General features: G+C 42.7%; 1 protein-coding gene across 1 annotated transcript; it reads left to right on the plus strand.

Moving 5' to 3' along the window:
* Positions 1-31,075: 31,075 nt before the first annotated feature.
* On the plus strand, positions 31,076-114,292 carry LOC101746558 (cell adhesion molecule Dscam2). The gene is made up of 32 exons (XM_021346755.3): positions 31,076-31,391; positions 41,647-41,692; positions 57,856-57,914; positions 59,035-59,126; positions 60,710-60,801; positions 62,023-62,174; positions 62,442-62,532; positions 62,868-63,288; positions 63,611-63,746; positions 73,473-73,592; positions 74,550-74,726; positions 75,875-76,019; positions 76,717-76,865; positions 77,431-77,596; positions 79,502-79,638; positions 80,404-80,556; positions 81,287-81,377; positions 82,232-82,314; positions 88,185-88,319; positions 89,984-90,136; positions 92,778-92,907; positions 93,769-93,953; positions 94,852-95,031; positions 96,434-96,628; positions 97,180-97,380; positions 98,698-98,858; positions 100,484-100,676; positions 102,411-102,528; positions 103,207-103,361; positions 103,941-104,054; positions 110,517-110,594; positions 111,475-114,292. The coding sequence occupies exons 1-32, from the start codon at positions 31,343-31,345 to the stop codon at positions 111,501-111,503; spliced, it is 4,386 nt and encodes a 1,461-aa protein (XP_021202430.2). The 5' UTR covers positions 31,076-31,342; the 3' UTR covers positions 111,504-114,292.
* The last annotated feature ends 21,483 nt before the right edge of the window (positions 114,293-135,775 follow it).

The raw sequence follows: 135,775 nt of genomic DNA on the forward strand, positions 1-135,775 counted from the left end.
AGTTTTGTGCAGTGACGTAAATGTTTAAATCCGCCATTCTAATTTACGAAGGAATATAATTATTGTTACGCGCTGGGATTCGGGATAAATAAAACTGTTACCAAAGTATCAATTAAAGCTCTGTTAAACACTTAGAACACTTAAGGGACACTTTAAATTTTCAATACACTTCTTCCGCTTCGCTTCAGGTGATCCATTCACTGGTTCGCTTCGAGAAGATCCGATTACTGACTGACTTCGTGCCATCCCTGCAACGCTTTTATAGTCGATACGACATGCCTAAATTTACCGAGAACATTTTCTTCGATGCGTGTTCCCGCTATCTGACAGTAGATGGCGTTGTACTTCTCGAGCGTTCTCGATGTTACTAGTTCTTTTGATATTCGTTTCTGCTATTCAGCGATAGATGGCGTCACTCTGACCAGAGTAACATTATTTTTATGAAAACTACTTTCTACTACTACTGGTTATAAATGTAATTAGAAGTTTTGATTTTGATGACCATGATAATACCAAGGTCTTCGTTAATAGTGTAAAACGTTTTGTGCCATTAACATCGTCCGTTAGCGACAGTCCCATAGAGCATAACCTGATTAGGTTAGTAAATAAACAAAAAATACATTTTAAAAGGAATACATTTTCGCAATCCTATTTACAAACTTTCCCGCCGCATCTGCAGCCTGCGAAGTGCACTTAGTTTGTACTGGATCCATTGTGCGAGTCCAAGTGTCGGGGCCGGAGCAAGGCGAGAATAAACTTTGAAAGTTTCCTTACAAAAAGTTTCGAGAGCTTTAAAAGCTGCATAAATCTCGTTCGCGGCAGATTGTTTTTAACAAGCCCCGCCCCGGGCGAGGTCCGAGTTGTAGCGAAATTTCAAGTTGATGAAAATGTTTGTTTGTTTTTTTTTTGCTCGACGCCACACGGAATTTTTTATGACAATTTATTGGTTGTACTGCATGGTGATGTTATATCACTTTTAGGAAAAGGTAGAAGAAGAAGTAGACCTAAGAAAAAATGGATGGATTGCGTGAAAAACGATATGTGTAAGAGGGGAGTGAGCGAAGAAATGGTATATGATAGAGGAGTATGGAAGATGAAAACATGTTGCGCCGACCCTGGGTGACTGGGAGAACGGCAAGAGAACAATGATGATATGTTACAGCATTATTATAGTATATTATAGGTATTGTATCTTCTTTGCGGCTTGATAGATGAAACAAATCTGTAGCACCAAATTAATGACTACGTTCAACATCAATGATTAATAGCCTCCTAGTATCGAGTGGTGACCGAAGCCATCAAAACTTGATTCCTGTCACTCATCTTGAGGTATTGTCATTTGTATTGTACGCTGTCGCGCCTTTGAAACAGATTACCGTTTCACGGCAGAATTAGTAAGCAAGATACTGACGACCCGTGCGGACTTATATTACAACCTCTCATCGGTATTCCCGATTCAAGAGCGCAGTAATCGGATATTACAGCTACTTACTCTCCGGAAAATATCGTATGCAATTAATTAGCTAGTAGCCCATACTGATGCCCGCAAGGGTAGCTATCATACAACACAAGATATTCGACAGATGCCTGAATCTCGCTAACGACATTTTCAAGATAAGCTTGCACATTTTTTTTAATAGCCCTAGTATGCAGACGATCGCACGACCCACTTTATGGTGAGTGGTTACCGTCGCCCATGGACTCCAGCAATGCCAGGGACAAAGCCAATATATACAAGATCCGAACAACAACATTCGAACCGTCGGTCTACCGGGTCATTTCACTGAATCGGTGGAAGATCTTCCCTTTGCCATTATCTAAAGGTGGTGCCATTCTGACTAGAAGTAAATGTTAAACTTTCTCAAACTGCTCGCCAACACACACGAACAATCGTCTCATTACCCATTTATGAGAATAAAAGCCATTTCTGCGGCAATACACAATTTTTATCGGGGTGCTCCTGTGAATTTTATGAATCTCCATCCACTTTCGAAACATCGAGCAGCTGTTGTGTGAGACATCGCCTCGTAACACCTGAGACACGTTTCAAAATTAATTTTAACAATACATGCGTGTTTTCTGCGTAAAACGCCATAAAGATGTAACTTGGAATTTTTACGCCTGCCTTTTTCTCAGTCACCTGGGGTCGGCGCAACATGTTTTCTCCTTTCATACTCCTCTATCATATACCATTTCTTCACTCACTCCCCTCTTACCCATATCGCTGAAAATTTTCAAGTTCAGATTAAAGTCGCACTACCTTGCACAATAACATGGCTCCTACAATATAACTATACAAGTTGTTACTTATTTTGCACTTGCATATTTTTAGTTTTTATTTGTATTTAATCGTATGTAAGTCTATCTTATATTGTATTTATTTTTCATATGTGTATATAAGTATATATTTTTATGTAAGTTTATTAAGATATAGCACCGTCCAGTTCACTTATTCCTCTCCCTGCAAGGTTGCCTGGAAGAGATCGCTTTCAGCGATAAGGCCGCCAGTTTATATCACCGACTATTATTTGTTTTATTAGCTTACTCTGTACATATGGTGTTAAATAAAGTGTTATATTTTTTATTATTATCGTCTTTCACGCAATCCGTCCATTTCTTCTTAGGTCTACCTCTTCCTCTATATCCTTCCGCATTCATAGTTAACACTCTCTTACCAACCTCATTTCCACTTCATACCATCCCAAACGCGCACTTTTCAGCTTCTCAATTGTTTTTGGATTTTTTTGGAATTTTTACATACATAACCGTATATTATTTTGGCGAGTAACAGCTCAGTGGCCTAGCATCCCTGTAGCCCATGGGCCACTATATCTACTTACTATAGACGGACCGTTTGCTCATTACTGGTGCAGTCTTAACTGGCAATAATTTGAAATCGCATTTTTTTGTTAATATTTCGAAAACACCGTAATACAGCTAATTGATTTTAGGTGGCTATTCTCGGCCAATGAATTCTCATGATGACGCTTTCAGCTCTAACAGTAGGAGCAGGCTTTAAGACTTCGATAACCATACTCGTCAAACTCGTGCAACCTAACCTAAACATCAGCCCGCTGAGTTTCTCGCCGGATCTTCTCAGCGGGTCGCGATTCCGATCCGGTAGTAGATTCATTCGTGAAGCAGCTACTCTTGAGTTTTTAATCCCACCCCTCCGGGCTAAGCCTTTGCTCGTCCACTTGCCCTGGTGAAACTGGAAAGGCATCTGGGCCACGAGTAATCCCTCATTCATAAAAAAACCTCAAGTTACACAAAATTGCTCGAGGACCGATAGGCAAAATGACTTTACTTACTATTCTTTGTTTTACCAGCCTTACGGATAAAAAAATTAGAGTTGATGAAATCGAAGAATAATGAGATTAATACTGTTGTCACATAAAAATAGAGAAATACAAATCATTTGCTCACGATATCTGTTTATACACTGGCGGTAGGTACTCTTGTGAGTCCGCATGGGTAGGTACCACCACCCTGCCTATTTCCGCCGTCAAGCAGTAGGTAATTTTGAAGGGCGGGGCAGCAGTTGTAACTATACTGAGACCTTAGAACTTATACCTCAAGGTGGGTGGTGCATATACGTTGTAGATGTCTATGGGCTCCAGTAACCACTTAGCACCAGGTGAGCTGTGAGCTCGTCCACCCATCTAAGCAATAAATAAATAAAAACAAAAAAACATTGTATCATTTAAATCAATAACGGACATGAATTTTGATGTACATACGTCTAGATATGTTTCAGTGCAGACAAGCGAGAACTCTCTAATTTCACCGTTGGTAGCAGATGGCGTTGCAAGGCGCCCATTACTATATGTCATCTCCGTTACGAGATAGTGACGGGACGTGTCGATAGTTATTAATTTTTTTTATTTTATTTGGTTATTGTATTGTTTATATATTTTTTATTGCCTTTGTAGGCAAACTACTGGTGGTAGAGCCTCTTGTGAGTCCGCACGGGTAGGTACCACCGCCCCGCCTATTTCTGCCGTGAAGCAGTAATGCGTTTCGGTTTGAAGGGTGCAGGGCAGCCGTTGTGACTATACTGAGACCTTAGAACTATATCTCAAGGTGTGTGGCACATTTACTGTTCGCGACGGACATAAAGAAACATAGTTAGAATAAGATATTCCCGAACGGACATAAATGATTGAAAATAGTTAAATAGATATTGTTCGCGATGCACATAGATAGTTGTAAAATAATAGAAAATGTCCGCGATAAATAAATAGAGAATAAATAGATAATACGTTAAAACAGAAATGTCCGTAAATAGATACGCTAGAATAGGAATATGTTCGCAAGTACGGCTAGATTTAATAGAAATAGAGATAGTCAGTATGTTAAAAATAGTTAGCATACAAATGTAAATAGAAATAAGTTAATTTGTAAATGTTATTTTGTAAATAAAGATTGGTCCTCGTGGTCTTTAATTCGGCGTGGGAACGCAGGAGCGAGTCACAATACGGGCAACTAATAGAGCGACTAGGCAAACAATAGGCGAGCGAGGCGGCCGAGAGAACAATAGACGCCCACCGTGCTCGGACTCATAATAGCGCTGGCCGAGTGCGTGTGGGCGACCATAAATAAGGGGCCTACCTCGCTGCAAATTCACCCCGGGACACCAGGCTAAGTGGCCCCTTGCTGTGTTGTGCTGTGCAGTCAGTGTGTGCCCAAAGTGCGAGTGTTTTATCTAGCGGTGCTGCTTCGGGTTGGAGACATTCCGAGCAGCGTAACGCAGGACCCGGGAACAGGTGAGTTGATTGACACTTTTATTCTTAACATTGGTTAATAGCGGGTAGGTGTCGATCAGCCTGTGAAAGCTGCGTAACCATTTTATTTTTTAATAAAATTGGTATACGTGAGCGCCATTGAGTCTGGCCGCCCGTGTCTGTTCCCAGTCCTCCCTTACCCTTCGGGGTTAGGAGGGGCTGTTACCAACACCCGAAGGCCAATCTTATTCACAGGTCTGCGGCGTAGGCGCCCTTACAGGTAGGTTTAGTTCTAGTTCTAGTTTTGTTCAATTGTTTAATTCGTTATTCATTATTAGTAAATTTAATTTCATACTTAATATATAGTTGTATATTGGTTGTTTAATTTAGTTTTAGATTCATTTATACGTAGTTAATTACATAATAGATTAGTTTGCTTTTATATAATAGTTAAAATTTCAATTAGCGTTTTCACTTTTTTTCATTCTACCCACATTTGTTGTTATATTTTTTTGTAATTATCATAGTTGTAATTTGACCACAATTCAGTACATTTTGGTAGACTGACCATCTATCATAAGTGGTCCCTGTTGTCTTCCCCCGTTTACAGAAGCACTGGCGTTTGCATACTGCGGGTTCCAGTCCAGTTGTTGGTAAGTAGTTGTTGTTGTATAGTTGATTAATATTACCTCAATAGTTTTACATAGTTATTTAGATGTTTAGATTTAGTAACAGTTGGTGGAGTTCAGTGCCGGTTGGGGAGACTTGAGTGGTGGGATCCCGAAGTCTGTGGACCCCTGGGCGGTGGACCTCTCGGCTTACTGATCTCAAAATTATTTTGACATCTTTGAATCGGGGGCCCCCTGCCTAGAGGGCCATCGGGCTGAGGTATCGGACCCCGGGTCCCCTTCCGTGCTTTTGTCCGTACTGCCACTGTTACTGTTCATAATTTATTCAAGTTGGTTCATTGACATATTTGAATTAATTTTTAATTTAATATTTTTATTCTCCCTTCTTTTTAATTTATAATTATTAAATTACTACATTGATTATTCTAGTGTTCATAGGTTATGGTTACTTCTTATAGTTAGTTACTTATTAATTACAGATTAGATAGTTACAGATATAGTTATCAGTTATTAGTGTATACCGCGCGTGGGGGGGAGCCTGCGGCGGCAGACGTCATTGTGTAGTAGCATTGTAGTAGCATTTCAGCATTCTTTTTTCATTTTCACCTTTTATATTATTTTTATTTTTATTTACCTTCATTCGTAATTATTGTTGACTTTAATTAATTTTAAATGTTTAATTCGAGATTGAGTTAGAATAGTTGCTTTGTTTATTTGTTATCAGAAATTGATTATTAGTAGATTAATAAATTAAAATTCGTAGTTATTAGCAGTTGGTGTATTCACCACTGAATAATGATAGTAGTTAATTAAATCAGTTATAGTTACTTTTATAAATTAGTTGTCCTGTTTATTTTATTTTATTTTATTTTACTACATCGGGTGGGAGGCGATAGGGCCTCTGACATTTGACATAGGTCATTATAAATTAGAGTCTCTGACCTCCCAGTGAGGGTACTAATGTCCGCATACTGACTAAGATAGCCAAATCATGTCTGGTGGGGCTTCTCCCCCCATCATCAGCACACCCGGCCCGTCCCGACAGGGACGTCGGGCAATGGACGAATTATTCGCCCGTCGCCCCATTCCACAAACTCGACCGGTCCCGATGGACCCCGGTAAGGACAATTCGGCCAGGCCTCCGGTCTCGGCCCGGGTGTCCCCGGGGATCGGTCCGGGGGAAGGTTTCGTTCCCCTGTCGACCGATTGCCCTGGGCCACCCCGGCCGAGGAAGAAGGCCAGGTCCGTGTCTGACCGTGGTTCATCTGAGGACCATGATAAGCGACCCAGATTAGGACCTTCCTCTAAGTCAGAGGGAGAGGATAGCGAGGCCACGTCCTCCCCCCCCACCTCCTCCAACACTACTACTCCATCCTCATCCAGATCCTCATCCCCTACTGGGAGTCCCATCCCATTAGCCAAACCCGTTCCCAAGCCGAGGGCCCCCGCCAGGACAGGGGTAGCCCCACGCCCACTCAGATCCCCCCCTCGATCCCCTTCCCCTACCATATCCCCTATCCCGGTGGATCCAACTCGTGGTGCCCCCGCCCTAAGCGGCACGGCGGGTAACCTGGATTCCACCAGGTATATGGACCTCGAGTCCACCAAAGCCCAACAGTTTCCCAACCTTCCTCAACCCATTCCCTCAACGTCCTACGCGACCGTTGCCGCATCCCAACCCCCAGTAGGTACACGCCCCAGACCTGCCCAATCACAAGTTCCTCCACCCCCGAGGCCGAGGGGTCGGGCTCAGGAGGAGCTCCGCCGTCATCCACCTATCATGGTGGAGGCTCTCCCGAACTGGTCTCGCCACATGGCGGCCATTAGGGAGCGCCTCGGTAGGGCTCCTTCTGCCAGACCCCACGGCACCGGTTTCCGCTTCCTGCCGTCATCGGCGGAGGAGTACAGGGTGATCCAGGATTATCTCTCGAGGGCCTCCGCTGCAGACAAAACCATTAAATGGTATTGTTTTGCGTTGGCGGAGGAGATACCCTCGAAGGTAGCCGTCCGGGGTCTCCCTGCCGACACCGATGCGGCAGAGGTAACAAACGCCCTCAAGGAGCTGGGCTTTCCTGCCCGTTATGCCCGGTGCATCCAGGCCAAGAGGGGGAGACAGGGCTGCGTATTTTTCGTGGCTCTGGACCACCTGTCCAAGGGTGACCTCGCCCGGCTGTATTCAGTTAACGAACTGTTATACTTGCCGGGGGTGACGGTCGAGGGATGGCGTCCAACCCGGGGACCTGCGCAGTGTCACCGCTGCCAGGCCTTCGGGCACGCGTCCACGAACTGTCACCGTGCGGTCCGCTGCGTTCGATGTGCCGGCGAGCACATTGTGGCGGACTGCCCGAGGCCAAGGGATGGCCCATTATCCTGCGCTAATTGCGGGAAGGACCACGCCGCCACCGATCGGCGGTGTGTGGTCTACCGCAAGAGGGCCAGGATGATGGGAGTAACCATCCCCCCTCCTGTTCCACCGGTGCCACGGCCCAGGAATGTCCCAGCTCCAGCTGCTGCTCCTGTCGTGTCTGCACCCATCCCCAAGGGGAAGGGGAAGGGGAAAGGGAAATCCTCCCAAACCCCAGCCCCTCCCCCTCCTAGTACCTATCCGTCTGTCTCGGTGGTGGAGGCTGGGCCGTCAGCGACTACGTTGATGGCACAGGCCAACCCACCGAGGCAAACAAACAAGCCTATTCCTACTCCTCGTGGTCGAGCATCCACCAACACCAAAACAACCGTGACCAAACCTCTGCCTCATATATTGAACATCGAGAGCATCGCCACAACGAATAATAAAAAGAAGGAGAAAAACAGGAAAAAGAATATTAAAAAGAAATTAAAAAAAAAAAAGAGAAGAGAAGAGGCGAATAGGGATACGACCGAGCCCGTTGTGCCGGATCCCCCACCAACCCCTGTGGAGGCAATGTCAGCTGACGAAGCCTCCTACAACGACCAACCCCCGACTAGTGACGGCCCGGTACTACCAGAGGCCCCATCGACCGAAACGAATTACCTCCGACAGCCCCCTCTTCCCCCCCGCCCACAGCGCGAGCGGCGCAGTGACCGACAGGCTCAACAGCCTGCCGGGTTCGCTGCATGGCTCCTCGTAATGTGGGAAAAATTGTCCGAGGTGGTCTCCGGAGTGATCCGCGAGATCGCCTCGGGAGCCAGCCCTTTCGGGGCTCTCTTGTCGGGGTTCTACCGAATGATTGCGCAGTTCAATGGCTAGCCAGGAACTGCGCATCATTTATTGGAACCCCGGCGGGGTAAAACCCCGCAAGAACGAGCTCTTGGTTCTCGCCCGGGAGTACAACCCTGAGGTTGTGCTCCTGGGCGAGACCAAGCTACGTCCTCGGGATGTGTTCAGGATTCCAAACTACTTCATGTACCGACGTGACGAGGTGAGTCCTGCCGGGACGCCGTTCAGGGGCACTGCGGCGCTCGTCAGGCGAGACGTGGTGCATGATCAGTTGGATTTGCTGGCCTTCACATCGACAAGGTCGATCGGTGTGAGGATCCACACCTCGGGGGGAGATATGCGGGTTTATGCCGCGTATAGACCCCCGGGGCCTGATTTTCACCCCGGGGACATAAGACGGGTCCTGAATTGCGACAGCCGCCCAGCTCTGCTGGTCGGGGACCTCAACGCGAAGCACGTCGCGTGGGGCTCCCGACTGAACTCAGCAGTGGGCAGGCGGCTGTTAGAAGATGCCGATAGGGGCGACTACTCTGTGGTCGGCCCCGACGAACCCACGCACATTCCGACCGCCGCGCAACTCCAGCCCGACGTGTTGGATGTGTGCGTTCATAAGGGGCTACGGTGCCCCTTAACTATTGAGGCACTGTACGACCTGGGTACCCCCCATCTCCCTATCCTGGTCACACTGGGAATGGGGCTTACCCGGGTTGCGACCTCGCCCCTACGACCGAAGGTCGACTGGGAGCTCTTTAGGAGACTCCTAGTCGACCTTCCCGTAATTCAGGACCCCAACACCCCTGAGGGGGTCGACGACGCGGCAGCCCGCCTTGTCGACTCCATCAGGGGAGCGATCGACCAGGCGACGACTCTTGTGCCCAGCGGCGGGCCCAGAGGTATACTCCCGGCCCATCTGAAAGCGATTATTCGCCGGAAGAGGGGCCTGAGGAGGCTCTGGGCGACAACTCGTTGTCCCAGGATCAAGCGCGAGCTTAATGAACTGGAAGCGGAGTTGGCGGCGAAGATTAGCTCCTATCGGGGCTATGCGTGGGAGGAACGGATCGAGGAGGCCCGTGAGGACCCCTCGTCCGTGTCCCTCCACCGACTTTGCCGCCAGCTCTCAAATCGGCCTGCCCCGACTTGTCCACTCGTGGACGAGAGGGGCAACCGATGCTTCTCGGCTCAGGCCCGCGCCGATGTCCTGGCCGTAATGCTGGAGCGGCAGTTCGCTCCAAATAACTCTGCACCCTCAGAGGCCGCGTTCCACCAATCGGTGGAAGAGAGCGTAGCAAACCTACTCTCCTCCCCGGTGCCACCGTTGGGAGATGGTGATTTCATCACTCCCAGTGAATTGCGCCTCTCCATCAAGCGGATGAAGAGGCGCAAGGCGCCGGGCGAGGACGGTATTCCCTCCCTCGCATTTTTCCACTTCCCCGAAACGGTCGTGTCATTCATGACACGACTGTTCAATTCCATTCTGTCCACAGGACACTTCCCGGGAACTTGGAAATTGGGCAAGGTTATTGCCCTGCCCAAACCCGGCAAGGATAGGAGAAATCCCTCCAGTTATCGTCCGATCACTCTGCTGTCGCATATGGGCAAGTTGTTCGAGCGGCTGCTGCTGAGAAGGGTGTCGCCGCACATCCTTCTCAGACCCGAGCAATTCGGGTTTCGCAGCGGTCACTCGACAACGCTGCAATTGGTCCGCGTTATGCACCACTTGGCGGATCGGTCCAACGCGCGCCAGTACACGGCCGCAGTCTTTCTCGATATCGAGAAGGCCTTCGACCGTGTCTGGCATGCGGGACTGATCTACAAGCTGTTGCAGAACACGGACCTCCAGCACGCCTATGTGCGACTGCTGGGGTCGTACCTGGAGGGAAGATCCTTCCTTGTCGCGGTCGAGGGCGCAAAGTCGTCGGTGCGCCCAGTCACGGCCGGAGTTCCCCAGGGAAGCGTCCTGGCACCAGTCCTCTACGCTCTCTACACCAACGATATTCCCACGCTTGAGGGCAACCTCCAAGCGTGGGAAGCCGACGTGAAGTTGGCGCTGTTTGCCGACGACAGCGCCTACTTCTCGTCCTCTAATTTCCCCTCTGCGGCCATTTCGAGGATGCAGAGGCTGTTGGACCTACTGCCCCAGTGGCTGGACCGATGGAGGGTCGCGGTCAACGTGGGGAAGACCGCGGCTATCCTCTTCGGTCCGGTCCGCACAAGAGCCGTCCCAGGACAGCTCAGTCTCCGTGGAGTCAATGTCGAGTTTAGGCCCAGTGTCCGATACCTGGGAGTCAATATCGACCGGAGTTTGAGGATGACCGCCCACGCCAAGTCGGCGTTGGCGGCCGCCCGCTATGCGAGGTGTCTCCTCCGGCCGGTGTTGGCCTCCAGGTTGCCGACCAGGACTAGACTCGGCATTTACAAGACGTATGTCCGTTCCCGTATCACGTACGCAGCTGCGGCCTGGTATCACCTCATCCCGCAGATCATGCGGGTGAAGTTACAGGCCCAGCAGAATCTGGCTCTTCGCACGATAGTCGGAGCAGGGCGTTACGTCAGAAATGACGTAATCGCCCGGGATCTAGATGTGGAGTCGCTCGAGGAGTTCATTCGGAGGCTAGCTCGTAATATGTACGAGCGGGCTGACGGTGGACCCCACGAGCATCTCCACAATATAGCTCCCTTGCACGCCAGACCACCTGATGGTCAGGCGCTACCAAGGGAGCTACTGGAACCCCCGGCTATGGTAAGATAGTCGGCTTAACCGGAGTGATATGGGAGTGCTCATAATGAGTGCCCCCATGGGACTGAGCTGTCCACACTCTTCATCTCCCCCCACACTGTTGGGGTGCCCCCCTATGGGGACCCATTTCTACCACCCACTTGGGTGAACCACTCCCCCTTAAGGGGAGTGATTTACGTCGGTCCCTCCCCGCGACGGTCTTCCCCTTCTGGGGAGCCCCTAGCGGGTGAGCGCCAAACAAGTGCCGCGGCTCCCCCTCTGACTTGTAGAGGTGGGGCCGCGGCATGGGGCCGGTGGCGGGCCCCACGGTGCTGACTGTTGTTTTTTGTAGTTGTAAATAGTTAGTATAGTTAGTTAGATTAGTTTTAGTTAGTTTATAGTTTAGTAGTTAGGGGAAAAAAAAAAAAAAAAAAAAAAAAAAAAACCGTAGGAAGCAGAAGACAGCAGCCGGCGCCGGGGAGACTCCTCCGCGGGCATCACTCCGTCCAAGAGAACCAAGCCCATCGTATTATGTATATGTATATATGTTTTGTCGATGTGGTGCAGCCGTGCACGCTGCGAACAGCGTACCTTCCCCTAGTCCTCCCCGCATCTACTTCACCCCTGCCCTATGTGGCAGGGAGCTTCGTCCCGGGCAGTGGGGATTGCCCCGAGGCCCGTTCCGTGCCCCCGAAAGGGGGTACGACGACCCTTCTTCTTCTTCTCCTGCAAATTCAGTTCGAGACAGCGAGCCGACGAGTCAAGACCTCTCCAGAAGAAGAGGAGAGAGCCGTCGCACAAGAAGAGACTCGCTCCTACGCCCTGCGCCGGTCAAGCCACGAGGACCGTGTGAACGCCATACTTGAAGCCTTCGTTATTTTCCTCGAACCAATCCCAGCACCCGTTCCGCGACAGCCACTGCGGCAATACTCGAGCCACCACGTTTCAACGAGAGTAAGAAGTCTAAAAATCACACGTGGTGGCCGAAACCTGAGCGGTGGCCGTCCGGAATATTGGTCCTTCGAGAGCCGGATTCATTTGAGGAAGATCGAAGAAAATTGAAGATTGAAGATTGAAGAAATGGTGCTCACACGGTCCGAGAAGATGAGGTCGTCACGCCTTGACCGGCCCGGCAACGAAGCTGTCTCGGGCTCAACATCGCAAGACGCACAGCAACGAGCTGTGTCGGCCGCGCCGCGTTCGGGAGTGACGCAGGGACCGCCACCGATGGCGGCAACCTCCTCCCAGTCAACCGCGCCGCGTTCGGGAGTGACGCAGGGACCGCCACCGATGGCGGCACCCTCCTCCCAAGTGGAAAAGTGTCCGGGAGTGCCGCGGGGCTCACAAGCGATGCCCCCCTCCCGCCAAATATTGCCTACGCAATACTCGCCGGCGTCGCCAACGGGACCGAACAGCGGGGTCTGTCGTCGAGTGGTCAGACCTCCCAGCACCGCGACACCGGCAACAACTTCAGGCGACGCAGCAACGGAGAGCGTCGTATCCGCGAGCCAGAACAAGAAGGAGTCAGCGCTCACGGCCGATCAAATAGTACACGGGTCCCACATCACGGACGCCGCTGCCAAAATCTCGACGACAGAAGAAGGCTCCACACTCCGCGACGGGATGGCGCCACCAGTACGAGGATCTTCGAGAAAGTCGAGTCAACAGTCACAACGGCTGTTGCTTATGGCACGCCTCAAGGAAGAGCATCTTCGCGCCAAAGAAGAACAAGCCCGACTCCAAGCAGAGCTCGCCGCCGCCCGCATCTCAACATTAGAAGCCGAAGCGCTCGTTGAAGAAGAGGAAGATGCGCGCACAACACTCACAGAGGACGAGAACGAGCAAACACAGCGCATCGATACATGGCTCAGTCAGCAACGATCGATCGCGCTACAGGGAGTCGAAGAAAGAGTAATGCAGCCAACACACGGATCACCAGCCACCATCGAGCAACCGCAACTGGAACTTCCCGCACCAATAGAACAGCTGAAGCTACCGGCCCCTGCCGCGGCACCGATTGCCGCACCTGTCGCACCGAAGAGCGACATCGCCGAACTAGCAGCTGCCATCGCGACGGCCGCCCGCCAAGCCAGGCCCGGACCATCGCATCGGTACTACGGGGAGCTTCCAGTGTACAGTGGATCGCATCAAGAATGGCTCTCCTTCAAAGTCGCCTACGCCGAATCAGCGGACAGCTTCAGCGCCGCAGAGGACACTGCGAGACTTCGGCGTACGTTGAGAGGAAGAGCAAGAGAAGCGGTCGAAAACTTGTTGCTGCATTACACCGAGCCCGCAGAGATCATGCGGACTCTAGAATCGCGCTTCGGACGTCCAGAAGCAATCGCCGCAACGGAGCTGGAACGACTGCGCGCGCTGCCACGCTGCACGGACACACCGAGGGACATCTGCGTATTCGCGAATAAGGTGAACAACGTCGTCGCCGCTCTGAGGGCCCTCGACCGCGTACATTATATGTACAACCCGGAGCTCACCAACATCACATCAGAGAAGCTGCCGTCCACTCTACGCCACCGCTGGTTCGAATTCTCAGCAACTCAACCGGCGGGAGAACCGGACCTCGTCAAGCTGTCGCGCTTCCTGCAACGCGAGGCGGACCTGTGCAGCCCATACGCACAGCCGGAGCCAGAGACGAGAGTGGAGAACACCGGCGGTCGGCGGAAGATGGTGAACATGCCTCAGAGGACGCACACCACGCAAGCGAAGGAAGAAAGGAAATGCGCAGCATGTCAGAAGCCGGGGCACATCCCACAAGATTGTCCCGAATTCAAGAGAGCAGCCGTCAGCGAGCGCTGGGATACGGCGAAGCGCGAAAATTTGTGTTTCCGGTGCCTACGGTTCCGGTCCCGGGGACACGTGTGTAAAAAGAAGAAGTGCGGCGTCGACAGCTGTGAACGCACGCACCACGAGCTGTTGCATAAGAAGCCAGCATGGCAGAAGCCGAAAGAAAAAGAAGAGGCGGTCACCTCGACGTGGGCCGCAAGAAGTGCGACAGCCTACCTAAAGATGGCGCCAATTACTGTTATCGGACCGGCGGGAGAAGCAGATACATGGGCCCTGCTGGACGACGGGTCAACGATCTCGCTGATTGACGAAGACTTCGCGAGACGAGTGGGCGCCAAAGGACCGATCGAACCCCTCTTCATCACTGCCATCGGAGATAACAAGATAGACGCAACACGCTCACGACGCGTCCCGCTAAAGCTATGCGGACGCACGGGGGAACCGCAAGAACTGAATCTACGGACAGTCAACGGCTTAAAATTAACACCACAGCGACTGAACATCGAAGTCCTCGCGTCGTGCCATCACCTCACCGACCTCCGGCATCACTTCAAAACGAGCTACGCCTCGCCAAAGATACTGATCGGCCAAGACAACTGGCACCTGCTGGTGACGGAGGAGATGCGGACGGGACGACGCGATCAACCAGTGGCGTCTCGTACTCCGCTCGGGTGGGTCGTGCACGGAGCACGCCCGGGAGGCAAGAGACAGCGCGTCAACTTCATGGCACACGCGACGACGGCCGACGCGAACATGGACGAAGCCCTCAGGCACTACTTCGCGATCGAGGGACTCACCGTCGCCGCCAAAACGCCGAAGAATGACCCAGACGAGCGCGCGCTGAAGATCCTGCGAGAGACCACTCAACAGCGACCCGACGGCCGCTACGAGACCGCACTGCTGTGGCGTGAGGAGGGCCTGAAGATGCCCAACAATTTTGAAGCCGCGCTGAATCGCCTGACGTCCGTAGAGAAGAAACTGGAGAAGGATCCAAATTTGAAAGAGCGCTACAAGCAACAAATGGACGCACTGGTAGCGAAAGGATACGCCGAAGTAGCTCCGTCAACGGGGACGAAGGACCGAACCTGGTACCTGCCGCACTTCGGCGTAACACATCCAATGAAGCCGGACAAGATTCGCATCGTGCACGATGCCGCTGCGAAGACCAGGGGGAAGAGCCTCAACGACTTCCTGCTCACAGGCCCGGACCTGCTGCAGTCTCTGCCTGGAGTGATGATGCGCTTCAGGCAGCACGCCGTCGCCGTCTCAGCGGACATCACAGAGATGTTCATGCAAATAGGCGTCCGAAGCGAGGACCGCGACGCGCTCCGATACTTATGGAGGGAGGACCCTTCACAGGAGCCTACAGAGTACCGGATGAAATCTATAATCTTTGGCGCGACAAGCTCACCCGCGACCGCCATCTACGTGAAGAACGCCAACGCGGAGAAGTACCGACTGCAGTACCCGGACGCCGCCGACGCAATCGTACGCAACCACTATATGGACGATTACCTGGGAAGTTACCGGACAAGCGAAGACGCGATCAGGATCGCAAATGAGGTGAGGGCAGTACACCGGCAAGGCCATTTCGAGTTACGAAAATGGACCTCGAACAACGAGGAGGTACGGTGCCACATGACCGACGAAGCCCCACCTACAAGTGTGACGCTGTCCGATGGAACGGAAATAGAACGAGTACTTGGCCTGGTGTGGAGACCTGCTGAAGACGTCCTCGCCTTCAATCTGGACATGGCGCGAATCCCAAAAGAAGTTTTGGAGAGCAGCGCGCCTACGAAGAGACAGGCTCTGCGAATAATGATGTCCGTCTACGATCCCCAAGGCATCGCATCACCAGTCACTGTCGGAGCGAAGAAGATCCTGCAAGAGACGTGGCGCCGAGGGACGGCGTGGGACTCCCCCCTCGATGAAGACCTCTGCGCGATGTGGAGAGAGTGGATCGACCACTTAAGACGCCTGCGCGGCGTCTCAGTGCCGCGCTGCTATCCCGGCTACTCAGACGCCGCCAACCTCCAGCTCCACACATACGTAGACGCCAGTGAGTCCGCCTACGCCGCCGCGTTATACTGGCGCGCCGAAATGCCCGACGGGGAGATCAGGACCTCCCTCGTACTCGCCAAAGCCCGAGTCGCGCCCTTGAAACTCACCTCGATACCGCGCCTCGAGCTACAAGCTGCCGTGATGGGCAGCCGCATGGCCGCGGCTGTCACGGAGGAACACGACAGAAAACCAGACGCGAGAGTGTTCTGGACAGACAGCGCCACCGTATTGACCTGGCTACGAACGGGGTCGAGGTCGTATCGACCGTTCGTCGCTCACCGCATTGCAGCGATAGAAGAGAACAGCACTGTGGAGGAATGGCGCTGGGTCCCCACGAAGGAGAATGTCGCCGACGACGCCACTAGAGAGCTACCCGTCGGCTTTGAAAGAAACCACCGCTGGTTCATAGGCCCGGAATACCTGAGACGGCATCCGGATGATTGGCCCGTACAACGGACTGCAAGAAGGGCAGAAGAGACGGGTGAAGAGAAGTGCGCAACGCTCGCCGTGAGCAGAGAGAGCCTCGGCGAAGCGATCCCGGACCCAAGACGCTTTTCAAAATGGGAAAAGTACCTGCGTGCAACGGGGCGAATACTGCAGTTCGTCGACCTATGCCGCAGAAGTCGCGAGCGCACTTATTACAAGAGGACCAGGCGGAACCCGCGCTCGGACCCGACGTGGGAGAAGAATAGAAAGAAGACGACTTCGAAGACCCCGCTGAACACACCGCGGACGCCAGAGCAAGCAGTCATCCAATGGAAGACTTTAGACGCCGACACGCTTCGACGCGCCGAGACGCTCATTTGGCGACAGAGCCAGCGGGCGGCCTTCGAGGAAGAGATTTTGACGCTCCAGCGAGGGAAACAGATATCCCCAGCGAGCCGACTGCGAAACTTGTCCGTGACTTACGCGGACGGGACACTGAAAATAAACGGACGCATCGGCAACATAGAGGGAGCTGACGTCATCACCTCGCCTCTCGTGCTAGACGGATCCCGACGCGAAACGAGACTGATGATAGACTTCATCCATAGAAAGATGCACCACGCCGGAACCGAAGCTACGATCGCCGAGTGCCGACAGTCGTACTGGGTCTTACGCCTACGCCCAGTGACACGGAGCGTGATCCACAATTGTCTTCCGTGTCGTATCCGCAAGGACACTCCACCGCGTCCAGCCACAGGCGACCACCCACCGAGCAGACTGGCACACCATCGGCGACCGTTCACATACGTGGGCCTCGATTACTTCGGGCCCTATCAAGTTACCACCGGCAGAAGCACCCAGAAGCACTACGTGGCCATCTTCACATGTCTCACTACGCGTGCGGTGCATTTAGAACCGGCAGCGAGCCTCAGCACGGACTCAGCGGTGATGGCACTCCGGCGCATGATCGCGCGCCGGGGAGCCCCGACGGAGATATGGAGCGACAACGGCACCAATTTACGAGGTGCCGACAAGGAGCTGCGCCAAGCTATGGACAAGGCGACTGAGCATGAAGCGAGCTTAAGACTTATCCAATGGCGCTTCATCCCACCGGGCGCGCCTTTCATGGGCGGCGCCTGGGAAAGAATGGTGCGGGCGGTAAAGGCCGCGCTCTCGGCCACGGAGCAGCCGAGGCACCCGACGCCCGAAATATTTCATACTCTGCTAGCAGAGGCAGAGTTCACAGTGAACAGCCGACCTCTCACCCACGTATCGGTGAGCGCCGACGATCCCGACCCTCTGACACCGAACCACTTCCTGCTGGGAGGCCCGGCGCGAGTCCCCGTGCCGGGCAAGTTTGACGACGCCGACCTCATAGGGCGCGCACACTGGCGCGCAGCACAACGTCTGGCAGATGTGTTCTGGAGTCGCTGGCTCCGGGAGTACCTGCCCGACCTGCAGAACCGGCGGGAGCCCCACAGCCGCGGGCCCGCCCTGAAGATAGGCGACGTCGTGATAATAGCAGACGGAACGCTCCCACGGAACACCTGGCCACGTGGGATCATCCAGGAGGTTTACCCGGGGGCCGACGGCATCACTCGAGTGGTCGACGTACGCACCGCCGGCGGTATATTGCGACGCCCGGCAAAGAAGATCGTCGTGCTGCCCACGATGACCGCCGCTCACCAAGGAGGATGCAGCGACGTGAACGACGCTGCACGGCGGGAGGATGTTCGCGACGGACATAAAGAAACATAGTTAGAATAAGATATTCCCGAACGGACATAAATGATTGAAAATAGTTAAATAGATATTGTTCGCGATGCACATAGATAGTTGTAAAATAATAGAAAATGTCCGCGATAAATAAATAGAGAATAAATAGATAATACGTTAAAACAGAAATGTCCGTAAATAGATACGCTAGAATAGGAATATGTTCGCAAGTACGGCTAGATTTAATAGAAATAGAGATAGTCAGTATGTTAAAAATAGTTAGCATACAAATGTAAATAGAAATAAGTTAATTTGTAAATGTTATTTTGTAAATAAAGATTGGTCCTCGTGGTCTTTAATTCGGCGTGGGAACGCAGGAGCGAGTCACAATACGGGCAACTAATAGAGCGACTAGGCAAACAATAGGCGAGCGAGGCGGCCGAGAGAACAATAGACGCCCACCGTGCTCGGACTCATAATAGCGCTGGCCGAGTGCGTGTGGGCGACCATAAATAAGGGGCCTACCTCGCTGCAAATTCGATTCCCCGGGGTACCAGTGCGAGTGACGGACGTGTGAACTAAGGCTGTGCTGACTTGGATACTCTCCTCATCGCGAGTGTACAAAACTCTTGAAGTTCTGTGTAGGCGCGCTGTCAACGCTCCGAACAGAACAAATTCGGGACCCGGGACCAGGTAAGTCGAACGACACTTTATTTCTTAACATTTGTTAATTGCGGGTAGGTGTCGTTCATACCTGTTAAGCTGCGTACTCACTTTATTCTGAGAATAAAATTGAGTTACGTTAGCGCCGCTGAGTCTGGCCACCTGTGTCCGATCCCAGTCCTCCCCTACCCTTCGGGGCTAGGAAGGGCTGAATTCTAAACCCGAACTGGCAGTCGGATCAGTATAGGCTAGAGTACATGGGTGTAGGTGCCTTAGTTAGTTTAGTTTAGATTAGTGTAAATAATAGTTTTTAGTTAGTATAGTTACCACCATAGTTTCCACCCCCTTAGTCTCAGTTAAACCTAGTTTTGATAAATTAATAAATAAATAAAAAAAAAAAAAAAAAACAATTAAATTAATTCATTTTAAATTAATAGTCTGCTCTCAGCTTTACAACAATCCCTTATCGCATCACTTGTTTTGTCACATCTATAGCCAATAGGAATCGTTGTTTTATTTTAAATTGAAATAACACACATTCCTTCTTCCAAATTACAGAATTCCTCCATTTCTACCCTCTTTCACTTTAATATTTTTAGATTTCAATACATTTAAATTTTTTACCTTAATTTAGCTACGTAATCCGACTGACGACTGCCCATAGATTGTAAGCTTACCTTTACGTTTTATGTTAGTAGTATTAAATTAAATTTTTAGTGACCGATTTAACCTGCCTGTTCGTCTTGTTTGTTCGTGAAAAAGCTGATGTTAATTTAACTAACACCAGTAATTTCCAAATTATTCTTTGTTTGTTTGTTTGTTTCTGGGTCGCATTGACTCGGTGAGTAAGTCAGTAGGGAGCAGCGGTATTGATCGCGCGACCGTGGGCTCGGGCTTGACATCGATCTCACTGATCTGGTGTTAGGTTCGTGGCTCCCGGTCGAAGTCGTGGTCAGCGGCTGCCTGCAGACAACCCGCTGACTCAATGCATGACTACGTATGTTCGTTGTCTGTTATCGTATTATCGTATTATTGTATGGTATTGTGTAGTTAGTTCTTTTACTTCTTTTATTATTCACTTTATTCTAATTCTTTCCAAATTAGCAAGTTTATATAGTCCAATAGTTATATAAGTAGCATCAATAGACCGGAACCATATTTATATATAATATTATTTATAAGTATTTATTCAGTCGGTCTGAACCCCCGTAAGGGATTGTATCTTTATATATTTCTAATTCATTTGTAATTTAATAAGGCACTGATGCCTGGTGACCCTGCTGCTGCCCACTAGATAGCCAATATCATGTCGGGGGGGACATCTCCCCCCATTATCAGCACGCCCGGTCCGTCCCGCAAGGGACGCCAAGCGATGGCGGGAATTTTCGCCCATCGCTCCCAACCCACCGGCCCGGAAATGGACTCCGGAAAGGACGACCGGCCCAGGCCTTCGGTCGCGGCCCAGGGGACTCCGAGGGTTCGTCCGGAGGAAACTTCGTCTCCCCCGTTGACGGATCGCTCTGGACCCCCTCGGCCGCGAAAGAAGGTCAGATCCGAGTCCGACCGAAGCATTTCCGAAGCCCAGGACAAACGACCCCGAATTGGACCCTCGTCCAAATCAATAAATGAAGCCGAAGAGGATGAGGACAGCGAGGAGACTTCCTACGAGACAACGGACTCAGAATATGAGTCCGATGTAACTCATTCTTCTCGCTCCTCTTCTTCCTCGAGTAAGGAGTCCCCCCCCACTCGCAAGCCCATTCCCAGACCGAGGATGTGTGTCGAGACGGCCGTGGCTGCAGCAGCTAAGCAGCTGCGTACGCCTCCTCGGTCTCCCTCTCCTCCAATCTCACCCATTCCAACAATCCCGCGCAGAGGTGCCCCCACTACAAGCTGCACAGTGGGCAACCTTGAATCAACAAGGTACATGGACCTCGAACATTTCAAACCTACGACCGGTGCACCCGAGTCTCCGACCCCTTCAACTTCATACGCTGCTATGGCAGCCAAGCAATACGCTCCCACCAAAAAACAATGTAAACCCCCTGCTCCAGATAAGTCTGGTACCAGTGAGGTCCCCCGCCGTCACCCCCCTATTATGGTCGAGGCGCTTCCCAATTGGCCCCGCCATATGGCGGCCTTAAGGGAGCGCTTGGGGAGGGCCCCATCTGTGCGTCCTTACGGAACAGGGTTCCGATTTCTGCCCGCGTCGGGAGAGGAATATAGGGTTGTCCAGGCCTATCTCGCCGAGGTCTCTTCCACTGACAATGCCATTAAATGGTATTGTTACGCGTTGGAGGAGGAGATCCCGGCGAGGGTGGCTGTTCGTGGACTGCCTGCCGATACCGACGCGGCGGAAATCACAAACTCCCTGAAGGAGCTAGGGTTTCCGGCTCGCTACGCGCGGTGCATACGGGCCAAGAGAGGGCGGCCAGGTTGCGTCTTTTATGTAACCTTGGACCACCTCTCGAAGGATGACCTCGCCCGCTTGTACGCGGTTGGAGAACTGATGTACCTGCCGGGGGTGTCAGTTGAGGGATGGCGTCCGAACCGAGGACCGGCGCAGTGCCATCGCTGCCAGGCCTTCGGACACGCCTCCACCAACTGCCACCGAGCAGTCCGCTGTGTGCGATGTGCGGGCGAGCACATCGTGGCGGACTGCCCGAGGCCAAGGGAGGGACCCCTCACCTGCGCCAACTGCGGGAAGGGCCACGCCGCTACTGACAAGCGGTGTGTGGTCTACCGCAGGAGGGCGCGGATGATGGGGGTCGCTATTCCTCCCCCCGTACCGCAAGCAGCGACGCGTGCCAGTCAAGCCCCTACCCCCGCTCCACGTCTCGGTCCACGCCCATCTCTGAAGGGTAAGGGCAAGGGGAAGACCTCTCAACCCCCCACTCTCCCTCCGGTTATAGAGCAACCTGCCACTGTGGAGGCCAACCCAACAGCGGCCACCCTGATGGCAGAAGCAAACCCGCAGCGACAGGCTATAAAGCCGCGACCTGCCCCTCGTTCCAGAGCAGCACTCAATCTACAAGCTGCCCCAACCAGTACAAAAACAATAACAAAAACTCAAAAAAAAAATAAGAAAAAAAAATTAAAAGCCAAAGAAAAGAAAAAAAAAACAATGGAAGAAGCAGCTGCCCTGAGAGAAGGCCAAGTTGAGCCAGCTACCGAACCTCCATGCCCAATGGAGACGACAGCTAGCGACCCGCCCCAGAACGTCAACATCACTCTGGGCGACTCACAGCCCCCATTACCACCCCGCCCGCAGAGAGAGCGGCGCAGTGGCCGACAGGACACGCAGCCTGCCGGCTTCGCTGCCTGGCTCCTCTCCCTGTGGGAGAAACTGTCCGAGGTGATCTCCGGAGTGATCCGAGAGATCGCCTCGGGAGCCAGTCCCTTCGGGGCCTTGCTCGCGGGGTTCTACCGGATGATTGCGCAGCTCAATGGCTAGCCAGGAGCTGCGCATCATCTATTGGAACCCCGACGGGATAGGGTCCCGAAGGTCGGAGTTAATCCGACTCGCCCAGGAGTATGACCCGCAGGTTATCCTCCTGGGCGAGACCAAGCTCAAACCTCGACAAGATTTTAGGATGCCCAACTACTTCGTGTACCGACGGGACGAACTGACCTCCAGCGGGCGCCCGTTCAGGGGCACTGCGGCGCTCGTCAGGAGGGACGTGGTGCACGAGGAGCTTGAGCTACTGACCTTCGCCTCTACCAGAACGGTCGGGGTGAGGGTCCACGTACCGGGGGCCGAATTGCGGATTTATGCCGCGTATCGACCCCCGGGTCCTGATTTTGTCGAGGACGATATTAGACGGGCCTTGAACCATGATCGCCATCCGGCCTTGGTGGTCGGGGACCTCAATGCGAAACATGTCGCTTGGGGCTCCCGAATCATCACGCCGCCCGGAAGGCGATTGTACGAGGATGCCGAAAGGGGGGACTACTGCGTGGTCGGCCCCAACGAACCCACCCACGTTCCAACGTTGGCCCGGTACCAACCGGACGTATTGGACGTGTGTGTTCACAAGGGGCTACGGTGCCCTCTAGCGATAGAGGCACTGTACGACCTGAGCACCCCTCACCTACCGATCTTGGTCACGGTGGGTTTGGGGCTCACTCGGGTCGCGACATCCCCTCTCAGGCCTAGGGTCGACTGGCAGTCCTTTACGGGACTGCTGGCCGACCAATCCTTGTTTCAAGACCCGTCTACCCCTGATGAGGTCGACACGGCGGCTTCCCGTCTCGTCGACACCATCAAGGGAGCCCTGGACCAAGCGACGACTCTGGTACCCAGCGGGGGGCCCAGAGCGGAACTCCCGGTGCACCTCAAGACGTTAATTCGTCGGAAGAGGGCACTGAGGAGGCTCTGGGCGACATCTAGGTGTCCCAGGATTAAGCGCGAGCTTAACCGACTTGAGGGTGAGCTGGCGACTAAGATGCGGACTTACCGGGGTGATTCCTGGGAGGGGGGACTGTTGGACGCGTCCGACGACCGTACGATGGCCCCCCTTCACCGCATCTGTCGCCGGCTCACCAACAAGCCTTCCCCCACTTGCCCCTTGGAGGACGAGGGGGGAAGACGGTGTTTTACACCGTTGGCTCGTGCCGAAGTCCTGGCCAACTCGCTGGAGCGGCAGTTCACTCCGAATGTCTCTGCACCCTCGATGGTTGCATTCCATCGTGAGGTGTCAGAGGGTGTAATCCAATTCCTCAAACCGGAATCGCCGGGAGTCGAGCTGGGAGATGACGACTTAGTCACTCCCAGCGAGGTGCGCCTCCTCATCAAGTTGATGAAGAGGCGCAAAGCCCCCGGCGAGGACGGTATTCCTCCCCTCGCCTTGCAAAACCTCCCTCCCTCAATCGTGTCAGCAATGACACGATTGTTTAATTCCATTCTCCGGGTAGGACACTTCCCTGGAACTTGGAAACTGGGCAAGATCATCGTCTTGCCCAAACCCGGCAAGGACAGGAGAAAGCCCTCCAGTTACCGACCGATTACCTTGCTCTCGCACGTGGGCAAGTTGTTCGAGCGGCTGCTCCTGAGGAGAATATCGCCGTATATTCTCCTCAGGCCGGAGCAATTCGGCTTTAGAAGCGGCCACTCGACGACTCTGCAACTGACCCGTGTCCTGCATCACTTGGCAGACCGGCGAAACTCGGGCCAATACACGGTCGCGGTCCTTCTCGATATCGAGAAGGCCTTCGACCGTGTGTGGCACGAGGGGCTGGTCCACAAGCTGCGGGACGCGGGCCTACCGCACGCTCACGTGCGACTGCTCGGGTCGTATCTGGAGGGCAGAACCTTCTTTGTCGCGGTCGAGGGCGCACGGTCTTCCGTGCGTCCCATTACGGCCGGGGTTCCCCAGGGTAGTGTCCTATCACCTATCCTATACGCCCTCTACACCAACGACATCCCCACTCTGGAGGGTCACCTTCGGGCGTGGGAGGAGGACGTGAAGTTGGCCTTGTTCGCTGACGACTCGGCCTACTTCTCGTCCTCTCCGTTCGCCTCTGCAGCCATTATGAGGATGCAGAGGCTTTTGGATTTACTGCCCCAGTGGCTGGACCGTTGGAGAGTCGCGGTCAATGTGGGAAAGACCGCGGCCTTACTCTACGGTCCGGTCCGTATCAGAGTCGTCCCAAAGAAACTCAGCCTCCGAGGTGTGAATGTCGAGTTCAGGACCACGGTCCGGTATCTCGGATGCGACATCGACCGCTCCTTGAGCATGGTCGCGCACGTCAACCGAGTCATCGGTCAGACTCGCGCGACCAGGTTCTTGTTGCGGCCGGTGTTTGCGTCCGGGCTTCCGACCAGGACCAAACTCGCCATTTACAAGACATACGTCCGTTCCCGCCTCACATACGCTGCTGTGGCCTGGTATCACCTGTTGTCGCCGTCCCAGCGATCTAGGTTGCAGGCCCAGCAGAGTCTTTCCCTCCGCATTATCGTCGGGGCCGGGCAGTACGTCAGAAATGACGTTATTGCCCGGGACCTAGGTGTGGAGTCGCTCGTGGAATTTGTGACTAGGCTCGCCCGTAATATGTACGAGCGAGCCGAAAACGGGCCCCATGAGCATCTCCACAACATAGCCCCGCTGCACGCCAGACCACCGGATGGTACGGCGTTGCCGCGGGAGCTATTGGTACCCCCGACGATCGTTCGGAGATAAAGCTCCTCGCCGGCTGTGAGGCCGGGGAGGACCTATGAGCGCCCCTCTCGGAGCTGAGTTTCATCAGCCTCTAGCCCCACGCCTCTTGCCCGTTTGGCGGGTCCCCCGTATGGGGACCGCGGCTGCACCCCGTAGGTGCAGCCTATTTCCATGAGGGGCTTTGACCCCACCCCCCACCCCCCTTTGGGATGGGGTGTTCTTACCCGCTACAATCCTCCCCCCTATCAATATTGTATAACGATGGGGAGAGGGGGAGAGGACTGTAGCGTGGAGTGCGGATTCGCTCTCTCCCCCATATTAGGTTAGCTAGGTTATGTTAGGTTAAGTTAGATTAGGATTAGTTTAGGTGTGACGGCGCGCGCTGTCCCGGCACTCCACGGAGTGCAGGAACGGCGCGCTGCCGTCACTTAGATGTAAGTTAGATTAAGTTAGGTTTACTTTAGGTTAAATTAGGTTAAGATGAAATTGTAAAAACAAAAAAAAAAAAAAAAACAAAAAAAAAAAAAAAAAAAAACAAGGAAAAAAAAAAAAAAAAAAAAAAAAAAAAAAAAAAAAAAAAAAAAAAAAAAAAAAAAAAGAGAAGAGAAGAGTGAAGAAGGAGACGAAGAAAGAAGTCGACCCCACACACATCTTCAATCCTGCCTGATACTCCATCCAGCAGCGCATCACCCCTGCCTTATTAGGCAGGGAGCTACATGTCCGGGCAGAGGGGTTTCCCCGAGGCCCGCTCCGTGCCCCCCCAAAGGGGGTACGACGACCCCACGACTGCAAATTCAGTTCGAGACAGCGAGCCGACGAGTCAAGACCTCTCCAGAAGAAGAGGAGAGAGCCGTCGCACAAGAAGAGACTCGCTCCTACGCCCTGCGCCGGTCAAGCCACGAGGACCGTGTGAACGCCATACTTGAAGCCTTCGTTATTTTCCTCGAACCAATCCCAGCACCCGTTCCGCGACAGCCACTGCGGCAATACTCGAGCCACCACGTTTCAACGAGAGTAAGAAGTCTAAAAATCACACGTGGTGGCCGAAACCTGAGCGGTGGCCGTCCGGAATATTTACGTTGTAGATATCTATGGGCTCCAGTAATCATTTAACACCAGGTGGGATGTGAGCTCGTCCACACATCTAAGCAATAAAAAAAAAACGAGCATACAGCCCAACTCATGGTAAGTGGTTACCATCGCTCATTGACGTCAGTCATGCCAGGGGCAGAGCCAAGCCGCTGCCTACCATTATAGATAAAGCTAGAGAGAGCTTACATTCCACCCGATTTTAAGTCATATAGACATAACAACGTGAAATCCATACTTCAGATAATCGTATAGATCATATCCAGGTAACTACTCACTGAGACTTTAATCTGTTGGTTTAATCACTTAACCACCACACCTCCTGCCACCGGAGTAGAGTTCATCTATACTACCTGGAGCCACTGCGTTCATCCACAGTGCGTTTCCAGAGATCTTTTTTGCCACGTACCATCCGGCTATGGAATGAGCTCCCCTCCACGGTGTTTTCCGAGCGCTATGACATGTCCTTCTTCAAACGAGGCTTTTAGGGAGTATTAAACGGTATGCAGCAACTTGGCTATGCCTCTAGCATCGCAGACATCCATGAGCGACGGTAACCACTTACAGGTCCTCCAGTAGGTGGACCGTATGTTCATCTGCCTACGAAGGCAATAAAAAAAACCAGTATCATTTTCTACCAGTATTTCTGACTGATGTCGTTCTATAATCCGGTCTATAATTTTACTGGTGGCAGTACCTCTTGTGAGTCCGCGCGGGTATGTACCAGCACCCCGTCTATTTCTGCCCTAAAGCAGTAATGCGTTTCGGTTTGAAAGGTGGGGCAGCCGTTGTAACTATACTGAGACCTTAGAACTTTTATCTCAAGGTGGGTGGCGCATTTATGTCTAAAAAATGCCACCACCCATCCTATGGGTGTCGTGTTGTAAATACATGAAACAAATTCAAATTGTCCCTTATTTATAGGTAGATAAAGACTATTACGTCGATAAGATCTGTCGCCACCCGAATCATGATGCCGTGAACAACAACATAGCCAATTGCCCTAACCGCTGATCTCAAAGGCTAAGTAACTAAAACAATTAGTGGCACTTTATCTTCGTTAAGTATTTGAGCTGCAGAAGTTAGAGCTACGAAAGCTTAAAGCTCCCGCAATGCTTAATCCCTATCAGATCGGCCGCGACACGTTTTGCCTTTCAACTGTCATGTCTGTACAATTAGCTTCATGACTTGCTTTCGCAGATTCGAAGCTTGAGGATTAAAAGCTTTTTTCCAAAAAATAGCAATATAGGCGCTTATTGCAGCTCATATCGCATCATACGCAGCTTTTGTCCATACTACCTCAAATCACTGCGTTCATCCAAATTCCGCTTCCAGAGATCTTTTTTTTCACGTACCATCCGGCTTTGGAATGAGCTCCTCTCATGCTGAAGCCCACGGACATCAACAACGTAAATGCCGCCACCCGCCTTGAAACATGAGTTCTAAGTCTGATTTATACAGTACAACGCACTATTACGCACTATTATGCATGAAACGCATTACTGCTTCATGGCAGAAATAGGCTGCGTGGTGGTCCCTAACCGTGTGGTCTCAGAACACCCTACGAGAATTAAAATATACTGTAATAATATGTGCATATGTGGTAATCTAAACTATATATATAACGACTTGTAAATCATACGTACTAGTATTGGGGGTGAAACAAAGTGCGTTTCTTCTCAATTCTTCCCAGCTGTGAAACTGCACTCCGAATCGGTATTAAAGATTTCACGGTAAGAGTGCTTCTAAATGCCCACTAGAATTTAAAAAAAAGCACTTCATTTTTACGAAAATTCTATCGATAATTTTCCACAGTAGGCACATCACTATAACAAAACTGCTTGCTGTCTAAAAGCTATTAGCAGCAGCGATGGGACGCGCACCTGCGCCTGTCATTTCCTACCGAGAGATTACCTACAAGCATTAACTTAAGTCAAGCTACGAAGTCAATTCCGAAAACCAAAATCACTGGCTGTGTTCCCGAGATCGCTAAAGCTCATTAGGGGCAATGACCACTCATCGAGTGCCGCCTAACTTCTTCCAATCTACAGTAAGAAATATACCATAAAAATGAATCTTCATATTTTTATTTAAACTATTACTCCCCCGGTAGTCGAACCTCGACTATAAATTAATTGAAATTATAAGTTTGTACACTAATATGATTCTATTTTCAAAGAAGATATAGATAAATAGCTTCTATAATCACAGACTTCGCCAAGACTACACTTAATACAAATATTAATAAAGACAAACAATATTTAATCTATTCTCAATTTGACCACAGACTATAAGCAATAATAAAAGTTTGATAATAAACAAATAGTATGCATGCGTGTGTGTGTATCAAATACATGGTAGTGTGTGTAATGTTTTTTTTATTGATTTAAATATTATCATACTGGACTTCTTCTCTATAAGTCTGGGAAATTTCATACTCCTCCGTCCGCGCAATTTTTGTAAAAAGGGGTACAAAATTATTGTTTCACGTGTTAAGATATAGATACTGGTTTCTCTAACTTATTCTCAAAGTGCTTGGTAACATGAGTCTGTGATCATTGCAGCTTGAGACACGAGGTGAATATCTTAATTTCACCAGGATAGCGATGTTTTTTTTAATTGCTTAGATGGGTGGACGAGCTCACAGCCCACCTGGTGTTAAGTGGTTATTGGAGCCCATAGACATCTATAACGTAAATGCGCCACCCAGCTTGAGATATAAGTTCGAAGGTCTCAAGTATAGTTACAACGGCTGCCCCAACCTTCAAACCGAAACGCATTACTGCTTCACGTCAGAAATAAGTAGGGTGGTGGTACCTACCTGCGTGGACTCTCAAGAGGTCCTACCACCAGTAAGTGATTATATGTATGCTTCAAAACGGAATATATACCAGTGCTTTTTACTGGTGGTAGGACGTTTTATGAGTCTGCACGGGTAGGTACCACCACCCTGCCTATTTCTGCCGCGAAGCAGTAATCCCATTATATTGTGTAAACTGAGACCTTAGAACTCATTTCTCGAGTTGGATAGCGGTATTTTCGTTATTGATATCTATGAGTTCCGGCAATCACTTAACACCAGGTGGGCTGTGAGCTCGTTCACTCATATAAGCAATAAAAAAAAATTATTTAGATTATCATTACTTAAACATATCCTTCATCTTCTACTAAAAAAAACAAAAGCCACATAAAACCATCGGCCACTTACTAAACCAGAGGCCAGAAGAAGAATGCTTATTTAAGATATTTTCCCAAACAGAGAGAGGGACATTTGCATAATCTCATAACGAAGTGAATATTAAAAAAAAAAAGGGCCCTGATAAATATTCAAAGATGTACTTTGCGACAATTTAAGTTAAGTACGAGAATCGTTAGAAAGCAAACCAAGCGGGAGTTATAAAGATGATCCTTACAAGCATCCCAGAGGACGGGGATAAATATACTACGACAATTTCCCCTACTATTTGAATTTATCGCAACAGTGAAAAATCTTTTTTTTTTTATTGCTTAGATGGGTGGACGAGCTCACAGCCCACCTGGTGTTAAGTGGTTACTGGAGCCCATAGACATCCACAACGTAAATGCGCCACCCACCTTGAGATACAAGTTCTAAGGTCTCAAGTATAGTTACAACGGCTGCCCCACTCTTCAAACCGAAACGCATTACTGCTTCACGGCGGCGGTACCTACCCGTGCAGACTCACAAGAGGTCCTACCACCACTAATTACGCAAATTATAATTTTGCGGGTTTCATTTTTATTACACGAATAAAAAAATAAAAAAACTTTGTTGAGGTTACCAATCTCGTGATTATTTAATAAGCTGACAGCATAGACACTCACGTTTGCCTTGATACATAATAAACTTAATAAGGAGAAAAATGAAGTAGGAATATCGCATCAGCTCAAAAAGACTGAAGCCGCATATTTGCGCATTAATATAGTCGGCAAACAAAATAAGTTAATGTCGTTTAAAAAAACTAAAAGAAACCCACTTCAAAATCAGCCCAACCTAATATTAGAATAGGGGTTTGGTAGCCTTAAAATACAATAACCGAATAGGATAAATATCCTCGCTAGGATTTTTAGGCTAGGCCTAAATAGGCCAAACTAACAATGTTAATGTATTATGGCTAGTCCTTGGTATGTGTGCGAAATTTCAAGTTAATCGGACTTCTTGAAGTCGATAAAAATTATGTTCAAAGATTCCATTACATAGATAGAGATACAGGTCAATCTAATAAAAAATATTTCTCTATTTTTAATACAAATATGAAAAACTAATATGAATGAATACATCATTTTAATATATTGTATTTTCTCATATTTCATTCGGTTCAATTCTTTACAGTGATTAATGCGAAAGGTATTTGTTGGTATACAATTTGAGTTTTCAAATAAATTACATTGTCTAGACAAAAAAATATTATCTGAGTGTGACTTAGAACATTACAATGGGAATAAAATTCCACATCCATTGACCACACGATTAAATCTTCAAGTTTACTCTAAAATTATGCTATAGAATCTTTTCAAAACAGACATCAGACAACCAACTAGATACTAACAGTTCTACTTATGACTTCTTTAATTTTGAATGTGGTTCACTTTATTTTTGACGTGACAACGTCTTATAATTCGATGGAGCCGGCCCAAAAACATGACTCATGCGGTGTTACCTCGCTCTGAGGCGTTCCATTTAAGGCTTGAAGTGCAAGCGAGAGCGCGCAACGAGCGACAAAGAGGCACAATCGGCCTCCGCGTTCTGCAGCGTTCGACATCTTCTTTTAAAAAATGAAACCATTCCATATGTATTTTCTTATGACGTTGTCACGTTCAACTATCGTCAGTAAGCCGACTTTACAGACAACCGATTTTTTTAACTCACTGTTGACTAAAAACCATCAGGTATTCACGTCTCGTCTAAAACAAGGACTGAGAAATATCTAACTGTTGTTTCCTACTATTTTTCATCTTCCTATGAATAACTGACAAGTTATGTTCTCTTGAATCGAGATAACAATAGTAATGGCACTCTCGAAGCCTGAAAACCTCAGTCGAATTCAAGCCGCAGAGGAAACCGCACGTCTCATAGACGAAATGCGGTCCAGCGAACTTACGTAGTAAATTACATGTGAGCCGTGTAGTGTGTTAAATGAAAAATGGATATCAACTATTGGATTGTTTTATTTTTAGCTAATTTATTTAAGGGTAAGTATCTTTGAAGCTTATTTACCGCAATTGAAACTTTAATGTTTATTTCATTGTTGTCTCAAAAACTAGCTCATAAATATAAATTAAAAGAAAATCATTCCAAATACCAAGGATTTTCTCCTGTGTTAATGAGGTACAGGAAACGAAGGAGAATAGCCAGACTATCAAATACCTTACACAAAGAGATTAACTCGACCAAGATTCGAACCTGAAATTCGTTAGCACTAAACCCAACACAACTGCTGTTTATAATTTATTGCTAAACACTAAATTATATAAAAAGGTATCTTAATTTCATTGAAGTACTTAGCCCACTGAGTTTCTCGCCGGATCTTCTCAGTGGGTCACGTTTCCGATCTGGTAGTAGATTCTGCGAAGCACGGCTCTTGCTAAGGCCAGTGTTATCATCACTTCGGTTTGAGCCCCGTGAGCTCACCTACTAGTTAAGGTTACGCTGAAATGACCTCTTAAGGCTATCAGCATAGGTAGGAAACAATTTTTTTTTAAGTACGTCATAATTTAACTTCTCAAGGACCTATAGTAGATCCCGTTAAATCGGTTATTACAGAATATGCCAAAAGTAAGTAGACGTTAAGATTGGAAGCTTAAAGGAATCTTTGGCGTATTCTAGAGTAGTTTGACATCTTCAGCTAATAAGGTTGACCTGAAGGCACATGATATTTGTATTTGAAAGGATTATTCAATGAAAAGGTCTGGTGCTAGGAACTCCTTCAGCCGTACCCTTCGCACTGAAGACGAATTGAAGATTAGAACGGTTGTTATACCAATTTCAAAATTGATCTTATATCGAGCAGTCTTATATTGCAAGGTGGTACCACCACCATTTACGGGTTCCGCTAACCATTTAATTTTATATAAGTTGTGAGGTGATGTACACGTCAAATGCAACAAAGATCATTGCTATCATTATCAAAAACGTTCATGCCTGTATATAGGCCTAAAGGCTCGCGATAACGGTCGAAAGTATAGGATTCCGCCAAACTTGAGTGGGAAAACACATTGTTTCTTTCTTCGGTCGTCAATCAAGAACTCTTTAGCTACCAACAGCGTTCGACGAGCACTATGCTTTAAGTTACTGGTGGTAGGACATCTTGTGAGTCCGCACGCCGCTTATTTCTGCCGTGAAGCAGTAATGCGTTTCGGTTTGAAGGGTGGGGTAGCCGATGTAACTACACTGAGACCTTAGAACTAATATCTCAAGGTGGGTGGCGCATTTACGTTGTAGATGTCTATGAGCTCCAGTGACCACTTAAGACCAGGTGGGCTGTGAGCTCGTTCACCCAACTAAGCATTAAAAAAAAAGTCCCTTGCGACTTCAGCTTAGAATTCCAATATAATGGTTACCTTGCGAATTTCCTACGAATACATAATACACCTATATACATTAAACATTAAATTCTTATACACGAATGGAATGGCGTAAAGAACAGCTACTTTCACTTTATTGACATTATCGCAATACGGCCCATTTCAAAGACCCTATAAAACTGTACACAGTGTAAATAGTCCAGTCAGTGCACAGACAAAATACGCCGCACTGAATGTAGCAAAAAGTGGCGAATAACTCTTCTTGATCCAGCGGTATCGCGCTATTGCAAGTTTCGCAACAAGTTTTCTTTTTTTATTATTACCATTGTAGGCAGACGAGCTTACGGCCCACCTGATGGTAGGTGCTCACCGTCACTCATGGACGTCAGCAATGCCAGGGGCAGAGCCAAGCCGCTGCCTACCTACACAAGTGCGTGCCATTAATTACAAATGTTCCTCACATTCATAAATATTTACGACGGATAGTTCATCTGTATACCCATTACAGGCAATCGTTGAGAATGTATTTCCCCTAATTTCACCAGATTCAAAGTGAACTACGAGTATATTGAAAGGAAAAGATAAAAAGGCAATTCAATCAAAGAAACCAATAAAATCGCGGTCCTATTGAAAACCTACCTTATTCTGTCTTCGCAGGGTTTATATTTTAACTATTTTCTAGTTGAAATATAAAGATATAGAGACAAGAGTGACTACCTATACATGTGTGGAGCTTCAACTCTGCGAGTTTTTGGCCACAACCGAATGAGGCAACTGTTACAGAAATTCGAGTTGCACTCTTAGATACGACCCGTCCAATCCCAAAACTGCGCAAATGGGACTCATGAAAAAAAATCGTCAAGCTGCCGACAATGGCTTTCTCTATTAAGATTCCCATAACAATATCTCAAATACTTTTAACAGCCCCACCATATAAGCGTGATGAAGAATTTTAAAAATTAGATTTAGAACGGACACTAAGGAAATATATCAAATTTTTGGCGAAGCTGTAAAATACGTAAACAATATCCAAGATATACAACCTGTGGTTCGCCTGTGGTCTTCTAATCCTGAAAACTTCACAAAGCTTTTTCTAACTGCACTTAGACGGCGGAAGTTTGGCAATGATATTTCTTTTTATTTTACAAGATTCAGCGTCGGTTGCATTATTAACATACCCAGTATTCATCTCCGTGTAGATAACGCTCGTGTTCGTGTTAGAGAAAACTTCTTTAGAACCGTTGTGATTTCAAACCGGATGCAACGGAAAAAACGACAGGTAAGAGACACAAATACAAAAATGTGTAGGATGAAGCCAGCAAAGAATGAGACAGAAATATACATACTATTTAATACAGCGCCATCTGTGAGATTTTTTAATACTAACGTGTGTATGAAAGCGCTTGTAGTGAATTTTAATTTAGAATTATACGTGAAATTAAAATATCAATTCACAGAGGGCGCTACCTTACAATTATTTACTAATGACAAAATTTTACATATACTTAAGACGTTTAGGATAATTGTATTTTAATTTTGGAAGGTTTCACTTCTACCACGTGTGAATTGCACACATGTATTTTTTTATCCTTAAGTCACCTTACATTCGGTCCAATCGCAAAACCGGCGTTCACAATTTTCATCTATTAATACAGTTTGCAAAAACCCCATTTGGCCACAAATGACTCTCGCAATAGTCCTCTATAGCATTCTGAAAAAAACTAAAATCCATTTGGCCACTGATTCCATTTATCCTGCACTCACAATATACATTGATATCGTTAGGGGTTGAATAGGCGAAAGAAAAGTATGTATGTATATCCACAGGATATTTCATGAAAGTAGAAGAACCACAATAAGTATCACATTGTAAGCAAACAAATATCGGCCTTACTTTTATGTAACTAAAGCGTAAGTTTGTATCAAATATAATTCAAAGAACCAATCGTGCTTCGTTGACCACATTTCAGTAGGTATGTGAAAATCGGTTAGTAAACAAAACTATTCAAGATGCACTAATATGACAGAGCAATGAAACCTTTATTTTACAGACGTTAATTCATCCCACGTATCACCCGGCTTTAATGGACTCCCTTCATTGGTGTTCTCTGAACTGAGATGTAATACTTCAAACGATATTTAAATAAAGAGCAGCTGCTTGGTTATGCCTGTTTCCATTGGCTACTGTTTGGCCATTGCTGGTTTTTGTAAGCGACACCCATTAGATGGGCCCATTTACCTTGCAAGGGAGTTTAATGAATTTTTAGAGAGCTTGAAGATTACGATTTAGTTTTTAATTCTTTTTTTATTTATTGCTTAGATGGGTGGACGAGCTCACAGCCCACCTGGTGTTAAGTGGTTACTGGAGCCCATAGACATCTACAACGTAAATGCCGCCCACCTTGAGATATGAGTTCTAAGTCTCAATATAGTTACAACAGATGCCCTACCCTTCCAACCGAAATGCATTACTGCTTCACGGCAGAAATAGGCGGGGTGGTGGTACCTACCCGTCCGGACTCACAAGAGGTCCTACTACTATTAATTTCGTTAGTTATAATTTTGCAGGTTTGATTTTTACTACACGATGTTATTCCTTCACCGTGGAAGTCAATCGTGAACATTTGTTAAGTACGTATTTTATTATAAAAATTGGTACCCGCCTGCGGGATTCGTACACAGGTGCATCGCTAGATACGAATTTACGGGATGTCTTATCCTTTAGACCACGACGACTTCAAAGTTCAACTTTAACTTTAATTCATCTTTACTATTTTCATCACCATATGCGGTATTGACGCCACACGTCAGAAAATTATGCATATTCCACCAAAATTCCGGTAGTTGGCACCGACATAATACGCGTCCGGGCTTTAAGCTCTCAAGTTAAAATTCTGTCTCAATGTGAAGAGATGTAACCTAGATAACGGGACAGCTTTTCAACGACAAACTTGAAAGCTTCCCCGTCAAAGCGCGCACACACATATTTATGTTTGAAGAAAGTTCTATCTAGAACTGGGATAAAAGGATTAAGACATTAATGACGGTAAAACCAAAAACTAGATTTTGGTTTTATTTCCAGGCTTATATTTTTGGAGTGTTTGGTAAACAATTCACTTCTATAGTATAATTTTTGTGTATTTAGGATACAAAATATGACCTCACGATTTACTTCCACGGTGAAGGAATAAATGTACACTATGTACAAATAAACAAAAACTACATCATGTAATAAAACACCATCCCGCAAAACTATAATTTGCGTAATTACTGGTGGTAGGACCTCTTGTGAGTCCGCACGGGTAGGTACCATCACCCTGATTATTAGTGCCGTGAAACAGTAAAGCGTTTTGATTTGAAGAGTCGTTTGAAGAGGGGGCAGCCGTTGTAACTACACTTGAGACTTTAGAACTTATATCTTTTTTTTTTTTTTTTTATTGCCCTTGTAGGCAGACGAGCATACGGCCCACCTGATGGTGAGTGGTTACCGTCGCCCATGGACTTCAGCAATGCCAGGGGCAGAGCCAAGCCGCTGCCTACCGTAAATCTCAAGGTGGGTGGCGCATTTACGTTGTAGATATGTATATGGGCTCCAATAATATAACACCAGGTGGGCGGCTGTAAGCTCGTCCAACCAACAAAGTAATAAAATAAAATAAATTGGTTTAAGTGACATTTTTGCAACTTCACCGAGGAGCCATTCAAAGTATAAAATTTTAAAAAAATATCACAACAAGAAAACTTCTTCAGCTAATCGAATGGCGTAAATTTAATTGAGGTTCAATCAAAAATATCGAACCGTTGATGCTAATCTATACTAATCTATAAATCTACAGTGGTTTTTACGGATGTTCCGTTACAACTTCTGAACCGTGCATCCGATTGACTTGAAACATGGTATGCATGTAGAAAATACATGTACTTAATGGATAGGCTAATATTTATATGAGTGTTGGACTCCCTAATAATAATGACGATAAATAATAATTATAATTTTAAATGCACAGCGAAGCGGCCGAATACGGCTAGTACCAAACAAAACGCACCTTTAGTTACAATGATAAATGTCGCGTAAAACAAACAGCCTTTCACCTATCGATATATGTCGAATATTGCATTCATACGCTCATAATAATTATTAAATGCGTTGAAACGAAAAATCATTTCCCTGTTCACCGCACTATGAAATATTAATGACTGTACCTACCTGTACTTACAATTGTATTTTGACTAGAGGTCCCGCAGTAGTCGAAATTCGACTATAATTAATTGAAATTGTAAGTTTGCACACTATTATGATTGTATTTTATACTTCTATAATCACAAATTTCGCCAAGACTACACTATAAAAAATATTAACAAAGACAAACAATATTTAATCTATTTGACAACAGACGTCAAGAACAAAAGTTTGACAATAAATAGTATGCATGCGTGTGTGCGTCAAATACATGGTATGTAGTGTGTGTAATGTTTTCTTTATTGATTTAATGTGTCTTTTATGCATTATTTAAAAAATATATTAGCATTGTGCACTTCTTCTCTATATTCTCTATAAGTGTGGAAAATTTCATACTCCTCCGTCCGCGCAATTTTCGTAAAAAGGGATACAAAGTTTTTGCTTCACGTATTAATATATAGATTTATACGAATTAAACACGCGTAATTGTATGCTTTGAAGTGTGGCTGTAGCCATCATACAACACAAGACATTTGACGGATGCCTGAATCTCGCTTACGACATTTTCAAGATAAACTTACATATATACAAGTTCCGAACAACAACATTCGGACCGTCGGTCTACCGAGCAAATATCACACGCTCGGTGGAAGATCTTGCCTCCGTCGTTAAGCATTCCCACAGAAGTTTACGCCAGTTTTAGACGCCCAGTGGTTCGTCAGATAACAGTGTGACTGCCACTATGGCGGTAGCTATCATACAACACAAGATATTTGACGGATGCCTGAATCTCGATTACGACATTTTCAAGACAAGCTTGCATATATACTAGTTCCGAGCAACAACATTCGGACCGTCGGTCTACCGAGCAATATATTTTTTTTTATTGCCCTTGTCGGCAGACGAGCATACGGCCCACCTGGTGGTGAGTGGTTACCGTCGCCTACGGACTTTAGCAATGCCAGGGGCAGAGCCAAGCCGCTGCCTACTTATCACCCGCTCGGTGGAAGATCTTCCCTTCAATCCCTAAAGTCATCATCAAACTTGATATACGAGGCATTGTACGCCTGTCTTACCCGTCAGCTTCGCGACGAAACGGGTTGGGTTTTTTTTCCTACCTAATCTGATAGCCTTGAGAGGCTATTTCAGCGTAACCTTAACAAGTAGATGAGCTCACGGGGCTAAAACCTGACGACGTTGCTAACACGAACTCTAGCAAGAGCCGTGCTTCGCAGAATCTACCACCGGATCGGAAACGCGACCCACTGAGAAGATCCGGCGAGAAACTTAGTGGGCTGTGTGTTTGACACACACACGCATATATACTCTTTTGCTTATTGTTAAAGACTGGTCTAATCGAGAATAGATTAATATTGTTGGTATTTAATATTATTTGCCTAAAGTGTAGCCTTGGCAAAATATGTGATTAAAGAAGTAAAGTTTTTGACAATACAACCATAATAATGTTCAAACTTATAATTTAAGTTAATAATTATAGTGAAATTTCAACTTCTGTGGGACCACTAGTAATAAGAAAACAGCACTTAAAGCATTTTTATGGTAGGCAGCGGCTTGGCTCTGCCCCTGGCATTGCTGAAGTCCATGAGCAACGGTGACCACTTACCATCAGGTGGGCCGTATGCTCGTCTGCCTACAAAGGCAATAAAAAAAAGCCCTTAATCTGTTTTTAAAATTAATATTTCAAACAGTATTGTTATACTATACAAAACTGAACTATTTTTTCACTAATTTTTTTTTTTTTTTTATTGCTTAGTTGGGTGGACGAGCTCAAAGCCCACCTGGTGTTAAGTGGTTACTGGAGCCCATGGACATCTACAACATAAATGCGCCACCCACCTTGAGATATAAGTTCTAAGATCTCAGTATAGTTACAGCGGCTGCCCCACCCTTCAAACCGAAACGCATTACTGCTTCACGGCAGAAATAGGCAGGGCGGTGGTACCTACCCGCGCGGACTCACAAGAGGTCCTACCACCAGTAAAGTGAATGACAGATAGGCAAGAAATTCCTTCTAAGACAAATCTTTTTTTTTAAGCTTAAAAGGGTTTTAATGTAGTTCCTTTTTTTAGAGAGATATATTTTATAATATATAGTGAATGTACGCTCTTGAGTTGAAATGAGACGGAGAGATCGTAACCAGAAGAAACGCTACGACAACTCTGTCGTCATTAAAACTTTCAGCATTATCTGAGCTTCAGAAGACGTTACGTCATCCGTGAAGGCGCTCGAAACTTGTACATTCATTTCTAGAAGTTTCGGAGCACCTAATTAACGTCGTCGAAGGTTCAACTAGAACAAGCTTCTAAGATACATGTGTGGCATATATTAAAATCAAATTAGAATGTAACATAATTAAATCAATTCTATGTTTATCTTATTTTTTGTCATCATCATCATCATCATCATCAGCCTGCGGCAGTCCACTGCTGGACATAGGCCTCCCCCAAAGCTCGCCACTGAACCCGATCTTCGGTTCTACGCATCCAGTTACTGCCAGCCGCCTTGCGCAGGTCGTCGCTCCGTCTAGCAGGAGGGCGTCCTACACTACGTTTGCCGGTTCGCGGTCTCCACTCCAGAACACGTCTACCCCAACGGTTATCGGTTCTGCGACATATGTGACCAGCCCACTGCCACTTCAGCTTACTAACTCTGCGAGCTATATCGATCACTTTGGTCTTTGCCCGAATGACCTCATTGTATTTTTGTGTGGATTGTTTTTTTTTTTTTGTTATTTAGTTAGGTGGACGAGCTCACAGCCCACCTGGTGTTAAGTGGTTACTAGAGCCCATATACATTTACGACGTAAATGCGCCACCCGCCTTGAGATATAAGTTCTAAGATCTCAGTATAGTTACAACGGCTGCCCCACCCTTCAGACCAAAACGCATTACTGCTTCACGGCAAAAATAGGCAGGGCGGTGGTACCTATCCACGCGGACTCACGAGGTCCTGCTACCAGTAATTACGCAAATTATAATTTTGCGGGTTTGATTTTTATTACACGATGTTATTCCTTCACCGTGGAAGTCAATCGTGAACATTTGTTGAGTACGTATTTCATTAGAAAAATTGGTACCCGCCTGGGATTCAGACACCGGTGCACCGCTCAACACGAATGCACCGGACGTCTTATCCTTTAGGCCACGACGACACAAAGGGCTTACCTGATTTAAAATCATTGCTGACATAAATTATTGTATTAAATTTTAAGAGAAGTGCACAAGATTGCATATGTTGTTAAAAAAATGCACAACCCAATAAGTTTCTCGCGGGATTTTTCAGTGGATCGCGATTCCAATCCGGTGGTAGATTCTGCGAAACACTGCTCTTGCTAGGGCTAGTTCTAGCAAATTCTATCGGGTTGAGCCCGTGGGCTCATCTATCCATCCGGTCGTAAATGGAATAGCCTCTTAGGCTACCACCGAATAAGTAGGGAACAAAAAAATGTTAAAAACATTTTCACGGTTCAAATTGTTTATAGACTTAGTGTCCGCGGTAACTGCGTATGGGGTGTTTTTATTAATTTCGTAATGAGTTTGAAATTAAACCCTATAAGAGTTTATAAACATTTAAAAATAAATTTACTTACTTAATAAAAGTCTTGACTTTGTAGTACATACATAACAGAAACAATACAGAAATTCTGAAAACTTTAAAATGTAAAAACTCAGTCAATAAATACATTATCATGAATTCTAATTGAATATTTAGAAGCTGCCTTTATTTGAATTTGCCAATAATTTACTACTAGATGATAACGCCATCTTGTTGTGTCTTTAAAGCGGTTAGTTGCCCTCAATTAAGAAAAATAGTAATATTATTCGCCAATAGATGTCGGGAAGAGTTGATTATTGAAAACACGAATAAAACGACATTTTCTGAAAATAAATCGTAGCTAGATCGATTTATCGCCCCCGAAATCCCCTGTATACTAAATTTTATGAAAATCGTTGGAGCCGTTTCCGAGATTCAGGTTATATATATACAAGAATTGCTCGTTTAAAGGTATAAGATGTTGCGTACACTAAGCATTCCATATAAATCCAAATTGTAAATTTTTAAATATCACGCTATTGTAACAGACAGTATCGCAATCCATCTATACTAATAATAATATTATAAAGAGGAAATATTTGTTTGTTTGTTTGTATTGAATATGCTCCGAAACTACTGAACCGAATCGAAAAATTCCTTCACTGTTTGGAAGCTCCACTATTCCCGAGTGACATAGGCTATAATATTTTTTGAAAAAATTAGGGATCCTTACTCCAATAATGTAACCCAAGGTGTAAACAAAAATACCTAATATATTCTTTACATCGCGTGCCCTGCGAAAACTATTGATGATAAAATAAAATAATATACTACGACTTTGTATAACACATTATTATTATTTACAAAAAGTGTCGCGACAGCATGTCTAACTATTATAGTCATACCGCAAGAAGTGTTTTTTTATTTAAAAAATAAAACAACGTACAATATCATTAAAATCTTTGTTGACCCGAGCGGAGCCGGAGCGGGCCACTAGTATTTAATAAATTATTTCAACTCTATATTCTTATTAATTAAAAACGTCGCTTGAAGCCTTAATTAACTTCCTTAAACTTCACCTAATGTTTCCATAAATCTCTGAACTTCGACACGACAACAAGAAGCCCTTAATCCTTAACCTAATCCGAAAGACGCATTATGATAATCCTTTCAATTTCCTTGTTACAGATATATCTTCAAGCGGCGATGTTCATAGGAGCAACGTCATCGAAAGGTAATGCTTTTTCTTTTTCATCACAAAACTTTCGTCCTTCAGACCTTCAGATCTTTAATTTTATAAGTACTGCCCCACCCTTTAGCCCAGAACGCCAGCCCAGATAACCACCACCTATCTTCTTCAGCCAAGAATAGAATAATTGTCAAAAAGAATGACGGTAGTATGTTCCAGGGGGAGTGCTCTGAGGAATTGTTCGAGATGATACCGGCATCTCGTTTTTACCATCGCACCGCCCGCCACCGTAGTAGAGCTCATCCATACTACCTGGAACTAGGAGTGGGCGATATAATTCGTATCTAGATTCAATATCTATATATCGCAGCAATATCGTTGAATCCGATATCGCCCCGCACGAAATCTATATATCGATATCGGCCGATACACGATATTGCTCGATGTGATGCGCATCGGCATATCGTACCGATTCGTGAATCGAAATCTATGTATCGATATCAGCCGATACACGATATTACTCGATGTGATGCGCATCGGCATATCGTACCGATTCGTGAATATCAGCAATATTCGTTTGGTTCGTATCGAATCGGCCAGAGTGAGTGAGCGCACGATAGGGATATCATGTGATGAATGAAACAGAAACAGGCATTATCCATACAATTGTAAACCTTATATTTAAGTCCATATGTCTGTAGATTATTCTTAGCGTATCAGCAAGATACAATTTAGGAAAGAAGTTTCAATTTTCGACCCTAACTTGAATGCAGTATAGCCTATTTGCATCGGTGAATTTAATTTCACGCGCTTTGACCTTGAACTACAATTTTTGGACAAGTGTTTATAAATACTTAAAAGTTTTTTGTGTTTGATTTTTAAAGTACACATTTTTTTTTTTATTAATTTATTTATTTAAGGTCGCTTTTTAACAACTAGGGTCATTAACGACCACAGTTTACAGTATCATTTTAAGTTACATTGACTTCGAAATCATACTAAATTATACAAACCAATGATCTTTAAAAAACTAAGGGTCTGCTTATACCCATCTTGAGTCAGACAGTCTGTTAAATTATCAGGGAGTTTACAAAATTGTCTTTCTATGTCATATGCTTTACATTCAATTAACAAGTGTACCACAGTTTGATCCAAACCACACTTACATTTGTTTTTATCTGTTTTGGTAATAAGATGTATGTGAGTTAAATTTGTGTGTCCAATCCGCAATCTTGTAAGAACCACTTGGTCTTTTCTTTTAGTTAAGGAAAAGGAAAGCTTATCAAAAATTGAATTTCTAATTTTAAATAAAAATGATGTGTTCTCAAATTTCCAGTGATGATCCCAAAGAGTTTTAATTTTGAACTTGAGATGTTTTTGAACATCTGATGCAGTGGAAATGATTAGCTGTACCTCTTCAAAATCACTTGTTGCATTTTTGGCTTCCTGGTCAGCCTTTTCATTACCGGCTATTCCTTGGTGACTTGGAATCCATATAATTTCAAATTTGTAACTATCTTTTAATAGATCTACCATTTTTTGTTTAATTTCTAAAATAAGATTATTTAAGTTGTTTAGGTTTTTTAACGCTGTCAAACATGATTTCGAATCAGTGTATATTATGTATTTGTCTGTATTAAGTTGACTGTGTATTAATTCTAAGGCCTTAAGGATAGCTCCCGCGCCCCAGCCCCTGCTCGCACCTCGCCCCGCGCCCGCGTTCCGTCCCCCGCAATCCTCTGCCGTCAACGACTTCGCGCTCGTGCGCGACTTCGTCACCGCGGTGAACTTCGACCGCCTGCGATCGTTCGCAGACGCCATCCGTAGGTCGGTAACCCCCGAACAGAGACTCGCGGCCGCGTTCGACCACATGGACGTATACGAGTCCGTGTCCCGCACTTTATAAAAATCTTTACCGGTAATCAATGGCGCAAAAAGGTAGAGAAAAACCGTATTCCCTTACGTTAGCATTCTACAATGCTAACGGACTCGCGCGGCAACGCGATCAAATTTTCGAATTCCTCCGCGACAATCTTGTAGATATCTTGTTAGTGCAGGAGACCTGCCTGAAGCCCTCGCGTCGTGACCCGAAAGTCGCGAATTACGTCATGGTTAGGAATGACAGACTCACCGCCTCCAAAGGCGGGACTGCCATTTACTATAGGCGGGCCCTGCACGTTGTCCCTCTCGATACTCCCTCGCTCTCACATATCGAGGCGTCAGTGTGCCGCATCTCGCTGACGGGACACCAGCCGATCGTCATCGCATCCGTTTATCTCCCCCCGGACAAGCCCCTTCTGAGCAGTGACATCGAGTCACTGTTCGGCATGGGAGACTCTGTCATCCTGGCAGGCGATTTAAATTGCCACCACACTAGGTGGAACTGCCATCGTACAAACGTTAACGGTAGGCGTCTCGACGCGTTTATAGACGACCTCACCTTTGAAGTAGTCGGTCCCCCAACTCCAACATGTTATCCGTATAACATCGCGCTCCGTCCGAGCACTATAGACCTGGCATTGCTTAGGAACGTAACTCTGCGCTTGCGTTCCATCGAAGCACTGTCAGAGCTCGACTCAGACCACCGACCTGTCGTTATGCAGCTCGGTCGCCCTCACAACCCAGTCACTGTTACGAGGACCATGGTGGATTGGAATAAGCTGGGCACGTGCCTAGCCGAAGCCGCTCCGCCAATCCTCTCTTACGGCCCGGATTCGAATCTATCCCCCGAGGACACCGTCGAATCCATAAACATCATTACCGATCACATCTCTTCCGCGATCATTAGATCTTCAAAAGAAGTCGATGTGGAGGACAGCTTCCACCGCATCAGACTGTCCCCCGATCTTAGGAATCTCTTAAGAGTTAGGAACGCGGCAATCCGGGCCTACGATCGTCTTCCCACGCATTCAAACCGGATTCAGATGCGTCGTCTACAACGCGAAGTCCACTCCCGCTTAAGCGACGCGCGTAACGATAATTGGCATAGTTATTTAGAACAACTCGCGCCCTCCCACCAAGCATACTGGCGACTAGCTAGGACTCTCAAATCCGAAACTACCGCTACTATGCCTCCCCTCGTACGCCCTTCAGGCCAACCACCGGCATTCGATGACGATGACAAGGCTGAGCTGCTGGCCGATGCACTGCAAGAACAGTGCACCACCAGCACTCAACACGCGGACCCCGAACACACCGAGTTAGTCGACAGGGAGGTCGAGCGCAGAGCTTCCCTGCCGCCCTCGGACGCGTTACCCCCCATTACTACTGACGAAGTTAGAGACGCGATCCACAACCTCCAACCTAGGAAGGCACCCGGCTCCGACGGCATCCATAACCGCGCGCTAAAACTCTTGCCAGTCCAACTGATAGCAATGTTGGCTACAATTTTAAATGCCGCTATGACGCACTGCATCTTTCCCGCGGTGTGGAAAGAAGCGAACGTTATCGGTATACATAAGCCGGGCAAACCGACAAACGAAACTTCTAGTTACCGTCCGATTAGTCTCCTCTCGACGATAGGAAAAATTTACGAACGGCTCCTTAGGAAACGCCTCTGGGATTTTGTTACCGCGAACAAAATTCTCATAGACGAACAGTTCGGATTCCGCTCTAAGCACTCGTGCGTACAACAAGTGCACCGCCTCACGGAGCACATTCTGATAGGACTAAATAGGCGTAAACAAATCCCGACCGGCGCCCTCTTCTTCGACATCGCGAAGGCGTTCGACAAAGTCTGGCACAACGGTTTAATTTACAAACTGTACAACATGGGAGTGCCAGACAGACTCGTGCTCATCATACGAGACTTCTTGTCGAACCGTTCGTTTCGATATCGAGTAGAGGGAACTCGTTCTCGTCCCCGTCAACTGACTGCCGGAGTCCCGCAAGGCTCCGCGCTCTCCCCGTTATTATTTAGTTTGTATATCAATGATATACCCCGGTCTCCGGAGACCCATCTAGCGCTCTTCGCCGATGACACGGCTATCTACTACTCGTGTAGGAAGATGTCGCTGCTTCATCGGCGACTCCAGATCGCAGTAGCCACCATGGGACAGTGGTTCCGGAAGTGGCGAATAGACATCAACCCCACGAAAAGCGCAGCGGTGCTCTTCAAAAGGGGTCGCCCTCCGAACATCACTTCGAGCATCCCACTCCGTAGTAGGCGCGCAAACACCTCCGCCGTTAGTCCCATCACTCTCTTTGGCCAGCCCATACCGTGGGTCTCGAAGGTCAAATATCTAGGCGTCACCCTCGACAGAGGGATGACATTCCGTCCCCATATAAAAACGGTACGCGACCGCGCCGCGTTTATTCTAGGACGACTCTATCCAATGCTTTGTAGTCGAAGCAAACTGTCCCTCCGCAATAAGGTAACTCTCTACAAAACTTGTATACGCCCCGTCATGACGTATGCAAGCGTAGTGTTCGCTCACTCAGCCCGCACCCACTTGAAATCCCTTCAGGTTATTCAATCACGATTCTGCAGGATAGCCGTCGGAGCACCATGGTTCCTTAGGAATGTGGATCTCCACGATGACCTGGAGCTCGACTCCCTTAGTAAGTATCTACAGTCGGCATCACTGCGCCATTTTGAGAAGGCGGCACGACATGAGAACCCTCTCATCGTAGCCGCTGGAAATTACATACCCGACCCAGTAGACCGAATGGTAAACCGTCGACGTCGCCCAAAGCACGTCATTACGGATCCTCCTGATCCATTAACGGTGCTTTTAGGCACCACAAGCACCGGTCACCGTCCTCGTCGAACCCGTCGCTTGCGACGAAGGGCTCGACGAGCGAACTAACCCATAGACACAGCCCACTGAGTTTCTCGCCGGATCTTCTCAGTGGGTCGCGTTTCCGATCCGGTGGTAGATTCTGCGAAGCACTGCTCTTGCTAGGGTCAGTGTTAGCAACTCTCCGGTTGAGCCCCGCGAGCTCACCTACTAACGTTAGGGTGAAGCTGAAATAGCCTCTCAAGGCTATCAGCATAGGTAAAAAAAAAAAAAAAAAAAAAAAGGATAGCTATTCCCTCACAACTGAATATAGAATTAAAATTTACTAGTCTATACCTGTAGTAATTATTAGCAGATACTACTGAACAACCTGAATGTCCATCTTTTACAGAACCATCTGTGTAATAAATTTTGTAACCTCTATATCTATCATTAATTTCACAAAATAAGTTTTTATATATACACTGAGGGGTATCACCTTTTTTATAGTTGGCTAATTCAAGGTTAACTGGCAATTCTAAGTTTTCCCATGGACCAGAAGTAAGTAGTTTTTTTGTAAATAATTTTGGAATTTTAAGATTCAATTCATCTAAGTATTTGACTGCTCTGATTCGTAAGGGTTGAGGTAAATTAGGTTTGAGTTCATATTCAGTGTCAACTGCTGTTACTTTAGTGTAATAATGGTAGGTGGGATTTTCAGGTTGAGTTAATATATTTGTTACATATGTAAGTATAAGTTGTTTCCTTCTCAATTCTAATGGCATTTCACCAGCTTCAACTAGGATACATTTAATGGGGCTTGTTCTAAAACCACCAATACTTAGACGAAGAGCAGTATTTTGGATACTTTCTAAGGAATTTAGTGTTCGTTTTTTGGCGGAATCATAAATAATGCAGCCATAATCTATTTTCTGCCTGATCAGAGTACGATATATATTAATTAAGCAACTTTTTTCTGACCCCCATCCAGTGGATGATAAGGACTTTATTATGTTTAGTCTTTTATAACATTCTGATTTAAGGTTATTTATGTGTGTATTCCATGACAGTTTTTTATCAAATATCAAACCTAAAATTTTTAAATTGCTTACTTCTTTAATACTATGATTATTTAAGGTTAATTGTGTGTTTCTAAATACTTTTCTTTTATTTGTAAATATCATAAATTCCGTTTTTGTTTTAGAAAATTTAAATCCAACTCTTTCTGACCATTCCTGTAAATTATTAAGTGTATTTTGAATAAGCTTCAAGGTAGGGCATAATGTTCCGCCACTACAAATTATTGTAAGGTCATCGGCAAATAGGAAACCCTTCACTGGTTTTTCAATATTATTAAGAACGTCATTTATGGCCACTAAAAATAAAATAACACTTAGTACTGAACCTTGGGGTAGTCCATTTTCTATAGGGACAGGATCAGACATGTAGTCGTTAATTCTGACTTTCATCGTTCTACTTGAGAGAAAGTTCCTGATAAAAGCTAAAGTATTGCCAACAATGTTAATATTCTGTAATAACTTCAGAACTCTGTGCTTCCACACCATTTCATATGCCTTTTCGATATCTAAGGCTACTACCACTGAATAATTACTATTTGCAAAACTATCGAGTATTTCACTTTCAATATTGATCAAATAGTCAGTTGTTGATCTGTATTGCCGAAAACCATACTGAAACGCTGAAAGATATTTATTGGTTTCCACATACCACCTGATTCTTTTGCTGATTATTTTTTCCAGTATTTTACACATATTGCATGTCAAAGATATGGGTCTATAGCTGGATTGCAAACTTGGTATTTTGCCTGGTTTTAAAATTGGAATAACCAAAGCTTCTCTCCAACTGTCTGGGAATACTTGTTTTTTATATACAAAATTATAAAGTTGAAGTAAATATTCTAATGCCCTCGCAGGTAAATGCTTAATTATAATGTTTGGTATATTATCTGGTCCAGGGCTGGAGTTTTGATTGAGTAATTACTTGTATCAATTCATGTAACGTTATGTCATCATTAATTGGGTTAGAGTTTTCAGTAATATTAAAGTTTGAATATGTCTCTTGATAGTTTTTGTTATCAAGGAATTTTGGATCATAATTTTCAGAGCTAGAATTTGTAGCAAATGTTTTCGCCAATAAGTTAGAAATTTCCACAGGATTAGATGTAAATGATCCATTATTTTTTTCTAGAACTATATTATTAAATTTAGTGTTTCGATGACTAAGTTTTTGTATCTTTTTCCATATATCACCCACAAGAGTATTATTATTTATAGATGAGACCCAATTTTCCCAATATTTTTTTCTATTTTCTTTAACTAGTCTTCTGCAATAAGCTCGTTTTTTTTTATAATCAATTTTGTAATTTGAATTAGGTTCATTTCTGGCATATCGCTTAAACAGTTTAAATGCTTTTTTAGTTTCTTTAGTTGCAGTTTTACATTCATCTGTCCACCAAGGTAAGTTATTTTTTCTTAATATCCCGAACGTTTTAGGTATAGATTTTTGTGCTGCTTTAAGAATAACTTCAGTAAATTTTTCAAGGTATTCATTGACAGAATATTTAGGCGTATCTATATTTAAAGCAGGTAATTCTGTAATATATTTATTAATCTCTTCACTAAACATAATCCAATTGGCTTTATCAGTCTTCCATTTTTGTGGTACTTTAATATTTTCTGGGACATTATCATTAGAGATTTGAGATTTAATTAAAATTGGAAAATGGTCACTATCATATAAATCATCTAAGGCATTCCATTCAAAATATGACATTATATTTTGTGAAGCCATTGAGAGGTCTATATTACTAGTGCGACCAGTATTACTATCAAAATGGGTGGGTTGTCCATTATTTAATAAAGCAACATTATCATTTTCATCGAGCCATTCTGCTATTATTTTACCTCTACTATCACATTTGTTCGAGCCCCAATAAAAATGATGGCTGTTAAAATCACCTAAAATTATATAGGGTTTTGGTAGTTGCTCAATGAGCTTATTAAATTCTTGTTTATCTAATCGATGACTATTCGGTATATATATGTTACACATTGTAATTGAAAATGGAAATTTAATTTTTATTGCTATTGCTTCAAGGTTTGTGTTTAATTTTATTTCCTCAGGAATTGTATGAGGTTTAATATAAATGACTACTCCACCACTAGCCCTACCACTCTGTGTTCGATTTCTATAAAACTTTTCATATCCTGACATAAAAGCGCAATAGTTGGAGCTAAAATTAGTTTCTTGAAAACAGATACATGTTGGCCATGTATGATTTACCAATAATTTAATATTTTCAAGTCTCTTGAAATAGCCATTGATATTCCACTGCAAAATATCCATTCTAATCAGATATAGAAATTTATATTAATTATTTTAGTATATAGTTTGTTATAGTGTGTATAAATATATATTGTTGTTGTGTGTATAAATTATTTCCTATTTGTGTGAAAATAAAGTTTTTTATTCGTCTCTGTCTGACATCAAGATAGGGTTAGGGTTTAGCAATTCATGTAGTTTCCTAGATAGGCGTGAACATCTATTTTTCAAACTTTTGTTCATTTTACTATGTAGTTTGTTGCACATTTTTATGAGATCTTTAACATTATCTGTATATGAAAATACTAATTCTCTAACATTTTGTTTTCCACTTGAGTTTTCTAATAAACTGATAAATTGGTCTAAATTGATAGGGAAGGAATTTTCTTTAATTAAATCTGTCATATTTTCACGAATATTGTCCCAAATTTCCTCATTAGTCCGGGTGTCAGTTTTCTTTAATTTTTTTTGTGTTTTCTTGTTTATGTCAACATTATCTTCTATTGAGATATTGCTTCCTGTTTCATCAGTCTCAAATTCCATCTTATCTGATTCATCATTTTGTAGTTCTTCATTGATTCCAGTTTTTGAAGATTCGGTTATGGTAGGTGAGTGAATTCGTTTTTTTCCTTTTAATGGGGTCGGTAAGGAGAAACCTTGTAACTCATTGAAAGATTCAGTTATTTCATTGTCAGTTTCTTTTTCTAAGTTTTGTTCATTTTGTGTGCAATTCTTGGCTAAATGACCTAATGAATTACAAGAAAAACATTTCAAAGCATCGGTAGAAGTATAAATCCAATAGTTGGTTCCTTCGAATGTTACTTGAAAAGATTCTGGCAGGTGAATTTCGTCCTCGGGACTAATAAAAAGTTGTCGCCTAAAACTCAAAATGTGTGAGAAGCCTGGGTCACTCACACCAATTTTCATGAAGGTTATAGGTGACATAATCTTTATGCGTAGTTCTTCAAATTTTTGTTCTATAATATGATTAGGAATGACTGGACAGACGTTAGATAGGACGATTCTTTTATTTCTTGTAATTAACGGTTTTATTTCGAGTGCGTTGGATTTTATGTTAACTTTTACTTTTTTATCGATTAAGTTGTCGGCCGTTTTCTTAGAGTCTAAATAAATGCATATTCTAGCATTCGATATGCGTGATATAAAACGAATGTTTGCGGCTGGTGTTATAGCTGATAAGGCAACAAGATACTCTTTAAGGGTTATTCCGTCAATAGAATCCAATATTATGGCTTGATCTTTTTTTGGAAAACATGTTGAAGACGTTACGTTGGCATAACTTGATGGTTTGGGTGTTGATGGCATCATTGTGGGTTGTGACGTTGTTGGTTTTTGGGACGTTGGGTGACTAAACATTATTTTTGTAGGGGCTCCTGTTTCCAGGAGTAGCCCTATTTAAATACACTATGATCACAATTAATGTAGGGTACTTCACTAACTCGTAAGTAGACAAAACACGACTCCGACTGAACGACGTGCGGCACGCGCATCCACTGTGATACACATTTTTCTATTTTTAGTTGAATCCAAATAATTGAGTTTATTTCTTGTGTTTGTATTAAACTTTTGAAATCTACACTCTTTTGGTATATTTTGTAATTTTAAATTAAGATACAAAATACTAAAAACTGAAAATAATGTAGCCAGTCCTAAGCCTGATAAAAGCATGAAGGAAAGTTTTTTTGATATTTTTATTTTCATGTTCTTTTTATTACTTTAAAATCATATTATAAATTGATATCAGAAAACCAACCGTATAACGTTGACTTAAATCTATATCTACTACGATATTATATCAGCGTATCGTTTCAAATCTCAAATATCATGAATCGAGAAAATCTACTAGCATCCATCAATATATAGATTCAGAAAATATATAGATTCAATATCCGATATTGATCCTCGATGTATAGATACGATTCGATACGCGGCAAAACCGATATTACCCACTCCTACCTGGAACCACTGTGGTCATCCACAGTGCGTTTCCAGAGGTCTTTTTTGCCACGTACCATCCGGCTATGGAATGAGCTCCCCTCCACGGTGTTTCCCGAGCGCTATGACATGTCCTTCTTCAAACGAGGCTTGTGGAGAGTATTAAGCGGTAGGCAGCGGCTCGGCTCTGGCCCTGGCATTGCTGAAGTCCATAGGCGACGGTAACCACTCACTATCAATCAGGTGGGGCGTATGCCCGTCTGCCTAAAAGGCCAATAAAAAAAATGTAATATCCTGGTATCCATAGACTTCTAGTAAAAATGTATAGAAGTTTGATTCATCAACAATCGCCCCACAAAATCAAAGCGTCATCATCGTCATTATCATCATCTCAGCCTATAGCTGTCCACTGCTGACCGTAGGACTCTCCAATTGATGTCCAGTGCGGCCGGTCTGTTGCCAAGTGCATCCAACGCGACCCAGTGATTTCACTAGGTCGTCAATCCTTCTGACCCACACTGCGCTTGCCACTAAGTGGTCTCCACTGAAAAATCTTTCTGCCTCATCGGCCGTCCAATCTTCGCGCTATGCGCCAATAACTATACTGAGACCTTGGAACTTATATCTCAAGGTGGGTGGCGCATTTACGTCGTAGATGTCTATGGGCTCCAGTAACCACTTAACACCAGGCGGGCTGTGAGCTAGTCCACCCATCTAAGCAATAAAAAAAATACATTGAACGTAATATGAGTTATTAAGCTTTTACAGAGTTTAACTCTTAAACACATAAAGATTGGATGGTCTCATTATTTAGTTTAAGCTCCAAATAACAGGTCTGATATAATAAGCTCTCGCCCTGTGATACCTTAATGCGAGTTTTGCATAGTCAGTATTTTTTACAGAAAATAAGCTAATACAAATTAAGTTTCTGTGTTCGCGACAAGCAAAAGAGATTCAACGGCTACTTAATCTCTATAAATAAAGCTAAAAACTTCACAGTCAGACTTAATTCGGAAAAGCTCATGCAGATATCCTCAGTATCGTAAAGCCCGCAATAAAAGCTCATAAAAATAAGGTGTAATATACAATAACAGGGACAGGGAAGTGAGAAACACTCTAAACAACGACCCTCGAGGGATATTGTACTTTCAACCATTACTATGAGAACTCGATTATGATCGAGATATTTCGCGAATGAAAAAAGATTTCAGAATGTACCTATATTTACTGATCGCAAAATATTAAGATTCCGGACAGCTATAATCCACAATACTAATTGCACTCACTATGCAGATTTTAATTATTGGCCGAATTTCCGAAGCAAATGAAAATCGATCTTATTTCTTAAGGCGTACGATCTTAATGACGTTGCCGGTTGACGAACATACACTTGGTTCTTAACAAATTTTGAGACATTGTTTCGCCTACCCTAATAAGTCAGTATGCAAATGAATATCAAAACACAGCATCATAGGTAGACAAGAATTGATATTGAACTTAAGAAATAAGTACCCACGAGGCACAAGTTCGCGAACTACTTTTTTTATTGCTTAGATGGGTGGACGAGCTCACAGCCCATCTGGTGTTAAGTGGTTACTGGAGCCCATAGACATCTATAACGTAAATGCGCCACCCACCTTGAGATATAAGTTGTAGGGTTGAGTATAGTTACAACGGCTGCCCCACCCTACAAACCGAAAGGCATTACTGCTTCACGGCGGAAGTAGGCAGAACGGTAGTACCTACCCGTGCGGACTCACAAGAGTACCTACCACCAGTAATTACGCAAATTATAATTTTCCGAGTTTGATTTTTATTACACGATGTTATTCCTTCACCGTGGAAGCCAATCGTGAACATTTGTTAAGTACGTATTTCATTAGAAAAATTAGTATCCGCCAACGGGATTCGAACACCAGTGCATCGCTAGATACGAATGATCCGGACGACTTATCCATTAGGTCATGACGACTTCAAATATGGCAATACTATCGTGTGATAAAGATCAAAACAAAATGTTACAGTGACAAATTTATTATGAACAGTAAAAAAAAATACAATGGTAGGGGACGACCACAAGGGTTTTATCGTGACAATAAAATAGGCGACACAGAAGTATACCTCATGGAATAAATCTCTCGGATTATTTATGTCCAACTTGTTGGATCTGAATAGACTTTTATTAACATTGTCATTGTCGTAATGGTCACATATACAAATTAGAGTGGTTCTTAGAGTTCGAAAATACACGGAAGGAAATATTGTAACGGGCTATAATTTCTGAACTACCTTTAGCTCATACAAAATTAGTATTCTATTTTTTGGCCGATTGATATTTTCAACAACAAATTGACTGATGTAAAAATTGAGAATCTATTAAAATTATGAAATTTCTATAATAATAATTTAATTCGATGTCGCCAAATATATTTGAGTAGAACAACACAGTAAATACAAGAAAGTTTTTTTTATTGCTTAGTTGGGTGGACGAGCTCACGGCCCATTTGATATTAAGTGGTCACCGGAGCCCATAGATATTTACAACGTAAATGTCGGTACCTACCTTGAGACATGAGTTCTAAGGTCTCCGTTTTTACAGTACAACGGCTACCCCACCCTTCAAACCGAAACGCATTACTGCTTCATGCACAGATCATAGAGTATGATGCGTGGCTTCACGACAGAAATAAGCAGGGTGGTGGTACCCACAAGACGCGGACTCACAAGACGTCCTACCGCCAGTAGTAGTACGTTTTAATTTGATTTGGAACTAGAGAATATGGAATGTCGACTTTTACAAGGCTATTTTTAAATCCTGTTTGCAATTGCTTTCTTCTGTGGTTCACTTATGGTGATTCGAGGTAAGGAATGGTGATGGGACTTTCCGTATTTCATGGCACATGCGTTAATTAATTAAATAAGTAATATACATGATCTTTCCATCTAATAAACATAGATTTAAGTATAGTGTTTGTAGTATATGCTTTTTCCTTGTCTTCTTTAGAGCAGTTTCCCAATGGTCTGCAACAGTTTCTATTAATTCTTGTGCCAGAGTGGTATGCTTACGTAGCTGTTTTTATGACACACTCGCCGACCCGGCACACTTCGTAGTGCCTCAATCGATAAATAAAAGACCTAAACTTTTGTATAAAATAAACTTAAAACAATCCAAAGGAATTCGTCCGATGGGGGATACATCAAAGGAAAAAAAAAATTGTTATTTTTATTTAATTCCGAGAATTTTTATATTTATATACCTTTTAAACCTTCTCTGGACTTTCACAAATGATTTAAGACCAAAATTAGCCAAACCGGTCCAGCCGTTCTCGAGTTTTAGCGAGACTAACGAACATCAATTCATTTTTATATATTATATAGATAGATAGATAGATAGATAGATAGATAGATTATGTATGATTGGTCTCATTCCCTTTTCCTTGTTCACTCCAAATTGCAAATGACTCTTGTTTAATTGTATTACAAGAGATCCTTACACTTAAATGGGAACACATGATTCCTTTACGAGATAAATGATTAGAATCTGCTCATATCGGTACGTTATAAACAAAGGCACTTTTGTAAAACTTCAGCGCTTAACTTTGCTAATAAATTTGACAATTACACGAAACTGGCTATTAATTAATATGAACTGAAACTCGACCAGCCATTCGATGTATCTTTTGAACTTGTAAGGGCGCCCCAAAGATCCACATTCGCCTCTACGGCCTTTGAAGTCGAACCCTTTGTAACTGGATATTCAGTCGTGTCAGGGGTTCGTATGAAATGTGAACATGATTAGAAGTTTTATTTTTAAGTGTGAAGTCTTATTTTAAAGTGGTGTAGCTATAAAAAGGTGTGAGGTGTCGTGGGACACCGGATAGGAACGAAGTTCCTTATTATAAAAATATTAATTTTAAGTTCTATTCGAGGTATAAAGAAAATAAAACTGGATGTTTCGCAACAACCCACGGTCATTCGGTAACGTGAGAACTTATTGTGGTACACTTCATTCACGGTTGTTTGCATAAGAGTTAGTGTGTTGCCCAAACGAACGCTATAAGATCGTGGTCAATGAATGATAAAAAAAATATGTTATTTTTTGTACGTTATTACAAAGTTAAGACGTACACTGTGTGCATCTCTATATATAAAAATGAATTGCTGTTCGTTAGTCTCGCTAAAACTCGAGAATGGCTGAACCGATTTGGCTAATTTTGGTCTTGAATTATTTGTGGAAGTCCAGAGAAGGTTTAAAAGGTAGATAAATATGAAAATGCTCGGAATTAAATAAAAATAACAATTTTGTTTTTCCTTTGATGTGTCCCCCGTCGGTATTTTATTTATCGATTGAGGCACTACTAAGTCTGCCAGGTCAGCTAGTTACTAATAAAAATCTTACGTTACGGACGTTTTTTCTCGGTTAGGGTACTCCTACCGCATCGTCCCATAAGGAACTTCGTTCCAAAACATAATGCTAGGTAACATAGAACACAAGAAATCTGGCTAAAATTTAGTTCGGTTAAACCACTTTTCTACAAGTTAGGTTTTCTCCAAAGGTAAATAATAATGTATTAGGAAGATGAAGGGAGAACAATTTGTCTGTATTTTGTAAAAAAAAAAATTATATATATTTTGTAGTATGGACGTATAGATGTCCAATATGGCATGTTTTACAGCTGAATTCTATTGACGAATCTCAAGATATGAGTTACCAATGAACTCGCCGAAGTCGTGGGAATGTCATACGCTATTTCTATACGATTCGCCTATTTCTGCCGTGAAGTAGTAATGCGTTTCGGTTTGAAGGGTGGGGCAGCCGTTGTAACTATACTTGAGACCTTGGAACTTTTATGTCAAGGTGGATGGCTCATTTACGTTGAGGATGTCTATGGGCTCCAGTAACCACTTAACACCAGGTGGGCTCGTCCACCCGTCTAAACCATAAAAAAAAAGTAGTTTGCGAACTTTTGCCTCATAGGTATTTATTTCTTAAGTTCAATATCTTTTGCAGGATTTGCATATCGGTACAGTCACACTTGATAGAAATATAATGATATCTTATACTTGGCCGCGATGATTTACATACCTATTTGATGAATAAAATTTTTTTCATTATTGCCAATCCACGCAGATGATCTTATCTTGCGTATTCAAGTTCAACTGTGAGCTTCCTGGTAGTTCTAAAGCTTCGCTCAATTGCAACGATTGCCGGCGGAGGTAGAGCTTACGGCTCAGGTACGCTTTGTGACCGCTATTGAGGAAAATTATTCGGTAGAAATCTATTTCAACGCCCAGATTTTTTTCGCAAAAAAAAACAAATTGCTTTAAATGGAATGAGGTTATACAGAAATCTCCAATCATTTGTAATTGGTTTTTTCGTCGTGGCCTAAAAGAAATGAGGCTGTTGTACCAATACCAAGCGATGCGACTGTTTCGATGTTCAAATACCGTAGGTATAGTTTTTTATTACATTGATGGGTCGAGCTGGACTGGAGCCCATGGACATCTACAACCTAAATGCGCCACCCACCTTGAGAGATAAGTTCTAAGGTCTCAGTATAGTTACAACGGCTGCCCCGCCCTTCACACCGAAACGCATTACTACTTCACGGCAGAAATAGGCAGGACGGTGGTACATGCATACTTATATAACACACATTCACGAATGAAGGGATGCCGTATAAGGCATTGTGTAATAAAATACAAATAACCAAAAATTATAATGTCCATAATTAATATAAGTCCGCCCGGGTATGTACGAGTACCATCGACATGTCCCTCTCTCGCGCCAATCGATCGGGCTTGAAAAGTGTCTCCTCTTGGCTCTGCCATCTGTCCTGGAGAAACTCGAGAAAGGTCCTCCGAGCTTCTGGAGAGCCTCAAGTAATCCTTCCTTCCAAATCGAAAGGTTTGGAAACTAAGACAATCTTTAGATTATGCAATACAAATAATATATTCACATTTAATATTACAATTAATAAAAGCCCACCAACAGTGGTATCTAACAAAGATGCATTATTAACCAGACATCACGAAAATGTTCATTAAAATAGAGATCTAAAAAAACGTCTAATTGATATCGATTCTCAACAAAAAGCACTAAAATCAGAAAAGATTTTAATAATATTAACAAAGATTCGATTTCCGATCATTAAAAATAATTGGTCTTGAACGAGATGTTTTTTGTTTCAGATTTTATAGTGCTCCGAATGAAAACGGGGTTTGCCAAAACGCGACCACGCTGCTGTCAGGTATAAAAAATTCTTCTCACTGGCCTATTTATAAAAAAAAGGACTTTTATTATTCATAAAATAACGCGAAATTACTATCTATGATTAGATTTTGTTATTGCTTAGATGGGTGGACGAGCTCACAGCTCACCTGGTGTTAAGTGGTTACAGGAGCCCATGGACATCTACAACGTAAATGCGCCACCCACCTTGAGATATAAGTTCTGAGGTCTCAGTATAGTTACAACGGCTGCCCCACCCTTCAAACCGAAACGCATTACTGCTTCGCGGCAGAAATAGGCAGGGCGGTGGTACCTACCCATGCGGACTCACAAGAAGTCCTACCACCAGTAATTGTAGTCAGAGCAGAGTCTCTAGATCGAAACCCCAACTGTATCGAAATACTTTTATTGTGATACTGAATTAATAATTAATACGCACTAAGAAAGTTTTCGGCTTGAGAAATTCAAAAGTGCACGATTTAAATGAGAATTTGTCAGCAAAATTTTCGTCATTGGATTTGAATATGATAATACGCAGACCTTATCCATTAGGCCACAGAATCTTGATAGCGTTCAGGCGAATCCAGGCGCTTAAAATTTCTAGATTAGATATATATATTCTTATAATTTCTAGATTATTCTTAATTATTCTTGTTATGAGACGAAATGAAAATGAGTTTGGTAAGAGAGAGTTAACTATGAATGTGGAAGGATATAGAAGAAGAGGTAGACCTAAGAAGAAATGGATGGATTGCGTGAAAGACGATATGGGTAAGAGGGGAGTGAACGAAGAAATGGTATATGATAGAGAAGTGTGGAAGGAGAAAACATGTTGCCCCGACCCCAGGTGACTGGGAGAAGGGCAGGATAATGATGATGATGATTCTTAATTATTCTTATAATTTCTAGATATTTTCTAGATTAGATGGACCTTTTCTCAATCATTGCAGAGAGGTCCACAAAATTTGCTCGTAATGCCGCTATTGCATTCGTATGTAGTATATATTTTGTTGTTTTCTTTTATTACTGTGCCCTTACTAACATATTTTTAAGAGATCACTGCTACTAACATTAATATGGATTATTATCTGAAAAAAAAAAAATTTATAATAATAATAAAACAAAAGCTGTTATTGCAGATTTAAGATCTACTAAGACTCGTCATAAGAGAAGCTTGCAAATGATCTTATCGCAGTACTTCAGTGAGACAACCGTCACACCAGGAGTTGACGTAAGTGTGAAGTAGCAAAAATAAAAATTTATCCAACACCATGTTATTAAAATGACCTTAAATGTCCTCACCATATTTCACTGCATTTCCTTATTTGTCCTCCAATTCTGAGTTACATTAAAATCTTCAAGTTGTTACTGGAGCCCATAGACATCCACAACGTAAATGCGCCAGTCACCTCGAGATATCCGTGCGGACTCAGAAGAGGTCCTACCACCAGTAAAAATGAAGAATTGGAACCTCTGGGTCTGCGGAGGGACTTCAGTTCCCTCTGTATTTTGTACCGTATGTTCCATGGGGAGTGCTCTGAGGAATTGTTCGAGATGATACCGGCATCTCGTTTTTACCATCGCACCGCCCGCCACCGGAGTAGAGTTCATCCATACTACCTGGAGCCACTGCGGTCATCCACAGTGCGTTTCCAGAGGTCTTTTTTGCCACGAACCATCCGGCTATGGAATGAGCTCCCCTCCACGGTGTTTCCCGAGCGCTATGACATGTCCTTCTTCAAACGAGGCTTGTGGAGAGTATTAAACGGTAGGCAGCGGCTTGGCTCTGCCCCTGGCATTGCTGAAGTCCATGGGCGACGGTAATCACTCACCATCAGGTGGGCCGTATGCTCGTCTGCCTACAAGGGCAATAAAAAAAATAAAAAAATAAAAAATTAGCCAGCTTTATCGACAGATCTTCGTTCCACTCGACATGTCGAAAAAAAGTGTAATTTTTATTGTTATTACCCTTGTATGTAGACAAGCATACGGCCCACCTAATGGTGAGTGGAAGTTGTCGCTCATGACGTCATCAATGTCAGGGGCAGAGCCAAAGTGCTGCTTATTGTAAATTTTAATGTCATCGCAAATGTAATCTCAAATTATAGATTTTTGTACACTTCAATAAACAGTTCCACTTTGCCTCATCTCTCATCTATACATCTATACATATAAATAAAATTGGAGTGTCTGTTTGTAATATTGAAATAACCGCTTTTTACTACATGTATATGAATATATATACGGTACATACATCAAAATAACATTTGTTACAATTTTTGTCTGTCTGTCTGTCTGTCTGTTTGTTCCGGCTAATCTCTGGAATGGCTGGACCGATTTTGACGAGACTTTCACCGATAGGTAGCTGATGATATAAGGAGAAACGCAGGCTACTTTTTTTAGACTAGCTTCGCCCCGCGGCGTCTCCTGCGATACGACAATAACCGCGGGTAACATCGCGAGACTCATCTATCAATAATAAAATTTAATGTTTCCGAAGCGAAACGAGGACGAGTCGTTAGTCCTACATAAATTTTCAGACCCAACACATTAAAAGTAATGCTGCTCAAACATCTTCATTTAGAATATTCCCAATCAACCTTTAAATTCTACGAAAAACACAATTGTAACGCGGAAAACATACCACAAAACATTTCTAATGTGATTTTTAGTGCTGCGGTGTCAGAATTTACCAACACTGTAACTTATCTTCGTTGTCGCTCACAATTCTAATACATCCCGTGTGTTCCTTAGAAAGCGTACAGACGATATTGTATTGTGCTTTTCTCGTATAAAATGATTTATTTCTCGCAGGTAAACTTTCAATGTACTGTGAGCGGACCGCATCCATCAAAACTTGTGTGGGAGAGAGACGGTTTGGTTATATCTTCCAACACTGATTCGAGGTATGAACGATGATCGGTAGGCAGCGGCTTGGCTCTGCCCCTGGCATTGCTGAAGTCCATGGGCGACGGTAACCACTCACCATCAGGTGGGCCGTATGCTCGTCTGCCTACAAGGGCAATAAAAAAAAAAAAAAAAAAAAAAAAATATATCGCATTTGGGATTGTCGGTGATGAATATCATAAAGAGTTAAACGGGAAGGAACTTTTGATATATTTAAAGAGTTTTAGCGCTCACTGATAGTGATCAAAGAAATGTGTTAAAAACTTAAATTGCATTTTCATGAAAATTCGCGTCGTTTTCTTAATGTGAATTCGTCATATTTTCTGTCTTTTTTTATTTTTGTGGAAGAACTGTAAATCTGATAGGACTGATTTTGATAATAGGTTATCTAGTTAGCACCCTTGTAATTACTGGTGGTAGGTGGTAAGTAGGTGAGTCCGCACGGGTAGGTACCACCACCCCGCCTATTTCTGCCGTGAAGCAGTAATGCGTTTCGGTTTGAAGGGTGGGGCAGCCGTTGTGACTATACTGAGACCTTAGAACTATATCTCAAGGTGTGTGGCGCATTTACGTTGTAGATGTCTATGGGCTCCAGTAACCACTTAACATCAGGTGGGCTGTGAGTTCGTCCACAAATCTAAGCAATAAAAAAAAACCCTATGTGTCCATTTTTTTTATTGATCTTGTAGGCAGACGAGCATACGGCCCATCTGATGGTGGATAGTTACCGTCACCCATGGACTTCAGCAATGCTAGGGGCAGAGCCAAGCCGCTGCCTATCGTTAAGTACTCTCCACAAGCCTCGTTTGAAGAAGGATATGTCATAGCGCTCGGGAAACACCTCGAATTAAAACAAGCAATCAATATAAGGTATTTTGTGTATGAACTTTTGGATGCGCATTCATCTATACTAATATATTTATATTTACGGATGTTCCGTTATAACTACTGAACCGTGCATCCGATTGACTTGAAACTCGGTATCCATGTAGAAAATACATGTACTTAATGGATAGGCTAATATTTATATGAGTGTTGGGCTCCCAACACCAGTTGCGGGGTCGTTAATGATGAGAACCTTTGTGGGGGTGAGAAATAACAATGTTAATTTTATGCCCAGCGAAGCGAGCGGGTACAGCTAGCTATTTTATAAAAGTAAATTATTACGATTTCTAGCAAAAGGAAACAACATTATGGCGCTAATCCATGCCTTAATTTAGATACAGCATAGGTCAAACCATGACAGCGGACGGGAGCGTAACCACGCAACTGAACATATCACACGCGAGGGTCGAAGATGGAGGACTCTTCTCCTGTGTCGCTCATCACGCCGACAATAGCATAGCTCACCATGACAGACTTAATGTATACGGTAAAATATTTTTGTGCAAGATTCCATTTAAATTCCAACTTATCGATTTCCTGTTGAGCTGAAGTCGCGATGTAATATTATCGATTTATTCAGCCATTTCATTTACTTATGAGGAGTTTGTAACCCATGAGAGATGAACATCAGATCAAAAAAGTTGCTTCATTGTAGAAGAAGTTAAGACGGCGACAGCAACCCGCTCAGACAATCACATTTATTACTATTTAGGACAGCTTTTGTATAATGTAGCTTTATTTCCTTTTTGTCCAGGTCCTCCGTATATAAGAACTCTGCCGCCACTGAAGGTTCAAAGCGGACAGAGCGTGACACTTCGATGCCCCTACTATGGGTACCCAGTTAGGTAAAATTCCATTTGTTTTTGGTAAAATCGTGATAAGAACAAAACAAAACCCCCGTTTTCGAGCCAAATCGTCAAACGAGAATGACAAGTTGGAACAGAAAATCTATGTAAAGATAATGTGGATTAATTTTATGATTACAAGTTTCAAACTATGCATATTCCTTAATTATCATCTACATAATCTATCCACATTATTTTTATGTTAGCTGAACTCTTTCTTTTAAGGCGATCACGTAATCGTCTGATAGACACATTAAAATTTCAATAGCATTATGCCAAACTGAATCTTCTTCTTTGAATAACAAACCTTAACCGTCCTTTTAATTCTCTAACAGAGAAATTGCCTGGGAATTCAAAGGGAAAGAAATAATAGCGGACACAACGACACAAACAAATCGCTTCAAAAGATTCACGAACCACACGAGCTTCAGTAAAGAAATTTACGGCCGAAAACCAAAATTAAGAGGAAGAAGACAATCTCCGACAATAACTGATGGGATCCTCAAGATACCAAAAGTTTTTAAGAACGACAACGGTGCTTTGTACTCGTGTATAGTGAAGAGTCCGTCTGGCGAAATGGCCAAGAGGTCCTTTGAACTGCTTGTGGTTGAGGCTCCTCAGCTAGAAGAAATCATGCTGGCTCCGGACCTTCACGAAGGCCAAATAGTCCAGATACACTGTAATCTAAAAAGCGGTGATTCACCCGTTTATTATTCTTGGCTGAAAGATGGGAAGAAGATACCTGTCAATCTAAAGGTAAGATTTAGGCATACGACTACACAATAACGGTGAGTTATTCTAATGTCATTTCCTCGTCCTCCTTGCGTCGTGTTCCTCAGTGCTGAGGGTCGTGACCTTTACGGAGCACTTTTATTAAGACTATGTTCCTCCATTCCATTCCTTTCCTCTGCGCAGCGGATAACGACATTGATGCTGGAGTCCAGTATCCTAATTTGTTCGGACCAGCGCATGGGACTACGCCCCTAGGTCTCTTTCCTTCCATTTTATATCATTATTAATAATCTCAACATTAAAAAACCGCCACGAACGCGACGTCTAAGACAAATCACAATTTCAGATCGTCGAAAGGAGTCTGGAAGTTTTCAGTGTACTCATAATCAAGAATGTGTCTTTGGAACACTGCGGGGCGTACACGTGCGTCGCCGCCAATCACGTCGCCAAAGTAAACAAAACGGTCAACTTGTACATAAAAGGTAAGCCAAGTCTAAAGGTGCAACAGAAAAGACACCTAGTGAGGAGACCAGTAGAACTGAAACTACTAAGAATACTGGCACAAACCACTAATTAAAAGTTTGAATAACACATTAGATCTATGTGTATTACAAAAATTTAGAGAACATCTGTGCTAAGGCGGTATAATACGTTGACCAATCAGATACATAGAAAGCAGCAGGATCGGAATGCAAACCGTTTTAAGACCTTGGCTGCAGCAAATAAAATTCATCTGATGCGGTGGCAAGTCGATATGTACCCCCAAAGATATTTTCAGCAGTGCATGGCAAGTCTTTCTCGGTCTAATATTATTTATAATTTATACCTAGTCGAATTCTTACAAACACCTAAAATCATGGGTCATAGTGTTCTTCAACCGCATCAGCTGAAAGAATCGCGGGTGCCCGATTAGGGCCTGATCTATAGTGAAGGTGTTAAATCTATTACTGTAAACATATATCGGAAATATCATAGTATCAGTAATGTTCGGGATAACTGTAGACATATCGCACCATAAAAACGTTGCAGAGGTGACACGAAGGCAGTTGACAGTCTATTCGAAGCGAACGAATTACCTGAAGCGTTCTTAACTGTGGTAACAATTAAATTGAGTTTTAGTTTGTACTTCAGTGAAACATTTTTGGAACGAAGTTCCTTATCGCGCGTTGTGAAAGGGGGCTAGACGGAAAAAATTCTTACGAAAAGTTGTCACGACACTTTTTAGATCCGTCATTCTGACCAATCAACGTGTAGGCGCTTATCGCGTGACATTGCTCGTATCCGATTGGTCCGCGTAATCAGTACAGTTTCTGGAGATAGCGTTTTAACAATAGTAATTTAGTTCATAGTATTGTTTTTTTCTTCTTCATAATGCCGTAATTTATTATTATAACTTTAAAAAAAAATTACAATTCCTTCACTAATTAATCGAAAGGAACTTCGTTCCATCCGGGTGTCCCTTGACACCTCTGAAGTTATTTATTTATCCCGAGCCTCAATAACACTACCAGTTTCATTTTCCGCTTAGCATCACCATCTACCACCACCTAACCATCTACGCTAATAAATTTGAAATAATAAACACGAGGGATTTCATTATTCTCAATGAGCTTTTCAATCATTTCCCGTTTTCAGTTTAATGAAGCTCGCCCTGACAATTTACTTTAAAGTTCACTGAAAAGCTTTTAAGCTTGACGTTCCAATTTTAGGTCATTTGCTATTCGGTACAACTTTGATCGTGTTTTCTTGATGAAATATTAAATTGTAATGTAGCATTTCGGAAAAACAAAATACTCTTTTAAAAGTCGTCGTGGCCTAAAAGATAAGACGTCCGGTGCATTCGTATGTAGCGATGCACCGGTGTTCGAATCCCGCAGGCGGGTACCAATTTTTCTAATGAAATACGTACTCATCAAATTTTAATGTTCACGATTGACTTCCACGGTGAAAGAATAACATCGTGTAATAAAAATCAAACCCGCAAAATCATAATTTGCGTGATCACTGGTGGTAGGACCTCTTGGGAGTCCGCACGCGTAGGTACCACCACCCCGCCTATTTCCGCCGTGAAGCAGTAATGCGTTTCGGTTCGAAGGGTGGGGCAGCCGTTGTAACTATACTGAGACCTTAGAACTTATATCTCGAGGTGGGTGGCGCCCTGGATGGTTTAGATTCACAAATCAGCCCGGCAGGTGACGCTGCCGTCGGTATCTAGGTTTTTTTTTTTTTTTTTTTTTTTTTTTTTTTATTCTGTGAAGAACTTATTACCCCAGGAGGGTACCTCCCGCTCCGCGGGGGGAGAATCCCTCCGTGCGGTCGAGCGATCGGCCGCACGCTGCCCCACCGTTTCTGGGGGGGGCACACACTGCCACGAGGAAGGGGGCGACAGCACGGGTCGCGTAAGGGACAGAGTCCCAACCGTGCTACTCGAGCGCTGCGAGAGTTTGATCTCGTTGCACTCGGCGCGGAGCTCCGCGAGGGGCGACGCGTCTAGTGGGCGGGAGACGCCAGCGCTGTTCGTAGACAGCACTCGACAGCGAACGCGGCGGAAGCGGAAGTCGGCTCGACGGCCGGCGTCCTCCGCTCCGTCAGATTCGTCAGACGGTGAGCCCGCTAGCGCCAAATATATGGCGTTGGCGGAGGGGCCGGCGACTGCTGCAGCGTCGCCCGCCACCGATTGTAACATGATATCTTCCGGCGGACTGGCTGCTGCCCCCTCGGTGCAGACCAGGGCCGCCCGCCGTGAGGCCCAGGAAAAATCAATTGGAGAGGTTGAGCGCCTAGAGCGCTCCCTACTAGAGGTAGGTCCCTCTGACCACCTCAGAGCCTTTGAGGTGGTCGGAAAGCTTATGACGGCGATCGCCACAAAATCCAGCGCTGGTCTGAAGGGCGACTATTTGCGGGCCCTTAAATCTGCATCTGCCACCCTAGAGGAGCGACGAAGAGAGGTGGTGAACCGCACTACGACGACGGAGACGGCGGCCGTGCGACAGGAGTTGGACCTGATGCACGCCCGCTTCGACCAGGTATCGAACGAAAATGACAAACTTCGAACGGAGAATGGGCAGCTGCGCGTGGACATGGCCGAGTTGAGGACCATGGTTGCCGACCTCATCGAGCGGCAACGCAGCTCTGCCCTTGTCCCTCCTCCGCTAGAAGCGGAAGGCCTCAGTGAGGTCGAGCAGTTGAGGCGGCAGCTCCTCATACAGGAGGCGCGCAGCTCCAAGGTGGAGCGCGCGAGACCGCCCCTCGCTCACGAGGCTAAGGGAAGCGCACCTGTGCCGGCACCCCGCAGGAGTGTGCAGCCCGCTGCAAAAACATACAGCGGGAAGAAGATTACACCCGCGCGAGCTCCCGCTGCGGCTGCACCTAAACCCACGGCCCCCGCATCTAAACCGGTGTCCGCTCCTGCCCCGTCCCAGCCTGCGAAGGCGGGGCCCGGCAGGAGCCGGACCAAGAAGAAGGGGGGCGTCAACGCCGCCAAACCGGCACCGACCCCCCAGCCCCGCCCACTGCCCCCGGCCCCGGTAAACATGAACGAGGCCTGGACGACGGTGGTGCGGCGCGGGCCCAAAAAGGTGGCGGCGCCTCCTGCGCCGCGCCCCAAGCCCGCCCCTGCGGCCGCCGCTCCCCGCCAAGAGGGTCGAGCGGAGCCGAGGGGCCGAACTGGAAGAAGGAGGCCGCGCGCCCCGCGGTCGGCTGCAGTGGTAGTGGAGCTGCTGCCGGCCGGCAAAGAAAAGGGCATCACCTACCACGAGGTGATGACCCAGGCGCGCGGCGGCGTAAATGTGGACGCCCTCGGCGTGGAGGGTGGCCTGAGGGTCCGGCAGACGGCCAACGGGGCCCGCCTGGTAGAATGCCCCGGCGCGAATTCCAGCGCCGCGGCAGAAAAACTGGCGGTCCGTCTGCGGGAAATCTTGCCGGACCCCGAGGTGGTGCGCATCGCGCGGCCCGTAAAAATGGCGGAGGTGAAGATTACGGGCCTCGACGAGTGCGCCACGAAGGAGGAGGTCGCCGCGGCCATCGCGTCGCAGGGCAACTGCGCCCTCGCCGACGTCAAAGTCGGGGAGCTCCGGGCAACCTACTCCGGTACCCGGACGGCGTGGGCGCGTTGCCCCATCGCAACGGCGAACCTCCTGGCCACCCCTCCACAGGGGCGGCCTTCCGACAGCCCAGGAAGGCTGCGCGTGGGCTGGGTAGTGGCCCACGTGCAGCTGCAGGATGCCAGGCCGTGGCGCTGTCTTCGGTGCTTCGGCACCGGCCACGGTCTCGCCAAGTGCCCCTCGACCGTGGACCGCAGCGGCTTGTGTTTCCGCTGCGGCCAGCCGGGGCACAAGGCTGCATCCTGCACGACAGCCGCGCCGCACTGCGTCTTGTGCGACGCGGCCAAAAGGAAGGCCGACCACCGGGCCGGGGGCCCGGCGTGCAAATCCGCCCCCTCCTCAACCAAAACGAGGAGGGGCGGAAAGAAAAAGAAGCCGGCTGCAACAAGGGCAGCCGGTGAGTCAGTTCCCGCCGCGGCACCAGACGAGCCGCAGGGCGGGACAGACGAGGGAGCGATGGACGTAGCCCCGTAATGGGTTGCGTCCACCGCTTCCTCCAGTGCAATTTGAACCACTCCGCCAGGGCACAGGATCTCCTCGTCCACACCATGGCGGAGTGGTCAATCGACGTCGCTGTCGCCGCGGAGCCGTACTTCGTCCCCACCGACCAGGACTGCTGGATAGGGGACGTCGTCGGCTCCGTGGCCATTGTGTTGAGACAGTCCGCGGCGTTACCCCCCTTGGATATGGTGGCCAGGGGACCCGGGTACGTCGCGGCTAGGATCGACGGGACCGTCGTGATCGGGGCGTACTTTTCTCCGAACAGGAGCCTCGCCGAGTTCGAGCGGTTTCTGGGCGGGCTCGAGGCGCTTTTGCACCGCCTCGGGTCCCGCCCTGTCATCGTCGCGGGGGACTTCAATGCCAAGTGCACGGCTTGGGGTTCCCCCCGCACGGATGCGAGAGGCGAGGCCCTTTCGGAGTGGGCGATCGCGACCGGCCTCTGTCTCCTAAACAGAGGCACGGTCGCGACTTGCGTGCGGTGGAACGGGCAATCTCACGTGGACGTGACGTTCGCGTCCCCGTCCGCCGTGCGCCGCGCCCGCGGCTGGCGCGTACTCGAGGGGGCGGAGACGCTCTCGGACCACAGATACGTCCGATTCGAGCTCTCCGCCTCCTCCTTGTCGTCGTCGTCAGCCGCGGGCGCCCGCGGTGAGGAGGAGCTCCCGCAAGGTGCGCCCCGTTCGTTCCCCAGGTGGGCCTTGAAACGAATGAACAAGGAGTTGCTGATGGAGGCGGCCGCTGTTGCTGCGTGGGCGCCAAAACCCGCGCGGCTCGCGGACGTGGATGCGGAGGTCGACTGGTTCCGGGGCACCATGGCAAACATTTGTGATGCCGCCATGCCCCGGGTCGGCCCCCGAGCACCACGTGGGGGTGCGTTCTGGTGGTCGCCCGAGATCGCGAGACTCCGTGAGGAGTGCGTGAGGGCGCGCCGCCGGAGCGCACGCCACTGCCGCCGCCGTCGTCGCGACGCTACGTTCGCGGAGACGGCGGCCCGGCTGTACGCTGACTGTCGTCAAAAGCAGACGGCGCTGCAGCTGGCCATCGGCGAGGCCAAGAAGCAGAGCATGAAGACTCTCCTGGAGTCGCTCGACGAAGATCCCTGGGGGCGCCCATACAAGATGGTTCGCAGGAAACTGCAGCCGTGGGCGCTCCCGGTGACCGAGCGGCTCCAGCCTCGGCAGCTGCGGGAAATAGTTTCTGCGCTTTTCCCGCCGGCAGCGGGGGGGGATTTTGAGCCCCCCCAGATGGACGCCACGTGGGGCACGCCTCCGCGTCGCCCCAGCGTTCCCGCTGCCGAGGAGCCCCCTCCCCCTATCACGGGGGCGGAGATCCATGCGGCCGTGTCCAGAATGAGAGCGAAGGACGCGGCCCCCGGCCCTGACGGCGTTCACGGCCGGGTCTGGAGCTTGGCCTTCGAGGCCCTAGGGGACCGGCTCGGGGGGCTTTTCGAAGCGTGCCTCGAGTCGGGACGGTTCCCGTCGAAATGGAAGACGGGCAGACTGGTCCTTCTGCGGAAGGACGGGCGCCCCGCGGACTCACCCGCGGGCTATCGCCCCATCGTGTTGCTGGACGAGGCGGGCAAGATGCTCGAGAGGATCGTCGCCGCCCGCATCGTCCGGCACCTGACCGAGACGGGTCCCGATCTTTCGGCGGAGCAATACGGCTTCAGAGAGGGCCGCTCGACTATCGACGCAATTCTGCGCGTGCGGGCCCTCTCCGATGAAGCCGTATCCCGGGGCGGGGTAGCGATGGCGTTATCCTTAGATGTAAGGAACGCCTTCAACACCCTGCCCTGGTCGGTGATCGCGGGGGCGCTGGAGTATCACGGCGTCCCCGCATACCTCCGCCGACTGATCGGCTCCTACCTCGAGGGCAGGTCGATCCAGTGCATCGGACACGGTGGGGCGATGTACCGCTTCCCCGTCGAGCGCGGTGTTCCGCAGGGGTCCGTCCTGGGCCCCCTGCTGTGGAACATCGGCTACGACTGGGTCCTGCGGGGCGTCATTCGGGGACCTCTCCCCGGGCTCAGCGTAATTTGTTACGCTGACGACACGTTGGTCGTAGCTCCGGGGAGGGACTACCGGGAGTCTGCCCGTCTGGCGTGCGCAGGCGTGGCACACGTCGTCACCAGGATCCGACGGTTGGGGCTCGAGGTGGCGCTCGACAAAACCCAGGCCCTGCTTTTTCACGGGCCGGGACGAGCGCCGCCTCTGGGTGCCCACCTCGTGATCGGAGGTGTCCGCGTCGGGGTCGGGGTGACCGGTCTTCGGTACCTCGGCCTCGAACTGGACGGTCGGTGGAACTTCCGCGCTCACTTTGAGAAGTTGGGCCCTCGGCTGATGGCAACGGCCGGCTCTTTGAGCCGGCTCCTTCCAAACGTCGGGGGTCCCGATCAGGTGGCGCGCCGCCTCTACATGGGGGTGGTGCGGTCGATGGCACTATACGGCGCGCCCGTATGGTGCCACGCCCTGACCCGCCAGAACGTCGCCGCGCTGCGACGTCCGCAGCGCGCGATCGCGGTCAGGGCGATCCGAGGATACCGCACCGTCTCCTTCGAGGCGGCGTGCTTGCTCGCCGGGGCGCCACCCTGGGACCTGGAGGCGGAGGCGCTCGCTGCCGATTACCGGTGGCGTAGCGATCTCCGCTCTAGGGGGGAAGGGCGCCCCGGCGAAGGAGTAGTTCGAGCGCGGAGGCTCCAATCTCGGCGGTCCGTGCTGGAGGCGTGGTCTCGCCGCTTGGCGGACCCGTCGGCCGGCCTCCGTACCGTCGAGGCGGTCCGTCCGGTCCTCGCGGACTGGGTGGGCCGCGACCGCGGATGCCTCACCTTCCGGCTGACGCAGATGTTGACCGGCCATGGGTGTTTTGGCCGGTACCTCTTTAAGATAGCCGGAAGGGAACCGACGGCGCAGTGCCACCACTGCGCGGACCGCGACGAGGAAGACACAGCGGAACACACGCTGGCGCGTTGCTCTGGATTCGACGAGCAACGCGCCGCCCTCGTCGCGGTCATTGGAGAGGACCTCTCGCTGCCGCGCGTCGTGGCTACGATGCTCGGCAGCGACGCGTCCTGGAAGGCGATGCTCGACTTCTGCGAGTCCACCATCTCGCAGAAGGAGGCGGCGGAGCGAGAGAGGGAGAGCTCTTCCCTTTCCGCACCGATCCGTCGCCGTCGAGCCGGGGGCCGGAGGCGGGAATACGCCCGTACGTCCCGGCCCCTGTAGGTGGCGGTCTCCCCCCGGTGAAGGTCAAGGGGCGACCTGAGGGGGTGAGGCCGCGCGGCGCGCTACCAGCACTCTAGCGCGCTGCCGTGGAGTGAATAGAGCGACCGGTCGACGGTGTATCGCGTCCCGACCCGGCAGGCTGGTTCTGGTCCAGCGGGGTATTCCGGGACACCAGCGGCACCGTCTGGGCGGCCCGACGGGCTGCCGTACCGAGACGGCCGACGTTTCAGAGCCTTCGATTCGCCTCGAAGGCTCCGTCGGCTGGGCGTCCTTGGGGTGAGCCGCGCCGTCTGGTTGTAGTGTTGACCGCGGTAGCCCCCCTACCTCATCCGGGTTCTGACCTCGGAGGGGATCGGACGTCGGGTGTAAGAGTGCAGAGGAGTCGTTTAGTGGGTGGGCTCTAAAATCCTTGGGCCCGCGGTCTGCTCACAACACCATGCAGATCGTTGAGTCTCACATACCCCGCGCGCCCCTTTTGCGCGGGGACCTCGTAGGAGGTTCGGCCCTCTACCCGAAAAAAAAAAAAAAAAAAAAAAAAGGTTTTTTTTTTATTGCCTCTGTAGGCAGACGAGCATACGGCCCACCTGATGGTAAGTGGTCACCGTCGCTCATGGACGTCAGTAATGCCAGGGGCAGAGCCAAGCCGCTGCCTTCCATAAAGGTTATCCATCTTTCCTATAAATAATTTATGTGGCAAAACAACGTTTCCCGGGCCAGCTAGTTTATTATAATTCTGCGTTGTTCCTTCATCACAGAAATCGTTCTTGATATATATATATTTCCTCAGAGTATATAAGTCGGCGCGTATTTTTATAAACCATTAGTTCATGACTAATAAAGATGGGACGACAAACAACAGGTGCAAGCATTCATCGAAAACAACACGTGCAAGATAAGAATCGTAAACAACATCGTCCCACCACGATACCTTGCTATAAAAACGCTCCGTTGTTGTCTCTCGTGCTCAGAAGCGAGCGAGTCGCCGTATCAGACGGAATGCTCCTGCGTAATATACGCTCTGAGTTAATTTCTGGTTTTATTGACTTACGAAGACCGCCCGCTTACCATGTCGCTACCCGAAAGTGGAAATACTCCAACATATATACAAATAATTTATCAAAAAAGCGCTTAATTAACAAACCGAACCGACAATTAATTTTATCTTTTCTTATCCTTTTGATACTGGTCAGGATATTAGAGCGAAGTTATAATATAATTGTACTGTCATCGGTCGATGATGCGTGCACAAATTTTCAAGTTACTCGGACATGTTTGAAGCGGTGAAAGCCGTCCAAAGATTATGTTACAATTATGCAATAAAAAAATACATATGTGCATATATGCAAAGCTAATAAAATAATTGGTATGTGCCCGCGAAATTTGAACACTGACTTAGTCGCATCGCTTGATAGTAGTACAATGAAGTTCGTATTTAATCTTATCGCTTACTACGCGATGACCTCATAGCGACACGAATATCTGTGAGACAAGTCAAGTACCACTAAACCACATCAAATCTTCTATAACTATTGAAAATTCATATCAATGTCTTGTTCCAAATTTGACCGGGCTGTGTGTAACTTTTGATGTTGCCGTTAATTTTGGTTGGCGTTGTATGTCTTCAACGTCCTTGGCCCAATTAAATTGAAAGTTTGTACAGATATTGGCACTTTAGACAAGGTGCCTGATATAGTACCATTAGCTGTAAAATTTGAATAGGAAGAGTTAATAATTCTTATAACCTCACAAAAGAAGTAAATTGGCGCACTGAAGTATCGAACTAAACAGGTGACGTTGTGTTAAAAAAATTTAGACTGACATTAGACATCCAGTAATGCTAACACAATATTGCTACGCGCTGGGGTTCGCGATAAATAAAATTCCACCAAACTACAACTAAAAACTGTATTCAAAACTTAGAACACTTAACAAACACTTGAAAATACTCAATTCGCTTCTTCCGCTTCGCTTCAGGTGATCCGTTCGCTGTTTCGCTTCGAGTAGTTCCGATTACTGACTGACTACGTGCCATCTCTGCTACGCGTTTATAGCTGATATCACATTCCTAGAATTATCGAGAATATTCCACACATCTCTAGTATTGTGTTTCCACTATCTGACTATAGATGGCGTTGTAATTCTCGAGCGCGTTGTACTTCTCGAGCGTTCTAGGTGCTACTAGATCCTTCGATATTCGTTCGAATATTCGGCGATAGATGGCGTTACTCTTACCGGCGTAACAATATCATCTATTTACATAGCAATCATATGTAACAAACAGCGTGAGAGTGAATAACAAATAGGTGTATTTCATAAAGTGAAAACGAAGCATCACTAGTCTCATGCTCAAATACAACAATGCCTAATTTGAATTTCCTTACAGTCGCACCGAAGTGGAACGAAGAGCCGCAGAACACTTCGCTATTGCTCGGTAGAAACGGTCACGTATGTTGTAGCGCCAACGGATACCCTGAGCCTCAAACGCATTGGCTCAAAAAAGACAGTAAGATTCGAATTTTTACAAGTCTGCCCAACGATAATCCATGACGTGATGAAATGTCATTGGAATTCCATAATGCTCTTTTCCAAATTCATATGGTCTTCAACCGTATGTATGTCTTGGGTATCAGAAACATTCGTATCCTGTGTTCGAATTATATTTAATATAGATTACCAGTCTATGTCACCGGATAGAAGAAATTTGGCAATAACCAGACTTTCTTTAACGACAATTTTGTCTTTATGTATTTACGTCATTTACCAGATTTGCACTCATATCTTCATTCATGTGGATCACTGCATCTTTAAATACTACTGTTACTTTAAATGCAGTAAGTACCAGCCACAAGTAAGTTACAAAACTACTGTAAGAGACACCGTCACAGCTCAGGCATTTTGTTTAAAAAATCTTAGAGATCATATAGGAAAAAGTACCAAAATCGTTCAAAGGATAAGCACAGACATCTAATGATATAAAACTATCAATGCTGGTTAGACAGCGCGCGAGTAGTTATATTGATGTTATTCAGAAAATTGGCGAAAGTCTAATTGGAGCCTGATCGGGTTTCATTATCATTAAATTTACAGTTAATACGTTCCTTTCATTAATCTTTAACAGCAGTATATCATTCTCTTGGAAGACTTTCTCTCTTCCGAATTCTTCTTGTTCCTTCATTACTCTCAAAATCTTATATGGTACTTAAAATGGTAGGGCGTACATATTTTAAGTATTTTATTACATCTATACCTGCATTGAAGTAATTTTTCGGACCGAAGTTTAAAACTTTAGCCAATCATGATACATATTATTGTGCGATTAAGCCTTATTTATTGATATTGAGACATTGACCTCATATGTCCTCTGACAATCACATAAAACCAGTAGTGGTATAATTCAATAATCAACGAAAAATCCTCACAATCAAATCATAGATATAACGACACCTGATTAAATTTTCAGTTGTATCCGAAACTTGGAGACCAGTCTTGGAAATAGCCGGCGGTGGTGTATTAAGCTTGTCAAACGGATCTTTGATCTTTGATTCGGTGGCTCTCTCTGACGCTGGTTTGTATAATTGTCATCTCGAGAATGGTGTTGGGGAGCCACTTAGCAAAACCATTTGGATATCTGTCAATAGTGAGTAACATTATTTCCTTATGTTATAAGTTAGATTGGTTATCGTTATCGTGTAGTTTTGTCTAATATTTGCAAGGTACTTTGTGTACACACTCAGCACATTTGTATTGTTTGGTCGTGCGCACACGGCTTATGTTTTAAGCCAGATTTTTTTACTTGTTTTTATTTATTGTGTATAGTTTTAGCTTGTAATGTGCATTGTTTGGCTATTAAAAATAAAAAATAATAATAAATAGTAAATTTTACATGGTACATTAGAAGTGTCGTAATAACTTGTATATTTTACTGTCTCATTCAGCTCGTAGGCTTGTAGCCAATAATAACAGCAAAGATAAAATCCATTCTCAAATAAAATTTCACAGGACTTTTATTAAATGAGGACGTTATTCGTCTTAATGTAGTAAAAGTTCTGCACCAAAATGAACTTTGTGTGCAAAGGACAAAGATTAAAGTTATATGTAATCGAGTAGTTTAGGTAACATTGTTAATGAATTAGGTGGATTGCGATGATGACCAATGACTAATTCAACTAAAGCAAATATCTATTCTCAAATTCGACTGATATCCTACAAGAAATTCGTCTATCTATGGGTTCGGTTCTCTAGAGTTTCAGTTCACAGTAGACTAGATAGATAGATCAATGTAACAGCTTAAGATTAGCTTTAGTAAGATTTACGAAGTAATTAAATACTTTATCTCGGTATCCTTTAGCCTAGACAAGGGTTCGTGATCAAATTACTTTTAAAAGCTTGAATTTCGCTAACGTGTTCACTAATTAAATTGGTTAATTATGTATCTTGTAGCTTTTTAACTAAATATTTGAAACCCGAATAAAATATCTCGGGTCCCAAAAGGTTTTTATGAACCATATTTGATAGTATTTCACAAGACCATCGTCCAAAGGAAATTAGATTATAGAAGGGATTTAAACTCAAATCTTTTTCGGACTAGGTTAATTGGTGTAAGGCTTGGGTAATGGTTTTATACGTACAACAAGCATTTATGATTAAGTCCTTTGTTATTTGCAAATTTCCTTTGTCATAGTCATGTCAAAAATAGCTGAAAACATTGCCAATATTAAGGCTGATTATGAGATTACTTCTATGGAAATACCATATCATTGTATACTGATTGTAATTTATTTACAGAACCGGTAACTTTTGAGGCAGCCTCAAGGAATTTGACGGCAAAACTTGGTCAGCAAGTTTCAATAGAATGTTTAGCAAAAGGTGACGATCCTATTAGAATCACTTGGACCAGAAACGGGAAGCCAATCAATCCACTCACTCAAAGGTTTGTATCGAAACTTCGCTATACAGTTTGTAACTCTAAGGCAAATATATTTAACTTTATTTGTAATGAATGTGTGTACATTAATCGGTTACTAAATATCATAAATGATACGACGATGAAGTCGCTTCCCACCTTCACCCCGTCGATGATGATGAAGTTCAAGCTTAAAACAATTTAAGTTCTTTTGTGTACCAAATGCTCAAGTTAAACAATATACCAATAATACAGTTGCGTAAAGGTTAGGATCTGCTATTCGCTTTCTATTTCTAGCTTAAGAATATCTATCTATACTAATATTATAAAGAAGAAAGATTTGTTTGTTTGTTTGTTTCGAATAGGCTCCGAAACTACTGGACCGATTTGAAAAATTCTTTTTCCATTAGAAGGCGACATTGTCCCTGATGAACATAGGCTACTTTTTTTAAAAAAAAAAATATTTTATTTTTTTGGTTTCATGTGTGTTTTAATGTTTCCGAAGCGAAGCGAGGGCGGGTCGCTAGTCTAGAATATAGTTAGATGCAGGTCTTCAAAATAAAAGAAGATTCCGCAAACATAGCTAAAGACGCTACCGATTTGACTATTAAATATTAAGTACTTAATTATTTAGTCCCCCTATTCTCAGCATTATCCCCACAAGAAAGCTTGTTGCTATTTAATTTCCAAAAAAAGGAAATGATTTAAGGTTTCCATTAAACAGGGTTAGAATATCTGAAGTGAAGACAGATGATGGAGTAACTAGCGTACTTGAGTTGATACAAACTGAGACGACAGATGATGCCTTATATCAGTGCAGAGCTGGGAATCCGTATGGAGCCGACGTGTTTAGCGTTCACCTAACTATCTTAGGTAAGTCTGTTTGTACATAACTGACGTTTTGTTTTGTGAAACTGGCATTTGATGTGATTTATGGAAACGAGAAGAAACAACAAACAATGTGTAGGTGCTTGTATCAAGCGAAGCAACTGTGCTGACGATTTGACTTTTTTTTTTATTGCTTAGATTGGTGAACGATCCCACAGCCCACCTGAAGTTAAGTGGTTACTGGAGCCCATAGACATTTACGACGTAAATGCGCCACCCACCTTGAGATATAAGTTCTAAGGTCTCAGTATAGTTACAACGGCTGCCCCACCCTTCAAACCGAAACGCATTACTGCTTCACGGCAGAAATAGGCAGGGTGGTGGTACTCACCCGCGCGGACTCACAAGAGGTCCTACCACCAGCAAATCTTCGATGCATCGTGTAGTCCACTGAATGGATACATACTCCATATTAGTTTGCAGCGATCCGCAGCTGTTCCAAAAAGCTTCTTAAGCTGCTACTTATTATTCACAAATGTTTTGATTTAACTATTAGTTCATAAGAAGGCTGCACTTATTAAATAAATTAATCAAAACGTCTCCATTCTAGAACCTCCAGCTCCACCGACGGATTTATCCGTAGACTTTGTAAAGAGTAGATCCGTAAAGCTGTCTTGGAGGGACAGTGCACGATCTTTGGCTCAGTTTTACAGTTTACAAATCGGGAACACGCAGAGATTATCTTGGGGTACTGCAAGAGTTATTAATGTTACCAGGTAATTTGAAGAAGTTTCAAGTTAATTGTGCTGGTTTAATGAAACAATTGTTCAAACGACAATTAACCGTTTCATTGATGTCATCTATATATTAATACGTGAATTAAAAACTTTGTATCCCTTTTTACGAAAATTGCACGGACGGAGGAGTATGAAATTTTCCACGCTTATAGAGAATATAGAGAAGAAGTGCATAATGCTAATATTCTTTTAAAACAATGCATAAAAGATACATTAAATCAATAAAGAAAACATTACACACACTACATACCATGTATTTGATGCACACACGCATGCATACTATTTATTGTCAAACTTTTGTTATTGATGTCTGTTGACAAACTGAGATTAAATATTGTTTGTCTTTGATAATATTTTTTATAGTGTAGTCTTGGCGAAATTTGTGATTATAGAAGTATAAAATACAATCATAATAGTGTACAAACTTACAATTCCAATTAATTTAAGTATAGTCGAATTTCGACTACTGCGGGACCTCTAGTTCCTAATTATTGTTTGAACGCCAAGACATCATCATTATGTACTTAATCATATAATAATAATAATAAAAAATGTGTGCGTGTACTAGTGTACACACGTAAGAAGTGAAACTTCTTTATGGCCTTATTTTTCGAAAAATGATCTACATGCAACTTTCTAGAAATTGGTTAAATAAAGTTAAATTAGATAAAGTTTAAACAAAAGGATTTTATTATCATAGACATGAATACAAAAAAGTTAAATTAGATAAAGTTTAAACAAAAGGATTTTATTATCATAGACATGAATACAAAAAAGATGGCGCGTAACGGAAAAATGTGACGCGTAACCGAAAAATGTGACGGTAAATTTTTTTCCAACGCCGATAAAGAAGTTTCACTTCAATAAGCTTTATTTAATTCCATGCATAGTAATTACAATGTATGGACCTCGTTCGGGTTAAAGCCTCCCCCAAGGAATGCCACCCTTCTCTGTCCTTGGCTCTGTCAAGCCAACTTCGACCCGCGCACGCTACAATTTCGTCAGATGGGCAGACGAAATTGCAGACGAGACGTTCCTAATCAGGTCTCCATTATATTGGATAACCAGCTATATTAATTCACACCGCGTGCTTGCTTTGCATTAGCAGTGCAAACAACTACGGCACAAATCGTGTGTATTCAAAATCCAACCACAAGTTTTTACGAAGAGGTCTAGAAAAAAAAGGAGTACTAACAATATCTTGTCCATTCTGATTATTGCTAAAAATATTATAATATAAGAACCTGTTATCCAGATATTTTAATAAAAAGAAGGATGACTTGATGATTGATTTTTTAAGCTATTGCATAGCTTTTATCGCGGGCTTTGAGCGCGGCGACTGAATCAAGAAATTCTGTAACGAAAATAAAATCTAACACCTCCCACTCCGCCTACCATGTAACTCGCGTTCAACACATTCACAGGTTGCGGTTGTGTAGTGTTTTTGAATAAGCGCGCGGCGTGACGTCGCACTGCATGCGCATCATGAAAAGTCTGCCCATCTCTCTCTCGCGCGGTCCAGCTTATGAGTATGAGGGCACAGTTAATGTTTTGCTTTTGTGAATGTTTATAAATATAGCGTGGTTTTATTTTATTATTGTTTTAATATTAAATTATTATTGTTTAATTATAATTGCATAAGTTGATTAAAAAAGGCTATGCAATAGCTTTACCGCGGCAGTCCCCGAGTGCCACACGTGTTTTTTTTTACATTTTTTATTGTAGACGTGCATACGGCCCATTTGACGGTGAGTGGTTACCGTCGCTCATGGACATCAGCAATGCCAGGGACAGAGCCAAGCCACTGAGTTTATTACCATTTACTTTTTATTATGGCCTATCAGCCGCAGAATCGGTATTTTGAACTCTAAATAAAACTCCTAGGTTAGATGAAATCCGGCACGCGATTGAGGTTGTAGACCTCACACCGGCTACCGGCTACAGCGCTCGTGTTGCTGGAGGTAATCAGGCGGATCTCAGTCACTACTCGCTTCCAATACGATTTACTACCACAGAAGAAGGCAAGTAGAAATTGGTTGAAATAAAATCCTAGTTTATATTAAAATATGTAATTGTTGAAGATATTTTAAAGCATATTGGTCAAATTATTGATTTTAAAAAGCAATGTAACTAAAGTTAAATATTATAACACACAGTACATATAAATGCGGGACATGAACTTGCAAAATAATCGTTATTTGGCTAACTCAAAGAGTCAACTCCTTTACCACACAAAATTTATATTCAATAATGGTATATTATTCTTTTTATGGTGCATTCAGAAATATTGTAATATTTTTATTTATCTATTGCATAGATGGATGGAAGATCTCACAGCCCACCTGGTGTTAAGAGGTTGCCGGAGTCCATAGATATCTACAACGTAAATGCCGCCACCCGATATGAGTTCTAAGGTCTCAGTAAAGTTACAACGGCTGCCCCACCCTTCAAACCGAAACGCATTACCTACTGCTTCACGGCATTAATTACGCAAATTATAATTTTGCGGGTTTGATTTTTATTACACGATGTTATTCCTTGACCGTGGAAGTCAAACGTGAACATCTGATAAGTACGTATTTCATTAGAAAAATTAGTACCCGCCTGCGGCAGTCGAATACCGGTGCATCGCTAGATTCGAATGCACCGTTACTTATCCGTTTGGCCACGACGACTTTAAACTTTTTGGATTGGTTTGACTAATAATCTTTGGCACGCGAAATAAGCGACAGTTGTGTAAATACCTAGTATTTAGGATCCACCTCATAAACTTGTTTTTCTTTTAGCACCATCCTCGCCACCATTAGGAGTTCAGTTAGAACAGACTGATTCACCAGGGGAGTTGATGGTCAGGTGGCTTCCGCCACCAGCTGATTCTCACAACGGACAAGTTTTAGGATATCGATTGAGAGCTGTTCCACAAATCAGTGGACTCAAAGGTGATTGACCTCAGTTTAATTTGAGTTTTACTTTCAACATCACTTTTATTTATTTATTTAAAAAAGTACTGCCACATCACAAATATTTGACATTGAAAATAACTTATTTAATTTATGGCCTGATGCATGTGACAATAATGGCGTACATAACATTGGCAATTCATCGGCTCGAATATGGAATACAATAATAATAAAATTAAAATAAAGAATACCTAATGAAAACATACTTTGAAATTCAAATTCAACAAGTAAAACAGTAATAATTGTTGAAATATTAATATGAATGTCTAATAAATGTCATGTCATGTCAAAAAGAAAAGAATTAAGGTTTTGAGACCAAATATGAGAAGGGGAAAATTCGACATCCGAACAAGAGTATTTCTTCTTTTTCCATAAATAAATATATTTAAATAAATTTTTGCTTATTATTGTTTAGACTATAACAACTACGACAGTTTTTGCTAAGATTTGTAGGGATCTTTCTGACCAATGGTCCTTATCTGAAAAGGGTTGAAGTAATTGTCACAACTTGACATATCTAATGCGCTCATAATAATGTGTCATTTCACAGTAAAAACTTGACGTAACTCACCAGATTCTGCTTAGCCCGATATTATAAATCTGACATCAGCAATTGGATTGAAAACCACAGCTTCTAAATTTTAATCATTTTGAATTATTGCATTAAAAATTAGCTAATGTTAGACTAAACTACGCAATGATTTTGTAGAGAACGAGGAAAAAAGTGACAAGACAATCAAAACTGCGTCTTTATATGCAAAGCAAGAAACTATCCTCTCTGGTCTGCTAAAAGGCGTGAGGTGATTATTACATGTGCATTTTATTTTAAGTGCTAGTGACGTCATCTTGCTTCCCTCAAACGATTTTACTCTCGACTGCTAGAATTGGCAATAAAAAAACAGTTATGGGTTTGATAAATCAACGTAAAAGAGCGTTCTAGTTGATGGATAGAGTAACCACTATTTCAATGTAATAGGAAATTCGACCTTATTTCTTATCGCGGTAAGTAAAAAAGGCCTTCTAGTTGTAGGATATCGCTATTCCGTTATATCTCATTACTTATATCTCATCCATTACTGTGGCCTTTGAATGCCTTAATTAGTTGATAACAGATGCACAATAATGGGTATGTAATGAATTGCATTAAGTGTAGTCCGCTACTTTATTGGTAACAAAACAATTCTAACACAATCCATCTAACTAAAACAGCCTATAGCCACCGTCTCGGAAGTAAGAATCATGGTAATACCAAGGGCCCTAACTACCCACCGTTAAGGATAAGGATAGATAGTAAATACTGGAACGTATTCTTGCTTGAAGATTTTTATTGCCCATGATGATCATGGAGACATGTGGAATGCTACTCAGGGAGGAGGGATGATCATGATATTGACCTGTAAGCACTCACCCAATATTTAAGTATGTCCCAAATATTTGGGTATGATCCAAATATTGGGTGAGTGCTTAGTGTTGCTTTGATGCTTTAGCTATATCAAAAGCTCATGTACTTGCTTACACTCTGGATGCCCAGTCTGTTTATAAAGACTCGTTTTATAACCTCATTCGAAGAGAAATATTATAAGACTAGATGAATAGTTGCGTAAATACCATTATATAACCTATTTATATACAGACTATTCCTCTACATTATCAGGTATGCGGTCTCAATAGCGGCCTACAACAACGCAGGCACTGGCCCTTTTTCGGTGCCCTTATTTCAAGATACAAGAGAAGGAGGTGCGTATTTTCAAAGTTGATTTACCTTTTATTCTTTTAGCACAAAACCCTTACTGCCCGTTTACCTTTTGCCCTCAAGGACAGGCTGATTGCGAACTGATGGTGCGTGATAAACGTCACGATTATGACGTCAGTTAAGCCAGATATAGATAACTGCCTATCGCCGAGGACTATTGCCAAGTCTCAAACCGACTTTTTCTCTTGAAATATATTTCTAGGCGCTCAAAATTTAAACCTTCGTACGATGACCTTGTAGATGCAGTTGTAGTAGTTCTGCTTCTAACTGTATTAGGTAGGCGCTGACACGAAGGATGGTTTACCCAGAGAGTGTGAATATGTACTGCTTTAAATAGTTTATTGTAGATAAGTATGTACACAAACAAACCATAACAAGAGTGGTACGATAAAGAAATAACATATACCTAGGAGTAGTAAAGCACTGACACGAACGATAGGTAGCACAGCGAATATCGATGTGTACTGCCCGCAGTTTCTTCAGATTCCGAAGTGTTGAACAACAATAATAGATGATTGCCTGAAATCATAAGCGACAGCGATTTTGTCGAATTGTAAGGCGGTTGCCCGAGTAGTGGCGAGTAAGTGAGTCGCCACAACCTCAAAAGCACCTTAACACCAGTACTAAAAATAGCAACTGGAAGTTAAGTTAGTTGCGTACCATTTTGTGTGGTAGCTATTAAGGAGTAATAAGCTAGAATCAGCTGTGATATCAATTTCGAAAAAAAACGGAATTAATCCAGTTTTTGTGGGTTTTTTCAACAAGGAAATTGAAATGACAAGGGAATCTAAAGGTGTTGCTGATGACTGCGTTTCGAATTTAAGGCCATTGGTGTTTATCCCTTTGACTGTCACGTAGGTTATCGGTACCCTAAGTGGCAGTCAAAGGGTTAATAAATAGAAGTACCACATTCAGTTACTCCCGAATTTACTCATCTATACTTCTATACTAATATTATAAAGAGGAAAGATTTGTTTGTTTGTTTGTATTGAATAGGCTCCGAAACTACTGAACCGATTTGAAAAAGTCTTTCACTGTTTGGAAGTTACATTATTCCCGAGTGATATAGGCTATAATTTTTTTTAAAAAAAATTAGCGATCCTTACTAAAACTCCAATAATGTAACCCAATGTGTAAAAAAATTATCTAAAAGATTCTTTACATCGCGTGTCCTGCGGAAACTATTGATGATAGAATAAAATAATCTACTACGACTTTGTAGAACACATTATTATTTACAAAAAATGTCACGACAGCATATGTCTAACTATTATAGTTAAGCCGCAATAACTGTTCTTTTATTTAAAAAAATAAAACAACGTCAAATATCGTTGAAATTTTTTAAAGACCCGAGCGGAGCCGGAGCCTGCCGCTTGTGAATTATAAATATCGGGAATGCACATAAAATCCTAGTTAAAATGAGTGCTCAGACTCCGATTACATATTTCGAATAACCAATTCAATAATAAATCATGAAATTTGAATCGTAAGTCTCATTAGTCAGAAATCGTTTTTAATGATTCAGAATATTTAACTTTGTAGCCATAACAAGTTAAAACCTCCTTAAATATAATTATTATAATATAATATTTTGGTACTTTTGGTGGTAGGACCTCTTGTGAGTCCGCGCGGGTGGGTACCACCGCCCCGCCTATTTCTGCCGTGAAGCAGTAATGCGTTTCGGTTTGAAGGGTGGGGCAGCCGTTGTAACATAGAGACCTTAGAACTTTTAGCTCAAGGTGGGTGGCGCATTTACGTTGTGGATGTCTATGGGCTCCAGTAACCACTTAACACCAGGTGGGCTGTGAGCTCGTCCACCCATCTAAGCAATAAATAAAAAAATGGTTTCATTAATTTTCGGGCGAGCAAAGGATTTGCTTATTTTAACTGTTCTCAGAATTAATTATACATCACAGTTTTTATTTTTTTATTTTTCCTACCTATGTTGATAGCCTTGAGAGGCTATTTCAGCTTCGCCCTATCGTTTGTAGGTGAGCTCGCGGGGCTCAAACCGGAGAGTTGCTAACACTGACCCTAGCAAGAGCAGTGCTTCGCAGAATCTACCACCGGATCGGAAACGCGACCCACTGAGAAGATCCGGCGAGAAATTCAGTGGGCTGTGTCTATGGGTTAGTTCGCTCGTCGAGCCCTTCGTCGCAAGCGACGGGTTCGACGAGGACGGTGACCGGTGCTTGTGGTGCCTAAAAGCACCGTTAATGGATCAGGAGGATCCGTAATGACGTGCTTTGGGCGACGTCGACGGTTTACCATTCGGTCTACAGTTAAATGATGATAGGTTTCTTATTTATTCCATTACAAACAGACGAGCTAACGGTCTGCTTGATGTTTCGTGGTTACTGATGGTCATAGACATTGGTATTGTAAAACGGCCATCAGGATGAAGAGAAATATAATTGTAGCAAAAACGGTTTTTTTTTTGGATAGACATCATCCACTTTGAGAAGACGAAGCCACAATTCTAATTATATTAGGGCTGTTCCATCCTTAAAATTTAATGAATGGTTGCTTCTCTGTACAAATAAGCTGAATTACATTAGTTTTTTTTATTAGTAGATGGGTGGACGAGCTCACAGCCCACCTGGTGTTAAGTGGTTACTGGAGCCCATAGATATCCACAACGTAAATGCGCCACCCACCTTAAACTCTAAGGTCTCAATATATGTAATTACAACGGCTGCCCCACCCTTCAAAACGAAACGCATTACTGCTTCACGGCAGAAATAGGCAGGGTGATGGTCCCTCCCCGCGCAGACTCACAAGAGGTCCTACCACCAGCAAAAAACAACTTGCGGGCTTACAACTGATCCTGCCATTACTTAAAAAAAGAGTTGGAGAGTGTGAATAATTAGAGTAGGAGTCTCTAATAAAAAAGTATATATCGCTGATGCGAACGGATTCAAAGAAGAGGGTGGCGGTATTTACGTTGTAGTGTCTATGAGCTCTAGCTACCACTGACAACCAGGTCATGAGCTTGTTTAACCATACAAAGAATTGGATAAAAAGCCCCGCTTACATTCAGGCCCGCGGACCTTTTCCTCATTTTACTGATGATAAAGATGGGGCGCGTGCAACTTGGAGCAGTGAAAGAAGTGATACTTCTTATGCGGTGTATAATATTGCTGTTTTCTTCATTTGTCATCCTCAAATCAAATGTCCCATGTAATAGGGAATGCTGTGTGTAAGAGAAACGACCTCTTCACCATTTAATTTAAATTATATAATATAGAAAAAGAAAGAAATAAAGATTTAAATAAAATTTAAGATAGTTAATATGTTACTGCCATCTACAGGAGGAATGAGAAACTAATAACAAGCCATCTAGTAGCCGACGCCCGTAAACAGAATGTGTATAGGAGAAACGACATAGTTCTCTTCCCCCTCTCTCCAAGATCCAGTTATTCGCGAGACGCCCTGTCTATTTTCTCTCTCTTGCTCGTCCTAAATTGTATCTTTTCTCTCCAGCCGTAACAAATCTGCCGCAACTTAAATTACTCTCAAGCCGCTTAAAGAAGTTTCACTTCAATAATATGGTACGCGTATCTTCTGCACGAGTGAACATCATTATCATACCTACATATATCTATCGCGAACTCTCCAAACAATATAAGCATAAATATAAAGTATGCAAGTTTGAAAGTGTAATTAATACGGGCTCGAATTTTTTAAATATCCATTGTCGGACTTTCCGTAATTATTTTCAAAAGTTCTCCTTTCAAGAAAGCTCGTTTGGATTTTCTTTCACTTTAACCAGTACGAAGATAAGTTTTCTATTATTAGCAAAAATGGTAACGGGGGACAATAAAGGGGGTATTTTCAAAAATACTTTTTCTCATAAAAATATTGTTGAGTGGTTACGGGCCCATAGACATCAACAACCTTGATACAGGAGTTCTGAGATTCAGTTTTTATAGTGCAACGTCTGCCCCACCCTTCAAACCGAAACATATTCCTGCTTCACGGCAGAAATAGTCAGGTTGGTGGTACCGATCCGTGCGGACTCACAAGACGTCCTACCACCAATTAATGTTACAGTCGCTAACTTCTTTCCACCTGCATTAGTTATTTATTCTGTTTAATCTTGTTTATTCTATGTTTTCTCTAATAAAAAGTGGGCTTTTAGTTTTCTCGTTCATTAGTAGCATTCATTATTGTTGAGGTTCATGATCGCTTCCATTCGTGACTTTTGTCCTCATGATGCCAAACAAGCATCTCCTGTATCCGGATATTCAGAAAGCATCGTGGATTTGGGTGATTTGGGCAGTTAAGTTATGCGGAGACATATAATTGCTGTTTAGTTATAAGGTTAGATTTTATATAGTTTAAGTTCAAAATAATTCTAAATAAAATAAAATAAGTTCATATAAATTGACCCCACCCAACACCACAGGGAAACAGAGGTGACTGAAAATCAACGATGTTCGAAATTTCTGTTTTTATGAATCAATAACTGCATCCAGAACTGATTGTAGAGCTACAGTTATTTGAAATTGATAGTAAAAACAAAAAACAAAAAATATTTTGATTTTTATTTTTATTTTTTTTAATTTTATTTATTGCTTAGATGGGTGGACGAGTTCACAGCCCACCTGGCCTTAAGTGGTTACTGGAACCCATAGACATCCAGAACGTTAATGCGCCACCCACCTTGAGAATAAGTTCTAAGGTCTCAAGTATAGTTACAACGGCTGCCCCACCCTTCAAACCGAAGCGCATTACTGCTTCACGGCAGAAATAGACAGAGTGGTGGTACCCACCCGCGCGGACTCACAAGAGGTCCTACCACCAGTAAAAAACAGTGTTTTATCACAAAAACGCAATGCGAAATTGCTGCCAGAACTTCATCCCGGTATAAAACAACTTAAAATGATAATTACATTTTCGTAAACAAGAAACATTCCCTTCAAGTGTAGATCAGAGCAGTTCTTGTTTATTTGACGACTTTTAAAGTACAATAACGCAGAAACTCCACTGACTTCGAAAAGTAATAATTCAAGATACATCATTATGTAAATGCTCTGAGAAGACACAGAGAAGAGACTTCAGATATATAACTTGATTTTGCAGCCAAAATCACCTTTCAGCTCTGTTCTTATGAATGTCGAAGGGCGGATAGAGGATTTACCAGAGAATCGGCAACAATCATCGTCACCCTTTAACTCCTTCTGGCAGTACTTTTTTATTTTATTTTTTATTGCCTTTGTAGACAGAAGAGCATACGGCTTACCTGATGGTAAGTGGTCACCATCACTCATGAATGTCAGCAATGCTAGGGACAGAGCCAAGCCGTTGCCTACCGTTAAGTACTCTCCGCAAGCCTCGTTTGAAGAAGGACATGTATAGCGCATATATGAACCCACACCAGTGGTTAACTCTGCCGCCTGTTTTGGTAGCGATGCATTCCAGTATAAAAAGTAGGACGTTATTATACAAATAAAAATAAGGCAATATATTAGCGTGGTACGGACATGTTTCGTAGAGAGAAGATGCATGTGACTAGGAGATGTATGAAAATGGTAGTGCAAGGTAGAGGAGGAAGAGGTCGACCGAAGAAGACATAGATGGAGTGTGTGAATGACGATATGAGAGAGAGAGGAGTGAGTGCTGAGATGACGGAGATAGAAGAGAATGGAAGAAAAAATTAGCTGTGCCGATCCCACCTAGTGACATAAGATGGGGAAAAAGAAGAGGATATATAAAAATTACCTTTTTCTCAAATTTGTATTTTGCACGACGCAAATTGATACTTGAATGAAATTGATACTTGGGTTTGAATTCCGACATTGCATACGTGAGCGAAAAGCAATGATATCTAAAATGAGTTTGTGTCCATCAGCCCCAGAAGACGGTCCTACATCAGTGGAGTGCGGAGGGGTGACATCTACTGCTTTGAGGGTCAGCTGGCAACCTATCCCACCTCACAAGCAAGCCGGAGCTCTTATAGGGTACATAGTACTATATGCCGTTCAAGGTAAGTTAACTTAGACCCAAACGCCAAAGCTTATTAGGCCTTAGATTGACAAACGGGCTACGGTAGACCAGATTAGAGCTATGGTGCTGAAAGGATACCCCCTTTGATTAAAAGCTGAACTGACTGTGGTCATATCAAATCCTCTGGAAGGGAAATCGTACAGAACTACTTTTAAAATCTTCTACATCGATGGTTCCACTGATTTTTCACTAGCAAGAGACCTCATGGCCCATCAATTACTGGAGTCCATAAAAAGCAGAACGTGAATGTTCCTTGAGGCATCCTTGAAATCCTGGATTGAAAGGTAGGCTTCGCGGCCTGAAGGAGGGTACCAACTCCTCAACTCTCAACAAGCTCTATCATAAATAGCGCTACGCGCTGGGGCTCGGGGCAAATAAGACCTACCGCCAAAATACAAATTTACTAAAATTGTTTGTTTTTGTGCTATTTGACGAGATATGGCGTTACGCTCACGGCCATAGTAATAATTATGCAGAAGATAGATAAGCATAATACTAATCCGTACTGGTGATGAGGAAGCAATAACAGTAGCCAGTTTTAAAGCCCTGTCTACTGATGGTAGAGTATCGTGTAAGCCCGCACGTGCTGGTACTAATATCCTGCCTATTTTTGCCGCGAAGTAATCGTTCATTCCGAAAAGTATAATATAAACAGAAAGTATACCATTGTAACTAAGAAAGAAAGAAAGAAATCATAGTTAAAAGCAGCGTGTATGCTTTGTCATTATTTGACATGCGAATTTTAGTGCAGTGCAAGATATTATAATATTATATAATTAACCATTAATTCATCCATAATTCAACTAATAATTAAAAAATCCATTTATTTTCAATGTCGTCCCTAAGAAAATCGTTTATGTGATAATAATTTTCACTAATAAGATTATCTTTTAGTTTTTTCTTAAAATCAAAATCGTCTAAGTCTCTTAATTTCTTTGGTAGTTTATTAAATATCCTAACGCTCATACCTAGTGTACTATTATTCTTTAATGTAGTTTTGGATTTGGATGAACTGCGAGTTGATTTTGATTTGATCGTAATAAAAATACGAGATTTCCCCTAAGTCAGCCGAAATGAAACCGTTCGTATTCATCAAAATCGAATCCCAATGAAACTTTTCAATTTCAATTGTTAAATCAATTCCGATTTTAAGTTTTTGTTTGGTTAATCGAAAGTTGGATTCGGAAGTTTGGCCTCCCTTCAACTCTCTTCGGATCGTGTTTGCAAAAGGACTTAGAGTACAATGGACGACAGTTATTGCTTTGTTCTTCGTATTCGGCTATGATCTCTGGTAAAAACAATACTAATAAGGACAGAGATGTTGTCTGCGCATCTACTATAATAAAAAAAACACTAACATCCCCGTAATTTATAAAATACTCAATACAAACAATTAAGTACTCCTGCATGCAATCATCCGTGATGACATTTCAGATACATTTTTCTTAATACGTATGCTAGTAGGCAGCGGCAGTCCTGATGTCACGACCGTCTTTGACTAATTAACATCAAATGGGTCATACACTACGTACAAAAAGAAATTATTGTTGATATCAAAACCTTTAGTTAACCTTTTAACACTCTCTAGTAAGCAGAAGTGATAGAAATCTGATGAGTAATAAATACAGTCAGGAAATTTTTCAGGACGACATTGGCTGAATTCCACATCCCTAGTGACGGAACTGCGCCTCCAAGGTTTGCTCAAATACACCAACTACAGTATTAAAGTGGCCGGATTCTCGAACTACGGACTTGGCCCGTTTTCATTCCCAATTATCTGCTCCACCTTACAAGACGGTGAGTTACCCATTATTGGACACGAATAGACTATTCAGCGGTCCTCGAAGAAAACAATATGCTAACAGGCAATAAGTAAAAATCATAACTGGCAATGAATTTTTAGTTTATTATATGACATAACATTATTGAATATAAATGCTGATAGCCTTCGTTGACTTGTAATGTAATCTAAAATCCGTGATAAGACCTCTTTAGGAGTTATGACATAAATCTTAAAGAGGTTATAATAAGTTATACAGATGACACATAAATGGTATTTTTGAACATTGAAACATAAGAACTGGTGAAGCAATAACTTAAATGTTGTTTCTCTAAACAGAGTAACTCAGTTTGTGCTATAGTTTTACTGGGCTAAACTTACTTTTTATGGTCCATAAAATAATACATTATAAATATGTATATCATGGAAAAGATACTAATAAAACTATACATAAATAGACTAAGACAAAACAGTTGAAGACCACTTTTTTGTCAATTTATATCCGATTGTCTTTTACATTTTTTTTACTTAGAATCTATTGACAAGCTTTGATCTTAGCAAACTATACATATTTTTGAAAATATTCAACAATTTTGTTTAAGAAAAAAGAAACAAATCAGATTGGGACAATTTTCTCGTCTATTTGTCAATCGATTTCTTTAGGAGCTATTAACCGACTCTATTATACTGGTATGTAGCTATAAATTTTATGTATAGATTATGTTCGAATTTCGATTGGGCAGTCTAGATAATTTTCTACAGTGTCATTGTTCAAATCAGCATGAATCAATTTAACGTTTCTACTATCGACGATCCCAAACACAATGTTCTGAACGTACCAGTTGTGACCTGAAGTATCAATGACTACTGCACCACTTTAAATAAAAGAAAAGTGCAGTCCAACTAATCTAATCATATAAATTGGCTGCTAAATACCTGATGTATCCAAACTCTTATGACAATTACCGCAAATGTTTACATATTACATTCTTTTCTTACCGCAATTGAACTATCGGAAGTCAAATTCCTTTTAAAAAGTAACGCGTTGATTTTTGGCTTTATATTAAATCACTTCCTTCTGAAGCGAGAACGTATTACAGGTAGTAACTGAATTTCATACGTGTGATGGCCCAATAGATTTGAATTCGAGCACGTCGTTTCCGGGCTCAGTGCGAAATATCTTCCCTGGCTTTTAGTCGCCTCAATGTAAAACATTTTAAAGAAAACTGTTTCTAAATGACTCAGGTTTATGAGAATTCCATTTTCAAAATGAAAAATCATTTCGACGGATTACTGTTAAAATGGGATAAATTAGATTCATTTAAGAGCCAAGAGTTGACGAAGGTCCATCGAACATGGTTAGATGGAGGCTTTGGGATGTATTTTTTGTGGCTCTTCTTAAAACGATAATAATAAGATTTTAATATGTTTTTTTTAAATATAACTAATATTACAATTTTAATTGAGAAGGCCTATTAGTTTTATTATTTTTTGTTTCCTTTATTAATAGCATAGCTTTTATCGCGGGCTTTGAGCGCGGCGACCGAATCAAGAAATTCCGTAACGAAAATAAAAACTAACAACCCCCCACACCGCCTACCATGTAGCTCGCGTTCAACACATTCACACGTTGCGCTTGTGTAGTGTTTGTGAATAAGCGCGCGGCGTGACGTCGCACTGCATGCACATCATGAAAAGTCTGCCCATCTCTCTCTCGCGCGGTCTAGCTTAAGAGTGTGAAAGGGACAGTTGATGTTTTGTTTTTGTTAATGTTTATAAATATAGCGTGGTCTTCTTTTATTATTATTCTACTCTTAAATGATTACTGTCCAATTATAATTGCATAAGTTGATAAGAAATGCTATGCGATAGCTTTACCAGGGCAGTGCCCGAATGCCACACGTGTTTTTTTTTCTATATTGTACCTATTATAATTTAACTTTACCTGTTGTAATTCAATTTTGATTTAAATGTGTATGTGAAATGATGGATTATTGTTATCTGATAAATAAATGAATTGAATAGTAAAATTTACTGTTAAACCAGAGACGGTTTTGCAGAAAGTATTAATTGAACGTCTTAATTATAATCGTTTTTAAACGAAAACGATCGATATAGTTCTACAGGGACTAATAATCTGCAAAATAAGCCTAGTTTTGATGCAGTAATTCAATATTGTATTCCTAGGGTCGCATATAGCAGGCAGATACTTACAAATATAGACCACCTCATCCTTGTTTTACTCGAAGTGACTCTAAACAACGCCCAAACTTGATTCTGGTAGGGTTTTGAGATCGTGTCAAAGAACCGAATGGTAAAATTATGAACGAACATTTTGCAGTATCTGAGGTACTCATGACATGTAATAAAGAAGTAATGACCGAGATCCTCTAAAAAACATTCCTAAAAATGGATGTTGAAGTGGATATATGGTACGATACGAAACTCTGCAGCAATTCTCTATGGTTGATACTGCAAAGATAGAAAAACTAATAGTACATCTAATAGAATAGAAAAACTATAGTACACCTAACCGCCATACCATAACTATAAAATAGCCACATAGAGAAACTATAGTACGCCTAACCGTAACAGCCGATACTATTTTTCTAATCCGTCTGTCTTTTGTTACCCATAAACATGAGTGTATGCTTCTAGTGCCTGATGCACCAGCTGAAATTAAATTACTCTCCCAATCATCCGCCACTCTGCTCGTCAGCTGGAAGAAGCCAAAACAACCTAATGGACGGCTGCTGTACTATACAGTTTACTGTAAGGCTACTGCCAGGTAAATATTTAGACTTTCATTTCATCATTATCCTGCCCTTCTCCCAGTCACCTGAGGTCGGCGCAACATGTTTTCTCCTTCCATACTCTTCTATCATATACCATTTCTTCGCTCACTCCTTTCTTACCCATATCGTCTTTCACGCAATCCATCCATTTCTTCTTAGGTCTACCTCTTCCTCTATATCCTTCCACATTCATAGTTAACATTCTCTTACCAACCTCATTTTCATTTCATCTCATCACATGTCCATACATCCCAGACGCACACTTCTCAGCTTCTCTGTCACAGGTGCCACTTTCAGACTTCCTTTAACATATTCATTCCGTATTCTTTCCATTCTCGTTACTCCACACATCCATCGCAACATTCGCATCTCTGCTGCATGCAATCGCCTATCATCTAAATATGTAGACCTTATAAGGGGTTTAAAAGTTCTAGGGGTAGAGGTTCCAAACGATGGTCGGACAAATAGTGGGGGAACTAAAAATACCTGTCAGCGACGCACTCCACCAAGCTACAGAACGGGATCGATGGAGACAGCTGGTTGACGGAGTCACGATCCTCAGTAATGAGGGGCCGATTGAAAAGAGAGCGAGATAAGGGGCTTAAATCCAAACATTGTTATGAAGATTGGTCTTGGCTACTCGAAACCTTGATCTCATATTGCGAGTGAGAGATCCATAATTATTTCGCGGCCGAAATAGCTACTCTGTTTATATAAGGTGGTGATGTAGGCTTAAATTACTACCAAACCCTCAGTAATAATTAAAAGAGAATCTATACTTCATCTGTCATTCATATCTATTATACCGATCATGTCTGGTCTTTCAAAACAAATCTTTTTTTTTTAATATAAAGTAACGATGGACCTCAACAAATTCGAGTCGACGCCCAAACAAATTCGGAAGCTTATGAGAAATCACAAACCTTGGAGTTGAAAGGCCTCGTTGAAGGTCGGCAGTACGATGTATGGGTCACGGCTAGTACTGCAGCAGGAGAGGGTCCGGAGACCAGAAGAGTTACAAGTACTCCATTACAAAGAGGTAAATGCGAACGGTAGATAACAACATATTGTCGATGTGAGCAGCTTAAATCGCAAAATTATCCATAAAACGATAGGCGTTATGTAAATAGTGCCAAAAACCATTTAAAATATTAATGACTGTGACATATGACATAATGATAATTTTAAAATTCAAGAAATTGTAAATTAGCACATAAATACATAAAGCTCGATACTCGATAGATATGAAGCTCAAGTTCCACGAACTGTGTTAAGTAGTTACGAAAGCCCGTAAGTACCAACGCGGACGCGACCGCCTACTTTAAAAGCTCATATATTCACAATGGCCTTACCTACCCACTCAGGCTCCCAATATACCCAATTACCAGTAAATTTCCGATATTTGGAAATCTATGACCACCCAGAATGTTTTGTTTTACACATTTCTATTTATATCTATTTTTCCTAGCTTCGATAGTGAGTAGCACTGTAAGAAGAATTTAGTTGCTTAGTATGTCCGTTAATCTTTTTGAGTTAAAGCTTTGTACTGTCGATGCTGAAACTTTGGAAATGTTTCTGGCGCAATACTATCAACAGGTAGCACGGAAGGTGTTTCAATAAATAGCCGTATTTAACTTCTGTAGCTGGCAATGCAGCGATGCATTACCGAATCTCAAAGATTAAAAATACTACAGAATTATTTAGAAGGTGAAATCATCGATTCTATGATTACCGTTAGGTTATAACCGAAAAAGAAAAACCTATAATATTTACAACTTTTTTTATTGCCCTTGTAGGCAGACGAGCATACGATTAACCTGATGGTGAGTAGTTTCTGTGGCCTATGGACGTCAGCAATGCCAGGGGCAGAGCTAAGTCCCTGCCTACGGTAGCTAAGCCGCTGCTTACCGTGAATTAATTCTACCTACATTCTGCAGTTGTGGCAGGAGTGGCTTCTCTAGGAGGAGAAATAACAGTGGCAGTAAGAAACTCCCTGCTTCTGGAGTGTAAAAGCGTCGGATCGCCCCCGCCGAGGAAGGTTTGGTATCACAACCAGAACATCATCACTCACCACCCAAGATTCACGAGGAATAGAGATGACAGTTTGTTGATCAAAAGTAAGTTTGGTACTATTTTTTAGGGGGTTCAAAGGTCAATCGGGACATAGAGACACAGTATTCCCAACTGTGGTGGCAGTTTGGGTGAAAATAAAACTGCATTAACATACTGGTGCTAGGACCTAACGTTAGCCTTCTTGGGTAGATACCATGGTACCGGCCAAGTCTACCACAAAACAGTTGTGCGATTTAATTTCACTGCATTTATACAAAGAAAAAATAAACTACAATCGGACTTATCAATATGACCGTACCTTTTAATGTGACGTCATCCAGTAACCGCTTGAAATCAGATGGAGAGTAAGTAACTTTATGCTTCTAGAATAAACTTCAAAACTAGTAAATAGTAATGAAATATACCCGCTGACATTAGACCTTTCAGTTTTTTTTCTTTTATAGCTAGATGCGTGGACGAGCTCACAGCCCAGCTGGTGTTAAGTGGTTACTGGAGCCCATAGACATTTACGACGTAAATGCGCCACCTACCTTGAGCTATAAGTTCTAAGGTCTCAAGTACAGTTACAACGGCTGCCCCACCCTTCAAACCGAAACGCATTAACTGCTTCACGGCAGAAATAGGCAGGGCAGTGGTTCCTATCCGCGCGGACTCACAAGAGGTCCTACCACCAGTATTATGTAAAATAATATTTCCGTATTGCCTTTGAGTTATTGCTTTTGTTACTGTGCTTCAAGGTAATTCCCGCTCTCACGGTTTCTATTCTAAATCCTTGTCGCATGTTTATCCTCAATGAATAGAATCTAATCATCGGTAAATCCGAGATGACTTAATTTATATACGTTCATGTTAATTCCGAAATTGTCACAGTTTGAAGGAGCTTTACTGATGATGGGCGACTTAATCGAACGCCTTTTCGTATTTCAAAATTTCTCATCTAAGCTTTATAACTGAAATCTTACAAGTACTTAGAATCAAAATCCTTGTTATGTATCAATGTATTATGCATAATTAAAGATATGTTGATCCTTAAAATCGCTCAGGGAGCTATGAAAAGGGCTATGCTTGGAGTTTCACTGAAAGATCGAATCCGGAACGAGATTTTCCGACAGAGTACCAAAGTTATAAATATACCACACCGAATTAGTAAGCTGAAGTGGCAATGGGCTCGCCATATTAGCCGGACAACCGATAACCGTTGGACTAAACCGGTTCTTACCGCGAATTGGCAAACGCAGTGCAGGACTCCCTCATGCTCGGTGGAGAAATTGGCAAACGCAGTGCAGGACTCCCTCAGGCTCGGTGGAGTGTGCAAGATGGCTGGCAGGAGCTGAATGAGAGAAGCCCAAGATCGTGCTCAGTGACGAGCAATTGGAGAAACCTATGTCCTGCTATAGGCTGATGATGATGATGCTTAGAGGCTAGTAACGCCAAACTTTCTTCCAGGTATAGACCAAGCTCTAAGCGGTAATTACACATGTCTAGCCAAAAACCTGTACGGTTCGGATTCGGTTGTGTATACAGTAAAAGTTCTACCCCTGCCTGATCCTCCAGCTTTGCGGGCCACCCCGTACAAGGATTACATTGTACTAGAATGGGACGAGACGAAGGATCACGAGAACGAATCCAGTTATGGAGTCAGTAAGTATCATAAATCCGTGTATTTTTACACGGTTTATATTTTCTCAACAAGATTCAATCGGATCTGTAATACCTTTTTGTATCGGATCTGTAATAGCTGTACCGATAAGTGTGTAATTTTTTTGTCTCTCTTTTAAGATCTATGATTTGAAAAAAATATTATTTTTTAATTGCATCGATGGATGGACGAGCTCACAGCACACCTGGTGTTAAGTAGTTACTGTAGCCCATAGAAATCTACAACGCAATTGCCGCCACTCAGCTTGAGATATAAGTTCTAAAGTCTCAGTATAGTTACAACGGCTGTCCCACCCTTCAAAACGAAACGCATTACTGCTTCACGGCAGAAATAGGCAGGGTGGTGGTACCTACCCGTGCAGACTCACGATACGTATAAACATCAGTAAAATTTATTAATATTTTATGATGACACAAACACATTTTGTGTCTCTGTCGGATAATATAAATGCGGGAATATAAAAATACATCTCTCGCGACCCGTATTAAGACTGCATTAATCGATTGCAATTACATGATGATAATGATTGAAGGTTACAATTTGACTTGGCGTGAAGTCGAAGGTCCTTGGCAAGAAGCTTGGCCAGCAGCAAGGGAAACCAGAATTAATGGCGTTCACCAGCATACTTTAACTGGTTTGAAATGCGGAACTAAGTACAGTATCAGGGTCACGGCCACTGATGCAATAGGTACTTCTGCACCAGCACACATCGACGTCACCACTTTAGGGGGAGGTAAGTTCAAAGTAGACGGATAAAATAAAGGCAGCTCTAAACAGTTTGGTCAACGAATGCACTAGAAAGGGCGCGGTATGCGAGGAATGGTGACGTCTGGTATAGCGCTTCTCCACCCGAAATGATGCCAAGACCACTCTGCTAATATTGTAAACGACCGACTGACTGAAAGTTCTGAAAGATTTCTTGGGTTTTATTTTTCGATTTTTCGTGGGCTATGACTGGACAAAGGGTGCGGGGCCATGTACCGGTGATGTATAGCACAACTATTTTTTATTAATTTTTGATATTTATACATAAGTGCACATTTAAACTAGTCTGGTGTTTTCCTCCTTTCTTTATGTTGTTTCTTGCTTGCTGAGTGTTTTAATTTTTTTTGTTTCTATGTTTTTGTTTCTTTGTTTTTAATTTGTTTATATTGGTGAAGATCTTCAATTGGCTTTTTGTTTCTATTATTTTTCTCTACCTTATCCCACTAGGTGGGGTCGGCACAGCTAATTTTTCTCTTCCTTTCTCTTCTATCAGCCGCCATCTCAACATTCACTCCTCTCTCTCTTCTATCGTCATTCACACACTCCATCCATGTCTTCTTCGGTCGACCTCTTCCCCTTCTACCTTGCACTACCATCTTCATACATCTTCTATATCCACCTCCTTATTTGTTATATTATTATACTATGTTAGTTGACTGTTGGTTCTCCTTGTAGTAAATAAATAAATAAATCAAATAAACTGTTAGGTCAAGTGTAGAAAATAGCACATAATCTAACAGTTTCTTTCAGAACAGTTTCTTTATAGTATAGCTGGGTCAGCGGGCTCAGAGCCAACATAAAGTTACGTGGTCACCGGTGCTCATAGACCCCGCGTTTGGAAGTGGTTGGTGGTAGGTGATTGTAGAGTCACCAGTGCCGGCACAATAACGAGTCTGTAGTATGTTTTTTTTTATTGCTTAGATAGATGGACGAGCTCACAGCCCACCTGATGTTAAGTGGTTACTGGAGCCCATAGACATCTACAACGTAAATGCGCCGCCCACCTTGAGATATAAGTTCTAAGGTCTCAGTATAGTTACAACGGCTGCCCCACCAAACCGAAGCGCATTACTGCTTCACGGTAGAAATAGGTAGGGCGGTGGTACCTACCGGTGCGGACTAAGAGGTCCTACCACCAGTAAATGTAATAAACAAATGAACGTTTACAATTACGATTACAACTACAAATAAAGACCACGCGCGCTCGTACCCTGCAAAAACTATATGCCAAGAAAAGTGATCACAAAGACTCGACATTTCAGATCTGTTTTTAATTCCCTATTAGCTCCTATATCTCCGTTGTCAAACGACTGGCTTTGGAGTAACGCGTCGCATATATACATTCAGCTGAGTGGTTGGGACGACGGCGGTTGTGACGTCACCAGATGGGACGTCGAATACCGACCTTTTGGCTCTAACACGTGGCGTAGGACTGAGAATAAAGCGGTAAGTGATCGTTATTATTGTTGCAATAATATAAGTATACTAGCTGACCCGGCAAACATTGTTTTGCCATATATAAGATTTCTAGGGAATTTCTAGTGTAGAAAAAAAAACTAACTTACTGTAAGTGTGTAAGGATGTGGTAAATGAGTGAAAGAGGTATGTAGTGCTGTGAACGATGAGGGAATATATAATAAAAATAACAAAACCTCATTTAACCACATAATACCTCATTATAACAAAAAAAAAGTCCAAATAAAAAAAATATGTTAGGGGTGGACAACCCTAATCACTTAGGGGTATGAAAAATAGATAGTAGCCGATTCTCAGGCTTACTGAATATGCATAAAAAATTTCATGAGAATCGGTCAAGCGGTTTCGGAGGAGTATGGGAACGAACATTGTGACACGAGAATTTTATATATTAGATTGCGTACGTATGCGCCTTTAAATGAAAATGACGTACGTGCCTTTGTTGCATGGAAACACTCCAGCAAAGATCTTACGATCTGTATATGTCAAAGTAAATATCCACTGAAATAATATTAAATTTAATACCATTAGTAAAAGTCGATAAAAAAAATATCATTTGCTTGGAAACTGAAAATGAATTGGTGACTTTATATCTTATACCTTTAAACGAGCAATTCTTGTATGTATATAATCTGAATCTCGGAAACGGCTCCAACGATTTTCATAAAATTTAGTATACATTGGGGGATTTGGGGGGCGATAAATCGATCTAGCTACGATTTATTTTCAGAAAATTTTGTTTTATTCGTGTTTTCAATAATCAACTCTTCCCGACATCTATTGGCGAATAATAATACTATTTTTCTTAATTGAGGGCAACTATCCGCTTTAAAGACACAACAAGATGGCCTTATAAAAAAAATCGAGCAAAGCTCGGTCATCCTCTAGTTATGTTTACCCTTCGTACATAAATATTACAGTGAATTATTTTGAAGTTTAAGAAGAGAAGTTACAAAATTACTCAGACTAACGCGAAGAAACTGATCTGTATTAGCACAGACTGTGGCCATATAGATTCACAGATTACTTCGAATCTGTTAACGAGAATTGCGTTTCTAATAAAGAGAAATATATTGCCCAAATTAGAATATCCATCTTCCATTCCGTCCTGATCGAATCGTGAGATTAAAAAAAAGATATGTGGTGTCGTGGAACACCGGATAGGAACGAAATTCCTTATTATAAAAATATTAATTTAAAGTTCTATTCGAGGTATAAAGAAAATAACACTGAAGGTTTCGCAAAAACCCACGGTCATTCAGTAACGTGTGAACTTATTATGGTAGACTTCAGTGTTGTTTGCGAGTTTGTATTGCGCAAACGAACGCTCTGAGATCGTGGTCAATGAATGATAAAAAAAATGTTATTTTTTGTACGTTATTACAAAGTTAAGTCGTACACTGTGTGCATTACTAATAAATCTTACGTTACGGACGTTTTTCCCGGTTAGGGTACCCCTACGCATCGTCCCATAGGGAACTTCGTTCCATAACCTCTCAATCATATACATTGCTTGACCACTCCAGAATCTAGCATGAAAGATGTTAGAGTATGAGTTCCATAGCGTATTTAAAGTATGGATACCTTTACATCAGTCCATGGACATGAACCTCGGATGGAGTTACATGGAAGGACACTACCAAGCTCCACCGCTGCGATCCATTCCATCTTCGTACGCGGTCGGCTCTCTCATTCCCGCCAGTTGGTACGAGCTGAGAGTGACTGCGATAAACGATGCCGGAGCCGCCTCTGCTGTGTACACGTATGCGACCAAGACCTTGGACGGCGGTAAGTCTTATTTATAGAGAAGAAGTGAAACTTCTTTAGGTGTATTGAGTGTAAACTGTAACTCGCGACAGATTCGTTACGGCTAGAGAGAAAAGATACAATTTAGGAAGAGTGTGAGTGAGAAAATAGACAGAGCGTCTCGCGAACCACTCGACTGTGGAGAGGGAAAAGACAAAGTGAGCTAGGTCATTTTTCTTATACACAGCATTCCCTGTTACAAGAGAAATTTGATTTAAGGATGAAATTTTAAAAAAACCACTATACTACACACCGCAAAAGAAGTTTCACTTCTTTCACGTGTACTAAGTTGCACGCGCACTATTATTTTAATAATTAGCGCGATGGAAATTCTCTTTACCTTTTTATCATTAAATTAGTATTAAGAACTGGTGACACAATAAGTTTTATTTATTTATTACTTAGATGGGAAGACGAGCTCACAGCCCACCTGGTGTTAAGTGGTTACTGGAACCCATAGACATCTACAACGTAAATGCGCCACCCACCTTAAGTTTTAAGTTCTAAGATCTCAGTATAGTTACAACGGCCGCCCTACCCTTCAGAGCGAAACACATTACTGCTTCACGGCAGAAATAGGCAGAGCGGTGGTACCTACCCGCGCGGACTCACAAGAGGTCCTACCAACAATAAAGTTAATAACAGTATAAGACAATTACTGATTATTTTAAGAATCTTTCATTAATTCTACTTAAGTTCATATGACAACCCGAGAGCTCTCACAGTTTAATGACGCAACTTTATCAATCCCAACGTTTTGAATGCTTAAAGTTTTGTTGTCGCAAGCTTTCGGCGGCAACTTTGATTATACTGTTGTTGCCGAAGTTTCGATAGCTTTGAGCTTTTGAATTACCTGCTATGATGATTAGAGAGTGTTCGACAATGAAAGTGTAATAAATTTGAAAGTTTATAAGTATTTACCAAGCTTTTATGTGTCAGTTTTTTGATAATTAAAACAACCGATGCTCTCTTGAATGAAGTCGTCGTGGCCTAAAGGTTAAGACGCCCGGTGCATTCGTATCGAACGATCCGTAAGTGCCAGTGGTCGAATCCCGCAGCAGATACAAATTTTTCAAGTAAAATTTAATCCTTAACACGTATTCAAGAAGTACTAGCACAGTGAAAGTAAATAATCGTCCAAAACATAGGATAGTAAAAAAAAATTGCAAAAATAATAATATGTGTGATTACTGGCGGTAGGACCTCTTGTGAGTGAGTCCGCACGGGTAGTTACCACCGCTCTTCCTATTTCTGCCGTGAAGCAGTAATGTCCTTCGGTTTGTAGGGGAGGAGCTGCCTTTCTACTGTAAGCCTGATACTTTAAAACTGATATCTGAAGGTGATAGTGACATTTACATTGTTGATGTCCATGGGGTTCGATAACCACTTAACACCAGTTTTTTTTATTGCTTAGATGGGTAGACGAGCTCACAGCCCACCTGATGTTAAGTTGTTACTGGAGCCCATAGACATCTACAACGAAAATGCGCCACCCAGCTTGAGATATAAGTTCTAAGGCCTCAGTATAGTTACAACGGCTACACCACCCTTCAAACGCATTACTGATTTACGGCAAAAATAGGCGAGGTGGTGGTACCTATCCGTGCGGACTCACAAGAGGTCCTACCACCACATGTGACGTGAGCTCATTCAATAGTCCAAGAAATGAATAAGACACATCAGAAAAGTTATCAATAATGTAAGAATCTGTTCCAGAGGAAGTGGGCCCTCCCTTGGAGTTTTTCGACCTGAACATGCTAGTCATCGTCTGCAGCTCGATACTACTCGTCGTGTGTCTGCTGGCGTTTTTCTGTATACTACTAAAGAGGCATAGGTAAGTCGTAATGCTCCAAAATGCTCCTTATTTTCTAGTGGCCAGGTTTGCTTTTTTATAAATCCCTGTCGCCCATAGTTACCGGCTGAGACGGTCAATCGCTAATAACAAACCCCTTTCGAAGAGGAGTTTCTTTAATAACAAAGCGTTTTGTAAGTCACAAGGCTTTTGAAAAGTAAGGATGGTGATTGATAGTCATATAACAAAAGATCATTGGTTGATCATCATTTCATTGATTCCTCGAAGACTACTTATTGGAGGCAGGACCTCTTGTGAGTCCGCGAGGGTAGGTACCATCGCCCTGCCTATTTCTGCCGAGAAGCAGTAATGCGTTTCGGCTTGAAGGGGGCGGCAGCCGTTGTAACTATACTGAGACCTTAGAACTCATATCTCAAGGCGGGTGGCGCATTTACGTTGTAAATGTCTATGGGCTCCGATAACCACTTAACACCTGCTGGGCCGTGAGCTTTTCCACCCAACTATGCAATAAAAATAAATAAATAAATAAAACCATTCTCCTTCAAGGTAAAAACTGCTCAACTGGATATATTATTATGTATAGTATTAGCTTGAGCTTCTTGACCAAAGACCGTAGCTTACGGTCGATTTTAATGTTTGAACATTAAGCAGCACTACCAAAGATAACTTAGCTTCTAAATAGTTTATTTTTGGACACAGGCAAAACTACGCCTCCCAGTATCGACACTCGATTGCTGAGGAAGTCAAGTCCAGAAACGAGAGTGTCGCCTCGCATTCCGAACACAAGGACAGATACGCTCAGGCTCCAAGAATCTATACCTCGCCTGTGCAAATCCGCAAGGGTAGCAAAAATGGTAAGCAATATAATATCTGTCGTTATGTAGGGGTATTGTGAACCCCCAAAGTTAGGTACTACTAAAATATCTCCAGCCGAGAGGCGAGCCCGTTTTAGGGGTGTGACAGCCGTGATACAGTGGTATCCACCCTATGAGACATTGATAGCAGTTTTGATAGCGCTATGACATGTCCTTCTTCGAACGAGGCATATGGAGAGTATTAAGCGGTAGGCAGCGGCTTGGCTCTACCCCTGTCATTGCTGAAGTCCATGGGCGACGGTACCCACTCACAATCAGGTGGGCCGTGTGCCTAGAAGGGCAATAAAAAAAAAACAAATTGGTCATGAGCTCACGAGTGGGTCGGTCCGATGGTGTGAGAAAAATTTGAATAAACCGGAGAAATAGAGACAGTATGAAAACCATGTAATTTGTTAAATTAATGTCACCCAGCTTCGACTACATCAGCTACATCAAATTTTATTACTTATTAAAGCAGTACAGGGCTGCCTTAGAGCTGAACCAACATGAGTTTGCTTAGTTCGATCGCATACCTGTAGTAGACGCACGCTTTATAATAACAAAGAGTACTTGATCTAGAAATGTTCGAGATAAGTCCTTACGCCGAGTTTGCCTTGGGTTTCCGGACTTTTGACCACGTTGAGAACCAGGATCTGCCAAGCAGGCTTCCCAGTAGACCAAGGTTTGATACAGGTAAGAAAATTCACACAGGTACTGGTGGTAGGACTTCTAGTGAGTCCGCACAGATAGGTATTTCTGCCGTGAAGCAGTAATGAGTTTCGGTTTGTAGGGTGGGGCAGCCGTTGTAACTATACTGAGACCTTAGAACTCACGTCTCGGGGTGGGTGGCGGCATTTGCGTTGCAGATGTCTATGGGCTCCTGTAACCACTTAACAACAGATGGGCTGTCAGCTCATCCAACTAGAACATTGTCAGGTAGCCTGAAATCTAATAGGTCGTCATAATTCCACCAAAGCACCCCGTTTCACTTAACTGAATGAGAAGCTGCCTAAATATAGATATAATCATAAAATGTGTTAATTAATGTCCATTGTTAAAGTTTTACGACTTATCTTTTTAATTGGAAAAGCGAAGTTAGATTACTTCGAAGGAATTTTATTAATAACGAGCTTTCGAAGGAGGCCCGGCGCTTCGGAAGCTCAACAAGTCGAACTTTCGCGCGAGTACACGATATTTAGTTGGGATCTTGTTATTGTGTCTGAATGTTGGTTTAACGATTTAATTAGTTTTGCAATGAGCCTTAAAAATAAAGTACCACCACTAATGTACGCAATGGTAATAAAAGCTTTATTTATTACTAACTTTTGCCCGCGAATTCGTCCGCGTGGAATAGTTACTTTGGCATAACGTTAAATTTTACCCGCGACTTCATTTACAGTACTCAGGATTGGAACTTCATTACTGAATCGGTAGATGGCGTTGAAGAAGCTAGATTTTGAGATTTTTTGACAAACAATTTTTTTACTTTTCGTAAAAAAAATTTTTTTTTTTCTTAATAAAAAGTATCCTATGTTACTTCTAATACCTCCAAGAATATGTGCACAAAGTTTCATGATGATCGGTATTAGTAGGGCTGCATCCCTACTAATATATCAATGTAATAACTATATGAATTTACAGTCCATATAATGTTACGTGGTTACTAGAATCCATAGAGTTAGAGTCAGTAAACCGAAATGCCGCCGCCATCTTGAAATGTGTAGTTTCCATTGCCTGTCCGCTTTTCCTACCATGATTGCTTGACGCGGCCAGAATAAGCAGCAAGGTCGTACCAACCCGAGCAGGCCTACAATTACAAATTTTCATATTACGATAAGTTGCGCGTATTTAAGGACAAAATAAAAAGAGAAAGAAAAACCGCACCTTAACTATAATCTTCAATCATTTGTTGTTTTATAACTGACTTGTTGTTACTTGTAATTATATTGACATATATTATATTCTTTTCTTTTTGATATCACATGACATTTATTAGACATTCATATCAATATTTTAACATTTTTTACTGTATTACTTGTTAAATTTGAATTTCAAAGTATGTTTTCATTAGGAATTCCTTTTTTATTATTATTGTATTCCATCTTCGAGCCGATGAATCGCCAAAGTTATTTTATTTAAAAGTTATTTTCAATGTTAAATATTTGTGATTTTTTTTTTAAATAAATAAATAAAAGTATATTACCCGGTCCGGGGTAGGGCGCCGGCTGTGAACGGCAGGAGTTTTTAGTGAGATTCAACTCCCACATACTGATACCGGATCCGGCGATTTTCTCCTGCAGAAAAAAAAAAACTCCCCTTGGGAAGAAAATAAAAAAGCCTCAGATCACATGTGATTGTTGGCCGAGGCGAATAATTAATAATAAAATATAATAGTTTAATTTAGTAAAAAAAGATATTATCAAACTATCAAAATTTGGACAGCATTCGGAAAGAGCGCGAATTCTAACAGCGACATCTATTGACGACAAGTCAGAACTACGATTCTATTAAAAACTGGTCAACTAGCCCATTTCTCTAAGCCTCACGAGACTCGTGACTCGATTAATTCGGATCCCGTTAAACAAAATTAATGACCCGCTCCCCCGTTTGACCGTGTTCGGGTTGAGAGATCAAGATGTTTTGGAGAACTGGAAATGTTTCGTTAAATTGTTTGAATACGCCCAATTGACGATGAAATGTGCTTTGAACGGCGTAGACTCCAAGCCTTTCTTCTGTATGACAACAAATGATAGAAGCCAGATATAAAAAAAAATACGATTTGAAGGGCGGGGCAGTCGTTGTAACTATACTGAGACCTTAGAACTGATATCTCAAGGTGGATGGCGCATTTACGTTGTAGATGTCTATGGGATCCAGTAACCACTCAACACCAGGTGAGTTGGCAGACTCATCTACTCTTCTAAGCAATAAACAAAAAAAAAAGATTTAGGGAGAAAAGGGGTAATTTTTTTGCCACTGTTGGGGCACAGCTAAACCACCGCTAAATTATTTGACTAAAAAAATCAAAACGGGCCATCGTTGAAAAAATTCTGGTCTTTCATGTAATGCCATCAACGATCAGTCATACCCGATCCTATAGACTGAATGGTAAACAATTGACGTCGTCTTAAACACGTAATTACGGATCCTCCCGATCCATTAACGGTGCTTTAAGATACCACAAGCAGCGGTCACCGTCCTCGTCGAACCCGTCGCTTGGAACGAAGGGCTCGACGAGCGAATTAACCCACCGACACAGCCCACTGAGTTTCTCGCCGGATCTTCTCAGTGGGTCGCGTTTCCGATCCGGTGGTAGATTCTTTTTTTTTTTTTTTTTATTGCTTAGATGGATGGACGAGCTCACATTCCATTTGCCAAACAAGTTTGTTAAGGGTCCAGTTACTGGTGGTAGAATGCCTTGTAAGTCCGCACGGGTAGGTATCACCACCCTGCCTATTTCTGCCGTGAGATAGCTTCTGAGCTCACAGCCCACCTGGTGTTAAGTGGTTACTGGAGCCCATAGACATCTACAACGTAAATGCGCCACCCACCCCGAGATACAAGTTCCAATGTCTCAGCATAGTTACAACGGCTACCCCACCCTTCGAACCGAAACGCATTACTGCTTCACGGCAGAAATAGGCGGGGTGGTGGTACCTACCCGTGCGGAATCCCAAGAGGTCCTACCACCAGTGACAAAGCTTTCTTCAAAGACATTCTGCGAAGCACTGCTCTTGCTAGGGCCAGTGTTAGCACCACTCCGGTTTGAGCCCCGTGAGCTCACCAACACGTTAGGGTGAAGCTGAAATATCCTCTCAAGGCTATAGCGTAGGTAGGAATAAAAAAAAATATCTACGAGCTTGATTGGTGTCTTAATACCAAATGAGCCGTATTCTTATCTACCTATTTAAAACCATAACAATAAAATTTACAATACTTTCAAAACATTATGAAACTTTTTTTTTTTTTTTTTTTTTTTTTTTATTGCCTTTGTAGGCAGACGGGCATACGGCCCACCTGATGGTGAGTGGTTACCGTCGCCCATGGACTTCAGCAATGCCAGGGGCAGAGCCAAGCCGCTGCCTACCGCTTAATACTCTCCACAAGCCTCGTTTGAAGAAGGACATGTCATAGCGCTCGGGAAACACCGTGGAGGGGAGCTCATTCCATAGCCGGATGGTACGTGGCAAAAAAGATCTCTGGAAACGCACTGTGGATGACCGCAGTGGCTCCAGGTAGTATGGATGAACTCTACTCCGGTGGCGGGCGGTGCGATGGTAAAAACGAGATGCTGGTATCATCTCGAACAATTCCTCAGAGCACTCCCCATGGAACATACGGTACAAAATACAGAGGGAACCGAAGTCCCTCCGCAGACCCAGAGGCTCCAAACGATCCGAGAGAATGGGATTATCGACAATCCGAACGGCCCTCCTCTGTATGGAGTCAAATGGAAGAAGCTGGTATTTGGGAGCCCCAGCCCAGAGATGGGAGCAGTACTCCATGCGAGGCCGGACTTGTGCTTTATAAAGCAAAAGTCTTTGTCCAGGCGTGAAGTACCGCCTCGCTCTGTTGAGGACTCCCAGCATTTTGGACGCCAACTTGGCTTTGCCTTCCAAATGACTCCGAAACTGGACATCGCTCGAAATGTCGACCCCAAGTATCCCGATACTCTCGGAAGGTTGCAGGGATACTCCTTGGAATTGCGGCGCCATGACAAAGGGGTCCTTCTTCGCAGTGAACGCGCAAACTTGTGTCTTTATCGGGTTGAATTGAACCAAGTTCAATTCACCCCATTCGGAGACTCGCCCCAGAGAGTTCTCCACTTCAGACACAAGTTTTGATCGTCTCTCTTGCACCACGCTCCGAGAGAGACTCTGATGGCCGATATATCGCGCATCCCCCGTGCTGTCATCTGCATAGCAATGCATGCCATCAATAGACAGCATGTCATTGATATACAGGATGAAAAGCGTGGGGGAGAGCACCGAACCTTGTGGAACGCCAGCGTTAATGGTCATGGTATCAGAACAGTCACCGTCTACAACGACCGTGATGCTCCGCCCATCCAAAAAGCTAGCGATCCACTTGCAGAGACCCTCGGGGATTCCGTAAGATGGTAACTTCGATAGAAGTGCCCTATGCCAGACCCTGTCGAAGGCCTTCGCGATATCAAGGCTCACAGCAAGAGCCTCGCCCTTGCTTTCCAAGGCTTCAGCCCACCTGTGAGTAAGGTATACAAGAAGATCGCCAGCTGAGCGACCGTGACGGAAACCGTACTGTCGGTCACTGATCAGCTGGCGATCCTCCAGATACTTCAGGAGTTGTATATTAATTATTCGCTCCATCACCTTGGAAAGCAAGGAAGTTATCGCGATAGGCCTATAGCTCGATGGGTCCGACCGGTCACCCTTCTTGGGGATAGGGTGGACGTGGGCAGTCTTCCATGAAGACGGAACCCTGTTAGTGCAATAAGAGAGGCGATACAAACGCGTTAGCGCAGGCGTCAGCTCAGGGGCGCACGTTTTCAGAACCACTGCAGGGATGCCGTCTGGCCCGCTCGACTTATGGACGTCCAGGAGTCGGAAACTCTATGGGTTTTAAATTTAAACCCAAAAAAGTAGTAAGCCAAACGCCAAGCAAGCACCTTAAATTATTATGAAATATTATAATCATTAATATTAATTAGAACGAAAATAATTCTTAATTAAAATACAACGAAGATTGATGCTTAATGATCTCGTTAAATTATTCTTAATTCGATTACCGTTATTATTTCTGATGAGTGTTGTAAATGTTTCAAAATGCGAGACGATATTCATACGAACGGGAAAATGAGTTAGGAATACTCGACCAAACAAAATGTGTCTTTTAGCTTGTCTTGTATTTGTAGGCAGCGGCTTGGCTCTGCCCCTGGCATTGCTGAAGTCCATGGGCGACGGTAACCACTCACCATCAGGTGGGCCGTATGCTCGTCTGCCTACAAAGGCAATAAAAAAAAATTTTAATTGGTCTGATCTATTTTTTGAAACTTCTTCTTTCAGTGACATTTTCTTGTCAACGCGTTTTTATTATCTTAGTAACTAAGTTTGTATATTAATGCAATTTAACGTCATTTACATCAACTTCTAAACTGCGCACGCATCAAAGACGAATAGCAATAAATTAATTTTATAACTTCGCTCTAATATCTTGATCAATATCAACAGAATAAAAAAGGTAAAATTAATTGTTAGCTCAGTTTGTTTATTTCAGCTTGGACCGATGGCATGTTAAAGGTCGCGGGAATAGATTGGATGTGAACATCGGACTGAACTAGGATCGGACTAGGACTGGACCAGGCCCGGACTAGTACTGCACTAGACTCGGACTAGGACTAGAATAGGCCCGATCTAAGACTAGACTAGGCCCGGACTAAGCCTAGACTAGGCCTGAACTAGGACTAGACTTACTTATATGGTACAGTGATGAGGTTGATGCTGAACATGCAATACAAAAAAGATTACAACAAAGATACAATTAGGATTCAGCAAAACTAAGAAAGACGGACGACCGCAATTATATGCTCTCTTCAAAAGAGTTTTCCCCCGCCTGTCTCAAAGTGGCTGTTGGCGTTTACGTAGTAAAATCTTCGGGCGAGAACTCAATATTCACCTAATCATAATGTGAAATTCTGTTGTGTTTGTCTATACTAATATTATAAAGAGGAAAGATTTGTTTGTTTGTTTGTATTGAATAGGCTCCGAAACTACTGAGCCGATTTGAAAAAGTCTTTAACTGTTTGGAAGCTACACTATTCCCGAGTGACATAGGTTATAATCTTTTTAAAAAAAAAATAAGGATCCTTACTAAAACTCCGATAATGTAACGCAAGGTGTAAAAAAATTACCTAAAATATTCTTTACATCGCGTGCCCTGCAAAAACAATTGATGATAGATTAAAATAACGTATTACAACTTTGTAGAACACATTATTATTTACAAAAAGTGTCACAACAGCATATGCCTAACTACCTATATAGTTATGCCGCAATAAGTGTTCTTTTATTTTAAAAAATAGAACAACGTCAAATATTGTCTAAATTTCTGTTAAAGACCCGAGCGGAGCCAGAGTGGACCCCTAGTTCTTTCTATAATTAAATCGATTGTTTCCAGAAACGAGCTTTCAAAATCGCTCCGAATCTGACGACAGCGACAGCACTTCGAAAGCTACCGTCACCGCGATACCGAGACGTGAGTACCCGATGTCCTCCCAAGATGATGTTTGGAACCTCTGTGTCTGCGGAGGGACTTTGGTTCCCTCTGTATTTTATACCGAATGTTCCATGGGGAGTGCTCTGAGGAACTGTTCGAGATGATACCGGCATCTCGTTTTTACCATCGCACCGCCCGCCACCGGAGCTCATCCATACTACCTGGAACCACTGCGGTCATCCACAGTGCGTTTCCAGAGATCTTTTTTGCCACGTACCATCCGGCTATGGAATGAGCTCCCCTCCACGGTGTTTCCCGAGCGCTATGACATGTCCTTCTTCAAACGAGGCTTGTGGAGAGTATTAAGCGGTAGGCAGCGGCTTGGCTCTGCCCCTGACATTGCTGAAGTCCATGGGTGACGGTAACCACTCACCATCAGGTGGGCCGTATGCTCGTCTGCCTACAAGGGCAATAAAAAAATATGTCCGATCAGACACACCTAGAGAACGTCCAGCATTCCATTTGCCAAACAAGTTTGTTAAGGGTCCAGTTACTGGTGGTAGAATGCCTTGTGAGTCCGCACGGGTAGGTACCACCACCCTGCCTATTTCTGCCGCGAGATAGCTTCTGAGCTCACAGCCCACCTGGTGTTAATTGGTTACTGTAGCCCATAGAAAACGTCAATGCTGCCACCCACCTTGAGATATAAGTTTTAAGGTCTCAAGTATAGTTACAACGGCTGCCCCACCCTTCAAACCGAAACGCATTACTGCTTCACGGCAGAAATAGGCAGGGTGGTGGTACCTATCCGCGCGGACTCACAAAAGGTCCTACCACTAGTAAATTGACAGTCCTACTACATTTCTTTTAGTCAAATGAATTCATTTTTATTTTATGTCCTGTTTTTTTCTTTCTTTAGGACATTGTCGTACTCCACACCATAGGTAACAACGAGAAACGACCTCACGACACTAAATCGCCGAATAACTTATTTTATCTCAAACTGGACCGGATCCATTGGCGCTGCAATCAATGTCCCGATTTTAACAAAATTCTCTATGGAAATATTTTGAACCGTGGGAATGTTTATTAGTTAATTTTCATCCCACTGCTGGACACGGATCATATTTTCGTAGTCAAAATATTGTTAATAAAATAGGAGTAACTGTAGCGATTTATACAATAATTATATTCGATAAACTTTATTTTGTATGTAAGTGAAATTAAGTAATTCAGTACTTAAATTACATTCGGGATAAGTAGTAATTATAATTTTATGTAAAAGCATATCAATGATGATTAACTAGTATTATATTAAATAATTTTACGAAAGAACCAAATAAGATTGAATGTTGCTTAAATGGACGTGGTTATGCAGAAATGATTAATTTTTTTTAAGGGAAAGCTAAAAATGCGTCTGCCACAAGTAGGTAGGTATCAGTGCAAAGAGCAGCGTACTTAAGGCGTGGTTACATTAAATATAAATAAGAAAAAGCATCTCTATATATAAAAATGAATTGCTGTTCGTTAGTCTCGCTAAAACTCGAAAACGACTGGACCAATTTGGCTAATTTTGGTCTTGAATTTTTTGTGGAAGTCCAGAGAAGGTTTAAAAGGTAGATAAATATGAAAATGCTCGGAATTAAATAAAAATGACAATTTTGCTTTCCCTTTGATGTCCCCCGTCCTACGGATTCCTTTTGTTTGTTTTATGTTTATTTTATACAAAGTTTAGGTCTTTTACTTATCGATTGAGGCACTACGAAGTCTGCCGGGTCAGCTAGCCTTCTAATAAAAATAAAACCCACATTACTAATTCCGCTATTCCTGATTCTATTATCCTAGCTATTTCTGCCGAAAATCGTCCATGTACTCTCCGATAAAATAAAATAAAAACAGTTAAATTTTAGCCTCTAAATTTTAAAAGCTACTAATGGAGATAATAAGCACTCCTTTCGTGCGAGAAAAGGTGCTCAGGACCGGGCGAGTAATGTGTGGTAATCATACTCACGAGCGCTCATATTTGATCATAGACATTACATTTTACTGCCTCTCCGCCTTCATACGTGGGCTAATAAAAATTTAATAAAAAAAAACACTTTGACATCATTCTTGCATAATCCCGTCCATGGTATAAATTGTTCGGTGTCCAAATTTCGAAATATGTTTAATAACTCAAAAACACCATATCTTTATCTTATTTCCATATTATATTTATTATAAGACTGATATTTTCTATTATATAAGTATTTTAAAAGTACTCATTTCGTATTTTATTATACTAAATACATATATAACAATGATACAAATGTCTCTACCGGTCGTTTAAGATTACGGAATTTACCAATATTTTGTTCATTTATTAAACTTTTATAAATTATGACCGAAATAACTCTATGATCGAAATAACTGACTGCAAACTCACTAAATACTTTGATTATTTTGCTTATCTGCTTCCTAAATTGATATGGATGTAATAAGTGTACTTAGTGTGCGCATTTAAAATAAATAAATAAAACAAAATGGCGGATAGTCCAATATTCTAAATTAATCAGAGACGTAATCCCATTTATTTATCAGCTTAAGATCATTCAATGGTATTTCGTCATAATCTACGAACAATAAAATTGACTACAACTGTTATTTATGATCAAAATAAGCCTTTTTTTTTCAAATAATAATGTTAATTTTAAACGCCCAACGAAGCGGACGGGTACAGCTAGTAATATTATGAAGCTGAAGAGTTTGTTTGTTTGTTTGAACGCGCTAATCTCAGGAACTGCTGGTCCGATTTGAAAAATTCTTTCAGTATTAGAGAGCCCATTTATTGAGGAAGGCTATAGGCTATATAACATCACGGTAAGACCAATACAAGTGGAGCACCGATAAAGAATGTTTCTTCAAGAATGTAAATGAAGTGGGGGGTAAAATTTAGCGTTATGCTAAAGTAACTATTCCACGCGGATGAAGTCGCAGGCAAAAGCTAGTAGTCTATAAAACTATTGATATTGGACATTTTACCTTTTATTTGCGAACACAAATTCATGCAGTTTGAAACTATTGAAAGCAAGAGTTGAAACGGTAAAAGTAGTTTAAATTATTATATGTTCATGACTCTCAAAAGTCGAAGAAGAAACTATTAAAACTTCCGTAATAATATTAACAATATCATAACAAAAAGTCCGATGCCAAAATCTTTGGCTTAAACCACAACATGCACAAGACTATATTCATTAAATACGATGTGGACACAAATTAGAAAGAAATGTACTGTCTACAATTACCGGCCATGAGCTGTTTAATTATGCCAAATTAAAGACTTTTAGTGATAATATTTAATTTATGCTAGTACCAAATAAGTGTTTGCTCAACTTACCATTGAATTACTGCCAAATTTAATTAGTCCGATTGTTGTGTGCTTAAATTATTATTTGATATTAGGGCGTCTTTGATTGCAACTAATCGAATTGTATCTAGTCTAATTTGATCACATTGATTGAGTATGCACGGTATAGAGATGCATAATTAGCAGAAAAATTGTGAACATGCGAATGGAAAGAAAAATAATTATTCTGAATTCGTTTCCTTTTTCTAGATTCATTAATTGAACATCACCATTGAAATTATCGTTTTTTTTTTAAATCTAGTCATAGTATTTATATTAATTAAATAGGAAGTTAAAGATAAATGATTAAGTAAATAGTTTAATGTGAATAATAAAGGTTTGGGATATTAAATGATGTTTTATTTTTAAGTTTAGTTTTTTTATGTTTTTCTACCTATGCTGATAGCCTTGAGAGGCTATTTCAGCTTCTCTTTGACGTGTATGTGAGCTCACGGGGCTCAAACCGGAGTGTTGCTAACACTGGCCCTAACAAGAGCAGTGCTTCGTAGAATCTACCACCGGATCGAAAACGCGACTCACTGAGAAGATCCGGCGAGAAATTCAGTGGGCTGTGTCTTTGCTTACCTTACACATAGAGCCCTTCGTCGCAAGCGACGGGTTCGGCGGGTTCGGAGGACGGTGACCGGTGCTTGTGGTACCTAAAAGCACCGTTAATGGATCGGGAGGATCCGTAATGATGTGTTTTGGGCCACGTCGAGGAACGTTAGTAACTAATTTTTATAAGCTAGCACTAGCATTTTGCCGCGAAACATTGATTCTGGCTTGAAAGGTAGGATCGTTGTGTAACAACAGACAGAGCTAGGAGCTGTACTTCTTGTGTCAACGTGAGTAGCTTCAGATTTTGATGTATATGGGGCCCTAGCATACGAGAAATTTACGTGATTATGTAATCGGCTTGATTGCAGTAAATGCGAAACATGCTTAACTCGCTTACAACCAACTTCCAGTAAGACCTGGGTCATTCATATCGCCGAAGGGTAAGGTAGAAAAATATGTTTGCTTAGAAGGAACTTAAACTGATTTCACTAAGATCTAGGACAATGGTGTCGTCGAAGCGTATGGTGGCATAAGGTATTGCTTGGAAGGAACTTAAATTTCAAGCAGTACAGGCGGCTTTATTGCGTTGACGGGTTAGTCACCGTCAACCTTGATGTTAAGTGTCTATCGGAGCCAACAACAATTTTAGTGTTGCCACTCACATTTTTTTTTTTTATTGCTTATATGAATGGACGAGCTCACAGCTCACCTGGTGTTAAGTGGTTACTGGAGCCCATAGACATCTACAACGTAAATGCGCCACCCATCTTGAGATATAAGTTCTAAAGTCTCAATTATAGTTACAACGGCTGCCCCGCCCTTCAAACCGAAACGCATTACTGCTTCACGGCAGAAATAGGCAGGGTGGTGGTACCTACCCGTGCGGACTCACAAGAGGTCCTACCACCAGTAATTACGCAAATAATAATTTTGCGGGTTTCATTTTTATTACACGATGTGATAGTTCTAAGTCTAACTTTTACAACCACTGCCCCACCCTACAAACTGAAACGCATTACCGCTTCGCGGCAGAAGTAAGCAGGGCGGTGGTACCTACCTACCCGGGCTCGCAAGACGACTTCTTCTTCTTATCAGCCCACAGACGTCCACTGCTGCACATAGGCCTCCTCCAAGCGTCGCCACAAGAACCGGTTCTGCGCTGCCTGCATCCAGCGGATTCCCGCGAACCTTGATAGATCGTCGATCCATCTTGTGGGAGGCCTACCCACGCTACATCTTCCGGTACGCGGTCCCCACTCAAGAACTTTCTGGCTCCAACGGCCATCCGTTCTACGAGCAAGACGACTTACTAGCAGTAAAAGACACCAGTGTTAGTGATATTCAATCCTCACAAACCATCCAGTCGCGTCAACGGGTCAGACGTTGACCCAGTGAATTCTTCTAAGCCCAAATTGCGGATTGCACACCTCACTGTTTCGTGCATTCACACACTACAAATTAGAAACTCAATATGATTATTTTGATATGTATCGATTGGTTTGGTCGTCTTGTTATTAAACTAGTTAGTGACCGTGGCTACCGGGTAGTTCGATACTCACAGTCCATATATCTGTTTTGTTGTTTTGTACAGGTTTCCTCAGTAGCCATATCAAAAACGACAAATAGTCACTCCACATTACCCAAATTCAAGAAGTATATCCTGATCACGCAGGAGCCAGTCACCGTCGACTCGTCGGCGTAGTTGGAGCCATCGATTAGATAGGGAAAAAAACATGATATGTAAAGAATAAAATACTAACGTTAATTTGTTAATGACAGAAAAATAAACAGGTGTATGCATACCATATACCATAAAACGATCGGCAATTCATGAATAAGGAATAAAAGCCGAACAATAACAAAGGTCACGAAAGTTTCGGCTTAGCTTTCGGCCTTAGAGGTCAACGTCGTATTTCACGCTCAAAGGACCGGCTGTTTATCACTGCGCACTCACTTTCGTTAATAAATAATCCGGTAACATATACAGGGTGTGCCAGAGATATTCTCGAATTGAAGAATATACCTATATATTTATATATTCTATGACATGTCCTTCTTCAAACGAGGCTTGCGGAGAGTACTTAATAGCAGCGGCTTGGCTCTGCTCTTGGCATTGCTGAAGTCCATGGGCGACGGTGACCACTCACCATTAGGTGGGCCATATGCCCGTCTGCCTACAAGAGCAATAAAAAGTAAATAAAAAAAATGTGTGCGTGTACTAGTGTACACACGTAAGAAGTGAAACTTGTTTATGGCCTTATTTTTCGAAAAATGATCTACATGCAACTTTCTAGAAATTGGTTAAATAAAGTTAAATTAGATAAAGTTTAAACAAAAGGATTTTATTATCATAGACATGAATACAAAAAAGTTAAATTAGATAAAGTTTAAACAAAAGGATTTTATTATCATAGACATGAATACAAAACAGATGGCGCGTAACGGAAAAAAGTGACGCGTTACCGAAAAATGTGACGGTAAATTTTTTTCCAACGCCGATAAGGAAGTTTCACTTCAAAAAAACTAAAGATATCGCATTATTTTGCACTATTTTTGCAATAATGTGTGAACGATCTAGTACTAAGAGGGTAACAAGAAAATAGTTAAGTGCTTCAAAGTGCTTATAATTAACGTAAGTTTCATAAACCAAAGACATCGGGTTAACTTGAAAATTTCACACTCGTATCAAGGAGTAGGGAACGCGAGGAGTGAAGTTGTGTGATTTGTTTTATTTTGTCTGTTTAGTGTTTCTTCAGGTTTAAATGTGTAATAACGGTGGTTTATTAACTGTTTAATATCTATGAAAGTGCACAAATGTGGGAAAATGAAACAAAGCCGCTGGTGGTAACTTTTCGGGTTCCTCAAAATAGTCCACTGAAAAAGATCTTAGTAAATGACCACCATTTTACTGAGATTATATTTCATCCCATTTCATTTCATTTAATTTCATCCCAGTTGATTAATGTCTCAAATTAATCATCTTCATATCATTTCACTCCATAATATAATTTTTCATAAAAATATGATTACAAATTAAAATAAGACATGACTTAAAGGTCTCAGTTACCAGGTCATAAAATTCTTTAACAAAAAAAAAAATCGTATCAAGGAATTGTAATGTGTAACACGTTACCTTAGTGGTAGTGTAGGTTATTACAGTGTATTTTGTATTAGGTACCAAGTCAGTCAATAAACGATCGTCGACCAAAACAATTGTTTTCTTTACATAGCCCATGACGACCCTGCCAGGATAATCGAATAATTTTATTTCATCATCATCACTATCATAAGCCTATAGCAGTCCGCTGCTGGACATGGGCCTCTCCAATTGCCTGCCATGGGGCACGATTCTTGGCTTCTCTCATCAAGCTCTTGCCAACCGCCCTACATGGATCGTCACTCCACCGAGCCTAACAATTTTATAACTTTTACCTAATATCGAAACTTGACTATTTCAATGTTTACTTGGGTTTGTTGTTAAGACGTTTTATATTGGAACGAAGTTCCTTATCGCGCGTTGTGAAAGGGGGCTAGACGGAAAAAAATTCTTACGAAAAGTTGTCACGACACTTTTTAGATCCGTCATTCTGACCAATCAACGTGTAGGCGCTTATCGCGTGACATTGCTCGTATCCGATTGGTCCGCGTAATGAGTACAGTTTCTCGAGATAGCGTTTCAACAATAGTAATTTAGTTCATAGTATTGTTTTTTTTCTTCTTCATAATGCCGTAATTTATTATTACAACTTAAAAAAAAAATTACAATCCCTTCACTAATTAATCGAAAGGAACTTCGTTCCATCCGGGTGTCCCTTGACACCTCTGAAGTTTTTTTTAATACGCTTTTATTAGCTTCAGACGTATGTATGGATGTATGATTGTAACGGAATCTTTGAACATGATTTTGACCCCCTTCAAAACGTTGGATTAACTCGAAATTTGGTATAATTATTAAGGACCGATGACAATTCAATATTTAAAAAAAATTAAAAAAATAATAATTAGAAAAATTGAAATTCATCTAAAAAATGTAAAATAAATAAAAGTAAAAAAAAAAACAAAATACGCTTTTATAGAAAATCCAACTAAAAAAATAGAAAATAAATTTGAATAAATTTTAATTAAAAATAGCGTACGAAAAAATAATTTTATTGTAAAAAAAAGCGTGGGGTGCTTTTAGGATATTATCAAAATAACCCGTCTACTCATATCTGTTCATAAAATATTTATAACTATTATTGATACCATGCACCACACGCTTTTTTTACAATAAAATCATTTTTTCTTACTCTATTTTTAATTCAAATTTATTAAAATTTCTTTTCTATTTTTTAATTGGATTTTCTATATAAGCGTATTTTGTTAGTTTTTTCAAATTATTATTTATTAAACTTATTCTGTAGCGTTGAACGACTCCACAACGAGCGCTATGAATAAGTAAATTTCATGATCCGCTTATTACTTTCTGCACTCCGTATTATATTCGCTAAGTTTTTTATGGGATTGTCTGCATGGATTGAATAAGTATATAATATACTACACTGATCTTTTGAAAATTGCAATATATGGGTAGATTTCTTGAGCACTATATTCTAAAGAGATTTGCGAAGGGGACTCAGTGATAAACCACGGCTGGACTGTCCTTCAGGCATTGCTGGTGGCCATGAGCAACATGGTGGTCGGACCTCTTTACTGGTGGTAGGACCTCTTGTGAGTCCGCGCGTAGGTACCACCACCTCGCCTATTTTCGCCGTGAAGCAGTAATGCGTTTTGGTTTGAAGGGCGGCGCAGCCGTTGTAACTATACTGAGACCTTAGAACTTATATCTCAAGGTGGGTGGCGCATTTACGTTGTAGATGTCTATGGGCTCCAGTAACCACTTAACACCAGGTGTACTGTGAGATCGTCCGCCCATCTAAGCAACAAAAAAAACAATTGGGCTCTGTATAGGCTCTGTATATGCCTATAAAGGCAATAAAAAGACTGTAGGTACTGTAGTCATCCAATAGACACTTTGAAACATCACAATTCTCCGTCCCCTCTTGAAAACGCGATGTATTTCTGGCAAAACGGTGACCCATCACTTCACCAGCGAACCAGACCAGTCTATAGTACGACCTACTATTGCGTTGCCGGCGGCTCGAATTAAGAAAATAAGCAACTCTTTTAGGGGGCTGGGTGTACAACTTTTCAACAAGATCCCACTAAACGTTCAATTACTACCTGTTCATAGATTTAAGAAAACTGTCAAGGAACGTTTGTGCAACAAGGCATATTATAAAGTTATGGATTATTTACTAGATGGCACTACGTGGGAATGAGGCGTTCGATCCTGGCCTTTTCATTTTTCATCATTATTATTATTATTATTTTAATTGTATTTTTTGACTTGTTTTTTTCCTTTATTGTAAATATTTTTATTTATTTAAAAAAAAAAGGAAGTATTTTGAGAAAAAACAAAAAAAAGCCCGCTGAGTTTGTTTCGCCGGTTCTTCTCAGGACTGTGGCTTTTTTTTGGAACCGGTGGTAGAGTTTTTTTTTTTTTTTTTTTATGGCTCTAGTCTCTTCTTTGACGAATGACTCCGCCAATGTCAGGTAGATAGAATATCAGTGATTTAAATAGATGATAGCAGATGAGATGAATGAGAACGGGAGAAAAATTTGTAAATATTTTTACAGTTTAATGTTATTGCGGGAAATAAAATAAGCTAATACATTTACAACTTTAGGATTAGGGAATGTTAAGAGATAATTCATATTAACTGGGAACGGGATGTTAGTGTTAGTTAGTAAACAATATAGTGGTGGGCATTCATCATTAAGAGCGCATTCCAGAAAAATATGATCTAAAGTACCGATAGATTTACCGCAACTACACAAAGGAGAAGGTTTAATTTTTAGCTTAAATAAGAATTGTGGTGAGCAAAAGTGACCCAATCGAAGCCTGATAAGTACACTAGTTATTTGCTTGTTGAATTTTTTGAACTTATAGAACCAAGGTTTGATAAAGACACTAGGATTTATTTTAGAATATTGATATTTGTAGGTCTCCCATTGCTTTTGCCAGTCTGATACGAGATTAAGTTTAATGTTATGAATAAGATCACGACTTACATTCGCGTAGTACTCACTATCACCACTATGTGTTGCTTCTTTAGCCATTTGATCTACAGTTTCATTCCCAAGAATTCCTGTATGTGAAGGGATCCAAACTATTTCAACTTTAATGTTGTTTTGATGACAGGTGAACAACAGGTTTTTGATTACACAAACGAGCGGATTTTCTAAACAATTCTTTATCGGGTTCTTTGAAATGGCTTGAATAGCACTAGAACAATCACTGAATATCGCGGAGTAGTTAATTGAATGCTGCATGATAAACTTTAGACAGCTTATCAATGCAATACACTCGCCCGTGAATACTGAGGTTTCTGGGGGTAGTTTGTGCAATTTGTTATGATTTGCGTTTGGGTGATAGAAAGCAGCACCAGTGTTACCATTTGAAACTAATTTCGAGGCATCGGTGAAAAATAAATTCCAGCGTGGCCATTTTTCTTCTACTATGTTTAAAAATTTTAAGTTGGCGTTTTTTGTGTTTTTTTCTAAACCTATGTTTAGATAAACTGTGGGGGAATGGCAGAGGGCCTTAAATGATATTTTGAAAATTGGGAGGGTGTCGGATTGAATTAAGGGAGATTGGAAGCTATCAATATAATTAACACTTTTAATGAGACAGGGCTGTTCCCTACTATTCCAGAAGTTTGAACCCATACAATTTCGGAGAGCAGATAATTTTGATATAATAGCATTAGGGTGTATTTGAGTCAAACGGAGAGTATATCGATCTGAAAGATACTGTCGTCTCAGGCTTAAGGGCGGCTCAGCACTTTCGACCTGTAGGGCTCGAGTTGGGGAGGATTTCATTGCACCCAGTACTATTCTTAAGGCTTTGAACTGAACTGAATCTAATCGAGACAGAATACTTTTTGTTGAGGTCTGCAGGAAAATTGAGCCGAAATCTATGATACTGCGAACTAGAGCATTATAAAGAAGTTTTTGACTATAGGGATGGGCACCCCACCATGTACCAGACAGTGCGCGTAGCACATTGATGTTTTTTTCGCATTTTCTGACTGTATTATCGACGTGTGCCGATCCCGTAAGCCTGGAGTCTAGTATTAGACCCAGAAATTTTGCCTCAGTTACTAGTGGAATACTATATCCTTGATATATAATGTTTATATTAGGGGGAGAACGCTTTCTTGAAAATAATACTACTTGGCTCTTTATTGGAGATAGTTCAAAGCCGTGGTCCAATAACCAGTTGCCAACAGAGTCCAAGCAAGCATTTATATCAAATGAGCCCTTATTGATATTTTCGTGCACACGATAGATGCAGATATCATCTGCGTACTGGACAATTTCACACTTATTTGTGAGAGCGGAGCCTATATCCGAAGTATAAATATTAAATAATAATGGGCTTATAACTGAACCCTGAGGGAGTCCCTTCCACACAGTTCTTTCTGAAGATAAGTGTCCATCTAATCGAAAGCTGATCTTACGTTCTACCAGTAAATTGCATATGAATTGTACTACTTTACAGGGAATGCTCAGCTTGAACAGTTTGTTCCTGAGCACCGAAATTAGTACGTTGTCGTAGGCAGATTCTGTATCTAAGAAAACTGATATGACCGAGTGTTTGTTAGAAAATGCAATCTGGATGTCAGATATTAGAAGTGCGTGGCAGTCCATAACACTTTTACCTTTTCTAAACCCTAATTGGTTGGGAGAGAGAATGCCTTGACTCTCTACAAACCAGTCCAATCTATTTTTCAGAAGATGTTCTGTGATTTTACATAATGTTGAGGAAAGGGCTATGGGTCTATATGATGTTGATAGTAGTGGGTCTTTTGAGGGTTTTAGGACTGGGAGGATAATTTGGTGTTTCCAAGATGGTGGGATGGAACCGGTGTCAAAAAATGAATTTATAATATTTAGGAGATGATAAAGAGCATTATCTGGGCATTCTTTTACAAAGGAGTAAGGGATACCGTCTAATCCTGGGGTAGAATCTTTTAAATTGACTAATACCATTTTTAGTTCTGCAACTGAAAACGGAACATCTAGATCAGTAGAGTGAGTAAAATGATAGGTCATGGGGAGTTCAGAAAGCCAAGGCACATAAGCTGGGGCTAGCTTATCGCAAAATTCTTCGGTCCAGCTATTTAGGTTTGTTTTAGGCGATGGGATGGCTAGTTTGCTAGATTTGTATCTTCTTATCATGTTCCACATTACAGTTGGATGCGTAGATGGTGAAACGTTTTGGCAAAAAGATTGCCAACCCGTGCGTTTCTTTCTATTTAGCAGTCTTTTACTTTTGGCTTCAATTTTACGGAATGAGATATAATTTTCTAATGTCATATTTTTATTGAAATTTAATTCAGCATATTTTCTTGCTTTGACTACCTCCGTACATTGTTGATCCCACCACGGAGGAGAGGGAATTTTTCTGGATGATATATTTTTAAATGGAATGTTGGTTGAGCTAGCAGAATGTAGAACATCGACAAAATTCTCATAACATTCGAGTGCATTGGCGTTAGTGACGCTTTCTTTTAAACTCATTTCATTTTCCACACAGGTTCGGAAGCCAGTCCAATTGGCCGCATTCAATCGATATTTAAAAAGAGAAGAAGGGCTCACAGTTTTTCCAAAAGAGGGGAAAGAAATTTTAATGGGGGCATGATCACTACAATAAGTGTGTTGGTCTATGTCCCATGATAAAAGAGGTGCAAGAGAGGGTGAACAAATGGACAAGTCGACCGCTGAAGGATTTTGAAGAGGAGAAGTTTTGCGCGTGGGTCGGCCATCATTTAAAATAACTAGATCACTATCATCTAGTATTTGACAGAGTTTTTCTCCTGGTCTATCATTTCGGTATGAACCCCACAAAGTATTGTGGCAATTAAAATCGCCAACTATAACAATCGGGGGTGGAAGGGAGTTAATTATACTACTAAGTTCAGTTATGATAGAAGTAGTAGGATGCGGTATATAGATGGAAAGTAATGTAATAGTTTTAGATTTGAAATACACAGTGGCAGCTATCATATAAACATTCTCAATTGACGGTAAAGAGATTTGAATGTATTTAACGCAATTTCTGATTAATAGGGCCACGCCGTCCCATCCATCCGGGCGGTCGTGCCTCAAAGTGGCGTATTGTGGTATATAAAAAGGCGTTGACGGCTTAAGCCATGTTTCAGATATTGCGACTATTGATGGTTCGTGTTTATTAATCAGATAGCATAGTTCATTTTTTTTATGAACTATGCTCCTGATATTCCATTGTAGAATGGTTTCCGTTTTGATTGATTAAAAGTTGGGTAATTTCGAATAGTTTTTCGGCAACGTTGGACGGTAAACTTTGATTGGTGGATACATAGGTAACTAGGCTTTGTTGTAGTAGATCAAGGATATCCGATATTTTAGAGACATCTGTAGAGTTGGAAATAATTTTAGAACTCTGCAGAGCACAACCATTTTCAGGAGTAGGAAAATTAAATTCTCGAATGATATTTTCATGGGCTTTTTTATCATAACCCCTTTGAATTGGAGCTTTAGGTTTTGGTTTTAAAAACACGGTTTTTCTGTAAGAATTAGTCTCAATGTGATTTATTGGATCTTGGGTGGCCACTCTTGTAACGTGAGCTTGTTTTAGAACTTCTGAGTATGGACGTTGAGAGGCAGCAACGCCTTTTGCAGCCTCCTGAAAAGATATTCCTTCTTCTGACATACGTGTTTTAATTTCGCGTTGACGTTGTTGCTCAGGACAATTTTTATCTAAAGCAGAATGTGTGCCTGAACAAAAAATGCAGGACAGTGAGTCATCGTTAACATAACATCTATTGCTAGAATGTGGTCCGCCGCATTTATGACAACGTGGATTTGATCTACACGCTTCTTTAACATGGCCGTAACGACAACAATTAAAACACTGTATCACTGGAAATTTATATGGTTCTATGTCAATAGAGTTATGAAAGCAATAAACGTAGCGAGGGAGCCGCTGTCCATCAAAAGTCAGAACTACTGTCTCACTAGGACGCCATTCGTAGGATGTCTCGTTCCTAACTTTATAATTAAGCCTCCTAGCTTTAACTACCTTTCCGCAACCTAATGGGACATCTATATAGTTTGGTATCTCTTCATTAGAGAAATCTGTGGGAATGCCTCTGGCAATTCCCATGCGCGTTACCTGATAAGACGGAATAAAAGCTTTATAGCCTTTTTCAGGTAGGAGACTATTTTCTACGAAATCGTTTGCAGCAGATGAGATCGTAAATTCCACAACTATTCTGTTACGGCCTAATTTTTTTATTCCGTCTTTACTGATATGTGGAATGTTATGTTTAAAGATAAACTGACCAAATTTTACAGGGTGGATTGATACTCCTGAAGAGGGGTCACTTTCAATCTTAGAAACGTGTACTGCAAAAGGTCCCAAATCTGATGATAGGTATTTACGAGTGTATGCCGGGGTCGAAGGTTGATTATTTTTCGCTGATTTTGTCGAATTTTCAATCCTAGTTATTTTGTGTCTAATGGACTGATCATCTGCGATTGGGCCTCTTTTCCTCGATGAGGCTTCATTTGGTAATAGCTCGACATCAGGAATAGGTGAGGAAGAACTTGACCGAATGGAAGGAGCTGTTAATGTTGAGAAACTTGGAGATCCTAGGGATTCACTATCCCGGGATTCAGAATCATGTTCTGGTATCCCCGGATCGGGAGGTTTATTTTTATCAGAATTCATGTTACATTTTATAAGTGAGGGTACACCATAAAAAATAATTAATTTATAATTACTAAGAAGAAATGATATTAAAGGAATATAAAACTACTTACCAACACCGAGACACATAAACTAAACTAAATAAATAAATGTTAAACACTCACAAATAAGGAAATATTTACAAATAACATGCAAGAATGATATTTAATAGACCGCGATGACAAACACGTGATATTCGCACTAGAGCTGCACACGCAATCCGGTGGTAGAGTTAATATTGTTATTTTTATTTTGACATTCAACAAGTGTGTGACATACTGACATCTAAGTTGAAATAAATGATTTTGAATTTGAATTTGAATTATTGATCTTTAATGACAGAATAGCCAATTAATGAGAGTAAAATCTGAATCTTCTATTACACTGAAGTAAATTCAAAATGTTTACGTACACTCCAGACGTCGGCTGAGTTGTTTGAGATACGTAATGGATTTGAGCGCTACTAGGACCCTCCGAGGGATTTCAATCAATGCGATTAAATTTTCAGATGCTTCTAAGAATTAGGGACAGTGAATTCGATTTTTATCTTATCGTAATGGACTTTTATAGGTGTAGCACAGGGTGACCACCTAATACCAGATGAATCGTGAGCACGTTTGTCTAATTATAGCAATTTATGAGAATGAAATGAGAGATATATCGTTAATATCATAACGGCAATAAATAACGCAAGATTAGATCTTATAATATAATCTAAACTATTATTAGTTAATTATATTATATTAAGAATCACGAAAACCGGGTGGAGAGAGAAATAGAAAGAGAGAGAGTTGAAAAATACTTTATTGCACACCAAAACACAGTTAATATTATAGAAAACAGTCAAGCAGATGTATTTGTACAATAGGCGGTCTTATCACTAAAAGCGACAACCGTTTTCTTTACAGAAATTCTGAAACAGATAAAGATACAGCAGGTATGTTGCGGTGTACTATTAATAATAAATTATTAAAGAAAAAACGTACATACAATAAATAGATCACCATTTACATGTAACATAAAATAACTGTATGTTTTATGGTATATACCAATATATTTACAGACACATGATAAATCAACAGTATGGAACGTCGTACCAATGTGTCAATCCTCCAAGAACTCCAGATACAGGCTTTCTACCATCTGCCTACGTTTTTTTTTATTGCTTTGATGGGTGGACGAGCTCACAGCCCACCTGGTGTTAAGTGGTTACCGGAGCCCATAAACATCTACAATGTAAATGCGCCACCCACCTTGAGATATAAGTTCTAATCTCTCAGTATAGTTACAACGGCTGCCCCACCCTTCAAACCAAAACGCATTAATGCTTCACGGCAGAAATAGGCGGGTTGGTAGAACCTACCCGTGCGGACCCACAAGAGGTCCTACCACCAGTAATGTTCTGGAATACTTTGGCCACATTGCCAAATAGAAATGTGTCGAATATTCGCATTTTGGTCCACCGTGAATTGACGACAAAAAATAATATACCGTCATGATTTAAAAGAGGCACTCTGTCTTGACTTTAAGGATGTTCGTAATGCTAAACCATCTCACGTAGCTGACTCTTAGTGACTACATTAAATCTTCGCAAAGCTGATATCTGATCGAGAAGTAATTTAGTTAAGTACTGATCACCTTTCACTCCAGAGCTTTTGGTTCAGAGCACAGCGAATGAGATCTGATTGAATTTAATCATGCGATGTTAACGTTTTGGATATGATACATTGCTGCCTTGTAAGCCTCTGATTTCTCATTAGTCACTGTAAAGCCTTGTTCGGACTAGGCGAGTATTTTAGTCGAGCACCGAGTAATTTAGTAGCTAAATGTGTCTGAGCACCAAAAATTTAGTCGAGTAGGTTAGTAAATAATTTAGTCAAGTCAATCCATTTTGTTCTATTTGTTCGGACGAGTAGCGAATAGCTTAGCCACTAAACTACTCGGTACTCGACTAATATACTCGCCTGGTCCGAACAAGGCTTAAGCGAATGATTATTTGGCAGCAACACAGGACGATGTTAATTAACACCATAATCTAAACAATAGGTGCTTTGTTTTTGCAGCCAATTGTTTTTTATTGCCTTTATAGGCAGACGAGCATATGGCCCACCTGATGGTAAGTGGTCCCCGTCGCTCATGGACGTCAGCAACTCAGCAATACCAGGGGCAGAGCCAAGCCGCTGCCTACCTTTAAATACTCTCCGCAAGCCTCGTTTGAAGAAAACACCGCAGAGTGGAGTTCATTCCAAAACCGGACGGTGCGTGGCAAAAAAGATCTTTGGAAACGCACTGTCGATGAACGCAGCGGTTCCAGATAATATGGATGAACTCTGCTCCGATGGCGGGAGGTGCGATGATAAAAAGGACTTAACAGAGTTATAACAATTTTTTATTTCTTCGTCTTATTTGGCGGGAAAATCACGATATCACTGACTATCGTTTTCTTTTCAACCTGTCGTGCGTTCCGCCTCACGCATCATAAAAAAGATGCGTTCTTAAACGCCACAGGCTAAATACTGCATAGCTGCTATCTTCCTACTTGCATCATCCATCTCAATGCTGAGGTACTAGTACCAAGTAACAGCCCTCTGTTGTCGTTAGGTAATAAAGTTGGTCTTCAGCAGTTGCGACAGCTTCAGAGAGTGAAATCATCAGACGTACCCAACCAGGACTGACAAAAATCCGGCCTCTGGATCTCTTTCTTTCAAAGTTATCAGTACACAAATTATTACCTTCTTAATAACCGCGACCGATACAACTTAATTTGAAATAACACGCAGCGATGTACAACGTTCAATGATTCTCCTTTGACAACGAGTGCCCGATTTTAACTCTTATAAACGGATTAACTAAATAGCCCTTACCGATTCTTTTCAATTCAATAAGAAACAAATCCGGCTTTCCTGCGATACTTTAAAATATTACAAGATTTATTCAATGTACAGAGTGTTGTCGTTCACATCAAATCTCTCTCTCTCTCTTCCTCTATCAGCCCACAGACGTCCACTGCTGAACATAGGCCTCCCCCAAGCCTCGCCACAAAGACCGATCCTGCGCTGTCTGCATCCAGCGGATACCCGCGAACCTCAATAGCTAGTTGGTTAGTGGGAGGCCTACCCACACTATATCTTCAGGTACGCGATCGCCGCTCAAGAACTCCCAACGGTCAGCCGTTCTGCCAGCAATGCGCCCTGCCCACTGCCACTTCAACGTCACAATCGTATGTACATCAATATTATGTATGTATGTATGTATGTATATAGATTATTCTCTGTAACTCTGAGAAGATTATTAACTTAGAAGATTATTTTAATTTCATATGTTTCAACATTCTTTTTTTATGATTAAAGGATTACTAGTGGCCCGGAGGCCTTTCCGGTTTCACTAGGGCAGGTGGGTGAGCAAAGGCTCAGCCGGAAGGGGTGGGACAGCTGCCCGAGCGCCTCCAAAGGAGATCTAACAACTCAAAATCAGCTGCTTCGCGAATGAATCTACTACCAGATCGGAATCGCGACCCGCTGAGAATTTGATGTACATACTTTAGGCCACGACGACTTCAATTCTTCCCGTTTCTCTCAGTGCCGTCGCACGGTCTGCACGCTGTACTTTAAGCTCCTCTATAATATTATTTTACTGTCTGTCCGCCTGATTGCCATCATTAAACTGCTGGATGTTTACTACAGGTTTGTTCTTCAATCCCACGCAACTTCTTGAATTCATCTGCGCGACTAACACGAACCAGAGGCCCGCGTGTCATTCATCTGCTCTAATACTGAGTACAGTACCGGGCAATAAATATTGAACATCGATATTTAGAAAGAGACAGTCGTCTAATTTTGCTTTGGAATGAAATTCCTTATGGGACGATGCGAAGGAGTACCCTAACCGGGAAAAAACGTCCGTAACGTAAGATTTTTATTAGTAATGCACAGAGTGTACGACTTAACTTTGTAATAACGTACAAAAAATTACATATTTTTTTATCATTCATTGACTACGATCTCAGAGCGTTCGTTTGCGCAATACACTAACTCTTAAGCAAACAACCGTGAATGAAGTGTACCACAATAAGTTCGCACGTAACCGAATGACCGTAGGCTATTGCCAAACCTCCAGTTTTATTTTCTTTATACCTCGAATAGAACTTAAAATTAATATTTTTATAATAAGGAACTTCGTACCTATCCGATGTCCCACGACACCACACATCTTTTTTGTTGTATAACGTTACCTGTGTGCGACGAAATACTAACGATCCGGTATCTATGGAGACTAAATGTCAATTAGGTAATGTGCGACAGATATAACGCTCTACGAAGCAAAAATTAACCGTCTCTTTCCCACGGTCGATGTGCAATATTTATTGCCGGGTACTGTACATAAAGCTGCTACGCATTCCTTGGACAGCTATGAGAACCAATGTCTCAATCCTCGAAGAGCTGAAGATCACCAAGCGCCTGCTGATTACGTGCCAGGAAAGGATCTGGAGTTTCTTTGGGCACATAATGCGATCCCCATTGCACAGCCTGGAGAAACTCATCATTCTCGGACAAATGGAGGGGAAGCGAGCTAGAGGAAGAGCGCCAGCACTGTTACCCGACACAGTGTGGATGTGTAACAGAATTGAGATGGCTCGATTTAAGTTTTTTTACCACTTTATACTTAAGAACCCATAGTAGATCAAGGGCTCTTTGAAATAATTTGCTACGGGCCCCGCGCTTGCTTAATCCGGCGCTGCGTATATGCATACAGAAATAATATACTAGGTGGGGAATGAATAAAATCGGCGCTTCGATTTATCGTCGAAGTGGCCCGGGAGAAATGAAACTGAATAATGCATATCCAGTGAATATTGCCCGCGGCTGACAGGGTTGTCCGATCATGCGAGCGACGTGTTACATGTGTTTTAGAATTTCCACCAACCCTACACGCAATTATTTGTTTTATTTCTCAGAATGAACCAACAAACGAATTTCAAGAGGTTATTAGAGAAATAAATAAAAAAAAACTTTAATACGATACGACACAACGCCCTATTAAGACCTTCCTACATAAATATTCCTTTCGTTTTCTGTATAAGATACTTCTTTTTCATTTGAGCCACTGCGGTCATCCACAGTGCGTTTCCAGAGGTCTTTTTTGCCAGGTACCATCCGGCTATGGAATGAGCTCCCCTCCACGGTGTTTCCCGAGCGCTATGACATGTCCTTCTTCAAACGAGGCTTGTGGAGAGTATTAAGCGGTAGGCAGCGGCTTGGCTGTACCCCTGGCATTGCTGAAGTCCATGGGCGACGGTAACGACTCACCATCAGGTGGGCCGTATGCTCGTCTGCCTACAAGGTCAATAAAAAAAAATAAAAAATTAAGAATAAAAAATTGATAATGTTACTTATTTATTGTCTTAATTATATTCTCTGTTAGGCCCATTATGATTATTATTGTATAGTTTATTAATGTTAACGACATTTTGTTGATTTAGGTCGATAGCTGGGCGCCAACAAAACAATTCAAATTCATTAACATGAAATTACTGGTGGTAGGACGTTTTGTGAGTCCACAGAAGTAGATACCACCACCCTGCCTAATTCGGTTTGAAGGGTGAGGCAGCCGTCGTACTTTTACAACTCTGACCTTTGAACTCTTGTCTCAATATTGTTGGCAGCATTTACTTTGTAGTTGTCTATGGACTCTGGATTCCACTTAACACCAGGTGGGCCAGGTGGAGCTCGTCCACCCATTTAAGCAATAAAAAAGACGATAATTCGATCACTGTTCTTGTGAAATATGAACAACAAATCCTGACCAGCGAAATATTGCAAATGCGTATTAGGTGAATATTGCAAAAATATAATTTATTATCGGACTACAATTACAAAAAAAATAATTACGATCTACTAATTCATTCGCATCCGAATTATTGATGACTAGCGACCCGCCCTCGCTTCGCTTCGGAAGCAATAAAACACACATGAAACCAAAAAAAAAAAATGAAAAAAAATTAAAAAAAATTAGCCTATGTTCATCAGGGACAATGTCGGCTTCTAATGGAAAAAGAATTTTTCAAATCGGTCCAGTAGTTTCGGAGCCTATTCGAAACAAACAAACAAACAAATCTTTCCTCTTTATAATATTAGTATAGATATCTCACCAATGAAACACCGAAATACGATTCTAATGAACGTATTAGCGCTTAAAGCGGGTCTTGGATACAATTATAATCGATTTATTTACAAGTGGCAGGCGTCACATGGAACAGATTGGCTCAAGAAAGACATGAGTGGAAAAGGTTGGAGGAGGCCTTTGTCGATAGTCAAACAGATCTCCAAAAAATAAGAAAAAATCAAATAATAGGCTAGATTAAGGTTTAAATAAAATTTAAGTTTTCTATATAATATTATATTTAGTCATATAATTGTTATATGGATCTGAATAAAAGGCTATATTATTATTATTATTTATTTATATTTATTTAAAATGTTATTAATTACATAATATTTTTTAAAAAAGATATTAAAAATACAATTTTTAAAAAACACTATATAAAAATAGATTGCCGCTGATGGCGGTGTCTACGACACAAGCCACCAGTGGTTAGGACTCCAGAGTGAGAAACCTCCTCACAATGCGTGCAGTATCGAGGATAACTGCTTTCTGTATTAGGCCCTTAACCCAGCTGGATAACGAAAGTTTCTTAAGATGTTGATCGAAACTTTTCGCTATCAAGCCGTTATTATTATTATTATTATTATTATTATTTACTAGTGGTAGGTCGTCTTATCCCTGCTTAGCCTGCGCGGGTAGATACCACCACTCTGCCTATTTCTGCCGTGAAGTAGTACCGCGTTTCAGTTTGAAGGTGGCGGCGTTTATGCTATTGATGTCTATAGGCTCCGATAACGGACGACTTGGGCCATAAGTTCATTCAGCTATCTAAGCAAAAAAAAGAGAAAAATCCAGTCTCATTATTTGCCACTAATGTTTTTTATGCTTGAAGGAACACTGGTGGCCCGGAGGCCTTTCCAGTTTCACCAAGACAGGTGAGCGAGCAAAGGCTCAGCCAGAAGGGGTGGGATTTGCTAACAGCTGCCTGAGCGCCTCCAAAGAAGACCTAACAACTCAAGAGCAACTGCTTCCCGAATGAATCTACTACCGGATCGGAATCGCGACCCGCTGAAAAGATACGCCAAGAAACTCATCGAGCTGATGCATGGGTTAGGTTGCACGTCGACCTCTTTGTCGAGTTCGATGAGTACGGTTACTGGGATCCCTAAGGCTGCTCCTAGTGTTAGAGCTGAACACGTCTGCTACTAATGTATGAAATACACCAATTTCTTGAACACGCCAGCCTCCGTTCGCAAGTCGATGCTACCACGACCTAAACCTTGCCTAAAATGCGAACAATAACCGTAATAAACCTCATCATAATCGCATGAATGAATTAGGAACGTGTAGGCTACAAATAAAGAAAGTAAGTCCTAATATCTTGGAAACTTCACATCTAGCCACTGTAAATTTAATGTCTTCCAAAATTAAGGTTGTTCGTGTACTAATATTTCCTACAGCTGAGCAGCCTTCCCTTGTATTTCTTCTAGTTTTATTTTTATTTTATTTTTGGAACGAAGTTCCTTACGGCAGGCTTGGAGGGGATAGGGATTTTGCTGCGCGACCGGACTGAAAAAAATGTGATAGTAAAACCGTAAGAAAAAATCCGTGGAAAAAAGTGCGTGGAATAAAACCGTTAAATGAGACGTGCGCAGGCGCGACAGTCGCATACACAAGCGAGTAGTGTATAATACCTTTCTCTTTCTCCCTCTTTCTTTTCGTTCTCTCATTCATTCTCTTTCTATTATTATTTCTATTTTTCTATTTCTATGTAATTTTATGTTGTCAAACAAAAATAAAGAGACATATTTTGTTATTTTAGTTGATAATTTGAATTACGATGTTTTTTTGTTATTTTAAGTAATTTATTATTTCCTAAAATACTGAATTTCCTAAATACTTTCTTGTACTTAAATAAAAACTAATCAGCAAAATTTAAGAGAGAAATCAAGAAAACCTACATAAAATTGAGCACGATTTTTTTTGCAATTTGTGTCGATTCTACATTAGCCGAAGGAACTTCGTTCCTACCTGGTGTCCCACGACACCACATATTATTAAAATTTATTATTACTTAGATGGGTGGACAAGCTCACAGCCCACCTGGTGTTAAGTGGTTACTGGAGCCATAGACATCTACAACGTAAATGCGCCACCCATCTTGAGATATAAGTTCTAAGTTCCCAAGTATAGTTACAACAGCTGCCCCACTCTTCAAACCGAAACTCATTACTGCTTCACGGCAGAAATAGGCAGGGTGGTGATACCTACCCGCGCGGACTCACAAGAGATCCTACCACCAGTAACTAACTAGTTTAAAAACAAAGCGTGTTCCTTTTTGTTTCTTTTTCAAAAACTTTAAAATAACAAACTAGTAAATGTGCACAACCCTACGGGTCCATAAGATTCGAGTGTGATCACACAGCGATTAGATTTCCATGAAGCTTTGACGGTGTACCGAACCTCAATGAATAATTAAAGGCGTTCAACAGAACCTTCTAAACAGTATAACGATTATAGCAGTGAGAGTTTTGACGGCGCGATAAGCAATTGAGGCTTCGATCTAAGGCTTCACTGGTGGTAGGACCTCTTGTGAGTCCGCGTGGGTAGGTACCACCGCCCTGCCTATTTCTGCCGTGAAGCAGTAATGCGTTTCGGTTTGAAGGGTATTGCAGCCGTTGTAACTATACTGATATCTTAGAACTTATATCTCAAGGTGGATGGCGCATTTACGTTGTAGATGTCTATGGGCTTCAGTAACTACTTAACACCAGGTGGGCTGTGAGCTCGTCCAACTATCTAAGCAATAAAAAAAACATCTAATGTCTCAAGGAATATCCGGCGGTGGGTCGCGTTTCCGATCCGGTGGTAGATTCTGCGAAGCACTGCTCTTTCTAGGGTCAGTGTTAGCAACTCTCCGATTTGAGCCCCGTGAGCTCACCTACAAACGTTAGGGCGAAGCTGAAATAGCCTCTCAAGGCTATCAGCATAGGTAAAAAAAAAAACTCAAAGAATGTATGGAATTTAATTACCTAACCTTTTAAAATATTATATATACCCAAAGGATTACGCAAGATCCTCTCCGGAACGCACGCCGGAATTCAAACAAGAATGAAACGCGCATCTTGTGAGCTTCCAAGAAAAAGCAACGGGCTCCTTCTTAAATATCGCGCAATTTGTCTTCAAGTTTAAGACTTTCCTCTTAGAAATTTGCCTTACGAAAAATTAACATTGTTGTACCCATTCGTAATTAAAATTCTTATTTGCAAACGGGGAGAGTTTGAATTAATTAAACATTGCTTCTGGTGTCGTGGTCCAGTTGTGTCGTATGTGCTTGTCATGGGTGAGAGGATGAAAGGATTTCATTGCCACACCTTCCTTTGGAGCATTGGGTCAAAGCCAAATCTGCTTATGTTCAAAACTGTCAACCTTGGCGCCCTCTCAACAGAGTGTCTGTTGGCACATAGTCCTCGTAAAATAGGCGAAATGGACTACATTTATTTTATCCTGTTTAATGATACAAAAATGACTCTCGGACACTACTTTTTCACTATTTTGAGGATAACGACGCATGGAAGGTTTTCAACCGAGCGGGTGTAATTGCTCGGTAGATCGACGGTCCGAATGTTGCTGTTCGGAACTTGTATATATGCAAGCATATTCTTATGCCAGTAAGAGTAACCATCTATCGCCGAATAGTCGAACGAATATCGAAGGATCTAGTAGCATCTAGAACGCTCGAGAAGAACAACGCCGTCTATTGTCAGATAGCGGAAACACACACTACTAGACTTTTGCGGAATATTCTCGTCGATTCTAGTGATTTCGTCTCGACTATAAAAGCGTTGCAGGGATGGCACGCAGTCAGTCAGTAATCGAAACTACTCGAAGCGAAACAGCGAACGGATCACCTGAAGCGAAGGGGAAGAAGTGAATTGAGAATTTTAAAGTGTTAGTGTTAAAGTGTTCTAAGTTACAAATACAGTGCTAACTTGTAATTCAGTAGAATTTTTATTTATCCCCAACCCCAGCGCGTATGTCGTAAGCGAGATTCAGGCATCTGTCAAAAATCTTGTGTTCTGTGATGGCTACCCGCCACACTATAATCACTAACGACCGCATGATGAGATCTGATCACCGGCAAACCCTAGGTTTTTTTTTCGCACTCAACTAATTAATTAAATTTGATTTTATGGCATAGATAAGCCGTTATCGAAATCCTCTTCACCATCAATCATATCAACTTATGCTTTATAACTAACTAATGTTAGTTTTACTATTGTTTTAAAACCGATTAGTTTTGAAATATTTTTTGGTAAAATTTAGCACTAAAAAGTT

This window comes from Bombyx mori, chromosome 28 (assembly GCF_030269925.1).
Source record: "Bombyx mori chromosome 28, ASM3026992v2".
In the NCBI taxonomy this organism is placed as follows: Eukaryota; Metazoa; Arthropoda; class Insecta; order Lepidoptera; family Bombycidae; genus Bombyx; species Bombyx mori.

Bases quoted from the DNA above. Each gene is read 5' to 3' on its own strand.
- LOC101746558 (XM_021346755.3), top strand. From the start codon at position 31,343: ATGGATATCAACTATTGGATTGTTTTATTTTTAGCTAATTTATTTAAG. The intron at 81,378-82,231 runs GTGATTATTACA...CTACATTATCAG, and splicing joins GGTCTGCTAAAAGGCGTGAG to GTATGCGGTCTCAATAGCGG. The intron at 110,595-111,474 runs GTGAGTACCCGA...TTCTTTCTTTAG, and splicing joins CGTCACCGCGATACCGAGAC to GACATTGTCGTACTCCACAC.